This window comes from Lacerta agilis, chromosome 17, assembly GCF_009819535.1.
Source record: "Lacerta agilis isolate rLacAgi1 chromosome 17, rLacAgi1.pri, whole genome shotgun sequence".
Classification (NCBI taxonomy): Eukaryota; Metazoa; Chordata; class Lepidosauria; order Squamata; family Lacertidae; genus Lacerta; species Lacerta agilis.
The window spans coordinates 35,935,347-36,075,518 of NC_046328.1; the positions used below are offsets into that span (position 1 = coordinate 35,935,347).

General features: G+C 49.2%; 5 protein-coding genes across 6 annotated transcripts in view; 3 read left to right on the forward strand and 2 right to left on the reverse strand.

The window, feature by feature from the left end:
• The first annotated feature begins 4,984 nt into the window (after nt 1-4,984).
• On the forward strand, nt 4,985-43,744 carry PI4KB (phosphatidylinositol 4-kinase beta). 2 transcript variants are annotated; one of them, XM_033174481.1, is made up of 13 exons: nt 4,985-5,025; nt 6,827-6,949; nt 16,455-17,437; nt 28,079-28,123; nt 35,355-35,582; nt 36,386-36,613; nt 37,479-37,588; nt 37,768-37,872; nt 38,087-38,210; nt 38,662-38,927; nt 40,389-40,521; nt 41,595-41,715; nt 43,374-43,744. In XM_033174481.1, the coding sequence occupies exons 3-13, from the start codon at nt 16,484-16,486 to the stop codon at nt 43,553-43,555; spliced, it is 2,496 nt and encodes an 831-aa protein (XP_033030372.1). In that variant the 5' UTR covers nt 4,985-5,025; nt 6,827-6,949; nt 16,455-16,483; the 3' UTR covers nt 43,556-43,744. The 2 variants fall into 2 exon arrangements, with proteins under 2 accessions (XP_033030372.1, XP_033030373.1); XM_033174482.1 differs by lacking the exon at nt 28,079-28,123 and having other exon boundaries at nt 43,374-43,555.
• Nucleotides 43,745-51,207: 7,463 nt separating this feature from the next.
• LOC117061734 (unconventional myosin-Ie-like) lies at nt 51,208-93,406 on the forward strand. The gene is made up of 28 exons (XM_033174688.1): nt 51,208-51,560; nt 62,536-62,673; nt 64,068-64,157; nt 65,726-65,820; nt 66,596-66,683; nt 67,431-67,520; nt 69,754-69,885; nt 70,117-70,251; nt 72,220-72,352; nt 73,788-73,984; nt 75,079-75,159; nt 75,560-75,646; nt 76,167-76,253; nt 76,849-77,016; nt 78,362-78,447; nt 78,784-78,865; nt 79,196-79,302; nt 80,281-80,379; nt 80,683-80,827; nt 81,938-82,052; nt 82,621-82,790; nt 84,617-84,762; nt 86,015-86,161; nt 87,642-87,799; nt 89,125-89,205; nt 90,201-90,393; nt 91,750-91,931; nt 92,785-93,406. The coding sequence occupies exons 1-28, from the start codon at nt 51,558-51,560 to the stop codon at nt 92,859-92,861; spliced, it is 3,312 nt and encodes a 1,103-aa protein (XP_033030579.1). The 5' UTR covers nt 51,208-51,557; the 3' UTR covers nt 92,862-93,406.
• Nucleotides 93,407-99,086: 5,680 nt separating this feature from the next.
• On the reverse strand, nt 99,087-128,878 carry ZNF687 (zinc finger protein 687). Its single transcript, XM_033174536.1, has 9 exons — nt 128,605-128,878; nt 108,360-110,560; nt 107,428-107,606; nt 105,606-105,782; nt 103,968-104,130; nt 101,974-102,291; nt 101,284-101,396; nt 100,250-100,391; nt 99,087-99,720 (listed from the first exon to the last, which is right to left on the reverse strand). Exons 1-9 carry the CDS (start codon nt 128,831-128,833, stop codon nt 99,253-99,255), a joined length of 3,990 nt encoding a protein of 1,329 aa, XP_033030427.1. The 5' UTR covers nt 128,834-128,878; the 3' UTR covers nt 99,087-99,252.
• A 2,956-nt stretch (nt 128,879-131,834) lies between these two features.
• On the forward strand, nt 131,835-137,280 carry LOC117039274. The gene is made up of 6 exons (XM_033136368.1): nt 131,835-132,201; nt 132,642-132,791; nt 132,980-133,102; nt 134,185-134,295; nt 135,979-136,096; nt 136,995-137,280. Exons 1-6 carry the CDS (start codon nt 132,136-132,138, stop codon nt 137,027-137,029), a joined length of 603 nt encoding a protein of 200 aa, XP_032992259.1. The 5' UTR covers nt 131,835-132,135; the 3' UTR covers nt 137,030-137,280.
• A 2,826-nt stretch (nt 137,281-140,106) lies between these two features.
• Nucleotides 140,107-140,172, reverse strand: part of PSMD4 (proteasome 26S subunit, non-ATPase 4) — a 6,568-nt gene continuing 6,502 nt past the window's right edge. The window contains exon 10 of the mRNA XM_033135832.1: nt 140,107-140,172. This exon is cut by the window's right edge and continues 258 nt beyond it. The gene's annotated coding sequence lies outside the window, so the exon portion shown is untranslated.

Here is a 140,172-nt window from a genome sequence, read left to right on the forward strand (position 1 = left end):
TGGGTTCAAATCCCCACTTGGTCATGAAGCTCTCTGGGTGTGAGTGTGACATTCAGGCAGAGGCGAGAGTTGCTGCCCTCTCTGCCTCAACTTCTTCGCAGGATTGTTGTTGGGGATATTAAAAGTGGGGAAAGGACTGTGCATAAATCGCTTTGAGATTCCGGGGGGGGGGGGGGGAGGAAGCTATGACAGAAATATAATCAATAGGTAAAATAAGAACAGGGTGCTTCTTTAGGCAGAAAGCCTGGGCAAGAGAGGGATGCTTTCACAAGACGTCTGAAGCAACAAATGATGTTTAGCGGATGGCAGAAAAGTTGGGCATTGCAGAATGCAGGAAACGGCCCATTTGGGGGTCACGCGCCCCTGTAATATTCTGTAGGATTCCACCAGTAAAATCCACCCCCGCCCCAATTTTCCAAGTAATCTTACAGGCCAACACAAGGGGTAGAAAGTCTTTTAACGTTGGGCATACCTGGTAGCCGATCGGCAGCCAGTGCTGCTGCCTCAGTCGACGCAGCTGTGCAATGGGCGCATCCAGGCAATGTGGCCACAGAATCCTGCACCTGATGCAGCTTCTGGAACAGTCTCAAGGGAAGCCCCGTATCCAGTGTATTACAGCAGTCTATCTGAGGGGTCACCAATGCATGGAGTGGCCAAAGTGCCAATTCAAAGCCACCCACCCCCACTTTTGCTTGTAAATAAAGGAAGGCACATGACCCACCCGACTACATGAAAATGGCATTTTACTGATTAATTTGGGTGAGGCATCAGGCATGTACCAGACTGCTTTGCAGCGGAGTGCAAATTCCTTCCAAGTATGGGAAGATTCCCCCTTAAATTGCATGAGAAATTGGAGTCCCCCCCCACTTGACTGTTTTTTTATTAAATATTTTCTTGACTTACAAAAGTATGTGCAATGTCTCCCTCTCGTATTTTTTTCCATGTAACATTTTTACTAATCGGTTTCATTTCTTGAGACATTAGGACCAATCTGCAAAGTGAAGTTGGGGTTTTTCGTTTGGGCCGCCGAGATCGTTTTTTTGGCGTTGCTTCATGAAAAAACAAAACAAAACCTGCTACTAAGAGAAATCCCAGAGGATCTGCTGTGTTTGCTCTTCTGCAAGTCAACCAAGACACCATGCAGTAATTTTTGCCTTATACAATATTCTAATATTATCCACCTTCCAGCAGAGGGCAGCGATGTTCTAGTTCAGCACTCCCTAAGCTCACAATTAGGATAATTCCTCAAACAGCATTAAAAAACAAACAAACCCAGAATTAAATGAAGAACACTTTGAAGGGCTGGTGTTTTGTGATTTTATTTTCCCAAAATTAACTCTTGCCTTGCTTTCGTTCAGAGCTGAGGGGCCTCAGGAAAGCTTGCAATGGGTTGGCGTTTCTTTTTTTAATTATTTTTTATTGAGTTTCGCATTTTTATCATAATAAAATGTCATATAACAGGAAAAAAATAATGCAGTTCCCCAAATTCCACCCCCCCCCCGACTTCCTCTTCTGGTTTTTAAAATACTAACTTCCCCTGCTTGCTATATTATATCTTCATATTGAGTTCTTTATATCAAATATTGCTATTCTCTTATCATTTTAACTTCCTCTTCATCATTCCTGTATTTATTTTGTTAATTGTGTTTACTCAAACCCTGCTAGTGAGTCCATTTCTTTACATTGCTTCTGTAGATACCTCATAAATGGTTCCCAATCTTTTTAAAAGTCTCCATTGTCTTTGTCTCTGAGTCCTTCAGTTAGTTTCACCATTTCGGCGTATTCCATCATTTTTTCTTGCCATTGTTCATTAGTTGGTATTTCGTCGCTTCTTCTTCTCTTTTGGCAGATCTTGACCAGAAATGCCTAATAAAAAAGCTTCTGGTCTCTTGGCAAAAGTTATCTTAAACATTTCCCCCCCAAAAAACAAATAAAAAATTCCTTCCAGCAGCACCTTAGAGACCAAATAAGTTTGTTCTTGGTATGAGCTTTTGTGTGGATGCACACTTCTTCAGATATTTCATTATAAATCATTTCCCAATATTTTTCAATTATTTTGCAATTCCACCACATATGAAAAAAAATGTGCCCTCTTCTTCTTTACATTTCCAGCACTTATTGGAACCTGTTCTGTACGTTTTTGCTATTTTTACAGGTGTAATATACCGTCTATACATCATTTTAATCTATGGTAATTCTCTTTTAACAATATACAAACAGTGTATTTTAATTGACTTTCCATAATTTTTCCCAGTCTTCTATTTGTATATTATGTCCTAAATATTGTGCCCCTGGGTTGGCATTTTTAATGCCACCAAAAAGAGATTCTACAAGACCCTGCAACGTTTTAGCACCAAACATATGGGTCAGAGAAAACCCTGCCGACCATTGCCTGTGTTGTTCACCCTCACGCAACTATCCAAAGATAGACTGCACCAGGATAGGGAGGCTTCATTTTTGCTGTCACAGCAGCAGCCATTGGCAGGCACGTCCTCTGTAAGAACTCCAGAAGTGACCTGCTGGATCAGACCTAACCTGCCTGTCCTGTGTCCCAACAGCAGCCAAATACACGTGCCCAGGGTCAATCAGGTTGAGCAGAGATTTGCATCAAATCTGAGCCTCAAGGCTTCAAATGTAGAGCAGCAACTTTAAGCAACTGGGAGATGTAATTTTATAAAGGATATCATTTCCCCCCTTAATATAATTAGAGAGAATTTGAGAACAGGAAATGGCTAGGAAAACATTTGTATAATAAATAAATGAAATTCAAATTATGTCTCACTGTGACAAATGTCATCATGAAAATTATGGTTCCAATGTATATGTAATAAAGGAATGCCAAATCATCTTTTTTTTAAAGTGTCTGGAGGCTCTAGTCCTTGTCGAAATCTCAAATTATGCATAATTTTCTTCATTCTTGCGATATTCCAACGTGGCACCAAATGACCAGTGTAAGATTTTGGGCTATTTTGCATTGAGTTGCAATTACTATTCAAGCTGCTGAGATCATATATGAGACCCATTCCTTTGACAACCTGTCTACGTTTATAGCATGAGAAACATTCAGCACGTTAACTTTGGGCTGCAAAGTTTTTTTTTATTAATACAGTCGTACCTTGGAATTTGAATGGAATCCGTTCCGGAAGTCCGTTCGACTTCCGAAATGTTCGGAAACCAAAGCGCGGCTTCCGACTGGCTGCAGGAAGCTCTTGCAGCCAACCGGAAGCCACGGAAGCCGCACCGGACGTTCGACTTCTGAAAATCGTTCGAAAACCAGAACACTCACTTCCGGGTTTTGATTGTTTGGGAGCCAATTTGTTCAGGAGCCAAGGCGTTGGGAGATCCAAGGTTCGGCTGCATTTATCATTTCTGTCAAAATCAATTCCAAAAACTCTTGTACTGTACGTTGCCACCATAACTGATAATGTACCAAGCTTATCGTAGTCCCTCCAGCCATTAGGTGATGCAGAAGAGGACATTTTTGACATTTGCAATACCATTTTTTGACTGCAATAGCATCTGCATAGTAACTGCAACCTGGTGGGTGTTGCTAGATGCAATCCTGCGCTTTCTCTCAGCGCTTGACTCAGCTGCAAGACAGCAACTGCCTGGGGCAAAGGTGTTGGCAGAGGGACGCTCCTTCTTCCAAACTCTCTCTTCTCTGCCGGGAGTCATCTTACCTGTCTGTAATTGCCCCAAATCTGCCAGCTGCCCTCCTCCTCCTCCTCCATAAACTGCACCCAAAACCAAAACAGCAGCAGAGGGAAGGGAGAAGCAGAGTTCAGTTCTGCAGCTGGCCAGCACTGCAAGGAATAATCATAGAATGGTAGGGTTGGACCCTCAAGGGTCATCTAGTCCAACCCCCGGAAATGCAGGAATTGCAGCTAAAGAATCCCTGACAAATGGGCATACAGCTTCTGTTTAAAAGAGAGTCCATGCAAGGCCGCTTAAGGTCAATGGGTGTCCTCTGAGCAGCTGCAAACAGGTTCGATTTTTGAGATCCGGACTGGGGGGGTGAAAGGTGGGATATAAATATTATTATTTATTAAATTTGTATACCGCCCTATAACCATAGCTGTCAACTTTTCCCTTTTCTTGCGAGGAATCCTATTCGGAATAAGGGAATTTCCCTTTTTTTAAAAAAGGGAAAAGTTGACAGCTATGCCTATAACCCACAGATCTCAAGGGCGGTGACAACCTAAAATCCCAAATATAAAAACATACAATGCATAATACAAAATTAAAAACAACCCAATAAAGTCCCCCTCCCAATTACTAATACATAATGCTATTTATAAATAATATAATATATTATAATATAACACAACATAATATAATACAATAAAAAACCAATTGCAAGCCACTTAATACTATTTTTAAAGGAAAGAGGTAGAAGGGCTGCTTTACTCCGCGTTTATGATCGGGCTTGCAAGGGTGGCCCCAATCCCTCACCCCTCCAAGCAGCCACCGACTGCACTGCACGCGACCCACAGCGGGGAAACCCGCTGCGCATGCGTGCGTCTCCGGAGCGCCGGCCCCGCCTTCTTTCTCCTTTTCCTCCTCCTCCTCCTCCCCCAATCAGGCACTTGCATAGCCACCTACGGCCCTTCTCTCCATTGCCGCCAACGGGCCCTGAGTTGGGGTCCTTCGCCTTCTCCGGGGAGAGAGAGTGGGGGGGGGGTTTCGGTTAAATTAATAAAAAAATAACCAAACGAATCCCTCCCCATTCGTGTGTGGCGTGTGAGGAGAAAGTCAATCTGAGGTGGGGGCGGGAGGTTTTTTATTATTATTTATTTACTTGGCGGCGGGGCGGATAGGGAGGAGGGGAGAAGGAAGAGGCCCCCTCAGGCGGCGGCGAGGGCAGCCCCGGAGCTGGGCCCGGCGACGGCTGGAAGAGGCTGAGGCGGCCGGAGGGAGAGAGACTGAAAGACTGAGAGACAAGAGGCCGCGGAGGGGCGCCTGCTCCTGCCTCCCTCCCTCCCCGCCGCCGCCGCCGCCGCCTCTCTCCCATGGACACGGCGAGAGGTGAGTGCGGGGAAGGCAGGCAGGCACCTCCGAGGGCAACCCTGGGGGGGTCCTCCGTCCCCTCCCCCCCCAACGCCCCCTCCCTCCAGGGCCCCTGCCCGCCCCCTCTCCTGCCCCAGGGGCCCATGGGAGATTTCGCCCCCCCCGCACAAGCCCAGGAACTCCCCCCCCCGTCTTTTGCCCCAGGGGGGTTCAAGGGCCCTTCTTCTCCCCCCCCTTCCTCCCCTGCCCCACTGACTCCTTGTGTCCGACCCCACCCCACTGGATCCAGCCCTGGTTGCCCCCGCCCCAGTTCCTCCTTCTCCTCCTCTGCCCCCGTTTCTTTCCTTCTGACACGTAAGAGCCCCCACTGTTCAGGTCTCCCTGTTCTTCCTTCTCCCCTAAAACTGCCCCATTGGCTCCTGGGGTTTCTTTCCTCGGCCCCCTTCTCAGTTTCCTCAAGTGGATCCCACCACCCTTGATTTCCTCTCACCCCTGGAAGCTCCTGCCCCCCTCCTAACCCGGTGAAATCCCCTCCTCAGTGCTGTCTTCCCCTCCACCTTCCCTCTTGCCCCATTGGCTTCTGGGAGCCTTTGACTTCCCAACACCCCCCCCCTCAATTATTTCCCTTATACCCCCTTGTTTTGCATCTCTCCCCACACCCCTGCCTCCACTCTCTTGTCCCCCCTCTCTTTGTCCCACTGATTCACGGGATTTAGTGGCCTCTGTCCAACCCCTCCTTTCTGCAAATTAATACTGGCCCCCTTTCTGCTACCCCCTCAATTCAGTTCTTCCCACTCCATTCCCTGACCCCCGTTTTCCTTTCTCCCGTCCTTGGATATGAGACACCTTCCTCACCATTGCTCCTCTATTACCTCTGACCCATTTATCTGTAACGTTAATGTCATGCAACAGCTTCTAGGGTTTAAATCAGATGACTTCTTCTAAAACAAAACATATTTTGGAGGCTAGTAACTTTTTGCAGGCATATTTCCACACCAGTTGTATCCCACAACTCCTCAAGACTGTCATTTTTTTTGTTCTTGATGTTAAGGAGTGCTGGGGTTTTAATACCTCACCTTTTTCTTCTTCCCCACCCCACTTCCTCCGGGATTTTTCAGAGTCCTTTTCACCCTCCTCGCTGAGTTGCCAAGGAGCAAGTTTCTCTTTTAAAAGCTCTTTTAATTATACTCTTGCTTCCTTGTAAGGACGGGAAGATGCAGCTTTGCCTGTGGTGTGGGGAAAGGAGAGTCAAAGCAAGTTTGCCAACGGCCCTCAAAGCATTTCTGAGTCCTTGCTGGTTTTGCAGCTCTCCGTGCTGAGTGGGCTTTTCCAAGCTTCAGAGACATCCGATTCCAATTACATTCTTACTTTGCAGTTTCTTTGCCTCTTCCACCTCTCCTCTTCCGAGCATTTCCACTTCAGATTGTCTTATAAACCTACCCACCAAGTTTATGATTGTTTTGACATCCCTATATCCCTGCCCACCTTTCCCCCTTGTGAGAACAAGGTACAGGGTTTGAGCCAAGCTTTGCACTTCAACCATAGTGTCCTGAATGTGTATACCAGCTTCCGTTCTGATATTTCAGTCTTCGAGGATGAACGCTACCCTTCACCCCTTCAAAAATGGAATGTGCTTTTGAACATGAAGTGATGTGTGGCGTCCCTCCAGATTTCTGCAAGCACCTTCCTGGTATTTCAGTGTTTGAGAGAGATGCTGTGTTTAAAAAGCAGGCCAAAAACCCCTGTGTTAAAACTGAAAGGTTGAGTGAGACGTTCCCTCCATTTTCCCTCCAACACTTCTCGCTTTTCTTCCCTACAGCTGTGAAGGATCATCGCAGAGAATCCCTTTGAGCCCCCATCTCCAAAGATGGCTGACTCGGCTGGCATTGTGGGCGAGCGTCTCAGCAGGGGCAATCTGCCTGGTTGGATGGGCACGAGAGAGGTGAGTGGTGGACGGGCCTCCTTTTCTGGGCATGCGTGATGGGCCTCCTCTGTGCTGTATCGGGCTAGTACTTCCCAATTCTTGGATTATCGAGAAGAGGAGGAGGGAATCGTGATTAACTGCAGGTGTGGGGAACCTCTGGCCCTCCAGTTGTTGCATTACCACTACCCTCATTGCTCAGTTGGTTAGAGCATGGTGCCGATAATGCCAAGGTTGCAAGTTCAATCCCTGTACGGGACAACTGCATATTCCTGCATTGCAGTGGGTTGGACTAGATGATGCTCAGGGTCCCTTCCAACTCTACAATTCTGTGATCCCTGACTGTTGCCCATCCTTGCTGGGACTAATGGGGGTTGTAATGTAGCAACATCTGGAAGGCCAGAGATTGCCCTGCATCCAATTTCCTTCTTTCTTACCTCTCAAGTCTGGGCTGTTTCCTTCCCTTTTTATCCGGTGCTCCAATCCGAAGCAGACACACACCCCAACCTCTTTCAGTCAGTGATTCAATGAGCCTGTTTGCCAATAAGAAACTAGGGGCCCTCAGCATCCTGTTTATTTACAGCACCGGTAACACACAAAAAGGCTTCCAGAGTGGCTGGTTAAAACAAGGCAGTCTCTGCTCACAGGCTTGCAATCTAAATGGCATGGCGCAAAAGGAAAGAGGGGCAGGGAGGGAAACGCAGGCACAGATTCTTAAAATGTTTAAATAGCAGTTCTATTTAATGGGGATAGTTCAGGGCTAGGAGGCTCCTGATGGAGCTTGTCTTTCTGCGGAGGCTACAGAATGAGCGCTGCTTTCTATCTGGCTGGCTGAGGCTTCTTCCAGGTGGGTGTTGAGGGGAGAGGAGGCACGATGGAGCTGGTCTTCCAGCAGAGCTGAAGGGGTCCCCTGAGGTTCCCATGAAACACCCTTCCTGGGTGCCTGTTGTGTCCTGTCCTGGTACTGCTGCTCCCTTCACTTTTTAGTTACTTTTTTCATCCTTTCAGCTATCTCTTGCGTTAAGAAGGACAGAGCCTTGCGGCACCTTAAAGGGCTAACAAACTTCTTGTGGCACAAGCATCCTTCAGAAGTATGAATTATTGCCCTGAGTTTTATAGTGTTGGCTGCTAGCCATGATGCCTACGCTTCATGATGCCTATGGTCTGGGGCAGTAATGCTTCTGAATACCAGTTGCTGGAAACCGCAGGAGAGGGCTCTTGTGCTCAGGTCCTGCTTGTGGGTTTCCCACAGGCATCTGGCTGGCTGCTGTGAGAAAAGGATGCTGGATGAGATGGGCTCCAGCAGGGCTCCTCTTCTGTTCTTAGGTCAATGTTACCACTATCTGTCCTCTGCATTTCATTTGCCTCTGACCTTTCCGCTTACAATTCTCCCCCCACTCCTGAAACTGCATATAGCTCAATATAACACTTTGTATTGCCTACTGTACTTTGCAAGAGTTTATGCCACAAAAAAAATCATTCATCTTTTAAAGTTGCCAAAATACTTTGTTCTTGTTTTTAAATTGTAGCAGTAGTGGTTTGTGTTTAGGCATTCAGTTTTAAACACCCAGAGGACTCTGTGCACGTGAGCCTTCCCCACCCTGATGCCCTCCAGATATTGTTGGATTACTATACCATATTCCCCGAAAGGAGGAACACAGGAAGCTATCAAGTTAGGGGTGGGTGGCACTGCTTTGCAATGGTTACGTTCCTACTTGGATGGTTGTTTCCAGAGGTTGATGCTTGGGGAGTGCTCTTTGATGCCGCGGAGCCTTCAATGTAGAGTTCCTCCGGGTCCAGTTTTATCCCCCATACTGTTTTAACATCTACATGAAACCGCTGAGCAGGGTCGTCCAGAATTTTGCAGTACAGTTGTCAGCAATATGCTGATGCCACATAGCTCTTCTTCTCCTTTACATCTGCAGGTGTGGCAGTGGATGAGCCGAGCCGTTGTCTTGCCTCAGTAATGCACTGGATGAGAGCCAGCAAATTGAAGCTCAGTCCAAATAAGACTGAGGCTCTGTTAGGGGGTTACACCCCCCCTGAAGGAGCAGGTACGCAGCTTAGGGGTGCTCAGGTGGCCTCAGTGGCATGGAATGCCTTCCATCAGCTTGGGCTGGTTGCCCAGCTGCGCCCCTATCTGGACAGGGCTAGCCTAATTTCTATCATCAGTACTCTGGTAACCTCTAGGTTAGATTACTGCAACACATTGTACATGGGGCTGCCTCTGAAGGCGGTTCAGAAACTTCAGCTGGTGCAGATTTCAGCGGCCAGGTTGCTCGATGGGGCAAGACGGTTTGAGCATATTACACTGATCCTGGTCCAACTGCACTGACTGCCAGTTAGCTTTGGGGACCAATTCAAAGTGCTGGTTTTGACTTAAGAAGTTTTGAATGGCCCAGGACCACAATAGCTCAAGGACCGTCTATCCCTGTATGAACCAACTTGGGTCCTGCGACCGTCATTAGAGGCCCTTCTTTGTGTGCCTCCTCCACATGAAAATGAGCATTTTCTGCGATGGCTCCCTGTTTATGGAATGCGCTCCCCAGAAAGGTTCGACTGGCACCTTCGTTACATTTTTGCCTGGCTGCTAAAGATATGTAATGGTAGGAGAGGTGATAATAATAATAACAACAACAACAACAACAACAACAACAACAACAACAACAACAACAACAACAATATATTTTACCAGATCAGACCCTTGGTCTGTTTAGCTCCATATTGTCTACACTGACTGGCAGCAGCTCTCCTCTCTCCTACCTCCAAATGCCTGGGACCTTCTGCATGTAAAGTGGGTGCCCTATGTCACTAGCTTTAAAATTAATACTAAGATTCCAGTCCTCATGGTCATGAGCCAAGATTTGACTTAGGAATCTGCTTTATGCTCAGACCCTTAGTCTATGTAGCTCTGTATTGTCTGTGCTGGCAGACAGCATCTCTCTGGGTTTCAGACAGAGTCCCTCCCAGTCCTGTCTGAAGATGGCAGGGATTGAACCCAGGACCTTCTGCGTGCAAAGCAGGTGCTCTACCACTGAGCTACCGCCTTTCCCCAGGTTAGATCAGTTATGCAAATTACCTCTCTAATCATAGACACATAGAACTGCAGAGTTGGAAGGGACCTGAGGGGTCATCTAGTCCAACCCCCTTTCAGTGCTCACAGTGGTCCTGTCAGGCACGGGTGAGGAGTCTTAACCCTCCAGCTCTTGCTGGACTACATCTCCCGCTATCCTCCCTGACCTTTGGGCATGCTGGCTGCTGGGAGTTGGAGTCCAACGAAAGACTACCGATATCCCCCGCCCTTCCTGTAAGGTAGACCGGCATCGTTCACCGCCCAGCACAGGCGGGTGGTTGCGAAGGGGGTGAGTCAGCTGCGACAGAATGGTGTGGGATGGCAAAGTGGTTTTCCAGCGCTCGTGGCCCTCTGTGTGCGTGTGAGCACATGGCTGTGATATTCTAGCCTGCAAGAACTCTGGGAGCGATGACTCTTGTCACCGCTGCTTCAGAAGCAAACCCCCGGCAGTTGCCACCATCTCCGTGTGACTCAGTGGCTTGGTTCAGACTTGCCTCTATGTGTGTGTACATTGGGAAAAAAGTATACTCTTCCTGCTAAATTGCCCTTGCACAAGTTCAGCCTCCTGCTCCTCCCCGCCCCTGTTGATGCTGCAAAGTTCCCTGGGATCATGGCCTTCTTGGGTAGAAATCTAGAGCCTCCTCATCAGCCGTATTCATTTCAATCACTGTCATACCACTTTGTTCCGTCATGGCTTTCCCCCAAAGATTCCTGGGAGTTGTAGTATGTCCAGGGTGCTTAAAGTTGTTAGGAGCAGGCCTCTGTTCCCCTTACAGAGCTACAGTTGTCAGAGTAGTTTAACCACCCCTCATTAGCAAGACATGGAAGGGTTCCCCCCCCCCTTCTGTCTTATCATTTGCATCATTTTTCAGTTTGCAAAACCTGGTTTAAAACTTGTTTGCGCAAACCCGTTTGAAGGTGGTTTGCAAAAGCCCATTTCCCTGCCGCGGCCCCCAAGCTTAAGGCATCCTGGGAATTTTAGTTCTTTGGAGGAGCTAGGGGTGACTAACAGGAAGAGCCCTGGTTCCCTCAGGAAACTACAGGTTCCAGGATTCCTTGCTGCAGCTATATTTTCCAATCCCCAGAGAGAGGGATTGATTGTTAAACTGCTCTATTAATTGTCGCTCTGTGGGGGGGAACAAGGGTCTCCTGCTAATAATTTTCAGCACTCCGAACAAACTACAGTTCGCAGTATGTTTTGGGGGAAGCCCCGGCTGTTTAAAGTGGTATTATCGTGCATATGGGGCCCTGATTATTTCAAAAGCCCTCCCCTGCTATGGGCCTCCAGCCCCTGGCATACCAAAGGTAGGCTGCCTCTGCAAGTGGAGGTTGCATGTAGCATCGTGACAATTAGCCTCTCCAGGATTACGGGTTCCAAATTATTTTCCCGGCCTAGTTCAAGGTTTGGGCTTTGAGCTTTTTAAAGCAGGGGTGTGGGAACCTGTGGCTCCCCACATCCTGTAGTTAGGCTCTCGGCTCCCATCAGCCCTAAGAGCCACTGTGGTCAGGGGGGATGATGATGATGATGAGAGCTGGAATGCAGCAACACCCAGGTTCTCCACCCCTGTATTAAAAGCCCCAAAACAGCCCAGAGGCCACACCAGAGACGCACCACCTCCAATCATGTCCTTCCTTTAAGGGCCTCTGCAGATACCCTGCTCTCTGCCCCTGGTGGCAGCTTCCTGGAGCAGAGCCTTCTCTACAGTGACCCCCCCCCCTGCAGCACCCTTGTAGAATTCCTGGCTGAAAGGAAGAGAGGACAGCAGCCAAGGAGAGAAATGTAAGAAATTATTGACTTACGAATACTGGAGGGAGCATGGAGGTGTCTTGGGAGGGGAGGAGATTACAGGTGAGGACCTTGAACAGTGAGGACTAGAATCTTGATATTTATGCAAAGCAATAGCACAAGGGGCCTGGGGTTGATTCAAAGAATTGAGTGACCCTGCCTGCATCTACCAGAATCTCTCTGTCGGAGTGCGCAAGTTTCTGACGCGTCGGGAGTGCTTTGGGCAGACCAGACAGGAGATTTTAATTTCTTTTTTTAAGCCTTCCCTGGCTCGGCCTCTGAGGAAGAAGCCTAATCCCGTCCAGCGAGTCTTTCCTCTACGCCAAGAGGAGTCCCATGCCTGAAAGATGGTGGGGTTTTCCCAACTGCCCTGTTTAATTTAGGTCTGGATTGGTGCTGCCAATGTAATCCTGTTCTTCACCTGCCCCCCCCCCAACCCCAAAGTCCCTGCTTTTCCTGTTGTCAACTTCAGGCTTTCTTTGACCTTTGAAGCGATTTCTTGACATGGAGTCGGAGAAGGGGAGGGGGCTGAGGGGACGTTGCGGTGCTTAATGTAGGCCTCGTAAGCGGGGCGCACACTCGAAGCTTCAATGAGAGCCACGTGTTCTGTCCTTGGGAGGTGGGCGGGCGGCAAATTCTGCAAAACGCTGAGCCTTGGGGAGGAAAGTAACACCGTTTAATAGCCACCAGATGTCTGGAGCTTATCCTGGCGCTATCTGGGCTGCTTCAACAATCCCAGCTTCCAGCTTCTCATGCAAGGCGTAATTAACTTGGAGGGATCACTAATCCTCTGCCATGGGGTGCAGCCATTGCCTAGGACAATATAATAATAATATTTAGTTTTAAGTTTAGCTCCAAAGAGCTTTGGACGAATATGTGATGCAGGAGTCACAATGGCTGTGCTCTGCCTCCGCGGTCAGATGCAGTAATGCTTCTGAATACCAGTTGCTGAAAGCCATGGGAGGAGAAAGGATTCTTGCACTCGGGTCCTGCTTGTGAGTTTCCCACAGGCACCAGGGTGGCCACCGCTGGGATGGGCCGTTGGCCTGATCCAGCAGGGCTATCCTTGTGGAGGTCTGTTGCGACAGCAGAACCTCCATGCCCAGGGATAATCTACCTCTGAATACCAGATATTGTGGAACAACGATTGGAGAATACCGGGGCACTCCGGTCTTGCTTGTGAGCTTCCTATTGGGGCATCCGGTTGGCCACTGTGAGAACAGGATGCCGGGCTAGATGGGCCCCCTTTGGCCTGATCCAGAAGGCAGGCTCTTCTGTTCCTAACTCCTCTTGGATGGTTTCACATCCTTAACTTTGTGTTTTGCAGCAGGTTGCCTCCGATGCAAAGACCCATCAAAATGAATGTGTGTGACTAAGCTAGGGTGATTAATTTCAGTGGGTCTACTTGGAGTAAAAATTTGTTGGGTACAGCCCATTAACTATGCTGTCATTTCCCCCCCCCCCTTTCATGTATATATATTTTAAAGCACAATCTGTTTTGGATACTCTGATGAGCAAGGTGAAGAAAAATGTGGTTAAATTTGACAGGAGAGCCTGCTTGTGAATCCCCTGAGAGATCTTGAGCTGCCTCATCCTCTGGCAGTGGAGAGCTAATTGGCTCTTGGCCTCAGGCACCAGCTCCCTGCTGGAATTCCCCTCCCCGGTTCTCTCCTGCTTCCTACCAAACAGGAGCTGTGAATTTGGGGAGTGACCTTGGGCAAACTGCTTCTCTTCCTCTCCAAATCCCCCAGAAACGTGGGGATGCTGATGCTGGCTTGCCTTGCAGGGCTGTTGTGAAGATTTGCAAGAGAGCCCTTGAGGAAACGGATATATAAATATTATATGGCAGGGGGGCTGCGTAAGGCTGCTCTGCAGGGTTCTGTGGTAGAAGTTGCCCTGGGAAGGATTCTCTGATTCTCTTTGGGCTTGTTTATTTTGGAAAGCTGCTGCAGTCGTGGATCCTGGACTACAAATCCCCTGGTGCTAGTCCCTGGATTAACCTGAGTCCGCTGAAAGCAGCAGCTCTTCCACATTTATTTTAAGCATTGGTGTGGGGGGGGGGGAGAGAAAGGGAGAGGGAGAGAGGGACGAAAGTTCATAGAAGGCAGAATTCCTCTGGAGCTTTTGATGAGAGAAGCCGGCCGTGCCCATGGCCCCACCTTCCAGTGGTTACATCACACGCTAAGCAGATAAAACTGGGTATTCATTCCATCATTTAATTAGTAAGGAGTCATTTAATTTCGGACCCTGTGACCTGCTAGCGTGTTTCTCGCAGGCTGCAAATCCTCTCTTGTATGGCGCTTTGAATTTGGGAGTGTTTTTGTCAGGAAATTCCTCTAAGTGAAAGCTTCCCTTTTTGGAAAGAAGGGGATTAATTCTTCTGCACTGTGTGTGTGTGTGTGTTAATCTCTGGGTGCGTGGGGAAGCATAGCTCTGCTGCAGTGACTCTATAACATTTGAAGATCACAAGGGAAGAGATGAAGCTCGGGGCAGTGCATCTGCTCAGCGTGCAGAAGTTTCAACCCCCGCCATCTCCAGGACAGGCTCCTCACCTGAAGCCCTGGAGAACCACTGCCAGTCAGTGTAGGCAATACTCAGCCAGTGCGACCAAGCATCTTCTGTGTTTTCCTGTTAAATCAGCCCTTTATTCACAACCATGAGGACTATAGCCTTGAATTATCTTTTGGGGAAGGGCAGCAGTGAGCACCTGCACCGAATGCAGAAGGTCCCGGGTTCAATGCCCAGTGGCACCTCCAAGTTGAGCTGGGGAAAGACTCCCTCTTTAAACCCCTGGAGAGACTCTGCCACTGAGTGTCAGCAGCACTGAGCTTAGTTGGACTCTAGGGTCTGAGTTAGTGCCGGGGAGCTTTCTGCATCCCAGGGACTCGCAGGTTCTGGCTTCAGTTAGTAGCCAACTGTTGACTTCTGCTTGCCACAGAGCCATTCATTTGCCTGATAGATTTGTGGCTGTCAGCGGACTCAGGGATGGGGCCTCTCCATCCTCTCATCTGGGCTAAAATACAGGAGACTGAAAACATATAAAAAATAATAGTAAAAAATAAATCAAACCATAATAGAATTAGCACAACATCAAAACAGATACGTTAAAATACAGGTAGTAAATGCATCACAGCACTATTTAAAAGCCAGTCAGTTCTTGAAAGCCTGTTGGAATAAAACAGTATTCACTTGCTGGCTGAAGGACAGCAAAGAGGGCGCCTGTTTGGCTTCTCTAGGGAAGGAGTTTCAAAGTCAGGGAGCCACCACCAAAAAGGCCTACCTTCTCCCACCAAATGTGCCTCTGACGGTGTTGTTGTTGTTCAGTCGTTCAGTCATGTCCAACTCTTCGTGACCCCATGAACCAGAGCTGACGGTGGCAGGATGGAAAGAAGGATACAGTGGTATGAACTTAATTTGTTCCGGAGGTCCGTTCTTAAGCTGAAACCGTTCTTATCCTGGGGCGCGCTTTTGCTAATGGGGCCTCCCATTGCGCACGCGCCTCTGGTGCACAATTTCCTGGGGCAAAGTTCACAACCAGGAGCAGCTGCTTCCAGGTTAGCGGAGCTCATAACCTGAAGCATTCATAGCCAGAGGTACCACTGTATGTTGTGAAGAGGTAGCCGCCCACAGCCTCTGCCCACATCGTGAGAGAAGTATTCCCACCCTCTCCCTGCCTTCCACACTCCAGGAGTCTCTGGTGGTTTCCCAGAGGTTAGAGAAGCTTTAAGCGTGTGTATGTGGCCAGCGGTAAAAAAAGGAGGGGGGGGCGTCTTTATGCTCTACAGTTAATTTGTTTAAGAAGCTTCTGCCGTCTTCTGCTGTGGCTTCAGAACTGGAGGTCACAAGCAGGCCTTGAACTGGTGACCCCAGGGATCTTGGGTGCAGGGTTCAGCCCAAGGTGACCACATCTGGCCAAAGGAGGGGGAGCCGCAGTGAAAACTCAGCAAACCAATAGTATCAATAGTGTTGACACTGCATGGGAGCAGGGTTTGTTTCTACCTTAAGAATGGGTGGCAAAAGTGGGATTTGAATCCTAGCCGCTCTCTGTACATTGGGCCATAGTAGCTCTCATCAAGTAGGAAAGCAAATCCGCTTTAGGCAGCCTTGTCAAAACGCTGGTCACCTGTGGTGAGTCAGAAATTGTTTCTGGTGACCAAGGAGGAGGAACTTTGGCACTCATCCCCACCCCCCTTTTTAAGGCTATGGATGACTGGCATAGGTCTATGCACTGCTCATCTTGTGGCCTTTTTCCAGCCTGTGTTTGCTGCAAAAAGAATCCTCTTTCTATGAATAACTATAGTCTTGGTGGTGGAATGTGAAATGGGATTGTCCGTTTGTTTGTTTTTAAGCACTGAAATACAGGCTGTATTTAGCAGGACCACAGCTCAGCGATAATCTGCTTTGTGTCCCGGGTTCAATCCCTTTCCAGGCATGGCTGGATATGTTCCCTGCCAGTCAGTTTAGTCAATACTGAGCCAGATGTACCTATTAAACCAGACCTTTTATTTGCAACCCTGAGGACTAGAGTCTTAGTTTCCCTTTTGGGGAAGGACACCAGCTCATCGAGAGAGCACCTACATTGCTGTGTAAGGCCAGCGCTCTGTGCTCCCAGGCTGCCCGATGAGCGCATGTTCTCTTTTAATTTCCTCTCCCGGTTTGCTTTCCAGCTTTGAAAGAGCACAGACCCACCTTGGATATGAGTGACTCTGACGCAGACGTGCCGCCGCCAGGGGAGGAAGAGGAGGAGGAGGAGGCGCTGGCTGCAGCCGTGCTGCCAACCCCGGGAAATGGCGGGGTGGCGGCCCTGGGGGTCATCACAGAAGGCGTGGGCGAGCTGGCGGTCATTGACCCCGAGGTGGCCAAGAAGGCCTGCGAGGAGGTGTTGGAGAAGGTCAAGCTGATGCACTGCATCTCTCCCGACGGTTCCATCCAGCTGAAGGATGGCAGCGCAGGCGCAGCTCGCCGGCCTGGCCTGGCCCTGCTGAACGGCAGCCCCGGCGAGTGCTGCGAGATCAAGTGCCTGGACGACCCTCCGGACAAGATCCAGGAGGAGGAGCAGCAGCATGCGCCCAACTCAGTGAAGAGTGCCCGGCGGCGCCAGAAGAACAACTCGGCCAAGCAGTCGTGGCTGCTGCGCCTGTTCGAGTCGAAGCTCTTCGACATCTCCATGGCGATCTCGTACCTGTACAACTCGAAGGAGCCCGGCGTGCAGGCCTACATCGGGAACCGGCTCTTCTGCTTCCGCAACGAGGACGTGGACTTCTACCTGCCGCAGCTGCTGAACATGTACATCCACATGGACGAGGACGTGGGCGATGCCATCAAGCCCTACATCGTCCACCGCTGCCGGCAGAGCATCAACTTCTCCCTCCAGTGCGCCCTCCTGCTGGGCGCCTACTCCTCGGACATGCACATCTCCACCCAGCGCCACTCCCGCGGGACCAAGCTGCGGAAGCTCATCCTCTCCGACGAGCTCAAGCCGGCCCACCGGAAGAGGGAGCTGCCGGCCCTGGGCCCAGCCCCCGAGGCGGGGCTCTCCCCCTCCAAAAGGACTCACCAGAGGTCCAAGTCGGACGCCACCGTCGGCATCCACCTCAGCAGCAACCTGAAGAGGACTGCCAGCAACCCCAAAGTGGAGAACGACGACGAGGTAACGTGGGGCGTCCCCAGATTCACGGGGCGGGGGGATAGGTTACTGGGGGGCTTATCCTTTTCTCCATTATTCAGCTTTTAATCCTTGTGAAAACAAACGTATCAGGAGAGGGAAAATTCTGCATAGGGTAGGCTTGCAGTTCTGTGCCAAGTTGGTAGGAAGAGGCCGTTCTCGTGCCAGAGAGCTGGGCATAAGGTAAGACACGTGCCAACCAGGTTGTAGCTGCTTTCCTGGCTCAGCCTTGTCCTCCTTTTGGAGTCGTGCCTGATTTCGCTGCCAGTTTTCATGCGGATCCCACATGGGACGGGGCGGTTTTCCATTTCTGCTGCTAATCAAGAGACGGCTTGATCTCGAGCATCTCTTGGGACGATGTAACCGGGCATTGCCAACCAATCCTCCCCAATAGCGGTAGAGGAAATGAGAAAGGCCAGGGGGCACATGGGTGTTGCCCTGATCGCCCACCATTGCCTCCAATCCCGTGTTTACAATTTTTATATATGTACCCTGTTCCTCAAGAGTCTTGCGGTCGGAAATCCACACGTATTAGGGCAGCCTTGGGAAAGGGCTGTGGGCCTGGGGTGGAGCACCTGATTGGCATGCAGAGTGTCCCAGTTTCCATCCCTGGCATCTCCAGGTGGGGCTGGGAATGCCCCCTGCTTGAAAACCCTGGAGAGTTGTTGCCATTCAGCATTCCGGCAGGACCATGGGTATAACTCCGTCCAAGGCAGCTTCTTGTGTTCCTTCCCCAGCGTGACCCCTTCCAGATGTTTCAGGCTCCCAGCTGCCAGCTGTATTGTTTGCTCCAGGCCAGTGGTGTCGGCTGGGTTGATGGGAGCTGTGAGCATGAAACATCTGGGGAAGGCCGTGCTAGATAAGGAGATGCTTACAGGAGTCGGCGTCATTAATATGACATATTGGGAATATGTGGGTGAGGTTCTAGACCTCCTGCTCTGAGGAATGGAGTAAGTGGACCAGGGGGTGGGTGATGGGGGAAGATGGCAATCCCAGGGGGCAGCTGCGCTCACCGTCCAGAGAGTCTTCTAGCCCCTGGCTAGCCACTGATTGACAGTGCCATGGGACAGTGGGCGGGGCGTGGTCTTAGCTCCGCCTCTGCAGTCGATAGAGCCGTCTTGGCGCTGGTATTTTTCTCTCTCCATGAATTTAACTTCTCTCTTTCACCCTGTGGTGTTGATGGTGTGATTTCTCTCTTTTTGGGAACAAACAAACAAAATGTATAGAAAAGAAACTTTGAAACCCAGAGTACTGATTTGCTTGGCTATCCTTGCCAAAATTGGTGATAGATCTTGACTGAGATAGAGGGAACATAAGGTCCTGTGTGTTCCATGGGGAAATCCCACCAAAAATCCTCTTGGTTTTTTATGGAGACAGGGTTGGCGAGCATCTGTGGCCTTCCAGGTGTTCCTGGACTGCCACTCCCATCATCCCTCATGGTTGGCTATGCTGGCAGCTGGCGCTGAATGGGGGGGGGGGTCCCCAACCACACCTGAAGGTTCCCCAGCCTTGCAGTAGAGGGGAACAAATGTATCCGGGGGTATTTCTAGAATTATGGTCTAGTTTTGCATGTTGTGATTTTTAATCCCAAGCTTCTTCCAAGGAGCTCAGGGTGGGTACGTGGCTCCTCCCCAGCCTTTCATGTGGACCCTCACAACAACCCTGCAAGGTAGGCTAGGCCTAAGAGGTCCTCCAGGGAGCTTACTGGCCAGGCAGGGGTATAAACCCATGTCTTGCTGGTCCAACACTCTCAAGAGCAGCCAATGTGGTTCCTTTCAGATGTTGTTGGGCTGCAACTCCCATCATTCCTCACCCTCATTTATTGTTATTAATAAAACGGGCTCCCCACCCCACCCAAAGCAAGATCCTTTCTGCCGTCTGCCTTTATTAAAGAAGAAAAACGGGTGAAAGATTTAAAAAGTGGGGGAAAGAGATTGTGGTGGGGGCGGCTACCCAGTGCCACACCAGCTGCTGAATCTAAATGGGTATGGATATGGGGAAAGACCCTGGGGATTCCAATGCTGGGGGGGTGGACGGGACGGGACAAAAGTTGGAGGGCTTTAAATCATGGGTGGGGAACCTTTTTGGTTCCGCGGACCAGATCCTTATCAGGATCAGCCTCCAGGGGCCAAATTTGGTGTCAAATGCGTGACATCATTTTGGCGTCATGTGATTGACAAGTGGGAGCTGAAATGCATCAGGCCTCTACAGTGCTGCTGGATGTGTCTGTTCTGGCGTCCACATGTGCTGCTGTGGTTGTCTCTGCCAGACCGCGATCTCTCTCTCTTTCCAGCCCTCGATCTGGCAAAACATTGGTCCGTGAGCTCAGCTGCCAGAGGCGAGCCAAGAGGTCCACTTTCACTCTCTCTCTCTCTCTCTCTCTCTCTCTCTCTCTCTCTCTCCTACCCCCCTTGGCGCACGTTGTTGGAGATCATCCGTGCAGAAACTCTGGGGTGGAATTTCAGTATCGCCAGAGCAGCAACTGAATACTTAATGCACCAGAACTTTCCCTGTCTCTCCGTAGACCCGGGCTTGCGTCAGACGCGGTTGCCGAGTGCTCGTGGCGCGGCTGTTCTTTGCGCGTGGGGCGTTTGAGAGACGTGGGGGTCCCTTGATAAAGCCTAGGGGGGAGTAAGGGGGTGGGTTCGCTGGGATTTTGTGATATAACTGGGAAGCTATGTGGTATCTACTTAGGACCTTGTGGTTCTGTAAGAACATCAGAAGGGCCTGGCTGCTGGGTCAGGCCAAAGGGGGGCCCATCCCATCCAGCTTCCTTCTCTCACTGTGGCCAAGCAGATGCCCCAAAGGGAAGCCCATAAGCGCACAGGACCTGAGTGCAGCAGCAGCAGCAGCAGCAACTCTCCCTGCCTGCGAATCCCAGTTACTTTCTGTTAATCCTCATCCTGGAGTGGGGAGTACACAGCCATCGTGATCAGCGGCCTTTGATAGCCTTATCCTCCATGAATTTGTCTAATCTGCTTTTAAAGATGGGGGGGCGTTGAACATGCTTGAAATGCCGAGTTACCAGGAGCCAGCCTCAAGTTTTTAAACGTATGCAGCGAATAAAAGAAATTCCAGAAATTTCTTCTTCAGGCGTTGAGTTGCATGGAATTCTTCTGAGCCTATGCATGTAGAGAAACCAGGCTTCTTTCCTCCCATCTTCTCAAATGCGTAGGCTCTTCTCTCATTTTTTAAACTCACTTTACAACCCCCTGTTTCCTCCAATGAAATCACAGTTGCGTGCGTGGGAGAGGTACATCTGATCCTGCCCATGCGACAACCTTGCGAGGTAGGCTAGTACGCGAGATGTGCGGCTGATTCGGAAGCCGGCACTGTCAGGTGCTGCATGCTGACTTGGGGCGCGAAGGCGATCTTCCCCTGACCATCCCGGCCAAGCCAGAACAATTGACCACCCTATATGCTCTCGATTCCCCGGCTTGTCTTACAGATGGCTCCAAAGGCGGCTCACAGAGCCCTTCCCACTCCTTGCCGCTTCATTGTTTGCAGGGGAACAATGGGCTGATAGAAAGCCGGGAGCTCGGAGGCCGCCGGTTGCCCAGGATGATCCCAGCCACTCGCCAACTGGAAACCGGAGCCCTGAATGCTTATTAATTCATGCAGGGCTGGATTTCTCCTGGCGACGTCTGGAGAGTCTTCTGGGCCCGAAGGCCGCAAGAGATGTTCCGAGGAGAATGTGGGAAATGCTTTGGCTGAGGCTGAGCACTTCTTAGAATTGCAGTTCTGGTCGCCTCAGCTCAAAAGGGATATTGTAGAGTTGGAAGAGGGAGGGGATGGAGCAACTCCCCTATAAAGAGAGGCTGCAGTTTGGGGACTTTTGAGTTTAGAGAAAAGGTGAATAAGAGGCAACATGATAGAAGTTTATAAAATTACACACAGCACTAGAACTCAATAACATCCTGAATGCTGGAAGAGTCAGGATACTTAAAGGACTTCTTCACGCAGCACAGAGTTAAACGGTGGAGGCAGCAATGCTTCTCCATACCAGTGACTGGAGGCCGCAGGAGAGGAGAGGGCTCTTGTGCTTGGATCCTGCTTCTGAGTTGTCTGTTGAGGCATCTGTTTGGTCACTGTGGGAACAGGATGCTGTGCTAGATGGTGTGGGAATGTTGAGGGTGACAGGAGAGGATATATTGATTATTAATATCCTTTCTAACTCGCTCTGGCAAGTTTCTTTATATAGCAGAATGCATTCCCCTTCTTACGCAGCAGAAAGCTGGTTGCGCACTTGTGTGAGTCTCTTAAAACAACAAACAATTCAATCTGGCTTGCCCAGATTGAGATATGTTCTGTTATTCCTGGTAAGACCCCTTTGATCCCTCCTAAAAGAATAAAATGGGCCGTGGGTCGCGCTGTGGGTTAAACCACCATGCTGCTTTGGCTAGCCGGTCGAAAGGTCGGCAGTTCGAATCCCTGTGACGGGGTGAGCTCCTATTGCTCGGTCCCAGCTCCTGCCAACCTAGCAGTTCAAAAGCACGTCAAAGTGCAAGTAGATAAATAGGTATCGCTCCGGCGGGAAGATAACCGGCGTTTCCGTGTGCTGCTCTGGTTCGCCAGAAGCGGCTTAGTCATGCTGGCCACATGACCCGGAAAAACTGTCTGCGGAAGCGGACAAACGCTGGCTCCCTCGGCCTGTAAAGCGAGATGAGCGCGGCAACCCCAGAGTCGTTCGTGACTGGACTTGTCAGGGGTCCTTTTACCTTTACCTAAAAGAATAAAGATACAACAGTCTTATTCACAAGTAACAAAAAAGTAGTTTTACTCATGATCAGGCAGAGCACAGTGTGATCCCTGAAGGCAAGCTTTAGGCTTAAAGTTACAAACATGTACAAACAGGTTTGCCCCATATGGGAGATCACCTGGGGAGACTGCTGGCTGGCAGCCAAGAGTCCAGTCCAGGTGAATTAGGAAGATCGCAGGATGAAAAAGAAGATCAAAGAGAGGGAGGTGGCTGCGTGCCTTGGCCTTTTACCAGGTCTGAAGGGTCACGCCCACCTACTAGTCACACGCAAGAAAGGATGCTCCGGGCCAGGAGGAACAGGAAGTTTCGACTGGCTGGACCAACTCTAGCATGACCACTCTAGCAAAACAGGTAATTTTGTACTTGACTGCTCCCAGTGGATTACAACCCAAAGATGGGACATTGGCCTGATCCAGCCGCCTCTTCTTATGTTCCTGTGCTTTGGCTGGTCCGAGCGCTTCTTAATATTGCCCCTTAGTCTCGTCACCTCTTAAAATGCACACTTTAGCAAGCAAATTGCTAACTCCATTAGCATTGACTGCTTTGGCAGGAGTCTGCCTCTCGCTTGAGCTGGGCCCGGTGGATCTGGAGGCTTCCTGTGATTGGTGTGACCCTTTTTCCTAACAATCTACCATTGTGGCAAGGGATCCTCATATGCCCACTGTACCTGCTCTTCTGTTAGGTATGTGTGTGTGTGTGTCTTGCCCCTACGAATGCATCCTCCCCCCCTCCTCTGACAACTTTCCACCGAGGTATTGAAACCCTTAGCCATAAAGCAGTAGGCCTGCTGTTATTTAATTCGGTGGCTGGACCTCTGGGCGCATCATTCCCTTCTCTCCAGCCCTCAGACCTCTCCCCAGGCCCCCCACTCTTCTCGCTGGCAGTGCTGTGGGCCCCCCTTGAGTGCCTTCACTTAGCTGGAACATGTCCTTGAACCACGATATTTGGGTGGAGGAGTGCGTCTGCATGCAGGGGAAGTGTAGGCCTACTGGGGTGTAGGCCTACTGTGCAGAGGTAAGAGCTGCCTCTGTCGCCCTGCCTCCTTTTCCCTCTGGGCCCCGCCCACCACTGGCACGCGGCCTCCTGAAGCTTGCCTAGAAGGAAATGCGGCCCTCGTGACTGAAAAGGCTTCTTCAACCCCTCTCAACCAGGAGCAGAAGGCAGATGAAGAGTCTACCAGGAGATCTCTGCGCAGTTGGCAGCTGAAAAGCTCCTGCCTCCTGCTTCAGCTGTGAGCGAATACCAGGTGTGGATTTTTCCTTCTACGGAAGGGCTTTGCATGCCAGGCTCTGGGCTCAAAAGGCATGCCGTGCCCCTCAGCGCCAGCTGTGCATGTGCCCATCTGGGCCACTGTTTTGAAATCTGCTTCTCGGCAGCAACAGATCCTGCAATCCTGGTGTCTGCCCACTTCAAAGTACTGCAGAGTTACCAAGTGAGGACGGTCTCTTTTTCTTCACTTTTTTTTTTATAAAAAAGCCTTAAGAACAGAAGCTTGAGCTTTCCTCTCTCTCACACACTGTGGCATTTGCACCTGGGCAGGTAATATTGCAGGGGGTGCTGGAGGAGGAGGAGCCGGTTGTGTCCTGCCAGGAAATCCTTGCTGTGTGACATGAGAGCGCTTAGGAACCTGCTTTGCGGTGACACAGCAGGCAGGCGTTGTGTGTGTGTGTGTGTGTTTGGGTGTTTGGCAGAGCTGGGCAACCTTTGTGCAGGGAGCTCCCCCCCTTGCTCTGAGGTCTCTGTGGCAACTGGGTGAGAGTGACTCAGGATGATTCAGACACCGGCAAGTGGAGAGGGGGAGAATATCGACATCACTGCAGAGGTTTCCCGTTTGGGTTTGGAAACCAGGTGAAATCGGACAAGGGCTTCTGCCTTCTCTGATCCCTTGTGAAAAGGGCTTTTTAATGTCAAGATGGGCAGTCTTTCAGCCACTCAGCTCAGCAGGGAGGGATATACATCTCCAATCTGTTCAGTCAGAGAATCATAGAATTGTAGATTCCTGATGAGCATTCTTTAACACGCATTTTCTTATTCATTCATTCTTTCACATGCCAACAGCATTAATCCAAGGGAAGAAATGGAAGTAATAAAAAATGGTTTAATAATGGAAACTTGATAGTACATACTGCTTTCCTGATATACATAAAATCTCCATATAATTATACAAGAACGCATTATGCTATGCCTAATCAAGTGTGTAGGTTTGCATTTTCCTGTACTTTATTACACCAGTTCAAGATAAAAAGCTTTTTTTTTTTAAACCACGCTGGTGTGTTAAATTTATTCATTTGTTTATTTTATTTCAGGACATTTATATACCGCTTGATTGTAAAAACAAAAACCCTCACAGTGGTTTGCCGTTATGGATGCATTTGTCTCCCGGGTTCCTTCAGGAGGAATGGTGGGATTTGTTATTATTGCAAGGGGTTGGACTAGATGATCCTCAGGGTCCCCTTCCAACTCTGATTCTGTGACATAAAGCTGCTATCTATGAGAGGTCTCAAAAGTCCCCTGTGGGGTGTCATACACTGTGTGTGCTTTGTGTGTGTCTGTGAAGGAAGCGCAGTGCTCCCTCCCCCCTTTTTAAAGTCTGATCATTTTACATTTTTTCTAATGGGCCCAGCAGTACTCCTTTCTCCTGGCCTCGTTCAGTTTTTTTAATTTGGCCCTTTGAACATAAAAGAAGAATTCTAACCATTTCTGTCCCCTCGGTGACTTGGCCAGACTTCCTCTGTCTGGCTTCTTTGCCTGCTTCTGTTTTCCATAAACTGGGGGGGGAGCGGGGGAGCGGTCCTCATCGCGTGATTTGGCCCAGTTTTTGGTACTCTTGGAAAGAACGCCATCTTCCTTGCGCACGCATAACAAAGACTATCCCTGTGCTGGGGAGAAAAGCATCGTCAGCGAACCCAGAGCCAGGATGGGGGAGCAGCCGGCCATTCATCTCCTCTCAACTCGCCCCCGCGAGGACTGCGAGCGGAAAACCCATCATTAATAGCCGGCCGTAAATGTGGGGTGAAGTCCATCGCTGCGTCAGTTCTGCAGGAGATCATCTCAATACATAGGCCAGGCTTCCTCAAACTCAGCCCTCCTGATGTTTTTGGCCTACAACTCCCACGATCCCTAGCTAGCAGGACCAGCGGTCAGGGATGATGGGAATTGTAGTCTCAAAACATCTGGAGGGCCGAGTTTGAGGAAGCCTAGGCTCTTTGGATGAGAGAATGATGGATATTGTGGCAGTTCCATATGAACAGAATGGGCTGTCCCATCCGCAGAATGGGTCCCTTCCAACTCTGCCATTCAGTGATTCTATGAATTTATTAACTGCGGATGGAGAGAAATTTTGTCTTCTGTGATTCCTGCATTGCAGGGGGTTGGACTAGAGGACCTTTGGGGGGTCCCTTCCAACTCTACAATTCTATACACATACACACACACCTCCTCTTGGCATCAAAACTGTCTTTTCCTCTCCTGCTTCATTATGCCGACTTGCTTCCTACTCTCCTCACCCTTCCCCACATTTGGAAATAGCTGTGGTGAGACGTAGCATAGTTTCCCCCAGTCGTCTCAAATAAAAAGATAATGGCAAGCTTAAAGGGATGCAGAAAAACAGGCCACTGAAATGCTGAATGTGCTCATGTGTGTGGAATGCCTCCCCAGTGAGGAGAGGTCAAAGTTTCTCGCTTGTGTGCTCAGGTTGGGAAGGGAGGAAGTGACTGGAAGATTGGAGAACACAACAGAGGTGTACAAAATTAGGCCTAGCGAGGAAAGAGTGCAAAGTCCTTCTTTGTTGGATTGCCTGGAGGCCTTTGAGAGTCGCCCCAGGTGACCAGGCGGCCCGACTGTTTAGAACAAGGGTCCCCAAACTAAGGCCCGGGGGCCGGATGCGGCCCAATTGCCTTCTAAATGCGGCCCACAGACGGTCTGAGAATCAGTGTGTTTTTACATGAGTAGAATGTGTCCTTTTATTTAAAATGCATCTCTGGGTTATTTGTGGGGCCTGCCTGGTGTTTTTACATGAGTAGAATGTGTCCTTTTATTTAAAATGCATCTCTGGGTTATTTGTGGGGCCTGCCTGGTGTTTTTACATGAGTAGAATGTGTCCTTTTATTTAAAATGGATCTCTGGGTTATTTGTGGGGCATAGGAATTGGTTCATTTTTTTTTTCCAAAATATAATCCGGCCCCCCACAAGGTCTGAGGGACAGTGGACCGGCCCCCTGCTGAAAAAGTTTGCTGACCCCTGGTTTAGAAGCCTGTGCTAGATAGCCCTTGATGCCCATCGCTGGTTTGGTTTCAGCAGAATGACTCTGGGTTCAGAGGTGGAGGACATTTCTGGCCCTCCAGATGTTGCTCAACTCCCAGTTCCGATCAGCCCTGGCAGCCAGCATGACCAGTGGTTGGGGATGGGAGCTGCAGTCCAGCAGCAGGTTCCACACTTATGTTGTAGGCTGGCAGAGAGACGGAGTCCTTTCCAGGTTGGTTCATCTTCCTGGGGGGAAAAAAAAGAAGTGATGTGATTAAGGGAAACTTGTCAAAACAACCATACTGTCCGCCTTTGGTTTCACATTGGTTTTCCTAAGGTGAGTTCCCTCTCTCCTCCTCCTCCTGTTTTCATTGTTGTTATTGGTTTTACATCCTAGTAAGCTTTGGCTCTGATGAAACCCTGGCCTCTTTTCGTAAAAAAAAGTGGCACAGTTGACTTGCACTAAAAGGCTTTTAAAACTCCCCTTTCATTAGATGCAAAATGGGTGGCGGCGTGAGATTAATGATGGGGAGGATATAACACAGCCTGGGAATCACCCACCTCTCTTTTTCTGATCCTGACTTTTGTAGAACTTTCTCCCCTCATCCTCCTGCTAACAGAATTGCTCCCTGTTCAGCACCGACCTGTTCCACCTGTTGCAAACGGGTTATTTTATAGTTTATTACCTTGCTGCCCATCCAGGGTGTTGCCTGTGTTTTCCTCCCCGAAACCCACCATTCTGCTCTCACAAGCAACTGTCCCAAGGACACCCAGTGGGCTTTGCGCCCTACCTCGTATTAAGCTGAAGGTCTGTCCCAGAAGAGGTCCCGGGAGTTGCTGTTCTGGAGTGGATCTGGGTGTCTAGTCTCTAAAATCCTCGGCACCTCTGCCAAGCCTCCAGTCTCCAGGGAGGCGTTTTGGAAACCGGGCAACCCCTGGAACGAAAAAAAAGACAAGTTGTTCAACCTGTAGGCATTAAGCCAGACCTTTGCCTGCTGCCTTCCGTGGCACCCAAGTGTCTTAATTATTCCGCATTAACTTAAAGAACTTGTGGGCTCCAGGGAGTGCTGCTAGCTCAGATAACTTTCAAATAAGATCGTAGGACAGGTTTGCCAACTGCCCGTAGCCTGGATGGCTTAAATCGGGGATGGGGAGTTTGTGGCCCTTCCCTGATCTTGTTAGTCGGGGAGCCACAGCTCTGCAGCATCCAGAAGAGCACGCAGTTGCACTGGCTTCCAGAACGTACCTCTGAATACCAGGTGCTGGAGCAAGCAGCAGGAGGAGGAGTTGGCTTCCTCTGGCTCTCCTGTGTCGGAAGCACAGCGCTGTTTCTCTGAGCCCCTTCCTCTCCTGTGCAGCAGGGCAGAATATTCCGCCAATGCGTTGTTTTGCCTTGAGTGGGGGGTTGTTTTGCCGTGCGAAACGTCTGCAGTTTGTTCTCTGTGTTGAGATGGGGCAGGTGGGGGAGGGAGTTTGCAGAGCTGGTTTTTTACAAAATCAAAAACAAAAAACCTTGCCTTTTCTCTCCTCGACTTTCTCCCTCCCTCCCTCTCCCTTCCTTTTTTACATTAAAAAATGAAAACAAAAAAAAACCCCTTTCCCCCTCCCTCTCATTCATTTCTCAGGAGTTATCATCGAGTACGGAGAGCCTTGATAGATCATTTTGCTCCGTAAGTGGCCTGCGTTTCAGCTTTTTTGTTTTTCTCCCCCACCTCTTCCAACTGGGCTGCCTGCTTCCCTTCCCGTGATTTACCGAACAAGAACGACAAATAATTTCTTTCGCAGCAGCATTTCCTCTGTGTTGTCATCTTAAGCCACTTTGCTAAGCCCGCCAGTCACCCTTGGCAAATGCATCTTGCAAAAGCATCGGAGGCAAAAATCATTCCTCTCTTCTCTTCCACCACTTTGGGGGGGGGGGGAATGAAATAAAATCACCCCAGCGAGCCAAATACTACACTGCTGTTAGCCATTTTTGACTGAGCCTCTTTGGCTAACCGACTTCCTTGGCTGCCATGCCCCTCTCTCTCTCTCTCTTCCATCACTCATGTGCCACCCGCGTGCATGTTGAGCTTGGGAAGGGGGGTTGTGGAGCTCTGCATGGTATGAGGCTCCCCAGCAGGTTTGTCTTGTTTATACTAAAGTCGTGTCAAGTGCAGATTGGCAGCCACTGGTCTCTATGACACGTAACGCTTAACCATAGTTAGTAGAAGCACAGTTGAAGCCACGGCAATGTTTAAAAAGCCTTGGTTTACTGTGTCACCGAATACAGTGGTACCTTGGTTTACGAACTTAATCCGCTCCGGAAGTCCTTTCTTAAACAAAAGCGTTCTTAAACCAAGGCATGCTTTCCCATAGCAGCGGGGAACTCAGTTTACCCTCAACAGGAAGCAGAACATGTCCTTAAACCAAGGCAAAGTTCACAAACCAAAACACCTACTTCCAGGTTTGCAGCGTTCTTAATCCAAGTTGTTCATAAACTAAGCTGTTCTTAAACCAAAGTACCACTGTAGTTTAAAAGTGTTAAAATAATAACATGCAGATTCCAGGAAGAAAAGCTCTGATAACACTTCACAGAGCAAAGCTGAACAAAAACACTGTATAATTTGAGGAGATGGGAACAGAGAGGTTTTTTTTTCTTCCTTAGTTCAAGCCCTTGTACATAGCGGCGAGACGGTGGACCCCATATAAAGAGGGAAAAACTCGCTCACAATGACACAGCCAATCAGGGCATGTGCTGCCTTAGGGAATTGCCGTGCCATTCTATTTCACACATAATGCTCACCTATGCTTAACAGTAAGTTTAATAAATCAATTCCCTTAATGAGTGGCTAACCATAGTTAAGCTGCTGGGCAGCATTCACGCACAGCAGTGCCGGATTTACATATAAGCTAAACAAGCTATAGCTTAGGGTCCCACTCTTTTGGGGGCCCCCAAAAATTTCACTGTTAATATACTTCTTCTTAATTGTATTTCAGTTCAACAATTACTTTGATAAAATACATATTTTGTTATGTGCAAATGGCTTGAGATACCTATTAGTTCCATAAATTACCATATAGCATATATTCAACACAAAAAGCAGCAGCAATTTGTTGTTGACAAAGGACAGCTGGACATATAAAGGGCCCCATTACCTTCAGTAGCTTAGGGCCTCATCAAACCTAAATCTGGCCCTGATGCACAGCATTAAACCATGGTTTGACAAACCCTGTTTTAACAAACCATGGTTTAGTGCGCAGATGGGGGGGCAGTGATGCAGACAGTGGAACGGGGCAAGAGATATTTCAGAGCTTTGATGGTCCCAAAGAGATCTATATTCCCAAACAGACGGTGAATGTTTCACAAACATAGTGTATCCCAGTAGTCCCTGCTTATATGATTCCAGCCCTTGCCCTGTGCCATTCTCCCAGGTCTAGCTACCCCCCCCCCCAATAACCCTCAAGCAGGTATTTCAGGCTCTGTAAATTGTGAGAAGCAAACCCATTTCTAGAAGTGCACCGAGTTCGATTTTCCTGAAGCACCAAATGGAAGGAAACCTAGCTGCTGCTAAACTATTACATTTTATCCTCTTACAGCTAGAGTTCTAGGCCTCCTACAAAGCAAGTACAGTAGTTAAGCTCGTGGCCTTTCTTCGTGGTCTTACACGTGGCATTTTATAAGCCCAAAGGGCCTTTTATACATAGGACAGTTCATTGTTAATTCATATCACTCATGAAGAGTTCAGCATTCCAAGAGCTTTGTTTAAAAAAGAAAAAAACAAAATACTAGTCCTTAGCATTGCATTTGCAGTGATAAGGGTGGTGCTGTGGTCTAAACCACTGAGCCTAGGGCTTGCCAATCAGAAGGTCAGTGGTTCGAATCCCCGTGACAGGGTGAGCTCCCGTTGCTCGGTCCCTGCTCCTGCCCACCTAGCAGTTCGAAAGCACGTCAAAGTGCAAGTAGATAAATAGGTACCGCTCTGGCGGGAAGGTAAATGGCGTTTCTGTGCGCTGCTGCTCTGGTTTTGCCAGAAGCGGCTTAGTCATGCTGGCCACATGACCCGGAAAAACTGTCTGCAGACAAACATCGGCTCCCTTGGCCAGTAAAGCGAGATGAGCGCCACATCCCCAGAATCGTTCATGACTGGACTTAACTGTCAAGAGCCCTTTACATTTACTACTATATTAAAATATATATGAAGCACCTGAACCCACACACACACACACACACACACACACCCAAAAAAACCCCAGATAGTCTTTACTTCCTGTGGGCTTACATTCTAATATACACAGCACAAAAGGAAAATGAATGGGGAGGGGAGAGGAAGCTGAGCAATTTCAGATACTAATTTTTGATGAAACAAGAATTGACTCCTCCCTTGGGCTCACGGAGATGGAGTCAGCTTTTCAAATTGGAGTACACTGCGGAATATTTCATTCTGACTTACGCACTCTCTCCTTATTTTGGGAGCAAAGGGATTTTTGTGTTTCATTTTCCAAAGTCAAGTTCAGCGTATCCACAGCACTACCTTGGGCTGCACAAGGGTGCCGGTGGCGGAGTCTTGCGGCAAATGACCTGCTTTGAAGATATGGCCTGAATAAGGAAAACATTTGGAACCATAATTGAATTGTTCGTCGCAGGCCTTCCATATTCATTTTTTATTTATCTTTGCTCAGATGAGCAATTAAAAGAGGAAATGCTGTTCTCTCTGCTACCCTTAAATTATTATATATACCGGTATTTTTAATTTGGCGCGCCTTGTGTTGAGTAGAAATTTTCATTTGCTTGTCTTCTTTCTTCCCTCATCTGTCTACAAATAATTTAAATCAGGCTCCATCCCTTTTCCCCCCTCTTTTCGTTGGAATTTTTGCTTTTTGGCAATTATACCTGATTCTTCTTCTCCCCTAAGAATACCCAACCCTCTTCTTGATAATGGGTGGAATCAACGTATGAGCTCGTGATGAGAACATAAGACTTGGACTTTGGGGAAGCTCCTTCAGTTCCTCCAATCGAAAACTCCTCCCTGTCTATAAATCCATTCTGTCTTGTGTCAATCAACCCAGCCTCTCTCTTGTCTCAGATCCATCCCACCTCCCTCTTGCTTCAATCTGGGACCAGGGGAGGGGAGGGGAAATCAATTTTGGTTCATGTTTAATGCAGACTCGCCTAATTGACGCTTCCCAAAACCCGATACACAGACACCCCACAGTTCTCTGGGTTTTGCAGCGCAGTTGTCCACAGTTGATTTTTTTTTGTAAAAAAAGAATAAAAGAATTGCATGTCCGTATTAGGGGAAAGTGTTTATAAAAACAATTCATTTGGAAAACAAGCATGCAGGAAATGTGTATGTCTGGGGGGAGATCGCATCCGAAAATTTGTATATTAGGAATGACGCACACTAAGTTTGTGAGTGCTTTAAAACCATAATAATTCAAAGACTGGTGCAGAAATGGGGCAGGCAGAATTTCAGGTGGGAAAGAGGTTGAGAAATTGAAAGAAAGTTGAACGGAAATACGGTATTTGCCTGTCGCTGCCTTGCTTCAGTGGACACCATCTTGCTTGCTCGTCAGTCTGTTTGGCCACTTCCAAATGTAAGCAGTGCCTCCCCCCCCCCCCCGCCATATTCCTTGGTTGGCCCTCCCCAGCTCAGGAATCTCAAGCGTAAGACTTTGCTATAATGTCGGTGTGAGGGTGGGGGACTCCGACTCCCATCAGCCCCTGCCAGCATGGCTAACAACCAGGGATGATGGGAGCTGTAGTCCAGCAACATCCCAGAGGAGCTGCAGGTTCCTCTTCGGATTGTGGCTTATGGTGCTATCTGAGCACTTAGCACTTAACAAAAGGCACAGGCAAACTCGGCCCTCCAGATGTTTTGGGATTACAACTCCCATCATCCCTAGCTAACAGGACCAGTGGTCAGGGATGATGGGAGTTGTAGTCCCAAAACATCTGGAGGGCCGAGTTTGCCTGTGCCTGCTTAACAAAGTTGTGCCAGCCCCAAGGAGCCTACAGTCTGAATTTGGAAAGGAGACGAGAAGGGATGGTTGTGAGCAAACCATAGCTATACATTTGGCCTGAACTGCATGTAACACTAAACCGTGGTTTATTCAGCAGTGGGTTTCATGGAGGGGAGGAGCAGGAGCCTGAAGCCAGCCCACCCTGATCCAACACTTTCAAGCCTTAGTTTTTCCCGGATCTCAGGCGGGTGACCTTTTCCAGCTCCCACAAACCATAAAGATCCTCTCTATGGGCTGGCATATAACTCTTGCTTCGGACCCCTGCCTCTTCCCCTCCTCTTTGCTGGAAAAAACTCTGGAATCTAGAAAACCCAGAGTTCTTTGTTCCGAAATCTTTTTACAGAAACATTAAAAGATTTTCTGTGTTGTTCTTGGCTGCGGTCCTGTAAGTCCGATTAGGCCAGGGGCAAGTCTCAGCGGGGCCAGCCGCTTCATGGTAAACAGTGCTGTTTGAGAACTGAATCTCAGCTAGCCTAATTTGCTGCTTTGTGGGGCTCTGTAGCAACCCGAGGTGGGGTATGACTTGTTCTGTTGGGGGGGGGGAGACCCCAGCAAGGAATCCTGGTAGCTCCTTAAGGCATTTTAAGGTGGCAAAAGTTCCAGTTGCATCAGGCATGACCTGATTCCCCCAGTGTGGGACAGATGGGAAGCTTTGTGGTGACAACACAGCAGCTCCAAAGTCCCCCCCCCCTTCCCACACTCCCCAAAGCTGTCAGGGAATCCCTTCTTAACCTCCAGTCAGGGCAGTCTCTCTCTTCTGCGCTTAACACCTTCACTCCCCCTCTTAACTTTTTTTCTCGCTCTCTACTTCATCACCAGCTTCATACAGTTAACACCCTTCTCTCCCCCCCCTCCCCACCCCCACTTTACTGCATGCCTCTTTGACCAGCGCTTGGTTTTGGTGGTGGCAGGAATGGCTTATTAATTTCAAATTATCCTTTTTAAATAAAACCCTTCCCTGTGACAGGAGAGTAAGCTGGTTGTTTTTGAAGAAAGGAGGTGGGCAGGGAGTGGTTATGCGGGAAATTGTTTTTTTTTTTTTTTTGCCCCAGTGCGGTGTTAATAATTACCATCATCAGTGGAAATAATTAGCTGTATATAGTTTCCAGTGCCTAAATAATTCCAGCGTCTCAGTAAGCATCCCGACGGCCCTGAAAGGTAGTCCAGTGTGGCTTTATTGTGGAGGTGATGGGGTCTGAATGCCTTTCTGGAGTGCACAGCGCACCTCTTGGTGCCCTTTGGGTCCAACCTTCTGTGATTTTAACCCCAAGGGTGGGGAAAACATCTGTGACCATCCAGGTGTTTCTTGGACCACACAACACCCTTCCCTGACCATTGGCCATGCTGGCCACTTGGACGGGTGGGAGTTGGAGGCAGATCTGTGGGACACCTGACACACACACACACCTCGGAAGCCTTGCGAGTCAAACGTTTTGGCTCCCGAATGCCACAAACCTGGAATTGAGTGTTCCGGTTTGCGAACGTTCTTTGGAACCCAAATGCCGCTTCCGATTGGCTGCAGGAGCTGTGCCTTGGTTTCCGAAGGTTTTGGAAGTCGAACGGACTTCCGGAACGGATTCCGTTCGACTTCCAAGGTACAACTGTATATATAAAGCTGGCATCGCTCACAAACGCTTGTCAACAATTTGGACTTTTTAGCAGCCAAGCAGGGCAGCAACTTCTGTGCAGCTCTGCTTGGTGTTCCTTCAAAGGATTCCTAGCATTTCACACCCTCTGCTGGCTATTTGAGAAAGAGCAGCCTCTCTGTATCTTTTTTTTGGAGAGGAAGGCTTTGTTGTCAGTCAAGAGTGAAAGGTTAATGTTTCACTGGGGTTTGAGGCAGGTGGCTTCAGACTTCAAGAAAATGAGAACGTTGCAAGGGGGGTGGCTGTCAGAGAAGACTCAAATGTGGATTTGTTGTCTTTTACAGTCTTACGGTCAGTTTTAAAGCACATGGCTTGCCCCCAAAGAACCCTAAGTAGTGTAGCGTGTTAAGGATGCTGGGAATTACAGTTCCATGGGGATAAACTGCAGTTCCTGCTTCTCAAATGTTTAGTGTGGATGTGACCCAACAGTAGGCAAGGAGCCTATGTTGTCTAGGCAGCCGCTCTCACATTGAACCCTCATTGTCGTTACTAACATGTGTAAAAAGAAAAAAAGAAGATAATCTTTCAAAGTGAACTCAAAGAATTGTAGCTCTGTGCAGGGAGGGCGGTAGGGTGTCTCCTAACCATTCCCAGTGCCCTTACAATTCCCAGAATTCTTTGGGGGGACGCCATGACTGTTTAAAGTGGTATCATATACTGCCCCACCTGCACTTCCCATTTAAAGCAACATCATACTGCTTTAAACAGTCACGGCTTCCCACCTACCCTAAAGAATCGTGGGAACTGTAGTTTGTTCAGGGTGTGGAGTGTCCTCGGGAGGCTGCCTAGGAGGGGGAGAGAGCTACAGTCCCAGAGCTCCCTTTTAAACCACTTTGGGAACTATAGCTCTGCGCGTGGAAGAGGGGATCTCCAAACAACCCCCAGCGCCCTTAAACTACAGTTCCCAGAATTCCTTGGAGGGGGGAGCCATGATTGTTTAAAGTCATATCATAATGCTTTCAATGTATGGTGCGAATGTGGCCTGAGTAGACGTGAGCTGGATCCCACCCCCAGGGCGGCGGACGGAAGACTGAACTAGGCATACTCTCGGCCCGACCTAATCCTGGTCATCCAGGCGGCTTTAATTAGAATAGGAACATTTCTCTCATTTGTCAGGTAAAAATGGGCATCCTCCTGTAACTCGTGAGGGTCCTCAAGGCAGGCACCCTATGTGCAAAAACCGGTTCCAACTTCTGTCTCCTTCTCTCCCTCCCTCTAAAATTGGGGGGCGGGGGAGCCCCACAACCCTGCGCAGCCCGTCCGCCTGGCCCCGGAGCGAGAGTTCATCAAGTCTCTGATGGCCATCGGAAAGCGGCTGACAACGCTGCCGACCAAGGAGCAGAAGACGCAGCGCCTCATCTCTGAGCTCTCCCTGCTCAACCACAAGCTGCCGGCCCGCGTCTGGCTCCCCACCGCTGGGTTTGACCACCACGTGGTGCGGGTCCCACACACCCAGGCCGTCGTGCTGAACTCCAAGGACAAGGTAAGGGGGCCGAGGAAGGAACGGGGGCAAGAGCTCCAGGGGAATCGGGTTGCGTCCAACTAAATTCTACTCAGAAGTAGATCCCAAGGCTGAAAACGCATCAGCTGTGGGCGAGAGAAATTGTAAGGTCACCGGCTCATGGATTCACCATCTGCTGGCAATGCCCGAAGTCTTTTTGTTTTGGGAGGAAAACCATTTTGGGGATCGGCACTTCTGTCCTACTGCTAGAAAACTGCTTGACGTCTTTCCCGTAAGGATCTCGTTAATCACCCGATGACTGCAGTTAGAAGGCTGAACACAGACCTGCTTGAAATCTGGAACTCAAAAAATCTGGGACTTAGTATTAACAGACAAACCAACAACCCACACATGAGTCAAACAGACAAGAAAACCTCTGCGTTTCTCAAACACATGGCTGGTCGGTTTTTAGTCGTTTCACTCAGTAATGGTAGATATGTATTCCATTGATGCATAACTTTGAGTGCATTTTTCTGGATCCATGCTGAAACAGTTTGAAGGGAGCTTTCCCCGAGGGACATTTCCAAATCCGCCCTGAAAGTTAAAAATGATGGAGGCAGAGGCACACTTTGCAATTAGCAGTAGGAGCCAAGTGTTGGGAAGAACAGTGCACTGAGCCTTCCTTCGCCCAGAGTGGAAATAAGCTGTTGGGTGTCTTGATACCCCCCACCACCAGTGTCCCCAAAACATCACCACAAATCTCCCTTCCTGTTTGGTCAGATGTTGTAAACTTGTCCAGTCAGAGTCCTCCTTTCTCTTTCTCCCTCCCTCCTCGCTGTCTCCAGGCTCCTTACCTAATCTACGTGGAAGTACTTGAATGTGAAAACTTTGACACCACTAATGTCCCGGCCCGGATCCCAGAGAACCGCATCCGTAGCACGCGGTCCGTGGAGAACCTCCCAGAGTGCGGGATCACGCACGAGCAGCGGGCCAGCAGCTTCACCACTGTCCCCAACTACGACAACGATGATGAGGCTTGGTCTGTGGACGACATCGGGGAGCTGCAGGTGGAGGTATTTCGATGAAATCATTATCGTTTAGCTTTGCTTCGCAGATATAAAAAGTTACAGGTAGGTAGCCGTGTTGGTCTGCCATAGTCGAAACAAAATAGAAAATTCTTTCCAGTAGCACCTTACAGACCAACTGAGTTTGTTCTTGGTATGAGCTTTCGTGTGCATGCACACGAAAGCTCATACCAAGAACAAACTCAGTTGGTCTCTAAGGTGCTACTGGAAAGAATTTTCTATTTTGTTCAGATATAAAAAGGTTGACTTTTTAATAACGTTTTGGTGGAATATTTCCAGTCATTTTAAACTTGTCCCCCCTTGTGAAAAAAGGGGGAGAAATGCATTAAGATCATTAAGAATTATCGGAGCGCATCAGATTATCTTGCCAAATCTCCCTATGCATAACAGACACGTAAAAAAGCAGGAGGAGCAAGAAGGGAGAGGAAGGCTCGATAAATATAAGCAGAGAAGTCAGCAAGGGGCTACATTGCCATCCAGTGAAATAATTTTCTCTGCTGGTGAAAACGAAGGACAAATAGCTGATGCCTAAGGTGAAAATGATGGAAGAGCACACCAAGTACATACCACTGCTGCCATCACCACTTTTATGGATGCTGACTTTATCACTGATGAAGATAAGAGGCTTATACTTGGTCACAATAAAGTCAAAAGGGCCCAAGAAAAATCCCTGGATCAGGAATTCGATTACTTTTGTCAGAAGGGTGAAATGGGCTGCATCTTTTTTGATGGTCATGAAGGTACAGCTAAAGCGATGCTGAAAGCAGGGCTTTTCCTTCAATGATGTGCCACGGAAACGGATGAAACCTCTCCGCTTCCATTGAGCTCTTCCTTCCTTCCTTTTTTTCTCCAGCTCCCAGAGATTCACACCAACAGCTGTGACAACATCTCTCAGTTCTCTGTGGACAGCATCACCAGCCAGGAGAGCAAAGAGCCCGTCTTCATAGCTGCTGGAGATATCAGGTGAGTGGGAGTCTAGAAGAAACTTTCCCTGCTTGGCAGTGAGGGGTTCAGGTCTAGGAATATAACATCCCTTATAAAAAAATCCCAAAACCTGAGAATAGTATAACCCAGTTCCGCTTCCGTGTGTAGCAAAATCCCCCCCCCCAAAAAAAACTTAACATTTCTCTTCCCTCTTGCAGGAGACGCCTCTCGGAACAGCTTGCCCACACTCCAACGTCCTTCAAGAGGGACCCCGAGGACCCTTCTGCCGTCGCCCTGAAGGAGCCATGGCAGGAGAAAGTCAGGTGAGAGCACTGCGGGGTCAGGGCAGAGGGGTCAGAGGGTGACGGGGCCTCAGTTGTGTCTCCACGACCTGACGTGCTATGAGGCCAGGCAATGGCTGCTGACAGGGAGGCTCCCCCCGTCTCTTGCGTGGGGCTGTTCAGGTTCCTCAGAGCCCGGCAAGGGTGGCCCGAGTCTCCCACGCCAGGCCAACTGCTTCCTGCTTCTTTTTCGCAGGCGGATCCGGGAGGGCTCTCCGTACGGCCACCTCCCAAACTGGCGCCTCCTCTCCGTGATCGTGAAATGTGGCGATGATCTTCGGCAAGAGCTGCTGGCCTTCCAGGTGCTCAAACAGCTTCAGGTAGGGATTACCCCACAGCAGTGCCTCAAAGTGCTTTCTCTTTCTACTTTCTCCTTTCTCTTTCCTCCCTCAAGGGCTGCTGAGTTTGGTCAAGTCAGATGCAGCGGCAGTGTAGTGGTTTAGAGTGTCAGACACTAGCACCTGCTCAGCTCTTGGGGGGCCTAACCTCCCTCGCAGGGTTGTTGTGAGGATAAAATGGGGTGGAAGAGAAGTAGGTGCGCCGTGTTGAGCTCCTCGGAGGGGGAAAATGGGATATAAATTTGAATAATAATCACAATAGTGGAACCTCGGTTTTTGAGCGTCTCCTCCTGTTTGGGACACCCCTGTAGTCTGGAGATGCCCGTCAAAATCCTGCAAGGGACATTTTGCATGCTGGACTTATTTCCACCCGAAAAACACAGCGGTCTCCCTGTTGCAAAACGCCTTTCTTTTGTTTGCTTTCCTCCTCCAGTCCATCTGGGAGCAGGAGCGCGTCCCCTTGTGGATCAAGCCATACAAAATCCTCGTCATCTCTGCCGACAGCGGCATGATCGAGCCGGTGGTCAACGCCGTCTCCATCCACCAGGTCAAGAAGCAGTCGCAGCTCTCCCTGCTGGACTACTTCCTGCAGGAGCATGGGAACTACACCACCGAGGCCTTCCTGACCGCCCAGCGCAACTTTGTGCAGAGCTGCGCCGGCTACTGCCTGGTCTGCTACCTGCTGCAAGTCAAAGACAGGTGAGGGGGCCCTGGGGGAAGCTGGGGCGAGGCAGTGGGCAGAGAAGGTGCGCTCAGCACATTGCGGAGAGAAGCCTTGCTGCTGCCAGTTTCAGAGCAAGAGGGAGCAGCCCCTGGGTGCGTCAGTGGAAAGAAAGAAAGAAAGAAAGAAAGAAAGAGAAAGGGGAAAGCCACTTTCTGACAATTAAGCTTAGAGCCTAATTAGTCTCCACAATCCCCCAAGTTAAAAGCCATTGTCCCAATCTTTTTCAGGCAACACCAACCTTTTGGTTCCAGTTACAGGTGGGTAGCCGTGTTGGTCTGCCATAGTCGAAACAAAATAGAAAATTCTTTCCAGTAGCACCTTAGAGACCAACTGAGTTTGTTCTTGGTATGAGCTTTCGTGTGCATGCACACGAAAGCTCATACCAAGAACAAACTCAGTTGGTCTCTAAGGTGCTACTGGAAAGAATTTTCTATTTTGTTTCGACTTTTGGTTCCAGAAATTCACACCCCGTGCACTCTACCCTGCCCTATAAGAAACATGGTTTGGACTAGCGGTTTGCACAACCCACTAAGGAAGGTAACAGCACAATAAAAGTCAAAACAGCAACGATTAATTGCACATTCATTCAAAGCCCAGTTGAAACTATTTAGCTTGGTGAATTCAACAAAGTGGATGAACTCCATCCAGTGATCTCGGCTTTTCGAAGTCTGGGAATCATTGACAGCTCCAGCGCCAGCCCCTTGCCTCTTAGTGACCCCCTGGGGAATCCCATCAGGCCCCAGTGGGTGGCACCACTGGGGTAAGTTAAATCAGTGTTTTTCAACCTTTTTTGGGCAAGGGCACACTTGTTTTATGAAAAAAATCACGAGGCACACCACCATTAGAAAATGTTAAAAAAATTAACTCTGTGCCTATATTGACTATATATAAAGTCATTCTCTTGAATAGGAATCAAATAAACACAATTTTTCCCATGGCACACCAGGCAACATCTCGCGGCACACTAGTGTGCCACGGAACAGTGGTTGAAAAACACTGAGTTAAATATCCCCCTGTACCCTCAACTAGGGAGGGCCAACTCAGAACAGACATCAAAGCCCATGAATTCGCTCAGTAAATCTGCCTTCTACCTGGGTGCCAGAAGTGGGTTAAGGCATCAGTAGAACAACGTGGGTGTTCCTACCCTCCTGGTCTCCCTCCTCCCAGGAAAGGATGGTCACAATAAATCTGGTGCTCCTTGAATTGCATCTGCTCCAGGCAGCTGCCTGCGCCCAGCTTTGCTGCCACACAATCTGTAAGAAGGGGAAAAGCCATACAATAGATAGTTGACCTTTTCCAAATTGGGGGGGGGGGCACTCGTACTCTTCCTTGAGCTCCTTGTAGAAAATGGCAAGATACGAATGCAATAAATAATGTGTTTTTTCCTGTCCTGTCTCCTCCCACCCTGCAACACACCCACACACACCCCGCAAAAGGCACAATGGCAATATCTTGCTGGATGCAGACGGACACATAATCCACATAGATTTCGGGTTCATCCTCTCCAGCTCACCCCGGAATCTCGGCTTTGAGACATCGGCCTTCAAACTCACGTCTGAGTTCGTTGATGTAAGTTGGTGGTGGGTGGAAGGGAGAGAGAACTCCTGCCTTGTTTTTTTTTGTCTTCAGTTCTTTGCGAGAAGTTTCTTGGATCAAGCAGTTTTTGAATATTCTAAAGAAGGGGCAGGGGAGGACAGGAAGAAGCAGCCTGTGGCCAAGAGGTCTAGTTAAGGCGTATTTGTTATTTCTGCTTCTTTGAAGCCGAGGAGGTTGGTCAACCCACACGCTGTCTCGGGCGCAGGCAGCCTTTTTTCTGAAGCAATCCCATCAAAAGGAATCAATCTCCTCATGGAGGAGAGGGCTATCGATGGCTACCAGCCATGATGCCTGTGCTCTGCCTCCGTAGTCGGAGGCAGCGATGCTTCTGAATCCCAGTTGCTGGAAACGGCAGGAAGGGAGAGTTGCCCTTATGCTCAAGTCCTGCTTGCAGGATTCCCACGGGCATCTGGTCAGCCACTGCAAGAATAGGCTGCTGGACTAGTGGGCCATTGGCCTGATCCAGCAGGCTCTTCCAGTGTTATTAAAAAGGTAAAGGGACCCCTGACCATTAGGTCCAGTCACGAACGACTCTGGGGTTGCGGCGCTCATCTCGCTTTACTGGCCGAGGGAGCCGGCGTACAGCTTCCGGGTCTTGTGGCCAGCATGACTAAGCCGCTTCTGGCGAACCAGAGCAGCGCATGGAAACGCCATTTACCTTCCCGCCGGAGCGGTACCTATTGATCTACTTGCACTTTGACGTGCTTTCGAACTGCTAGGTGGGCAGGAGCAGGGAACAAGCAACGGAAGCTCACCCCGTCGCGGGGATTCGAACCGCCGACCTTCTGATCGGCAAGCCCTAGGCTCTGTGGTTTAACCCACAGCGCCACCCGCGTCCCTTTCTAGTGTTATTATTATTTATCCTCAGCCACTCTGGGCAGCTCCCAACAGAATATTTCTTGGGTTTGCCACAGTTTTGCATGCAGGAAAGCTTTAAGCCTTCCAGTCAGTCCTCAGGGAGGTCTCTGCATTCTCCTCCCTGTTCCCCCTGCCCTTCTTTGGCCTCCCATCTTTAACTTTCCTCCGCATCCCCGCCCCCTTTTCAGGTCATGGGAGGCTTGGATGGCGACATGTTCAACTATTACAAGATGCTGATGCTGCAGGGCCTCATCGCCGCTCGGAAGCACATGGATAAAGTCGTCCAGATTGTGGAGATCATGCAACAAGGTAGCTTTTGGGATTTTGGGGTACCTGGACAGCTTTGGGATTTCAGACCAGGCCACCAGGTCATAAACACCCCCACCCCAACCCAGTAGAGTGCCGCCTCCACCACATACGAGAGGCTCCCGGTCCACCCATCCACCAAAGGGCACCTGCACCTCCAGGCCCAGGATTGCTGGGACGCTGCAAAGGGTTCTGGGAACACCAGCCTCCAAACCCATCTAGCTCGTTTTCTCCCAGCGCACACACAGGCCCTGGTTGTCGTCTGATTTCAAATGACCACCTTAGCTGTTGAGCTTGCCTTCCGGTCACATGCTCCTGTATCACCCCGTCACACCCTCTTGACAGAAGCGCAAGGAAACTTGTAATCTGCTTTAACCAGCGGCCTAAGGAGGCACAGGCCTCTTAGAAAGGATAGGGTTTTATTATATTTTATTGGGTTTTTCTTTAAAAAGTAACCAGAGCGCTTGTTATCAGTTTGTCCTGCAGGTTGCCAGTGTTGCTTGGGCGAAACACAGCAGAGTCAGGCCCCCGCAGTAGCTCAGGTCACCAGTGAGTGTCGAGAGCAGCGCATTCGGATAAGTTGCTAGTCCATAAGAAAGTAACACAACTGCCTTGCTTGATGAGGCCAAAGGTCTGCCTGGCCTGGTGTTCTTTTTGCCGCAAGAGGCTGGCACCCGTCTCTGGAAGTAGATCCCAGAGACAGTGACGGCCAGCCTCTTTTATTTATACCCATCCCCTGCAGTACCTGGCATTTGGAGGTAGACTGCTCCTGAGCATGCAGGCTTCCCTTTAGCTACCTACTGCAAACAGCAGCTGTTGGTACTTTTATCCTCCATGAATTGCATAATTCCCACAAGGTGTTCCTCCCCCCGTTTTTAAAAGTTTCCCCCTTCCCCAGAAGATTTCAGTGGCCCTTTAAGGACCTGTTGGATCAAGGCAGTTCAAGGCTTCCAAAAAAAGGGCCCCGCCGGCACATCCTGCCCGCCTCCCTCTACGAAAAATGGGCTGCGATTGGGCAGAAGAGCAGGGTCTGTTCTGCGGGGTATCGTTTGGCATTTACCACGAACGAGTCAGTTTTAAAGCCCTCGACGCAGCCTTTCGCAACCCACGCCATCGAGTTGAATGGCAGCTACGGAGGGGCCTTCATAGTGGTGGCACCACCCTTCATGGGTGGACACGGTGGGAGGCAAACGTGTTGCCCCCCCCCCCAAATGATAACAATGCTCTTAACCCAGAGTTAAAAACTCAGGTATATATGCTAGGTGCTAAACGACAACTTAAATCATGGCTACCGTCACCACCATGGAGTAATAATAATAATAATAAGGCTGGGTTGCTATTCTCCAGGGGGTTAGACTGGATACCCTTTGGGGTCCCTTCCAACTCGACCATTCAGTGAGTCTTTGTTGAGATTCCTGCTCGTGGGGGGCTCGGAACGTATTCTCCGTGTAAGGGGGGGGGACACCTGCAATTTTATCGTTTCGTTCTCTTTGTAAAGCACTTGGAGGGTTCAGGCAGTGCGCAAACCTTACGAGACAAATAAGACAAATGGTTCTCAGCCTTCCCGGCGGACAGATGGATGGAGATGGATCGTGTCCTCCCCGCAGCGGTGCCAACTTGGGGCTTCAGAAGGCGCTGACTTCCCCCCTCTCTCCCCGCAGGCTCCCAGCTGCCCTGTTTCCACGGCTCCAGCACCATCCGAAACCTGAAGGAGCGATTCCACATGAACATGACGGAGGAGCAGCTCCAGCTCCTGATCGAGCAGATGGTCGACGGCAGCATGCGATCCATCACCACCAAGCTCTACGACGGCTTCCAGTACCTCACCAACGGCATCATGTGACCGCCTGCCACGCTCCCCAGACATGCCTGCGAAACCGCCCCCCCCCCACCACAGCCAGAGACCCTCAAAAAGTCCTTGTCGGAGGGAGCTGGATGGCGGAAGTAGGGAAGGAGCCGAGGAGCTGCCCTCCTCCCGAGGCGCCTCTTGAACGCAGCACCCCTTTTTACTGGATTCTTTTAGACGCTGTTGGGGTCGGGGTGTAGGTTGGGGGCTTTGGGGTTAGGGAGAAGGACCTCTCGAACTAAAGCTAGAGAAGCTTCTCTCTCTTCCCCACCCCCCTGCCCGCCCCCATGCGAAATTTTGAAGGATCATGTAGGAATGAAAACCTTGAGATCTTTGCTTTTTCCCCCAAGAAAAGTAACGAGCGAAAGGACGGAGCCTTTGTTCTCTGGGCGTCGGAAAAATCACACGCGAAGAAAAACCATGTTTTGCCCTAGTCCCCCCATCGTCCTCATCCTTCCTCTCCCCCCACACCCCCACCCTGAAACTCGAAAATCATTTATTTCAGTATTATACCTCGTCTTGTCCTCTGAACTGTCACTCTCTCGCAACAATCTCGCAAATGTTTTATGGGCCCAGGGGAGAGTGAAGTGGGTCGGATGGGTTTTTTGGGGGTGAAGGGGGAACGGAGAGAGAGAGAGAGATGGACCTTTGCAACAGCTCCGGGAAATCATGCATTTCTGAGCCTCCCGTTTCCAAGACCCCCTTTTCTTCCCCACTTCTCAAATGTGTGTGTGGGGGGGCTCCTGCCCTCCTCCCCTTCCACCCCCCTCCCCAACCCATGCATGTTTCTTTTCTTTCGTGTGCGTGTGTGTTTCTTTCGAGACAATTTAATTCCCCGCCATCACCAAACCCCTGTATTATTTCCCGCACAAGTTTAATGCAAAGGCGCCACCGTTTGCGATCTGCACAGAGGCCGGTTTTTTCATTATTCCGCACCGCTTCTCTAGAGCACAGCTTTTGGGGTGGGAATTGGCTGCCAGTGGGGCAGGAGAGCACTCGGCCTTTGCCGCCGCCACCCCTTCCCCACGGTGGGAGTTCTGTCTCTTTCTACTCTCAATATATATATATTTTCTTACATGGGAAGCATGGGAAGCATCCGCTGAGCATTTGGCAATACTAGCTGCAGAATTTTTTTAACTGTTCCCTTAGTTCGTGTTGCGTTGAAATCTCCTTAGCACTGCTGCAGAAAACCGCTTGCCGCTGTTCGTCCCACCACCGCCTCCTTAGAGAATGAAAACATTATTTTCTTCCTGGGTGTATTTAGTTCACTATTTCCCACTGGACAGCCAATCTCTCTCTCTCTCTCATAGCCATTTAGAGTATTCCTTCCCCCCCCCCACAAGCCTCTTCTTTTCTCCTACCTCTCCCCCCCCCCCCCGTTTAACAGTTGCCCCAGTTTACAGCTCCCAGTGTAGTGCAGCCGAGACGGGGCCTGCTCCCGGGGAGCCCCACTCCTCTATGGTTCCCAAGGGTCATCGTTCCCTTCTCTGGCCGAGTTCTGCCCTCCTGCCCAGTCCTCTGGGTCTTAGACAGTGCCTTCTCCTCCATCGCTCGCGGTCGCAAACACGCTAGGATCTGCCAGCTACCATGGAGCCTGGGAGGTGTCGCAAACGGTCGCTGGGACGCAGCTCCCTGGAGACATGAATGTTTTTTTGTTTTTTGTTTTTTTGCAATATGAATTTTAGAAACAGCTGTGTGTGTGTGTGTCTAGGGTGGAGCTGTCCTTTGCCCCCTTCCCTCTTTAAAAAAAGAAGAGTTGGTACTTCGAGTCACTGAAAAGTGGCGGCTTATGTGGTTCTGTTGCGGGAGGAAAGCAAGCCCATTTCCATGTATTCAAATAAGAAATACTGCTTTTTATTGGGGGGCGGGCAACGCCATGTGAATGTGGGGGGTGCATTTGTGTGTCTGATACCTCATCGTGTGAGGTTTTTTTTTTGTGTGTGTTTTTGCTTTTCCTTCCCTGTCCAATCTTTTGGCTGGCCTGTTCCCCCAAATCTCCTTTCCCGTATATGATCCCCCTCACCTCCTCCCCGGTGCTATACCAAGCGTGTGTACATAGCACTTAAAATCATGCCGTACTTAAAAAAAAAAAGCAATTTTTTATTTTTACAAGAGACCCTATATTGAGTGGAAGGGAGCAGTCGGGAGCTTGGAAACTGCTGCATGAAATGCGCAGAGGTGGTAGCAGACATTCCTTTTCTCTGTATAAATGTGTGCGCTGTTTTTAAATGTGCAGGTTCGCCGAGCCCTTTTTTATTTTATTTTTTAAAAAAAGATTAAAAGGGGTGGGGGTGGGGGAGCTGTCAGTCTTGATGCAGCAAACTGTGTTATTGCAGGCAGCTATCCAGAAACACCTGGGGGGGGGGAGATGGCAGCATCAGGTCTGCAAGGGGCGAGTGATTTAACAAGTCCCCCCCCCGCCCAATAAGCCTGTGCTCAGGTGTGTGTTTGTTTGTGAATTCCTGCCCCCCCCTCCAGCGGCAAATTCTATTTACACCTTCTGTTTACAAAGTTTTCGGTGGTCCTTGCAGCAGAGCAGGTTGTCATCTACCCCCACCCCCACCCCTCATTTTTAAAATCTGAACTAAGGTAACAAGAAACACCATCTCAGAAATTGGCTTTCATGATGGGCTCTGTCTGCTTTCATCTGTCGTGTCTGTCAGGTCCTTCTTGTTAGATAACACCCCCTCTTTTTTTTAGGTAGGGGCTTCACAGTCATCCTTAGCCACTCTCTGGCAGGAGGGGAGCACCTTGGGGGGGGGGGGGAAGAGACAGGAAGTGCAAGGAAGTGTGCACCTTTTAAAAAACCTGCATCCACACACAAAAGCAGAAATGTGGAGGATTTTTTTATTTATTTTTTGGGTACCCCCTAACCTTACAGCCGTTCAGGGTTTGGGCAGCGTTGACTGAATCTGGTAGAAAAGTGATGCACTGTGAATTTCTTGGTGAAAAGCACGGTTTTAAAGGAGCGAGAAGTTTAGCAGTGTTTTGTCGTAACAACGGCTACGTAAACCCCTCTTCCCCTTGCCAGTTCCTGCGGGGAACTTACGAACCACCACACCCAGTGGCGTAGCAAGGGAGGGTTGTAGGGGGCGCCCCGGGTTCCAGGAGAGGGGGGTGACACTCCCCGGCCACTTCCCGCCGCCCGGCACCCCATCCGTGCTGCTCCATGGACAGACATGGCAGCCCCACGAGCCGCCGGTCACCACAGGAGCAGCAACGCGGGGCAGGATGCACTGCGCATGCCCGGAAGTTCCGTGCATGCGCAGCCTGTCCCGATGTGACGTTGTGATGCCCCTCCCCAGGGGGGTGCCTCCGCGTCGCCGCCCCGGGCGGCACGGAGGCTTCCTCCGCCACTGACCACACCTCCTCTGTGCCCAGAAGCCTCTGAGTGACTGTAGCAGCTTTGCTTCCTGCTCTCTTTCTGCGACGGCACCTGCTGCATGCAGCACCTTTTTCAGGAGCCTCGTGGATGGCTTCCTGCAGCAACAGAGAAGGCGACGAGCACACGGGGAAATGGATGGCAAGAGGAGTGGGTCGGGAGCAGCTGTCAAAAGCAGTCACTACTAACAGTCACCAGGAGACTTCCGGGCACCCAGTGGCTAACGGGTGCTTGCACAAACCAGTTTATTGAGATCCCAAATAGGTGGTGGTTTCTCCCAGCACCCTCTTGATTTGAATTATCTGAACGAGGTCTTTTGGGGCGGATACCAGGAAGCCACAGGTCTGAATTATAGCTGAACTGGGGTGTCAGCAAATGAGACGAGCTACTCCGCCAGCAAGGGAGGAGGGGGCTTATCACTGTAACACCAGCCCCACAAAAGTGGGGGAGAGCTGTAGAAAGAGGGTAAGCCATTAACAAGTGAGGAAGCAAGCAGTCTCTCTTAAAATGCATTACAAGTTGCATTTTACACATGGGCCCCCCCCCCCAGCCTCGTTAAAAGTCCTCCCCCATTTTCAGGAGAGTTGCTGATGGCTTCCAAAAACGTTTGTGCATGACCATTTTGTGTGTGTGTGTGTGCGTTTTTTTTCCCCCTTTTCCTTCATTCATTATTTCTTTCCCTAGTTGGTAAGGATGGGCCAAAACTCCAAAATAAAAATCTATGAAATGAACTTACATTTCTAATAAAAATGTCCTTTTTTATAAATGTATATATACATATGTAAAGAAGAAAGAAAAAATGCAAGCCGAATATTTGCAGAGAAGTTGACCTCCGTCTCATTTCTTTGGGGGATGAATACAATCTTTGTGAACAAAGGGTGTGTTTGCAGTTTGGGGGAGGAGGTAATTTCGTGGCTGCGGTGCTAGTGATAGTGGCTCTGATGGTGATTGGCTGAGCTGCCCTGATGTCACCAGAAGGTACGGTCACTCTGGGAGATTTCCCATGGGTTTTTAAGAGCAGGATCGACTCTCTTCTAAAAGGGGCAAGAGGCTGGCAGAGTCTTGCCATGGGCACCTAAAGGGGATTGCAGGAGGGCCCCAGAAAGCAGAGTCTGTAGCAGTCAAGTGGTCAGAGTCTCAGAGCATACCCTTAAGAAAATGTCGGAGGAAGAAGGTCCTTGCCGGCTGGAGAGGGAAAGAAAGGCTTGGTGCTTTGTACTGATTTTAAGTGAATGGCTCAGTCATTTGCCTTCCATCTGCAAATTTTATTTTGTCAATTTGTAAAGCTGTACTTTTTTAACTGGAGAGAGGGCAGTCATTAATTTTAAAATCATAAATAGATAGGTGGGGTTCTTGGGGAGGCCAAAAATACTTTTTGTGGGGCTGGATACAGTCTGTGCACCACAGGTTAGCCAGCCCAATCCAGGGGCCTATCCCTTCCAAACATCAGTCGTTCATCCAGCTGAAAATCTGCCGTCGCACTGTAACTTAAAACTGCAGCCCTTAAAACGGCTGCCGCAGAAATGTTAGTCCTCCATTTAACTGCATTGAACTAAACCACAGCCTTTGGCATTTCAGTCAAGAAATGCTGACCCCCTTGCAAAGACGTACATCTATTTAAGATGCTAAGTGCGAAGTGGGAACTCCATCAAAGAAAAGAAGTATCTAGCCTTTGTGTTTGGTTCTTTTCCCTCTTTGCCTGACTTCCTCTGAGCTATTCTGTACCAGACAAACTTGAAAGCCTAGCTATCACCTCGATTCCCTTCCCAGAGAAAGTAGGGGGTCCATCCTTTGTCCTGGGGTTCTGGGAAGTGATGCCATTGCTGCTCCTATGGGGGGGGAGTATTGGAGTTGTGCTGTGCTGTGTTTCCCCTCCAGCACACCACACAACATCTCCCACACACTGCCAGGGGAAAGATGTTCTGTGAGCCCATCAATGCTTGGGACACAAAGTCAGCTGTGCTGACGTAATTAACACTTATTCAAAAAGATGAAACGTCTCATGCAATGAAGGAAGTGGGCTTCACGGGACACCTTTTCAGGGTTTCTGGAACCTGGTGAGGTCAGTGGAAGGCAAACACAATTTCCCAGCAATTCTTCCAGATTCTGTCAAGATCCACACATGCAGCAATGTCATTGTCTTATTCTGATGGGGAGCCTAGGGATATACTGAATATTTAAATAGGAACATAGAAAGTTGCCGGCTGGGATCGTGGTGGAGCCAGTGACCTGGACTAACATTGATGCATCAAAATGATCCTAAGATTATTCTCTTAAGAGAGAATTTTCTAAAAGTGCAACATTGATGATATCTAACACCTTGGAAACTGGGAGGAAGACTTCTCAAGCTCTGGGAGGAAGACCTTTCATTGCCTACAGACAGCCAACCAATCTTAAACAACTCCTCACCCACAATAATACAACAACCAGACTTAACATGGCCACAGGTACCAGAGCCTGCAATAAACCCAGATGCCAACTTTGCTGCCACATAAACCCGGACAACACCATTCTGGCCCCAACAACATCAAACATACCATCTCAGGACTATTTAATTGCTCATCTTCTAACATTGTGTATGCCAACAGTGCCCTTCAGCTCTCTATATTGGACAAACAGGGCAAACCCTACACCAAAGGATAAATGGACACAAATCTGACATCAGGAATCACAAGGCAGAGAAACCAGTAGGAGAACACTTCAGTCTCCCAGGACATTCTATACGAGATCTCAAAGTAGCTGTCTTACTACAAAGGAATTTCAGAAATAGACTGGAAAGAGAAGTTGCTGAATTACAACTTATCACCAAACTTAAAACCATGAAGAGACCTGGTCTGAATAGAGACATTGGATTCTTATCTCATTATATATGACAAAGCTATTTTTAGCCATCTCGCTCCTTGCTTTTTCCTGCAAGGCCAATTGCAGTCGTTAACAGTCGTCAACAGGTTTACCTCTCCTATCAGCCAATGACCCATTCCCACCACCCCACCCTCTCACTATATATAAGGGTCTGGTGACTTCTGTTTCAGTGTGTCTGAAGAAGTGTGCATGCGCACGAAAGCTCATACCAAGAACAAACTCAGTTGGTCTCTAAGGTGCTACTGGAAAGAATTTTCTATTTTGTTTCGACCAAGAACAAACTTAGTCTTTAAGGTGCTACTGGAAGGAATTTTTTATTTTTTATTTTGTTTCGACTATGGCAGACCAACACAGCTACCTACCTGTAACCTTGGAAACTGTCAAAGATGTACAAAAGTGTCCCCACCAATTTGTGGAGACAAATCAGGCACTTTCTATCACATGTGGTGGGTATGTAAGAAAATCCAGGCATTTGGGGAGAGTATCCACTTAGAATTACAAAAAAATGATAAAAAATTCCTTTAAGAGGAAACCAGAAGCTTATCTTCTGGGGATTACAGATTTGGATATCCCGCAAAAAAATGAAATCTATCTTTTTATACGCTACAGTGGCAGCAAGAGTTCTTATTGCTACAAAACGGAAGAGTGGTGAAATTCCCTCTGTTCGTGAATGGATCCAAAAGCTAACAGGTTATGCTGAGTTAGACAGTTTATCAGAAAAAAATAAAGAACAAACCAAAACAGGAATTTGTCTCAAAATGGGAAGTTTTCAAAGTTTATTTGAAAAACAACTACAGCAGTTTAAACTGTTGCAGCATTTGAATAATTTCAGTAGCAGCTTTAAGAAAGAAATGAGACCTAAGATAAACCAGTTATTAGTTAATTTATGATAAAAGTGTGTACTGGCAACAAATAATATATAATTGAAATAAGGAATAGACGGGAGGTCAGGTCTATAGTCCAAGGACCATTTTTTGCTTTATTGATTTGTAATTACATATTGTCTTTATCACTGTTTTTATTTGTATTTTTGTTCTATTTTTTACCTTTTTTTGTGTATCAAAACAAAAAAAACAAACCCCATGGAGTTAAACGTTCAAAGGACTGCGTGCCTTCCCCGCCTTCCATTATTCCACAGTTCACATAATTACCTTTTTGGCCCCTCCGTGGTGAGTCTCCTAACCCGCTGCTGCCATTCCTCCTTCGCCCAGGAGAGGGCAGCCTTGCATAAGCGCCGCGCCCGCAGCTGCGCGGCTTCGCCTTTCTGCTCCACCAGGGGGCGCCTGCGAAACGCCGCCAACACCACCTTTCCTTGCCATTTCAATGCAAAACCTCAACCACTCCACCCGCCCCCCCAGCCAGCCTAGCAAAAAAAAAAGAAAGAAAGGCAAACCTCAACCTAACAGCTTACCTGTCGCTGCCTGCCTTCCTGCCTTCCTCCTCCTCCTCCTTCTCCTGGCCCAACCCATCTGCAGAGGAAGAGGGCGATCAGGTCAGGAATGTTTTGAAGGGAGCAGTTGATTTCGCTCGCTCTCTTTCCTCCCCTCCCCCTCCTCCAGTTCATCAACTTTGGGTGCACTTTCGCTTTGCGGGGGGGTGGCTGGGGGGAAAGTGCCCCCAACTCCCGAGGAGAACTTTCCCAGCGCCGGAGAAAAGGAGTTTGAAACGCCGCCGCCGCCGTGAGCCTCTGATGGGCGCCACCTGCAAGACCGAGTAAAAACCAGGAATTGAAGATCTTGCAGTCAGGATTCCACCATGGTGAGTGTTTTCGGTTTTCCTTGGAAACAGATTCTGAATCTTATGCTTCCCCCCCCCTCCCCTTCCTCGCTTTACTCCCTCCTCGTTTCGTTGGGTCAAGTTCTCTTCCCACCACCACCACCACCAAAAAAGAAAAAGTCGGATCAAGTTTCTTTTTCCTCTCTTTGATCTCCGCAGCAAATCCTGAACTTCTTTTAATTTTCTTTCCCGCCTCACTATTAAAAAAAAGAAAAAAGGCCCCGATTCTCATGTTCAACTTGTTTGCAGGACATTCTGGTCTAAAAATGCGCGCCTGAATTAAATTAATGTGCATCTTGACAGTAGATCTTAGTGACACTTCTAGAAAGAATGTTGAAATGGGCCGGTTTCTATTTAGCAACAGGCGACCCTCAGATTTGGGGTTCCTTAAAAATCACAGCCAGGGTAGAACGAATGCAATTATATTTTACAGCATAATCCTATGTACTGTCTACACAGAAGTAAGTCTCACTGTATTCAATGGAGTTTACTCCTAAATAAGAATGTGTATTCTTATTCAAATCATTGGTGGTAGATCTTAGCTGTTGGGGAAAATGTTTCTATTATTTTTAAAAGGTTTTGTTTGGAAATGGAAATAATCTTTACAATTTAAGAGAGGGGACAGTTTTTCAAACACTATGGAGGTAATTGTTTTCAGGTCACCAGGATGCACTTTTGATATAATTTTAATTGATATGTGCTTAAATTTCATTGGAATGCCTTCTGCCTCCTCTCAAGGTCTGTCTTTAGATTTTCCCGACAAATGCAGGCTCCATGGCATACCCTTCAGTCAATATTTTTTGGCTGTGTTTATAGGTAAAGGTAAAGGGATCCCTGACCATTAGGTCCAGTTGCCGATGATTCTGGGGTTGCAGCGCTCATCTCGCTTTATTGGCTGAGGGAGCTAGTGTACAGGTCATGCGGCCAGCATGACTAAGCCGCTTCTGGCAAACCAGAGCAGCGTACGGAAACGCCGTTTACCTTCCCGCCAGAGCAGTACCTATTTATCTACTTGCACTTGACGTGCTTTCGAACTGCTAGGTGGGCAGGAGCTGGGACTGAACAACGGGAGCTCATCCCGTTGCGGGGATTCAAACCGCCGACCTTCTGATCGGCAACCCACAGTGCCACCCACGTCCCTTGGCTGTGTTTATACCATACTAGCACACACACACGGAGAGAGAGAGAGAGAAATAATCCTGGGAACTGTAGTTTACTCCTTACTGCTCTACAGTTCCCAGCATCCTTTACGAACTACATTTCCCTGGATTTTTAAGAGTAGGAAAATGTGCTTTAATTAATGAAGAGTTCTCCAGAACCTAAAAAAAAAACCTTGCTCTTTTGTCAAATTTTAGTTGGCCTAATCATCTTCCTCTTTCCCGGCTTCCTTAAACTGCGGCTGAATCACCTTCTGAATTGCAGCTTAGAGAAACTTCAGATCAGAAATAGCTGAAGAAGGCTTAGGTTTCCTATCTGAGCAGTTCTTGGAAGGAGCGGCACTGGGGCGGGAAGTTTCCCTCTTCTTTTGCAGTTTTAGAAACAGCCCGAGAGAGGTGATAATCCAGAAGAAAGGACAATCTCCCTCCTGGCTTCTCTTGTGGGCTAGTGAACTGCCCATCAAAATGATGGCTGGCATACTTCTACCCTCCAATTTCCCCTATTTACCAGGAAGAGTTCCTGTATTTGAGCCCTGTTCCTGGTAAATCGCTGTTTATTTTTGGTGACTGCTTTTTAAAACAAAGTTGTGAATGCACCAGCTTAACCCATCACCCCTCCACTTAATAACTTAACCCACACCCCTATAACCCAATGACTTCCTATCTACATGGTTGTTGCTGAAATAATAATGCTTCAAAGCTAATCATGTCCAGAACCCCAGCATATGAGAGTCTGTATTCCATAGGGCACTGCCTTTGACTGAATCAGATAAATGATTCTTGAATTGCATGGGGTTGGACTAGATGACCCTTGGGATCCCTCCCAACTCTACAGTTCTGTGATTGGTCCATGTAAAATCAGTGTTACTTACAATGGCTGGCAGCTGATCTCCAGAGTTTCTGACAGGGATATTTCCTAGGGAAATGTTTGTCGTTGAACCTGCTCTACCATTGAGTTGCAGTCATTTCCCTAAAAATAAAGTGAGAGGCTAGTCCTCATTGTTCTGAAGAAAGGGCTGATTTAAACAGGAACAGGGGGAACTGCCTTATTAGCGTGCAAAACTTAATTTTGCATTTTTTTTCCAGTGAGGGGTCTTAAAAATATGTTTCTGAGTGAGAGGAATTCAAATCTGCTATTATTTTTGCAAATGGACAACATTTAGCTTGGCAAGTCTACGTTTGGTGAAGAAGCACATCATTTGCTTTCGAAAAATCAAAGAATTTTCATTTTACCTTTTGAAAATGTCAGGCAATACTAAATAACAACAAGAACAACAACAACAACAGGGACTTGGCAATCGTTTTTAATGATTCATGTGCAATTTTGCACACATATTACTTTTGCAGCAGAACTAAATTATATTACTTCAAAATATCTTGAATTCCCAAGTCATGCTACGGCTTTTTAGCAGTCTACATTTTTGGAATCTGAAAGTTGAAAAATCCAACACACCCTCCTGCCGTCACTCACTGCTGTCAACACTGACAGGCAGCCTCTCTCTCTGCCCCACTTGGTGATGCCAGTAGGGACTGAAGCTGGGAGGGCAGGAATCCTCACCCACAGGGGCAGGTCTGTAGCTCAGTGGTGGAGCCTTTGCTTTGCATGCATCTCCAGGTGAGATTGGGGGGTGGGGGTGGGAAAAGACTCCCTGTCTGAAACGCTGGAGAGCTGCTGCCAGTCAGTGTGGACAGTATTGGGCTAGATGGGCCCCGGTGCTCTGACTCCGTAGAAGGCAGCCTCCTGCGTTTGTACACAATTCAGCCCTCTGTTCAGAACCATGAGGACTAGAATCTTGCTTAGTTTTTACGGAATGGGCTGGAGCATCTGGGAATGTCCCTGGCCTGAAACCCTGGAGAGCCGCTGCCAGTCAGTGCAGACACTACTGAGCTAGATGGGCCGGTGGCCTGACAAGGCAACTTCCTGGGAATCTGTGGGCCTGCCCGTGGGTTTGCCATGAGAATTCACGCACCGGAGGTGACGTAATCTTCCATGCGGATGCATGACTGAATGAAGCAAACCCCTCCTAGCCATGCCAGCGGGGTTAATGATTAACTTCTTCTGCGGGGAGGGGGGGTATGATTCTGACACCCTACGTGGGTGTGTTTAGAAGTGGGTGGGGGAATCCCTTGTGCCACCCTGCCCAGCGGAGCCCTTGCAGGAAAAATTAGGCAGGACCAGGCTTGATGGAGAAGCCTTTGGAATGTTCCCCCCCCGGGGGGGGGCACTGAATCAGCCTGTTCGGTTCCTCCTCTCTCCCATCCCCCCACCCACCCATGTGCTCCATTTATTCCTTCCCCCACGGCTGGGTGACCATGCACCGAAGCCAGCCCAGGTCTGATTCAGCGGGGCGAGGCCTTCTCGATACCGTTGGGTGATGTCAGCTGCTTGAGGTTCCATTCAACACTGCCTGTTTCCCAAGAGCTGATACTCCGGGTGGCCCATAGGCAATTTGGCCTCCTTGGATCAGAGATCGTGCCCACGTTTGTTTGTTTTTTAACGCAGAGAAAGAAAAGCTACGTTTTGCTTCCTTTCTGGGAAAGGATCCCCGAAAGAAATAGGGCGAGCCCACACTCCATCCCATACCCTGGAATCCCAACTCCCACATTTAAAACACCCCAAACAATCTTGGGAACTGTAGTTTGTTTGCCATGCTGGCAGCTGAGAATTGGATGCCAGCAATATCTGGGGGGGGCACCAATGTTCCTCTGGGGGCCATGGGGCTATCCTCCCGAGGCCCAAAGAGCTGGTCACATGCAGATGTTTCAGTAGGGGGTTCCTGCCAAGAGGGGGCAACAAGGAATATTGGGCATAGGGGCCGATTGTCTTCCAGAGTCCTGGAGTTTCACGGGCAAATGTGATAGGGAGAATGCCAGCGATAAAGGCAGAAAGGTGACTGTTACCCACATTTGTTAAGCAGAACCTCCATGTCCTCACGCAGTATACCAGATGACATATAAGCCCGTGTGGAAGTAGGTTGTGCAGGCGCTGGGTGTTAAATCATTGCAGTCTACAGATGTCGTCAGGGTGGAGCTGTGTTTGCACGGCAACTAGCGCCTTACATTCCTTCCACACAGGCCTGGAATTTGGAGGGAAGGACACTTCAGACTCTTAATTCTTCTGCCGTGGTTCGGAAATGGTTTTCGTAGCACAAGTTTGCAGTCTCGACCTTGGGAGGGCTGGAAGAGGGGGTATCGTGTCCCGGAATGCTCTTGTGGCAGAAGAGCGGGCGATCGAGTTTGGTTTGGTGTTTCTCCTCGTCGCTATCGCTGCCAAACTCTTTCACCTGGGAGTTTTTCCCCCTGAGGCGGGAAGGGAATCTTGGAGACTCCCAAGCCGAGTTAATGAGCGAGAGAGAGAGCTGATGGAGGAGCAGGTTTCGCAACCGAGACAGAGAGTTGTGCGCTCAGGCTGCATGGAAGGAAATAAGAGGGTGCAGGTGATCGCTCGGAAGGCCAGAAACTGTGGAGGCCCAATGTGCTTTGGGAAGGGAAGAAGACCTGATGATCATATTCTTACAAATTCATAGAATCATAGAATCCTAGAGTTGGAAGAGACCACAAGGGCCATCCAGTCCAACCCCCTGCCAAGCAGGAAACACCATCAAAGCATTCTTGACAAATGGCTGTCAAGCCTCTGCTTAAAGACCTCCAAAGAAGGAGACTCCACCACACTCCTTGGCAGCAAATTCCACTGCCGAACAGCTCTTACTGTCAGGAAGTTCTTCCTAATGTTTAGGTGGAATCTTCTTTCTTGTAGTTTGAATCCATTGCCCCGTGTCCATTCACCCCATATACAGTGGTACCTCGGTTTAAGAACAGCCCTGTTTGCGAACTATTTGTTTTATGAACTCTGCAAAACCAGAAGTAGTGTCCTGGTTTGTGAACTTTACCTCGGTCCAAGAACAGAAGCCGAACGGTGAAAGGGCACCAGCGGTGGGAGGCCTTGTTAGGGAAAGCAAGCCTTGGCTTAAGAACGGTTTCGGTTTAAGAACGGACTTCCGGAACGGATGAAGTTCATAAACGGAGGTACCACTGTATACAACATAAGATAGAGTGCTGTCTCACAGCATTATCACCCCAAAACATTTGGCTTTTCCATTAGTCGCAGCTTAGGATTCAGTACAGATCAAGCACATCTCTGTGTCTCCAGCTTCCAGCCTGCTTCCAGCTCAGCTCTCACTCACTAGAGACACTTAAGTGGACAGCTGCGGTCATTGCCTTACAAATGAACTTGTCTGACTAGTTCAGCGATAGAATCCTCTGTTGATAAACTTCACTGTGGACAGGAGGATCCCAAGAATTGGGAGGAACTCGGGGCATCATCCAGACTCTCCCCCCCAGAAAAACCACCCATTCCTGTAACAATCTGTACATTTACTCAGAAATATGTCCTGTTGAGTTCAATAGGCCAGGCTTACTCCCAAGCGAGTGTCGCATAAGATTTTGCAACTGTATTTCCAAATGGAAAAGTTTGGGAGCTAAAGGGAGTCTCAGTCATGCTGCCTTAGAATCCTAGAATCCTAGAGTTGGAAGGGACCACAAGGGCCATCCAGTCCAACCACCTGCCAAGCAGGAAACACCATCAAAGCATTCCTGACAGATGGCTGTCAAGCCTCCGCTTAAAGACCTCCAAAGAAGGAGACTCCACCACACTCCTTGGTAGCAAATTCCACTGTCCAACAGCTCTTACTGTCAGGAAGTTCTTCCTCATGTTTAGGTGGAATCTTCTTTCTTGTACAGTAGTTTGAATCCATTGCCCTGTGTCCGCTTCTCTGGAGCAGCAGAAAACAACCTTTCTCCCTGCTCTATATGACACCCTTTTATATATTTGAACATGGCTATCATCCTACCCCTTAACCTTCTCTTCTCCAGGCTAAACATACCCAGCTCCCTAAGCCGTTCCTCATAAGGCATCGTTTCCAGGCCTTGGACCATTTTGGTTGCCCTCCTCTGGACACCTTCCAGCTTGTCAGTATCCTCCTTGAACTGTGGTGCCCAGAACTGGACACAGTATTCCAGGTGAGGAATACTGTGTCCAGTTCTGGGCACCACAGTTCAAGAAGTCCCAGAGGTAGCAGGATGGAGTGTGGACTCTCAGCAAGGATGGCACATGGAGCAAATGAAATGCAGTGACGTGTCGTGGTTAGTGTGTGTCTGTCTGTATGTTCATTCCAAACTTCTCAAGGGCTGACATTGCATGCAGACAGCACTTTATTTCATCTTCCCGACATAACCTTACCCTGTTAATTGCTGCGTTTCAATGTGATCTTCCACGCGGCGTGAAAAAAATCTCCTACCGGAAATCTAGCAGAAAGCCCTAGCGCTCATTTCCGTGTTGATCGTTTCCAGACAAGATCTCTTTGCGAACCTGGAATATTGCAGGGGTTTTGTGTTGTATGTTTCCTGCAGTCCCCCCCCCCCCATGGCTCCCCACCCACCCACCGTTCACATGATGGAATTTCAGGCGAATTGCAGCAGAAGAGAAGCGGGCCTGTGCAGAAAGGGGTGGGAGAGTGACGGCATAGTTAAACTGTGGAACTCCCTTCCACAGGAGGCAACAATGGCCGTCGGTTTTGAAAGACGATTGGGCAAATTCACGGACGAGAGCAGCTAATGATGGCTGCTAGCCAGGGTGGCTATTCTCCGTCTGCGCAGCTGGAGGCAGCAATGCTTCCGAATACCTGTGGCTGGAAAGCACAGGAGGGGAAAGTGCTCTAGTGTTCAAATCCTGCTTGCAGCTTTTCCAAAAGAGGCGTCTGGTTTGGCCACTGTGAGGACAGGATGCTGGACAAGATGGGCCCGATCCGGCAGGCCTGCTGGTGCGAATGAAATTTAGCGTGAGAGACACCTACAGTTCCATAACCCTACAGATACCGCGGGGCAAAAGGACAGATGCTGTGGCAGAATCCACCAGGCAAACGAATGCAATTAAAGCCCATGTCGGAAGACAGCCTTGGGTTTATGGCAATGGCGGCTGCAAGGCAGCGTGGGCACCACAACCACCGCATGGCAAGCGAGTCTCTGGGCTGCCCTGAGTGAAGGTGGCAGGCCTGTGTGCCACAGAAAAGGAGGCCCCTGCCAGCGCCAGCCTTGCCAACGCCTTTGTCCCCTTCTCAAGCACCGCCGGGCCTACGCCGTCGCCCACGGCAACCAAGCCTGGACCCGGCAACTCCGGTCCTGCTTTGTCATTAAAAAGGCACCCATCTTGCGCCCTTTAGTGGCGGCGATGACGGGAGATGTCAACCCTCGACTTCCTTCGGCTGTAGACTGTTTTGAGCATAGCGGTTATTAAAAGGGAAAAGGGAAAAAAAACAGGTTTGAAACCAGATGTGGCACAATCCTGTTGAGGGAAGAGTCACCCCCAAATTGAAGGGGCTGAGAACACAGCAAAAAGGGGGGGAGGGAGGGAGGGAGGGGAGATCTTTCTCTGAACAGCCGCAAGTCAGAGGTGCACTCAGCACATGCTCGGGTAAACCCTCTCCATTTATGCTGGATGCTGATTCTGGAAGAATTAAGCCAGGGTGAATCCACACAGCATGCATCCTGGGAACTTTAGTTCGTTAAAAAGCACTGGAAATTGTGGCGCTGTGAGGGGGAAACTACAGTTCCCAGGATTCTCTGTAGGAAGCCATGCGCTTTAAATGTACTGTGTTGAATGTGTCCGCAGAACGATGGCAGGCTCCCTAGAGAGGGCCAAATTGCGGAGGGCTTGTTTTTGCTGTTAATTCTGCAGCTCCAGCAACATCCTTGTGGTAGACATTGTTGCAGGTTATGGAAATGGGGGCAGGGAGTGCACTGCAAATTTAAACGGGGACTTTTCTTTTTAAAGAAAACTTAAACTTCTTAGGTTTAAATTTAGGGCATCCCTGAGAGAAGTTTGTGTGATGAAGCCCAGCCCACATGGTCAAATTCCGGTCAAATTCCACTCGCTGAGTGACTAAGGCCAAGCGGTGGAATTCGAACTCGGTTCTGGAGTTTATTATGCATGCTCCCCCTCCATCTCTCCTTCCTTTTTTGGGGGGGTTGTTGATAATTGCACCCCCTTCTTCTACAGCTGCCTCGCTTCATTTTTGGGTGCGGCCATAGGAGAATAGCCCCCCTTTTTGAGTCATGCATGGGGCTGTATATTTTTCTCTCTTGCTTCCAGACTGTCCATCCTTTCTCTACTCTGAGATGGCGACTGTGCCCCTTGCTTTTCTCTTCCCCTCGATCCTGGCACGTCGCCTGGCAACTGGCATTGTCTCGGCCAGCTTGGGAGGAAAGAAGCCTTAGCAACAGGCCTTTTCTAAAGTTTGCAAAAATTTGCACACACACAGACACTCACAGAAAAAGGCCACCCAAGTTTGGTGGTGCAAAAATTAGTCCCTAAATTTTTTTTGGGTGGGGGCAACAGGGAGTGAGGGGATTAAGGGTTAGCCAATGCAATTTTGAAGACATTAGTAGGACCTGATTGCCTGGTATATTTAAAGCAAAAAACAAAAACCTTTCAAAGAGAGTAAGAAGACGGCAAAATGCCTAAGCTCCCTCCACCCCAAAGTTTTTTTGTTTTGTTTGTTTATTCGTTCAGTTGTGTCCGACTCTTTGTGACCCCATGGACCAGAGCACGCCAGGCACTCCTGTCTCCCACTGCCTCCTGCAGTTTGGTCAGACTCATGTTGGTAGCTTCTATAACACTGTCCAACCATCTCATCCTCTGTCGTTCCCTTCTCCTTGTGCCCTCCCTCTTTCCCAATATCAGGGTCTTTCCCAGGGAGTTTTCTCTTCTCATGAGGCGGCCAAAGTACTGGAGCCTCAACTTCAGGATCTGTCCTTCCAGTGAGCACTCAGGGCTGATTTCTTTAAGGATGGATAAGTTTGATCTTTTTGCAGTACATGGGACTCTCAAGAGTCTCCTCCAGCACCAGAATTCAAAAGCATCAATTCTTTGGTGATCAGCCTTCTTTATGGTCCAGCTCTCACTTCCATACATTACCACTGGGAAAACCATAGCTTTAACTATACGGATCTTTGTCAGCAAGGTGATGTCTCCGCTTTTTAAGATGCTGTCTAGGTTTGTCATTGCTTTCCTCCCAAGAAGCAGGCGTCTTCTAATTTCGCCACTGCTGTCACCATCTGCAGTGATCATGGAGCCCAAGAAAGTGAAATCTCTCACTGCCTCCATTTCTCCCCCTTCTATTTGCCAGGAGGTGATGGGACCAGTGGCCATGATCTTAGTTTTTTTGATGTTGAGCTTCAGGCCATATTTTGCACGCTCCTCTTTCACCCTCATTGAAAGGTTCTTTAATTCCTCCTCACTTTCTGCCATCAAGGTTTAGTTCAGTTCATTTCTCCCGGAGAGGTCGGTTGAAGTCCATTTCTCTGCAGCCTCTTATATTAATTTATGCAAAAGGTTTTTAAAAGCTGTTTTCTGTGTTCCTGTTTGTGTTAGCCCTTTATTCAGAAAAACAAACAAACAAGAGAAAGTATTCCCTGATCTGTCCCAATAAAGGCAAAAAAAAGTTAAAAAGCTAGTAGCCTGTGATTAAATTGCAAATCTACAACATCTAATTTAAAATAAGATTATATAAAAACTATTTCATACCCAAACGAGCCAGGAAATTTGAGTGTAATGATATCCCAAGTGTCAATAAGTTGAAAAAATATATGAGACGTATATCTTCTGAAACGTATCAAAACCAGACACGCTTCGACTATGAAGTCTTCGGATAAATGTGGGAGGACGTTGACTTGCCTGCAGAGCCGTGGAAATGTTTGCAATGCATTTCAATGAAAAATTATCCTACCAACTGAAAAATATAGACCTTCTCGTCTTCTCAAATATGTCATTTGGCCAGACCCCCCAATATATTTTTCTCCAAACAATGAATATTTGTTGTTGTACAGACAAGTTGCTCCGCTTAGAACTTTGAGGACTAGAATCTCACTGGTTGGACACAGAAGTTCCCTGGTTCAGTCTCTGAAGGCATCTCCAGGCTGGGATGGACTCCATCTCCAAAACCCTGAAAAGCTGATGTCAGTCAATGTAGTCAGGACCAAGCTAGATGGACCAGTAGTCTGACATGATAAAAAGCATCTTCCTGTGTTCATTCAGCCCTTTATTTACAGTGATGAGGACTAGAACAGGCATCAGCAACCTAAAGCCCGTGGGCCAGAAGTGGCCCGCAGAGGCCCCTGAACCAAGTTGCCCGCTCGTGCACTGCGCTAAAACAGGGCAGCGTGGTGCGGGGACTCGCTTCCGCAGCAGTGGAAATCACATCTACGCATGTGCAGATGCCGAAAACCACGTGCGCATGTGCGATCCGGCCCACAAAAGATAAACCTTGCAGACCCCTGGACTAGAAGCTTATTTACAATACTGAGCTACATGAACCAGTGGTCTGGCCTCGGTTTAAGCTGTTTTTCTTACGTAGTTAATTTTTGAGGCTGAACGTTTGTGGTTTATTTTCCCTGGCTTTTAAACAACTTGATTATTCTTACACTATGTTGTATTTAATTGTTTACCGCCTCAGGAATATTTGTCCCCTTTCAAGACAGCGTGAAAATATTTTTAATGATAATAATAATAATGTTTTAGATAATATTAAATCACAACACCATCCTTTGGAATTCTTTCCCTCTGTGGTCTTTTTGGCACCAGCAACATCTTCTTAAATATCTTTCCTGTTTTGCACCTTTTCTGGTATTGTTTTTAAGGTGTCTTAATCGCTATAGTGCGCTTGCCGCCCTGGGCTCCTTTGGGAGGAAGGGTGCCTGGATATAATTCAGTAAACACAGCTGCTAATAATACTCTCCTTCCCCAGGTCAGCAAAGAGAGATATCACTGGCAGACCCAGAATGTCAAGCAGACTGGGGTGGACGACATGGTCCTGTTGTCCAAGATCAATGAGGATGCCATCGTGGAGAACCTCAAGAAGCGGTTCATGGACGACTATATATTTGTATCCCTTTACACATTGTTGTGGGGAGGGCCCTATTCAGCCTTGAGTGAAGGCTCTGACCAATTTCTTTTGGGGGAAGAATTGAGGTGAAGACCCGCCTTTTCCTTTTAAACGCAGTCAGCAGGTCCAGGGCAGGTATGATGGGGAATTCTGCCAGAAATGGCTGCAGAAATTTGCCAATATCCGCTTATTTGTGTCCGGAACGGAAATTGACCCAGAGAATGCGATGGGCGTTTGCTGCAGTTAATGGATTGTGGTTGAATCCTGAAGTACTGTTTTTGGGGGACAGGGGATGGGCAGGTGTGGAGGATTCCCTGGTCCTGAATGGGGTAACTGTGCCCCTGAAGGACCAGGTGCGCAGCCTGGGAGTCATTTTGGACTCGCAGCTGTCCATGGAGGTGCAGGTCAATTCTGTGTCCAGGGCAGCTGTCTCCCAGCTCCATCTGCTACGCAGGAGGATGAGACCCTCCCTGCCCGCAGACTGTCTAGCCAGAGTGGTGCATGCTCTGGTTATCTCCCGCTTGCACTACTGCAATGCGCTCTACGTGGGGCTACCTTTGAAGGTGATCCGGAAACTACAAATAATCCAGAATGCGGCAGCTAGACTGGTGACTGGGAGTGGCCGCCGAGACCATATAACACCGGTCCTGAAAGACCTACATTGGCTCCCAGTACGTTTCCGAGCACAATTCAAAGTGTTGGCACTGATCTTTAAAGCCCTAAACGGCCTTGGTCCAGTATACCTGAAGGAGCGTCTCCACCCCCATTGTCCAGCCCAGACACGGAGGTCCTCCTCCTTCTGGTGGTTCCCTCGCTGCGAAAAGTGAGTTTACAGGGAACCAGGCAGAGCAGGGCCTTCTCGGTAGTGGCGCCCACACTGTGGAACACCCTCCTGTCAGATGTCAAGGAAATAAACACCTGACTTTTAAAGGACATCTGAAGGCAGCCCTGTACAGGGAGGTTTTTAATGCTCGAGGTTTTTTGTTGCAAGCCACCCAGATTGTCTTTGGCAACCCAGTCAGATGGGCGGCATATATATAATAAAATTATTATTGTTGTTATTATTTATTGCATTTATATGCTGCCCTATACCCGGAGGTATATTATCCAGTCTGCAAACGAGATGCCATTGGTTGCGTTTCTGGCCCTCCCGCCATTTTCATTCCAATGAATGGGTGGAATAATGCAATGGCAGCATAATTAGTTCTGTAGGATTATGTCATTTCACCACAGCGAGTCAAATAATGGGGAAGGTCCCCGCTCCTTTGGCCTGATCCAGCTTCAGGGCTCTGGCTGCTTCAGCTGGGAGGGAACCTGCTGGATTTGACTGCTCATTGAATTGCCTGCCCACCCTTGTCTTGTTCCTCGACCCTTGACTTTCAAAACATAAACAGACCTACATTGGTCCTGTGCTGATTTCTGTGAACCCCTTCAAACAACTGCCGTACTTCACCGACCGCGAGATCGACATGTACCAGGGGGCGGTAAGTGACTAGGTTTGCCCTCCTTTTGTTTATGCAGCTGCCGAGGTGGAGAGTGCCCCTGGGCATGTGCAGAGTTCCGCTCCCCCTTCAGGTGAAACTGGCTCCCCCGGCTTCCCTTAAAGGAACTATTGGGCTCTGTCTTTTGTAGCAATTCCATTTTTCTGAGCCTTGCGGTGGCAATTAAATGAGAAATGGTTGTCGAGGCACTCTTGGATTAGAACAGGGCAGGGGAATATCTGGGACTTTGTTCCACCCCAATAGTGACTCCCCATCAGATCAGTCCCAGAAGCCAGCATGGCCTAACAAGCAGGGAGGAGGATGGGAGTTGTAGTTCAGCAGCGCCCAGAGGGCCGCAGGTTCCCCAGACCCAGCTAAGAGTCCCGGCTACCCAGGCAAGCTCTTTTGAATACCGAAGCAACGAAAAGATATTCTGTGTCCCGTGCCCAGGCAGCCAGAAATTCAACTTTCCCGGGTAGCAACGGGTGGTCAGCTTCACCTGTTGTATTCCTGCCTGCTGCGCTGCTCCTACCCTCCAGAACGGGAAGGCAAGGAAGGTGGGAGCTGGTCTGAAACTGTGCTGGAGCGTGGGAATGGCTTCCTCTTCTCCAGTGAGTCAAAGGAGGGAGCGTGGCCACACTCACAGAGTTGTGCAACTGGAACCTCGGCGCCCAGTCAGAGAAGTGCCATTGATTTGCCTTGCCTACTCTGACCCACATAGAGGTCTGCTATGCACTGCCATCTAGTGGCCGGCGGGCAGACCATCCCCATTGACAGCCAGCTGTAGGGAGTGAGATTGATGGATGGATAGATAGGTATTTTAAAACGTTTCACAGAATCATGGAATTGTAGGAAGGGACCCCTTAAGATAGCAATCCTTACCTAAGGAGCCACGTGGATCCTTTTTTTAAAAAAAAAAAGCTCTGTTTTGCTTCTTTTTTTAATTTTTCAGGTTTTAATTTGCTCTTGCTGTTTTTCTGACTTACTCTGTTCCGTTATGCCTATTTGTCAGGCTCAAGTTGTATTTATATTTCATGCACGAATTAGTTTTTAAATTTGCACATTTGCATACGCACCCCCAAAACGCTTTGGCGGTGGGGCAGTTAACAAATATTTTAAACGGACCGCAACAAATCGGCAAAGCTGTGCAAATAACTTTTTGTTATTTGGTGGGATGTGGATAAGTTCTGCTTAGAGAAGGTGCAATGAAATGCAGGGGCCTAAGTTGGTTGTATTGCTTTTCTGCGCTCTCCAAAAAAGCATGAATGAATGAATGCTGGTGATGATGTTGAGATTCCTCTAAATGAGTGTGTACATTTACAAGATGTCTCTTGCTGGGATTAAATGAGAAGGGGGGGGGGGGAGTTATATACACCACCTTGAGATATAAATGCAATAAATAAATAAACTCTCCAGGTAGTCACTTTCATGCCTGTGCCATTGCCATGACAGGGGATGCCCCCTACCCCAAAGGCCTGTTGCTACCTAGATCTTAAAATACCTCGGAAGGCAAAGGTTTTCTGGAAAATAGGATGATCAAAGGTCTTACGTGGACCGTTTCTTCCTCACAGGCGCAATATGAAAACCCTCCCCATATCTATGCTCTGGCTGATAACATGTACCGGAACATGTTGATCGACGGGGAGAATCAGTGTGTCATTATCAGGTAATGCTACAGGGACAGAAAGGGGGGCATGGATACGGAGAAAGGTTGTGTTGTTTGGGGGCTTTTAGATTAGAAAAAAGGGGAGATGCATGGTATTGGCAAAATCCTGCACAGTGTGGAGAACTGGGTAGGGAAGTTTGCGGGGAGGGGTTGGTAAATATTATTTTATTTCATTTTAGAAATGAAATATATAAACAAAGAGATGACTAGACAGGCAGAAATTAGCATTATCTATCTATCTATCTATCTAGTCCAGTAGCACCTTAGAGACCAACTAAGTTTGTTCTTGGTATAAGCTTTCGTGTGCACGCACACTTCAGATAGCATTATCTGACTATCAAGTCTAGTTCCAGATTTGCCGGCCTTCTGATGGTGGTTTGAAAATGATAGTTCTCTTGCATATGTAATAAAGGAATGCCAAATCATATAAAATGTGCCTGCAGGTTCTAGTCTTCTTTAAAATTTCAAATCATACGCGGTTTTCTCAATAACAGCTATATTCCAGTGTGATTAGTATCAAGCGTCCGGTGTATGATTTTAGTCGATAAAGGTTTCTTTCTTTCTCTCAGAATATGAGAAGTCAGAGGTCCCCCAAGGATTCTGGGCAAATGAAGTCCTTCTTCATACAATGCAAACAAACAAACAAACAAACAAACAAACAAACAAACAAACATACGAAAACTCCCTGCCACAAGATGGCAAGGATTTATTCTTGCCTCTCTTTGCAGCTAAACCCCTCTTGGTTCTTTGATATCTTCCTCTCTTTGTGTTGTAGTGGGGAGAGCGGCGCCGGCAAGACAGTAGCAGCCAAATACATCATGAGCTACATCTCCAAGGTGTCGGGCGGAGGCCCCAAAGTGCAGGTATTAAACCACACTGGCTAAACTTCCCTAACCCCGGTTTCCAAACAGTGGTGCTGAACGTGAGTCAACCGTGTGATGCAGCAGCCAAAAAAAGCTAACGCTAATCTAGGCTGTATCAACAGAAGTCTAGTGTCCAGTTCAACGGAGATAATAGTCCAGTTCTATTCTGCCTTGGTCAGACCCCACCTGGAATACTGTGTCCAGTTCTGGGCGCCACAATTTAAGAAGGATGTTGACAAGCTGGAACATGTGCAGAGGAGGGCGACCGAGATGATTAAGGATCTGGGAACCAAGCCTTATGAGGAATGGTTGAGGGAGCTGGGTATGTTTATCCTGGGGGGAAAGGAGACTGAGAGGAGATGTGATAGGCATCTTCGGATATATGAAGGGCCGTGTCACATGGAAGATGGATCAAGCTTGTTTTCTGCTGCTGCATAGGATAGGGCCCAAACCACTGTACTTAAGTGACAACAGAAAAAAAGAATCAGATTAAACCTTGGGAAGGTGGTGGACTCTCCTATATTGGAGATCTTTAAGCAAAGGTTGGGTGGCCATCTGTCATGGATGCTTTAGTTGAGATTCCTGCATTTCAGGGGGTTGGACTAGATGCCCCTTAGGGTCCCTTCCAACTCTACGATTCTATGATGTTGATTGAGAGGGGCTCTTGCGTGCCTCAGGCAATTGTAAGCAAAGGAGCTGTACCAGCTTTAACGACACCCCCCCCCTCAAACCCCATTTCCACCTCAGCACGTGAAGGAAATCATCCTGAAATCCAACCCGCTCCTGGAGGCATTCGGGAACGCCAAGACGGTTCGGAACAACAACTCGAGCCGATTTGTAAGTGCCGGGTCTGCGAAGCCGAGACGGGAGATCTGTTTGTGACATGTGGGCTCTCACTGGGAGGTTTGGCTTTCCTGGCCGCTGACGCCGACTCCATGAGGCCTAGAAACTCAGCAGTGTTGTTTCAAAAGCGGAAACACAAATGGGCGTTCTGGGGAAGCTGAATTTTTAGGCACCCAGTAAGATTATAAGGAACTGTGGCTTACACACAGTCCTGTCTTATTTCTGTGACCCCTTTAGTTAGTCACCTGAGATAAAAGAACTTTCGCCAGCAATCCCTTCCTTTCAGTTTGACACCTTTTTACTCCCCAATGCCCAATTTCTGACTGATATTTTAAATTGTCATCGACTGACTGTCTTTTTTTGGTGTTGTTTTATCTGCATGATTATCTGTGTTGCTTTATAACTCCTTTTTTCCTACACCACTTGTGATAATTTATAATGTGAGCAGTTTATAAATTTAAAAATGAAATATAAAGCATATAAGAGAGAAGGTCACTCACCCTTTAACCCAGAGGTAAGGAACATCCGTGGGCCTCCCAAGATCCGTGGGCCTCCGACTCCCATCATCCCCAGCTAGTCTGCTCAGGGGCAGGACCGGCACTAGGGCTTCTTGCGCCCTAGACGAACCACCTTCTGGCACACACACACCCCGCCGCCAAAGCCTGCTTTAGCGGGAGGTGGGGGTGGTGGAGAGGCAAGCAGCAGTTTCTCCGCTGTAGCGGAGAAGCTGCTGCTCGCCCGCCCTGCAAGCACCCGGCCGCCTGTGGGGGCGGGGGGAGGCCGCCGGCGGGGCTGTGTGGCTCCCCCCGCTTGCTGCGCTCGAAGACGGGGCTGGGCGGCCAGCTCGCAGCCCGCCCAGGAGCAGCATGGGCGGCAGCGGCTGTGCCGCCGGCGTGCAAGCGCCCATCCGCCCACCCGCCCATGGGGGTGGATTGGGGAGGGGGCGCCCAGTATGCCGGGAGGCTCACAGGGGTGCCCCTGGGTGGGCCAGCGCCCTGGCGCACCGCACCACCAGCCCCAATGGACGAAACGGGGCTGGGTAGCCCGTCCCGCCCAAGCCTGGCCAGCGCCCCCTCCATTTTGGCGCCCTAGGCAATTGCCTAGTTCGCCTAAATGGACACGCCGGCCCTGCTCAGGGGTGATGATGGAACTTGTCGTTCAACAACATCTGGAACACTGCTCAGATTCCCAGTTCCCTGCTTAAACTGCCATAATAACAAGTACAGTGGTGTGATAAAAGGGATACTTAATCCCACCACCATTGATAAGTAATAATAATTTATTATTTATACCCTCCCCATCTGGCTGGGTTTCCCCAGCCACTCTTGGCAGCTCCCAACAGAATAATAATAATAATAATAATAATAATAATAATAATAATAATAATAAAGTGATAAAACATCAAACATTAAAAACTTCCCTAAACAGAGCTGCCTTCAGATGTCTTCTAAAAGTCAGATAGTTGTTTATTTCCTTGACATCTGAAGGGAGAGCGTTCCACAGGGCGGGCGCCACCACCGAGAAGGCCCTCTTCCTGGTTCCCTGTAACCTCACTTCTTGCAGGGAGGGAACCGCCAGAAGGCCTTTGGAGGCTGGACCTCACTTTCCGGGCTACACAATAGGGAAGGAGGCGCTCCTTCAGGTATATTGAGAAGGTGCCCTGGTATTCTGTTTCAAATCCCCTACAAACCTCTAACTGGGGTTAATATGAGTCGAATGAACCCATTTCAACATGGCAGGAGTCACCAATGTGGTGCCGGTGGGTGTTTCCTGGGAGCCACAAAGCTCCCTTTGCTCCTTACACAACACACACACTCATTGCTCCCTTGGTTGGGAGGGGATGAGGCTGGATTCGTCTTGCGAAAATTTCACGGAATGGAAGGAGGAAGTGGGGGGAAGGGGGCACTCTGTCCCGCTTTCTCTCTCACCTCTATGGTCTTTCCGAGGCGAATTCTTTGACTCAGATCTTTTGGAACAGCAAAGGACAGGAGTGTGCCGTCTCTCTGTGGGTGGGTGCTAAGTCAGGGGGGGGGGCGAGAAGCAATTGGGTGGGTGGGTTCCCACAGCACTCGCTCAAATACCCCTATGTGCTCAGAGGTCTAAGGAAGGTTGGTGACCCCTTGGCAGGATTTATTTTGTTTGCCAGTGCAACAACGATTGGGGGTCGGGGGGACTTGGGAAGCGTAATTCTAACGGAGTCCCCTTGCTGTTTGCCCCCCACCCCCAGGGCAAGTATTTTGAGATCCAGTTCAGCCGGGGCGGGGAGCCCGACGGAGGCAAGATCTCCAACTTCCTGCTGGAGAAGTCTCGTGTCGTCAACCAGAACCCAGGAGAAAGGAGCTTCCACATCTACTATCAGGTAGATGTTGAGCTTCAGACCATATTTTGCGCTCTCCTCTTTCACCCTCATTAAAAGGTTCTTTAATTCCTCCTCACTTTCTGCCATCAAGGTTGTACACTTCTTAGTTGGTCTCTAAGGTGCAACTGGAAGGAATTTTTTTTATTTTTTATTTTGTTTTGCATAGAAACAGTCTCTTTATGTTTATTAATTACCTCTTCCCTTTCCTTTCCCTTCCCCTCCTCACTGCAGCTGCTAGAAGGAGCCAGCGCAGAGCAGCGAGAAAATTTGGGCATCACCACTCCAGATTATTACTACTACCTCAACCAGTCGGCAGCTTACAAAGTCGAAGATGTAAACGACCACCAGGAGTTTCAGGAGACATTGGTATGAAACCAAGGCTTTTAAATCATCATCCTCATTTCATAAAATTTATATACCTCTTGTTCGTAAAGTTGGGGGGGGGGGGAAGCCCTTCAAAGCAGTTTACAAAGAAGAAAATATTATCAGTTAAAAACAACTATTTAAAACATTCGAAAGATTATTTAAAACTGCTCCAAACCAGATTAAAAACACATGTCAACATGGGTCTGGATAGAGTTGCCGAAACAAAATTGTTTCTAGCCGGTGCCAGAAGGAGTTCGGTGAAGGCGCCTACCTGACGTCAAGAGGCAGGGAGTTCCACAGTACTTAACAATTGATTTCTTGCAATGTGGAATGAGTATGGGGCCAGTTCTTTGCTCGCTCTGTTTGATGACCTGTGTGTTTTCTCCTCCCCTATCGGAGGTCGCTCAGCTAGAATCCAGGCCGTGCCCCCACTGAACGTTCAGTCCACTTGGAGGGCAAGAGTTTCAGGGGACCTATACCCAGGGGCGGAGCAAGATGGGGGTGGTGTGGGCGAACCGTCCCGGGTGTCATCTCTGAGGCGGGTGGCATTCGGCACGCTGCCCACCTGCGACTCCTGCCTACTGCGAGCCGTCGGTGGAAGTGGGGTAGTTTCGCTGCTTTTTGCCGTGATCCTGGGCTGCTGGAGAAGTACTGCAGGCAGACAGGGATGGGACGGGAAGGAGGCAGGCAAGCAAGCAAACAAGTGGAGGGTGGAGGGAAGGAGAGAAGCAGAAGCTCTCTCAACTCAGGACCCAAACCCCGAAACCGCTAAAGAAGCTCAACAACTTCGGTCAATCCTTCCTCCTGGCAGTGACAATAGATCACAGCCAGTCTTTTTATACTGTGAGTAGATTGCAGTCTCTTGGGACTCCAACTAGATTTCAATGTGTGTGGGGGGGGGGGGGGTAAACAAGAAATTTTTCGCACCTGCTACCGCCTGACCTTGCTACGCCACTGCATAGACCACCCCACCACCCCCCAGCAGCAGCATGTCTTCCGGGGTTACCCACTCTCTGGGTTGAAAGACGTGTTCCTCAATCTCTCCTAATAATTGAGCCCAAAGGAGTTACCTGGTGGAGTTACCGGAACGCTGAGAATTTCAGGACCTCTTCCATTCACCCAATCAGTTGCACTCTTCCAGCCTAACCAACCTCGCAGGGTTGTTGTGAAGATAAAATGGAGACTAGAAGCCACATATAGTCAGGCCCGGGTTTAGGTTTGATGAGGCCCTAAGCTACTGAAGGTAATGGGGCCCTTGATATGTCCAGCTGTCCTTTGTCAACAATAAATTGTCGCTGTTTTTTTGTGTTGAATATATGCTATATAGTAATTTATGGACCTAATAGGTATCTAAAGCCATTTGCACATGCAGAATGTAGGCACCCTAAATATAGAAAGGAGCAAACCAGTGATATTTTAGGGGGCAGGCTAGCAGGCGGGGCCCATGACTTACATCATAGGAGCCTACGCAACACAAAACACTGTTGCTGTATGTAGGTTTTATTTGTTTTTTATCTTATATTTTGGAAATGTACATCCAGGTTTTCTTTCCTTCAAATTTTTTTGGGGCCCCCAAGAGAGTGGGGCCCTAAGCTAGAGCTTGTTTAGCTTATACGTAAATCTGGCACTGCGTATAGTACACTGAGGTCCTTGGAGGAAATGCAGGGTGCGATTTTTTTAAAGCGCAAACCAGTAAAATTAATGAAAATACAGCCAAGAGAATATTTTTTTCCTCGAGGGGGAGAAAAAGTTGCATGGGTATCCCCTGAAGGAAAGGGAATTGGCACATGACCAAGGACACATAGCCCAGAATTATGACAAGTCACGCGGTCCCCATTTTTCTTCTTTAGAGGTTCCCCTTTGGTACGGACTCCTTTTCACAGAATTGCAGAGTTGGAAGGGGACCCCAAGTGCCATCTAGCCCAACCCCCCTGCAATGCCGCCTCTTTCTCTCCCTCCCGTCTCCAGACAGCCATGGATGTGGTGGGCCTCTCAGGGGAAGAGCAAGCCTTGGTGCTCCAGATCGTGGCTGGGATCCTCCACCTGGGCAACATCACTTTCCGAGAGTCGGGCAATTACGCCATGGTGGAGAGCGAGGACTGTGAGTTGTGGGGCTGGCTGGGGGGTTTTACCGGTGGCTGGTTCCCCTTGGGACCGATAGGGTGGAAGGCAGGGAGTCCAACAGTAGGGGGCGCCAGATTTGTGGTGGCACCTAATTTAATGCATAGAAAGTCCAGGCAGACGCCTTTCTCATAGTTGCATCAACTTTTTACACAGCGGAGTAAAAGTGCATTTTATCTGCGTGTGTGTATGGGGGGCAGACTTGTCCTTCAAATACGCCCTCTTGTGGATGTGTTCTGCATTTACCTTGTTTTATCAAGCCCTCGAACGTGTGAAGGACCCATCGAGGGAAGGGTGCCTCTCATGTGCAGAGCGCACTTCTTTCTCCCACACCTCTGAGACAATATCTTTCCTGTGTGGCCAGGTAAAGCAGCGCACTCGGGGAACTGCAGCTTGTTATGGGAGCTGCTTAGAGTTGTTTGTAGGCCCCCATTCCCCTGACAGAGCTACAGTTCCCAGAATGGTTTGACAATTGACCTGCCCCCCCTTTCCCAGGGAACTCTGGGAATTGTAGCTCCATGAGGACGAACAGGGGTCTCCTAACAACTCCCAGCACCCAAAACAAACTTCGTTTCGAAGGAAGCCATGATTGTTTAAAGTGGGATGATACTGCTATAAATGCACATTGTGGGTGATGCATTTTAAACAGCACCATACTGCTTTAAACACTTGTGACTTCCTCAGGGGGGGAAAAACAACAACTGTCGTTTGTTAAGAGTGCTTTCCCCCTCACAAGCTGTAAGGTCCTCGGTTAGTTGTTCATGAGTAAGCAGGCAAAACTCCGAGTTTTCCTTTAATAGTTTTATTGTGCAAACTATGTACAGTGCAGAGCTAATAAGTTCATGTCTGTATCAAGCGACGTCAGAATCCGGGAATGGCCCCTTCCGGTTCTCACCCCAACAAAAGAGTTTTGTTATATGAAAACCCCGCCTCCCATCCTTTCGTTTCACCCCTCGGCGCCTTTGGGGCGACGGAAGCTGTGTGTCTCTTTCATCGCCCCTTGGACTAGGGGAGTGCAGGATCTTTCCGGCATCCTCAGAGCCATTCCCTGAAACGCACGCCCCTCCCCGCTGGAAGCCTCGCTGCTCCCTCCGCTGCCAGAGGAGGTGCTGCTGGTCAGGCGGGGCCAGGGCTCTCTGTAGCATCCCGAGAGCCCCTTCCACCACCCTGCGCTGCGCCGGGGACAGTTCCCTGACATAGAGCTACAATTCCCAGAATTCCCTGGGAAGAGGAGCTGATCGCTAACCCACTCCGTGAAGGGAATGCGCAGCCCCGGCTCCCTTAACAAACTACAGTTCCCAGGCTTCTTTGTGGGGAAGCCGCGACTGTAGAAAGCAGGATGGCCGTGCTGTAAATGTGTGCCGCGAATCTGGCCTGAAAACAACCGTGGCAGCAAAGTCCCTTCTCTCTCCCAGTTCTGGCTTTCCCATCGTACCTCTTGGCCATCGACCAGCAACGCCTCAAGGAGAAGCTGACCAGCCGGAAGATGGACAGCAAGTGGGGCGGCCAGCAGGAGGTCATTGACGTGACGCTGAACGTGGAGCAGGCCAGCTTCACCCGCGACGCCCTCTCCAAGGCCCTCTATGCCCGCCTCTTCGATTTCCTGGTGGACGTGAGTTTCGGGGCTAGGCACCCAACAGGGCACCGGGGTGCGTGGGGACATTTTGTTCCAAAGACCCACTTGTCACCTGGGTCTCCAGCCTGTGGGGATTTGACTTCTGTCCAAACATGTAGTAAAACCTGAGTGTCTGCGTCTTTAAAAGAAGACTGGACACGATTCACGGCGGCTAAGACTGTCAGGGGCCACTAGCTGCAATGGCTGTGTTTTCCTCCATCGTCGGAGGCAGGATTCCTCCGAATAATACCAGTTGCTGAGAATCACAGGCAGGAAGAGTTGCTGCGGCTCTCGGGTCCTGCTTATGAGTTTCCCTTTGGGGGCATCTGGTTAGCCACTCTGAGAGCAAGACGCAGGGCTGGATGGGCCCGCTTTGGGCCTGATCATGCCGGCTCGTCTTACGTTCTTAGTCCACAGCTTCTGTTTTCGAACGCTTCCTTTTTCAAGTCCTCTCTGCAGGTAGAAAACAAACATGGCAAGGTATTAGAAGGATTCATCCTGATGCATGAGATTTCTACATGCAGGGAGTTTTAAAATAATAATAATAATAATAATAATAATAATAATAATAATAATAATTATTATTATTATTATTATTATTATTATTATTTATTCATTCAAAAAATGGACACCTGCCTGCCAGGTGAGGTGTTGCCACAAAGTGTGCTGCCTCATTTGGCTAAACGTTCAGACCAGGCTTAAGCAGTACAGCTTGGTGCCGGGTGCGAAATGTCATCCTGGTCTCCCAGATCCTAGCCTGGCACTCTTAACCACTGCACCACACTGAGTGTGATGTAGCCTCTTACACAAACACACCATCAGCACCATTATACTTTATCTCTGGCTGCAATAACCAGCCACTTGCAATTTTTTTTTTTTAAAGAAGATCCCAATTTTCCAACTCCTGAATGATTGTATTGTAGGCGATGCCTGAAAAATGAGCCATGTTTGTGCAAAACACAACTCTCTGCAGGCTGCTGATGCTGGGAGCAGAGGTTATTTAGATTTGATTGTGAAAACTTGGCTTGTTTCAAGAGATCTGCCCTCTTTCTCCCTCTTCCCTTCTGTCCGCTGCTCTTATTTGCTCTCAGGCTGTCAACAAGGCCATTCAGAAAGAACGCCAGGAATACAGCATTGGGGTTCTCGATATCTACGGCTTTGAGATCTTCCAGGTAATATGGAAAAAAAGGAAGTAGCAGATTCCTCTGAAATGTGGGGCACAGCCCCCCCCCAATAAACTGTGCTGTGCGCCCACTATTAATTCCAGTGGTTTCTGCTTGAGAAGCTGCTCTGCCTGCCCGTCTGCCTATTTCCCCCCAAGAAAAGGAACCAGGAAATATAATAACTAAATAATATATATGCATATTGATGCACATTTTTCTACAAGCTGGAGGCAGGTGCAGAGACCCAGGGATAGTTCCAACTGAGTCTCGTTGATGGAGGGTTGAGAAGCTGAGGTCAGGGCAGTGATGCCCAGCATTTATGTCCGTCCCCCCCAACCCAAATCTCTAACTTCCCCTCCTGCGACTCTTGAGTTCTTCCTGACAGCCGCTTCTTTCTTCCTCGCTGCAGAAAAATGGATTCGAACAGTTTTGCATCAACTTTGTCAACGAGAAGCTGCAGCAGATTTTCATCGAGCTGACGTTGAAGGCCGAACAGGTGAGAGAGAGAGAGACCAGCGGTTGTGTTTTCCGAGCCAGTTGGTTTTCATTCAGTGTAGGAAGTGAAACGGACAAGAGATCTCCTTAATTGATTGGATCACCCGCCCTAAATAGAGTACAGGTTCTTTTGAGCAGGTCCTGTGGTTCGTTTTTCAATGTTGCATAGCGACTCATTTCCAGATGACTCTTATATGCCCTAAAAGGAACGTCCAAATTATGGCGATCATTGAGAGATGTTGTCTGCCTCCATCTCCCATCAGTCCCAACCAGTATGGGGATGATGGGAGGGTGTAGTTCAGCAACATCTGGAGCGCCATCCCTACTGTAGATAGTGCCTATTGGCCAGTGTCCGTGATGTCATTCGCACACGGTCCCAGGAGCAGTTTAGTGCTGATGGAAAGAGAGAGAAAGAGAGTGTCTGATGTGCAAATTTAGCCCCTTGTCCAGCCGCTCATTTGTCCCATCCCTTTCCCTGTTCCTCTTGTCCCTTCCCACAACCCCCCTATTCCGACCCACAGGAGGAATACGTTCAGGAGGGCATCCGCTGGAACGCCATCGACTACTTCAACAACAAGGTCGTGTGCGACCTCATCGAGAACAAAGTGGTGAGTGGGGAAAAGTTGAAGGAGGAGCCTCGCCACTTCCTGCGTCTCTGGGTTCATACCTGCCTGAACTGTCGCCTCTCCGCTCAAAGAACCCTGGGAGTTCGCAGACGACTCTGGGGTTGCAGCGCTCATCTCGCTTTACTGGCCGAGGGAGCTGGCGTACAGCTTCTGGGTCATGTGGCCAGCATGACAAAAGCCGCTTCTGGCAAACCAGAGCAGCACACGGAAACGCCGTTCACCTTCCCGCCGGAGCGGTACCTATTTATCTACTTGCACTTTGTGCTTTCGAACTGTTAGGTGGGCAGGAGCTGGGACCGAGCAACGGGAGCTCACCCCGTCACGGGGATTCGAACCGCCAAACGTCTGATCGGCAAGTTCTGTGGTTTAACCCGCAGCGCCACCCGTGTCCCTAATTAAACTGATTGTTAATCATTATTATATATTAATGATATATCTAATATGCATATGCACGTAAACAAAAACCACCCCCATCTCAATTAATTCAGCTCCTAGCCTCCTCTTACTTACTTATTTATTTTCTCTTTCCCTCCTCCTTACCCCCTGCCCCCCCCCCCGTTGCTGCGCCCACTCCCAGAATCCTCCGGGGCTGATGAGCATCCTGGACGACGTCTGTGCCACGATGCACGCCAAGGGCGAGGGGGCCGACCACACCCTCTTGCAGAAGCTCCAGACGGCCCTAGGAACCCATCCTCACTTCAACAGTTGGAACAAGGGCTTCGTCATCCACCATTATGCCGGGAAGGTCAGTGCCCCCCCCAGGAGGGGAATCAGAGAGGGAAGCAGTGGGTGGGTCTCCCCTCCTCCCTCATCCACGGAGCTGTGCATCTTTTTTTTTAAAAAAAGACAACAACAACATTTAAACAGAGCCGGCCCTGCCGTTAGGGAAAGGCAGCTCCGAACAACCACAAGCAACACGCGGGTAATAATGTACGAACAAAATACAGTATTGATAACATTATATTGTTTCACAAATCATAAGCAGAAACTATGTAATCCTTGCATCCAGTCATAATAGGAGTCAAATAAATGTTCCATGAATGGAATTAGAAAGCGTACTTCAGGGGTCCCCAAACTAAGGTCCGGGGGCCAGATGCGGCCCAATTGCCTTCTAAATCCGGCCCGCGGGTGGTCCGGGAATCAGCGTGTTTTTACATGAGTAGAAGGTGTGCTTTTATTTAAAATGCATCTCTGGGTTATTTGTGGGGCATAGGAATTCGTTCATATTTTTTTTTCAAAATATAGTCCGGCCCCCCACAAGGTCTGAGGGACAGTGGACCGGCCCCCTGCTGAAAAAGTTTGCTGACCCCTGGCGTAGTCAGTCAGTATCGGAGAACGCTGAAATGGAGGCAAATTGCCTTTCAACAGTCAAAACCCTGCAGGCGTGCGGTGATAAAGTGCTTCGAACGTAGAACAGTTTCCCCGGATAACGAACTGTTTCAACGATGACTCTTTGTCAGCTGACAATGATACAAAATAAAGTCCATTACATTCAGATGCAGTACAGAAATTGAAATGACAGGCCTGTATACGTACAACTAATAGTGAATAATAATTAATACATACCAAATGAGTTGTCCCTACAGGTACTTCAAATAGCAATGAGTCGGCAGTCACAGTGTAGAAGGCTGATACTATTAGCAGAACCCTAGTGGCGTTATAAAGGCTACCCACAGGTGTACTGAATCACAAACAATTGCATAAAATTTAAAGAAAGGGAAAGGCGGGCACTTGGTGGCTGTCGCTGCCTCTTGTGAGACATCTAGCCCACTGACTCTGGCAACAAGCAGGGAGTCTCTCCCGGCCCTGTCTGGAGATGCTGTCCGGGGTTGAAACTTCTGCATGCCAAGCAGCTGCACAAACCACTGAGTTTTGTCTGCCCTTCTGCTGAAAGTAAAACAAGATCCTGATCCTCCTGGTTCTGAATAAATCAGGAGGATGGGAAGCTGCTGCCGCCTCCTGAGTCAGATCCTTGGTCCACCTGGTTCAGTTCAGCATTGTGGAGGGCGGGCAGGGGATCCCCTCCCTGGGAATCTGCGCGTAACTGCAAAGTCCGGCAACCTGAGCCGCTTCCTTCCCGGGTGCTACAGGTCTCGTACGACGTGAACGGCTTCTGCGAACGGAACCGCGATGTGCTCTTTACGGACCTCATTGAGCTGATGCAGAGCAGTGAGATGTGAGTGGGGCAGGGTGCGGGAGAAAGAACTGGTGCCCCTCTAAAGCAACCCTCCAGCCCCCTTGCAACAAAAATTCCTTCCTAGCACTCATCTCCGCCCCGCTAGCATGTCCCTATCGGATGGCGTTTCACGCCTGGAAGTTGCAGGTTTGAATCCCAGCTGAGTTAAATGTCTCCTGGGTGATCCTCAGTCTTCCCCATCTGTAAAATGGGAAGATTTAAGCGATGTCAGGAGATGGCGTTCGAAAGTGGTACAAAAACGAAGACCTTTCTTTGGTGCCCTGGGGCCTACAAGGAAAATGATGGTCCTTAATGTTTTTTCCTTGTTGTCCAAAGCCCATTCATCCGAGATCTCTTTCCTGACAACCTCAACGCAGAGAAGAAAGGGCGTCCCACCACAGCTGGCAGCAAGATCAAGGTAAGTGTGGCTTGGCAGCGCATGTGGAGATAAGGAAAGTGTGTGCGTGTTTGTATATCCATAAGGGCTAGAATTCTCTGCTTTAAGAAATGCAATTCTGCTATGCCAAGCTGCAGCAGAAAAGGGAACAGAAAGGAAGCAAGTGTTGGCTCCACTTCCCCTGTCCTTAGGACCTGTCCCTAAGAAAATCATTTGCGAGCTTGCTTATTTTTTCCTCCTTCCTCCCCATCCCTTTTCCTTTTGTGCTGTGACTTAAAAAAAGGGGGGAATTAAAAAGAGCAAAACATTTTCTTTTCTTTTCACCTCCTCCCCTCCTGGGAAAAATTAAAGAGACAAGCCAACGACCTGGTCGGCACGTTGATGAAATGCACGCCGCAGTACATCAGATGCATCAAGCCGAACGAGACCAAGAGGCCCCGCGATTGGGAGGAGAGCAGGTGGGGGAGCTGTGGGGCCTATGGGGCGGGCTCTTCAAATCAGTTCAGGTTCTAGAGATGAAGAGTGGGAATGAGGGGAGACAGTAAGGCCCCTCCAAAATAACACATGAAGAATAACCAGTGCTGCTGCAGGCAAGGATGGTTTATAAATAGGATTAATGAAATTTGAGGAGTCTTGGATTCTAGGCTGCTCAGGGGTGATGATGGGACTTGTCGCTCACCAACATCTGGAGAGCTGCTCAGGTTCCCAGCGAATGAACCCATTTCAACATGGCAGGAGTCACCAATGTGGTGCCGGTGGGTGTTTCCTGGGAGCCACAAAACTCGTCTTGCGAAAATTTCACGGACTGGAAGGAGGAAGTGGGGGGAAGGGGCACTCTGTCCCGCTTTCTCTCTCACCTCTATGGTCTTTCCGAGGCGAATTCTTTGACTCAGATCTTTTGGAACAGCGAAGGACAGGAGGGTGCCGTCTCTCTGTGGGTGGGTGCTAAGCCGGGGGGGGGGGGAAGAGAAGCAATTGGGTGGGTGGGTGCCCACAGCACTCGCTCAAATACCCCTTTGTGCTCAGTTTGAGGAGGATGAGAAGCTTATTCAATATAATAGCTTTTTATTTTAAAAAACCTCCATGTTCAAGAGCACTATACCCCTGAATGTCACAGACATTGGGGCGAAGGAGAGCTTCTTAATTCCCTGTTGCCCCTGAAACAAGGTCCTGGGTGAGACAGACCTTCACTCGGATCCAGCTGAGGGGGCCCCCAAACTCCTTTCTTCTTTGTGACATAGCCTGGTCGGTTGTAACGAAATGGCTCAATGGAACCTCTGTGCCCAAGCGCAGTCTGTCTTTGAACAGCTGTTGCCAGAAGCTCAGGCAGTCCTCCCCCTAGTCCCCCAACCTCCCATTTGATCCTGCGATGGGAAGGACGATAAGAGGTTGCTTCCGTTGTTCTTGTGGCCCTCAATTTCTGCTCCTTCCCCCAGGGTGAAGCACCAGGTGGAATATTTGGGCCTGCGGGAGAATATCCGGGTGCGCCGAGCTGGCTACGCCTACCGACGGGTCTTTCACAAGTTCCTCCATAGGTGAGGCTTTGTGCCCTGCGCTGTGTCCTTTCTGGGGTTGCCAACTGACCAGAGGAGAAGCCTGCCCGTCCTACTCTGCTCCTGCGCCTTACGACGGAAGCTCAGTTTTTATGGGCCATCGGGGAAAGCTTCCCCTATTAATGGAATATCTCCAGAAGCAGCCGAGGGGAAGGAAGCGCCAATCAGAAAGCACTGGACCATTCTCGAAACATGTTTCCATCCTCTCCACTTCCACATTTACAAACACCCGTAGGCATGTTCTCTCTCTCTCTCTCTCTCTCTCTCTCTCTCTTTCTGTCCCAGGTACGCCATCCTGACCCCTGAGACATGGCCATCGTGGCGTGGGGACGAGAAACAGGGGGTGGTGCACCTGATGAAATCTGTCAACATGGACCTGGACCAGTTTCAGCTGGGACGGACGAAGGTCTTCATCAAAGCTCCAGAGTCGGTGAGGGCAGGAGGCAGGAGCAGCGGCTCCGAGGGGGAAGTCGTGGCAGAAGATGACTGTGCTCAAGTTCCTTCTTTCCTTCTTCCTTCTTTTCTTCCTTCCTTCCCTCTTCCCTCCCTCCCTCCCTCCATTTCCTTCCTTCCTTCCTTCCTTCCAGCCAGTGTGGTGTAGTGGTTAAGAGTGGTAGACTTGTAATCTGGGGAACCGGGTTCGTGTCTCCACTCCTCCACATGCAGCTGCTGGGTGACCTTGGGCTAGTCACACTTCTTTGAAGTCTCTCAGCCCCACTCACCTCACAGAGTGTTTGTTGTGAGGGAGGAAGGGAAAGGAGAATGTTAGCCGCTTTGAGACTCCTTCGGGTAGTGAAAAGCGGGATATCAAATCCAAATTCTTCTTCTTCTTCTTCTTTCCTTGCTTCTTTCTTTCCTTCTTTCCCTCCCTTTTCTTCCTTCCTTCCCTCCCTCCATTTCCTTCCTTCCTTCCTTCTTTCTTTCCTTCCTTCCCTCCCTTTTCTTCCTTCCTTCCCTCCTTCCATTTCCATCCTTCCTTCCTTCCTTCCTTCCTTCCTTCCTTCCTTCCTTCCTTCCTTCCTTCCTTCCTTCCCTCCTTCCTTCCCTCTTTCCTTCCTCCCCTTTCTTCCTTCCTTCCCTTTTTCCTCCCTCCCTTTTCTTTCTTCCTTCCCTCTTTCCTCCCTCCCTCCCTCATCTTTCAGCCTTAATATAAGAGCAGCCTTGTCATTTGATAAGGCCAAAGGCCAGCTACTCCAGCCCTCTGTTCTCACAGTGGCAGACCAAACACCCCAGTGGGAAGCTGAGATGGGTCATAAATTCCAGCTTCCAAACATTCTCATGCCCTCAAGTCTGAAAAGTTAAATTGGTCCCCGCCTGTTCCAGATTGGAGCGCATTTCATTTTCATTTTCATTTTCCCAACTCTGCAGTTCTGTGAAGGATACCTGTGGGGGGGGGGGACAAGAAAATGGCAGCTCCTTCTAGAGTCTGCTGACTCCTTCCTGTTCCTTCGCAGGGAGGCCGTCCCCGGCAATGCTGCCACGATTGATCTTCCTCTCTCTTCCCCTTCCCCCCCTTATCCTGCCCTCTCTCTTTCCCCAGCTTTTCCTCCTGGAGGAGATGCGTGAGCGCCGTTACGACGGCTACGCCCGCGTCATCCAACAGGCATGGCGGAAACACGTGGCCATCCGGAAGTACATTCAGATGCGGGAGGAAGGTGAGCTGTTTTCTCCATCCCCCAGGTTGACCCAGCTGGGCTGCAGCATTTTTTTTTGGGGGGGGGGGGTGAGAAATCCCTCATTGCTCCACAAACATCCCAAAGGAGGAGCCATGTGGGTGGGGCCAATGACACCAGCACTTGGATTATGGAGGAGGGGGTAGAGAAGGCTTTTGTGACAGCATACTTAACCATTATTTTAGCTCAGTTAGTAGAGCATGAGATTCGTTGATCTCAGGGTCGTGGGTTCGAGCCCCATGTTGGGCAAAAGACTCCTGCATTTCAGGGGGTTGGACTAGATGACCCAAGTGGTCCCTTCCCACTTTACAGTTCCATGATTCCAGGGGGGCCCATATTTGTCTAAAATCAGGTGGGGTGGCACAAGGGTTTGTAGCAATTTCTCCCCGTAATTTGAACGCTGGGTAGCGCAGTGTCCCAAAAGTGCGCCTTCTGGCGCAGCGGGGCTTAGCTGCTGGATTGTGTGACTACTGGGAAACTGTCTCTGAGCCCGCACAGAGTGGCTGACAGCAGCCAGGCCTAGCTTCTTTCTCGCTTCTCTCTTGCAAAGCGTCCAACATCGTTCTGAACAAGAAAGAGCGTCGCCGGAATAGCATCAACCGCAATTTCGTGGGCGACTACATCGGCTTGGAGGTCCACCCTGAGCTGCGCCGCTTCCTGGGCCGGCGAGAACGCGTGGATTTCGCTGACACGGTTGTCAAATATGACCGGCGATTCAAGGTGAGCTGCGAGAGTCCTTCTTTGTGGTCATCATTCTGCATAGCCTTGTCTTTCTCTCTGAGTCCTGGTGTTTTTACATGAGTAGAATGTGTGCTTTTATTTAAAATGCATCTCTGGGTTATTTGTGGGGCATAGGAATTTGTTCATTTCCCCCCCAAAAAATATAGTCCGGCCCCCCACAAGGTCTGAGGGACAGTGGACCAGCCCCCCGCTGAAAAAGTTTGCTGACCCCTGTGCTAGAATTATGATGTGCATCCGTTTATGAATATGTGTTTGTTTACCCTTATCCTTACATCTGCAAGAAGTTCTTACGCAAAGGAATGCAGAAAGCTTGGTTTATTGGTCACAGAACACATACAGTGGTACCTTGGTTCTCAAACTTAATCCATTCCGGAATTCTGTTCCAAAACCAAGGTGTGCTTTCCCATAGAAAGTAATGCAAAATGGATTAATCCATTCCAGACTTTTAAAAACAACCCCTAAAACAGCAATTTAACATGAATTTTACTATCTAATGAGGCCATTGATCCATAAAATGAAAGCAGTAATCAATGTACTATGCTATAAAATAAGACAGTATTGTAGAGGATAAAAATTAATATTTTTTTCTTGCTTGCACTGATGATAGTCATTGTTTTGATGGCTTTTATCCATTTCCACAGTCACACAATCAATCAGTAGCTGAACTGGGTTCCCCACAGTCACAAAAACAAATTAACCAAAAAAGCCTCAAAAACAAAAATGCAAAATAAATAGCAAAAACAAAAGCGCCAAACTTAATCCGTTCCGGAAGTCCGTTTGACTTCCGAAATGTTTGAAAACCAAGGCGCAGCTTCTGATTGGTGCAGGCGCCCCGGAAACAATAGCCGACAGCCGCATCAGACGTTCGGCTTCCGGAAAACGTTCGAAAACCAGAACTTCTGGGTTTTCGGCGTTTGGGAACCAAGGTACCACTGTACTGTGAGTGCTGCTTCAGACAGCAAAATTACCGTTTAATCAGGCAGCAAATCTTACAATACCTTGATCTGAAGAGTGAAAGAATCCTTATTCTAATGCATTTAGAATTTGAGATGAGCAATTCCCTATCATTCCAATAGTTTCATCGTTCTGTTGAATGCTGTCCCAGAGTTTCCGGCTTGCTTCCCAATTTGCGCATCTTGCTTAATTAAAACACCAGCTGAAATTGACTGACTGATTAAATTTGTATACCCCCCCCCTTCATCAAGAGATCCAAGGGCAGTTCACTGAATAAAATAGAGGATGAAACACAAGCAAATAATTAAACGTGGTTCTAGAGGGCCGTGACAAGACTGGCTATCCTGTTATCCTGCCATTATCTTGATAGCAACCTCTCAGGTGTTTAGTAGATTTTAATGCTGGCTAGATTTACATATGCCCATCCTCATTCAGGGTGTGTCCTGAATGGTTTCCAGGACAATTTTTTTTTGAGATCAGACTGGTGCCAGGTTCAAGGAAGTTCCTAATGGAAGGTCTCTTGTCATATATTGCACTTTCCCTCATGCCATGATCTACAGTAATAAACCACAGGGAAAATTCAAGTTGACACACACCTGTTCACAACATCACTTCCTTGATGGGGGAAGCTGCTCTTGAACTCGGGTCCTGCTTGCTGGGTTCCCATTGACGCACCTGGTTGGCCTCTGTGAGAACAGGAGGCTGGACTAGGTGGGCCACTGGTCTGATCCAGCCAGCCCTCCTTACTTCCTTACAGAACCTCCAGGCCCAGTGGCAGTCTATCTAGGTTCCCAAACTCTTAGGGACGGGCTGGATGTTCTCACGACCCACTTTTCGTCATTTCCCTGCAGGCAGTGAAGCGGGACCTGATCCTGACCCCCAAGTTCCTCTACCTGATCGGCCGCGAGAAGGTGAAGCAGGGCCCAGATAAAGGAGCCATCAAGGAGGTCCTGAAGAGGCAGATTGAGGTGGAGCGGGTCCAGTCGGTGTCCCTGAGGTGAGTGGCGATGACAACGGGCTGTGGGGGGGGGGTCAGGGAGTTGTGGGGAGGCCGGAGTACAGTGTGGTGTAGTGGTTAAGAGCAGTGGACTCGTAATCTGGTGAACTGGGTTTGATTCCCTGCTCCTCCACATGCAGCTGCTGGGTGACCTTGGGCTAGTCACACTTCTCTGAAGTCTCTTAGCCCCACTCACCTGTGGGGGAGGAAGGGAAAGGAGATTGTTAGCCGCTTTGAGACTCCTTTGGGTAGTGATAAAGCAGGATATCAAATCCAAACTCTTCTTCTTCTTCTTCTTCCTCTTCTTCTTCTTCCATACTGAACAGGGGTGGCCCTCCAAGCATCTCTGCCTGGCCCTCAAAATCCTCCCCAGGTCACTTGTTTGGCACCCCAAAGGTTCCAGCTGCTGCTAGCCTTACTCAGAGTAGACTCACTGGAATGAATGGGCACGTTGATTTCGTTGGGTCCGTTCTGAGTTTTTCTGGCCATATTCACGCCACATATCTAAAGAGCTGCGATGCCCCCGCCAGCAGTCATGGCTTCCCCCCAAAGGCTCCTGGGAGATGTAGTTTAAAGGTGATGAGAACTGATAGGAGACAGAGAGGTACAATTCCCAGAGTGGTTTCGCAATCAACCCCTCTTCCTGGGGGACTCTGGGGATTGTAGCTCCGTGAGGGGAACAGCACCCTCAACAAAACGACAGCTCCCAGAATCCTTCAGGGGAAGCCATGACAGTTTAAAGTGCCACCACCGTCCTTTAAATGTGATGGCGGCCTGACTCTGGCCTGAATGCGCCCTTGATGTTGATAACATTCTTAAGGCTTATTTGTTTCCAGCCGTTTCTTAATATTAGTATTTTAAAATTGGTGCAACCTGCCCTGGGATGTTACGGTGAAATTGATATAATAATAATACAGTTCCAGGATCAGAGGCGACTTGCTGGATATCGGTGGGAATCGCAAGTAGGGAGAGCGCTGCTGAGTTTGGGTCCTGCTTGCGGACTTGGCCCCCTGGGAGGAATTGGATTGCTGGACTAGGTGGCCTAGCCACAGAGCTCTTCTGATGTTATGATGGAACCTCCAGTCCAGAGGCAGTCTACCTCGATTCCTAGGTTCTGAGGGGTGTTTGGGACAGAACAGGATGCTGGAATAAATGGGTTTCTGGACCTGATCCAGCTGCAGCAGGCAGGGTTCTCCTTGGGCTTTTTAAAGTCCTTACTCTCTCCCCACCCCCCGATATTCTCTCGCCCAAGCACCTTGCAGGACGACTTCATCATCATCCACGAGCCCCAGTACGACAGCGTCCTGGAGTCAGTCTTCAAGACGGAGCTTCTAAGCCTGCTGTACAAGCGCTACGAGGAGAGGACCCAGCAGCAGCTGCCAGTCAAGTTCAGCAACCAGTGAGTAGCCGCGCTGATCCCTTGAGAGCATTAGTTGATGGTCCTGTGGGTTCGGACAAGGTGGGGCCATGTCGCCTGAGTCCCTGCTTCCAGTGGGTAGCCTCTGGGAATGAAGGCACGAAGGTGAGAGAGAGAGAGAGAGAGAGAGAGAGAGCCCTCTCCTGTGGGTTTTGCTTATGGAGCTCTAAGATAGACTGCGTCTGGAGTGGAGGTTTCTGTGGAACTATGAAAACCCACCACTGAACACCCGCAACTGCTTTTCTGGTTGATGCAGAAAGGTGTGTGGGGGGGTGTCCTACCTTTAACTCCTTGGAGGGAGGAAGGGTTGGATTAAAATACAAATATTCCATTTGATCCAGGAGGGGGATGGTTTGAAATAAGCCCTGCAAATGGAATATGGGCCAGAGGAACTCATTGCTACTGTTCCAACCATGACTGTGTGTATTCTTTGCCTGTGGTCCATGGTGATTCTAAGCTCACTTTTAACCGTGAGAAGTAAATTCCATTACAGTCAGGCTTTCATATAAAATGATTACAGGAACAGGCTGTAAGTCAGTTCCGTTAATGTTTTATTCAATATTTGTATTATTGAAATTGTAGTATTTGATGGTATATTGTAAACCACTTCGAGGATTTTGTTTTTTAAAAAAATATATGTTTTATGTAATATATATATATATTTGTTGTTGTTCAGTCGTTCAGTCGTGTCCGACTCTTCGTGACCCCATGGACCAGAGCATGCCAGGCACCCCTATCCTTCACTGCCTCTCGCAGTTTGGCCAAACTCATGCCAGTCGCTTCGAGAACACTGTCCAACCATCTCATCCTCTGTCGTCCCCTTCTCCTTGTGCCCTCCATCTTTCCCAACATCAGGGTCTTTTCCAGGGAGTCTTCTCTTCTCATGAGGTGGCCAAAGTACTGGAGCCTCAGCTTCAGGATCTGTCCTTCCAGTGAGCACTCAGGGCCGATTTCCTTGAGAATGGATAGGTTTGATCTTCTTGCAGTCCATGGGACTCTCAAGAGTCTCCTCCAGCACCATAATTCAAAAGCATCAATTCTTCGGCGATCAGCCTTCTTTATGGTCCAGCTCTCACTTCCGTACATCACTACTGGGAAAAGCATAGCTTTAACTATACGGACCTTTGTCGGCAAGGTGATATATATATATATATATATCGTAGTAAACAAGGTGCTTGGGTGAGAGAATATAATGTAATAAACAAGCAAACTAAGTATTTATTTATTTATTCATTCCTTCATTCATTTAACGTTTTTAATCCCACCCTTTCTCCGAAGGAATTCAGGGTGACGTGTGGTTCATGCCCCCCCGAAATGTCCCCCCCCCATGTTATCCTCACAACAACCCTGTGGGGTAGGTTAGGATGAAATATAGTGGGTGGTCCGAGGTCTGCTATCTTTTAATATATATCGTTTTCTCATCTCTCCCTCCATCTCTGTGTTTTTCTCTCCGCTGCCCCAGGCTGGAGTTCAAGGTAAAGAAAGACGGGTGGGGCCCCTGGGGGGCCGCCGGATCCCGTCAGATCCAGTTCCAGATCTGCCAGGGGGACTTGACTCTCTTGCGCAACAATGGCAAAGTGCTGGTGGTCAGCATCGGACCTGGCTTGCCCCGCAACGCCCGTGAGTCTGGGGACATTTTGCGGGGCGAAGGTTCTTGTTCCCAAGAGGAGAGGACCTGCGGGGTTGGGGGGGTGGGGGTGGGCAGGAATAGCCATAGACCCTGATGAACATACAGTCATACTTCCGGTTGCGCTCGGTGCGGGTTGGGCATTTCCGGGATACGGATGCGCCGAACCCGGAACGGGTTACTTCTGGGTTTTGGCGCTCGTGACCTGAGCAACAAGACAGTTCTTTAATTATTTTATGTCCTTTAAATTTCCCCCGAGAACCCCAAAACACATTCTGAAAGCCTGCATTCCCATACACCCCTCCCCACACACATTTTACAGGTGAAACTTGAAAAATTAGAATATCGTGGAAAGGTTCATTACTTTCAGTAATTCAACTTAAAAGGTGAAACTAATATATGAGATAGACTCGTGACATGCAGAGAGAGATATGTCAAGCCTTTATTTGTTATAATTGTGAGGATTATGGCGTACAGCTGATGAGAACCCCAAATTAACAATTTCAACTTTGGGGTTTTCATCAGCTGCGTGCCATAATCATCACAATTATAACAAGCAACAAGCAAAGGCTTGACATATCTCGCTTTGCATGTCATGAGTCTATCTCATATATTAAACTCCAGTAGCTAATGAAAACAATAGCTTACATAAATGGACTTTTCCATGATATTCTAATTTTTTGAGTTTCACCTGAATAGCAGTGTGCCTTTGCAAAACACACTCTTATTAAGTGACCCACCAGAAACCTTTGGAACTGGCGTTTCAAATTCATTATTTCAACCCTGTAGCTCCCATTTTGCATTGACGATATCAGGATGCAGTGACTGCCGGCTCAAGGTCTTTGGGGGGTGCGGATTACCCTCTGGCAGTGCCGGATTAACGTATAAACTAAACAAGCTATAGCTTAGGGCCCCACTCTCTTGGGGTCCCCCCCAAAATTTAAGGAAAAACTGGGTGTACATTTCCAATATAAGATAAACAAATGTAAGGGAAAAAACCAAATAAAATAAAACCTACATACAGCAACAGTGTTTTGTGTTGTGTATGGACCTATTAGGTCCATAAATTACCATATAGCACATATTCAACACAAAAAACAGTGACAATTTGTTGTTGACAAAGGACAGGTGGACATATAAAGGGCCCCATTACCTTCAGTAGCTTAGAGCCTCATCAAACCTAAATCCGGCCCTGCCCTCCGGCGAGCTTTTGAGTCAGATGGAGCCTTTAGGAGCTGCTGTCCCATGCTGGGTGGGTTCACAGGGGATCAGGGCCACCTCCCCTCAGATAGCTGACGGTGGGACCCTCTGATTTCAGGACCTACCCGGAAAGACACGAGGAAGAGTCGGAGCCTGGGCAGGGGAACCTCGCCTGGCTGGAATGCCCCGAACACAACAGGTAAAAAATGTTTTCCGGGGGGGGGGAGGGAGGTCTTGTCTAAGATGGGGAATAGAGGCAGGATTGGAGGAATTCAATTCCCCCCCCCCCATGGGCTTCCAAGAACATACGAAGCTACTGGCGATAGTGGGTTGGGCTGGATGTCCTTTTAAGATCCCATTCTGTATCCTTGTACGAGGTCATGCTGTTGGTTCATCCTGCTCTGCATTGTCTCCTGTTCCAGGGATCAGGCCAGGTGGGGAGGGGGATTCTCCCAGACTCCCACTTGTGGCCCCTTCCAAGCCTTGGCGTGCTGGATGTCCTGGGTTCGATTTTAGGCATCTCCCGATTTTAAAAAGGCCGGGTTAGGAGGTCTGCCTGGATCCCAGAAGGGTTTGTCTCTTCCTGAGACCCTCCCAGACCACCTCAGGAGAAGACACCTTTATTGCGTGCCAAGTTAGGACAGCCTAGGTCAACCTGGCGCTCCCTCCAGATCAGGCTAAACTACGGCTTCCATCACCGTCTCTGACCATTGGTCCTGCTGGCTGCCGAGAGCCGAGGGCAGCTGTTTGGGGAAGGCTGTTACAGGGGATGCTTTGGCCGTTTGCCCTGAGGATATTCCAGAGCAGATACTCAAAAATACAGGAAGACGGGGAACAAACTAAAGGTCCTCCTAACACCCAAAACATTTGGGGTGGAGGTGGGTGGTTAAAAAGGAGCAACCCAGCTAGATGGGCTGGGTATTATTAATAATAATAATAATAATAATAATTAATGTGCTCAGGAACTGTGAAGAGGAATCTTCCCAAGCTGCTGAGAACTTTGATGTTTTTAGTAGTTGTAAATTTCTGCATGTTTTAAATAAAATTATTGATTTTATTGTTTTGCGAACTGCTTTGACGGTTGTTTACAATCAAGAGGTGTGTGGATTTTATGAAATAACCAGCCTGCCAACCAAACGGCGGCCCACGTTCACCTCGCGTTGACTCTCTCACTTCTCCTCCCCCCCCCGGCAGGGTCCAAGTGGGGCAACCGCGGGGGTGGCAGTGCGGGGACCAGGCCCCCCTTCCAGCAGCGCCTTTCGATGACCAGGCAGGTCAGCATGGAGCAGCCCAGTTTGCCCCGCCAGGGGGCCAGCCCCAGGGCCAAAGTCCTGCCGACTCAGCTCAACCTGGATTTCATGAACGTCCCGGACCAAGGCGTGGCTGGGTGAGCGAGCCGAGTAGACGGTGGTTTGACGTCGCACCTTCCTGATGCCAGACCGAGACTTTGCTTCTTTCTCCCGCACTCTGGATTACAGAACTAAATCTTCTCTTAGGACTTTCCTTCCTTCTCTGATTTTCATGCTCATTCCCCTCCAACTCCTTTGAGCAGTTTTAAGGTGACTAGTAGGCTGCAAAAAACAAAAACCCACCCCAAAACCAGAAAGCATATAATAATAATAATAATAATAATAATAATAATAATAATAATAATAATAATAATAAATTTATTATTTGTACCCCGCCCATCTGGCTGGGCTTCCCCAGCCACTCTGTGCAGCTTCCAAGAAAGATTAAAAATACATTAAAATGTCACACACATTAAAAACAGGGCTGCCTTCGGATGTCTTCTAAATATCAGGTAGTTGTTTATCTCTTTGACATCTGAAGGGAGGGTGTTCCACAGGGCGGGTGCCACCACCGAGAAGGCCCTCTGCCTGGTTCTCTGTAGCTTTGCTTCTCACAATGAGGGAACCGCCAGAAGGCCCTTGGAGCTGGAGCTCAGTGTCCAGGCAGAACGATGGGGGCGGAGACAGTCCCTCAGGTATACTGGACCGAGGCCGTTTAGGGCTTTAGAGGTCAGCAGCAACACTTTGAATTGTGCTCGGAAATGTACTGGGAGCCAATGTGGGTCTTTCAGGACTGGTGTTATATGGTCTCAGCGGCCGCCCCCAGTCACCAGTCTAGCTGCCGCATTCTGGATTAGCTGTAGTTTCCGGGTCGCCTTACAGCTCAGGTCTTTGGCAAGCTCAGCACTTTGCCACGTAGCTCAGGTCTTTCCTGTGTTTCCTTACTTGCTAGGCCATGAAAGGAGCCAGCTTAAACAATAAACAGCCCATTAACTTGCGTATTTCATTGTTTTAAGGACTCTCGTTTAGGCCAGGAAGCCTGCAAGTGTCCTATAATCGCCACTCCCCGTTGGCCATGCTCGCTGATGGGTCTGAAGGGAGTTGGACTAGATGGGGCCCCTTTGACCTGATCCAGATTGCCAGGCTGCTCTTAGGTCCTTATGGAACCTCCAGGTCCAAAGGCAGTCTATCGAGATTCCTAAGTTCTAAAGGGCATTTGGCCACTGTGAGAACAGGATAGTGGCCTGATCCAGAAGACTCTTCTTAAGTTCTCAGGAGTTGTAGTTCAACCACGTCTGGAGGGCCAAAGGCTCTCCCCCCACCCCACCAGCTTTGGAAGAGGGCCTTCCTTTCTGGCCGAGGTTGGGATGTGGAAGATCATTTCAGCAGAATAAGGTGGGAAAGGAGAACTTCCGTTTGCTCAAATCCCGACTCTGACCTCTTTTTTTATGCAGCCTCCAGAGGCGCCTGTCCAAGGAAGCCAAGCCCATCCCGGGAGGAGGCCGGGCCAAGCCCAAGCCTAAACCGAAACCTCAGCCATGCCTCCCCCAGTGCAGGGCCCTGTACGCCTACGACGCTCAAGACACAGACGAGCTGAGCTTCAATGCCAACGAGTTCATTGAAATAATCAAGGAAGGTAAGCTTTCGGGGGTCTTTTCTTGGTGAGGTGCATGTGTTGAATGTACCCGTTTCCCTGCCCAAACTTGAGTTCAGCGGCTGTCGTCCATGATAGCTACTGGAGCCTCCAGGTTCAGGAGCAGTCTAGCTCAGAGTTACATCCAGAAATGAGATAGCAGATGAGACGGACCCACTTTGGCCTGCTTAGCGAAACCACTCCTGTAATTTTTAAATAAGGTCTATCCATTTTTCTTAGACATCTGGAGGGCACATTAGCCAGCCCTGGCTTATTCGTTTATTTCGACAATTTGTATGCCACTTAATTGCCGGGAGTTGGAATAGATGACCCTTTGGTTCCCTTCCAGCTCCACATTTCTATGAATTTCTGGTCTTGTAAAATAAGCTTAATAAGTAAGAGAGAAAATCAGAAATGACTTTAAATGCCTGCTGAAATTTTTTAAAAGGCGGCTTTTCTAGACAGTGGGGGCTGTCTAATCTCAGACAGAAGGTCCACAAAATATGGCTTCTGCAGTAATGAACGCCTGGTGCCTGGCTGGATCTATCAATTTTAGATGATGATTACTCTGCCCCTGTGTTAAGTGGAGGTGATGTGAGCTGTGGCCCAAAAACATCTTGAGCGCCTCATGTTTGTTATTCCCGTCGTAAGCTCTCAGAGGCAGGTGAAACCTCTGTGTGTAGGGGCAGTCTAGCTGAGTACCAGGTGCAGCAAGTGGCAGGTGGGAGTGCGAATGTTCTGTTTCTGGTGTCATCTGCTGGGGAAAGTAGGGAGCTGCATGGGACTGACTTCGGGTCTGATCCAGCAGAGCTCTTCCGATAACTTAGCTCCTGCCTCTTATTCCGCCTGTTTGCAGACCGTTCTGGCTGGTGGACGGGCCGCATCCGTGGCAAAGAAGGTTTGTTCCCGGGGAACTACGTGGAGAAAATCTGAGGCGGGCAGACAACTCGCAGCGTTCTCTTCCTAGACTGCCCCCCTCCACCAGCTGCTGTGGACTTTGCAGGCTAGAGAAGGAACGTCGGCCAGCAAAAAGAGCTTCTTCATGGCTGGGAGACACCTGCCTTCTCTCTTCCACTGCACAAGGACAAGGGGTGTGTGTGTTTATTTTATATATATAAATGGCTGCCTTGAAAGCCATGACAATGCCAGCATGGCTGAACTTTGAAATCAAGAGCGGGGTGGGAAAGCGCAGGTCTCCCTTTGTACCCCTACACTGGAAGGTGTTTTGCCCGTGAAAACAGGCAGAGGTTTTTGTTTCAAAGCTTCCAAGCAAGAAAGCCTGTTGTCGCAGGGAGAGCGGTTTGCATTCTGCATATGCACCATGACCGTACGGGAGTCACAAGGAGCTCCCTGCAGATTCCTGCTGAGGGCATCCCCAGAGGCTAAGCAAGCGCTGGGATGGAAGTCTAAGAAGCTGGCATTTAAGCAGGAATGGGACCACAGAACCTGCGTGTGAAATAAATTATGTACATCAGGAACCCTTTTCTGAAAATGGGTTTTATTTGGAGATGTGTGGATGAAAATGTGGGCCACTGAATCCTAATTTCTGAGCAAAGGCCATGCCCTACACTCCTGCAGTGCAGTCCCCACACATTTTCCAAACGGGTGTGTGTGTGTGTGTGTGTGTGGAATGGGTGGGGGTGGGACATTTCATTGGTTGTACTTTGGGAACCAGAGCAAGTAATCTAGGATTACAAATTCCAAGAAGCTTTGGAGGATAAATTGCGAAAGCGTCTTGGAAAGACACGTTGCCAAAGGGCTCCTGCACCTTTTAACAGCTGAGAAAGGAATTTTCAGCAGGTGTGGCGTGAAGTGGGGACTGCACAGGCTGGAATTACCTGTTCTAACCAAGTGCAGCAATGCTGTCGTGTTTTCGTCCCCATCTGGCTACCTTAGGAGGATCTCCCTAATTGGGAGTTGCAAGGTCTGGAATGAGTTGCAGGTCGCAGTGCTCAAAGTTGTGAAGAAAGGAAGTCTATGAGTTACATTTCTTCATTTATCTACATTAATTTTTGCTCTCTTTGGTCAAAATGGCCTGGGACTTCTTTTTTCAGAGGCTGCGTGTGGAGAATCCTGGGGGTGGGTGGGTGTAGTTGCGCTCATGCCCTGCTGGTGAGCACATGACAGGGGGATTTCTCTAGCCACTGTGGCAAACAGGGAAGTGCACTTGATGGATGTTTGATCTGATCCAGGACTCCTTGGGTGGAAAAAGAGGGGGGGGGAAGCATACTGGGAGCAAATGCCTTCACTGGGACTGTCATGATTTAAAAGACACATAATCACAGACAGGACAAAATCATGGATTGGAGGGAGCAAGGGGGTCCCTCTTGAGAGATATGCCCAGGAAGACATCTCTTGGCTCTGTTTTTCCCTTGTTGGAAAATAAAGCCATTAGCTGGAGTGAGCCTTAAATAATAAAATACTTCCTACCCCAGACAGGAGGACACACTCAGAGGTGACAGGCCCACAAACAGCACCGCATGCTGGAAGCCCTCTGCAAAGCCCGCTCGGGTGCCACATGGACGTTCTCAGTGAGCCAGGTTTAGCTCCAAATTACACGTTTCCTTTTTGAGACTTCCTTCAACGTCAGGACAGGGTTTATTACTCAGCCGAAGCCACAAAAGATGAGCTGGGTTAGTTCACAGGGGAAAGCAGGTGGTGAGAAGGTATCGTTTTTCAGTCCTGGCCCGTTCGCAGCCGCCCTGGGATGGCAAAGAAGTCTATTGCCTCTGAACCGCCACTTCCAGGTTTGCAAATTTTATTGCTTGCAAATTTTTGCTGAGACACGGGGCTTTAAAGAAAGCTCTTTCGCAAAACTGCGGCTGGCACCACAGCCTCATGAAAAGCAATGACGGGGTATTTCTTTCTCGCTCCCCCTCCCTCTGTAGAAGGAAGGAGCAAAGGTAAAATCAAAGCACCAGGGATTAATTTCAATTAAGACCAGGTCCGGAGAGGGGTTAAACCACTAGAAGATTTTAATTGCATTATCAGTACAGTGAAATGAGTTAACCTGAGAGACTTTTTCAGTGACCAATTTTTTTTTAATGTAGCATAATATTCAGTTCACAGTCATGACCCCCCCGAACCTCCCATGACCCTCCGTAATTTTTCACCTGCTAGAAAACAAATATACAGAATTCAGAGTTTTCTTTTTGTTTTTAAAAAAGCCCACAAGATATACCTAAAGGCACTGAAGTGCGTGCAAGGTAAGAGAAAAGGAAAAAAAGGGGGTGGTGGGGAGGTTTGGAAGTCAATCTTCAATAATTACAAAGCAATCGATTCTCTTCCGTAACCCCTAAAATGGTAAGAAAGTTCTATGAAACATCATTTACACTTTCAGCTATTTTTTTTAAAAAATCTTTTTTCTTTAAATTAAAAGGGGGGTAGATGAGTTAAGTAGGTGTTTAAACAGAGACAAGAAGTTGCCTAAAATAAATGAACACATTTTACTTAGGAGGAGAAGGAGTGGGACAGGAGGAGAAGCATCAGCGGCTTCTGGTGAATAGTTAGGAAGCTGAGTTCATCATACAAGACTCATGGGAAGGAACTAAACAGTACTGATCTTCTTCCTCCTCATCATCCTCAATTCTGCTCTGGTGAAGCAGCTCATTTCCAAAAAACATCCCCACATAATGGTAGAGTGGATATGATTATTATTTTTTAATTATGAGGACTGCAATCACGTAGTTGATGTTACAGAAGTTCTGTAAGAAAAAAATGTTAATTTATTGTCTGGCTCTTCACTGCATTTCCCAAGCTGGACTTGAGGAGGAGACAAGTAAGATGGAACAGAATCCCATGTCCCTGCTAGGGTGGAAATCACACCTCTCAAATCTGCACCCAGCAGGATTGTGCAAAGTACCACTGGATACCTGAGGCTTTGAGCATGCAGCTGTTGCACCACAGACAACCCACACCCTCTTACTCACTTCACTAACCGCTAAGCCTCTCTTGCTTGGCATGTTTACTAGGAAGTAGGATCCCATTGGGTGCAGGAGGACTGAGTTACATGCAGATTCAGGAGTGGGGTTGAGACCCATTGCGGAAGGTTGCCCAAACCAGTTCTGGTGCTAAGGGAGAAGGAGAAAAAGGCATTAAAAGCACATGGCGGCGGCGGCGGGGACGACGACAGAAGAGCATTTGAACTCGGATCCGTAGGTCACAACAGCAGAGTGCTCTGCTCATCCTGCCCACAGAATCTCAACTTCTACAACTCCACTGCCAAAGGAGGAGGAGGAGGAGATGGGGAGAACCAGATGGAGCCCAGTTCTATGAAGAGCAAGCTTTCCTCCTTAAGCAAGTGTGAGCACAGTAATAAAAAGCATCCATTTCTCTGGCCTACGCTCTTGCCTGTGGTGCGTTACGGTTGGGATTAAAAAAGTTAAAACAGTCTAAAGATCAACTTTCAGCCACACCACCCTTCTTCTTCTCTGGCCCAGGGATGGGAAGCTGGTGGCCCTCCAGATATTTAGCTACGTAGCTTACTGTCTGAATAGCCCTATGGTCAAAAGGTGACAGAGGCCTAAGGCAGGCAGATGAAGTGAACTACAACTCCCATCAGCCCACAGCCTCTGGAGGGTGCAAGGTTGGCAAAGGTTGTTCTAGAGCAGTGTTTCCCCAAGTGTAGTACCTGCCCTCCAACAGGGGTATGTGAAAGGGTTTCAAACAGATTTTTTTTCTTTTACTTTAGCATAGGTTTTTTTTAAAAGCTGCAAAAAAAATTGAAGATTAAAAACATTATTATTAAAACTGCACCCAAATTATCTTCACCCGAGAAAGAGTAAGCCAGGAGTGCGATTATTTTAAGTTTGCGAATCAGTGACCTAGACGGGCCACAGGCAACTCCTCCTCCCTGCTCTAACCATTTGACAAAACTGAAAAGGGCCTCCCTCTTTTCTATCTCTCCCCAAAATGAATTTAATGGATGTGCAAACTATTATTTTCAGAAACAGGAAATTACAACACTCATTACCTTTTTCTTTTTAGTTAAAAAAAGTATGTTAACAGATTTATTTAAAGGACACGCGCTTGGTTAATAAGCATTAGTGACGAGTCAAAGACAAATAAGGAAAACCCAAGTTACTAAAATAATCACTTGTGTACATTATTATTTTTTTAAAAAGAGATCTACAAGACTCCCTCCCATGGTTTCCTTTTAGACAAAGCACAAAGGTACCCCCCCCCACATGATCTGATTGTGGGAGGGTTTTTTTTAAAGCACAGAACTGCCGCTTCCCAAACCTTTACTGAAATATGAAGCTAGAGGCTCAACGTTTGTTAGAATAAAGAGGCGGCATTGTATGCTGTTTTCTTGGTCACAAAACCTCGGAATGATCATCTACAGAAGGGACTTCCAGTTCATTCTGGAGGCAGTGGGTTTTTTTTTTAAGTGGAGGGTGAGGGCAGAGACTCAAGATCATGATTAATTGCTAAATCAGCATGATACAGACACCCCCTTTGGCAGTGAGGTTTGTCAATACATGATTAACGCAGCTGATCCAACCGTCAGGGGAGGCTGGCATACCATTAAGAGGTGTGTTATATATCTGCACAAAGGTGTGATTTGTTTTGTTTTAAATACGGGTCATAGACCTTAATCAAGAGACTGTTTGACTGGACTGTCCATCGTGAAATTCTCTCCTGAGAGAGCCCCACTGAAATTTACATGAGTGGTGGAAGAGCACAGGCCCAAAATGGGGCACCAGCATTTTATGCCCGGGGGGGGGGGGAGAGAAGTGTGCAAGCGTTTGAATCCCCCAGCTGTAGCTGGAAAAGTTACAGCCATGTCTGTATCCCTCTACCTGGGTAGGTCTTAAGGGGAGGGTGGAGGCAATATTAACCACCCCCCTCTGCCTCCCATCCACACCTCCCCATAAATGGATTTTCTGGCCACCAAAATTAGGAAGTTATCGCTATGGATCCCAGAGCTCACTAAAAGAACACTCACCCCCCCCCCCCCGTTTTGAGCCTTCTGGAGGTCCCCACCACCACCCTTCAGCTGACACACAAACACACACAGCCTCACCTGCCTCCTAACCCCCGTTTTCATTCTCCGTTCAAACACTTGGAAAAAGTTGGAAGAGGTGGCACATAGTTTGGCAGGCAGGTTTGGGATGCGGGGGGGCAATGGCCGCTGACTGAGTGCCCACTGTAACAGCAATGGAGAAGCCTCTGCCCCCCCCCCAGACGCTGCTGGCCTCCCAACTCCAAGCAGCCAGCATGCCTAGTGTTCGGGGTTGACTGTGGGAGTTGGAGACTGGCCCCACAGATAACCCCAATCCCTGGTCTGGATTCTCATCAACACAACACACACTGTCAGCCAAACACCAATAACGTTGGGGATTGTGTGTGTTAGGTTTGCTTTTTAAAACTCTGCCCCTTGGAATGGCTTGGAAAGGGTAGCGTTAATACACACACACAAAAGGAGTCAGTATTATGATGAGCAGCGAAGGAGGGTGGAGGGAAACGCCATGCTTTGGAGAGGCAGAAGAATCGACGCATGATTCCGACTGAGAAGGGCGAGGGGAGAACAGAGGCACTAACCTGTAGCTAATTGCAACTTCCCATCCTGCAGCTGCAAACATGATTTAAAAAACAAAGACGACAAAACAGGAAAGGTGAAGCTGAAACGAATCCCTCTTTTCGAGGAGGGAAGAGAAGAACTAAAACCCAGGAAGCTTTTTGAAATCCTGGAGGGGAGAAAAGAGGGCGCTGGAAAGAGTGGGAGGGGGCAAAATCAGAGGGGAGGGAGGGAAGGAGGCGGTGGCAGCACCGAGGGGGCAACGCAACGGGGTCATGCACTGGGGTGGGTTAGTGCCCCTGTGCACCTGGGCAGAGAGGAGGAAGAGGAAAGGGAGAAGGGGCATCGCGAGGCTTCGCCTGCCTTTCCCAGTGATCAGCAAGCAAAGCCGACGGGAAGGTCTTCCCAGCAAGATCAAGGCCGGCACCCCTGCACACAGCAGCCTTAATCCACTGGGGTTGGGGGTCCCATTCCTCAGCACCACCAGATGTAATGCTTCTCCCTTGCCTTCTGCCCCATGGTATAACACCAAACTGAAGGAGTTAAAAAAAAAAAAACTAGTAACAAGACACCCCACAACCGAGGTTCCAAGCCAACAGCAGAGACTGCTGCTTATAAATAAGGCTCCTCGCCCCGCCTCCCCATCTTTCACAATCACAGCTTATTAAGAAGTGAGGCATGGGGAGGGGGGTACACCACTGCTCCCACCCAGACCTCGGGGCGCTGATCAACCTCCGACCGCTGTCCCTGGGTGGCAGAGGGGCAAGGCAGAGCCTCCTGCGCACACACTCCTGTCCCCCCCAACTAGTTCTCTGCCCCCACGTTCTGCCGGGCTTTGATGAAGGCCATTCCGTGGGTGCGGAAATGAGTCTTGAGGTTGAGCTGGGTGTCGAAGCCCTTGCCGCAGACGGTGCAGGAGAGCTTCCCCTCTTCGGCTGGCGGGGACCCTTCCTCGGGGTCGCCCCCCCGGGGGCTGGAGCCCGCTGCATCGCCCGCCCCCCGTTTCTTCTTGTGGGTGATGAAGCGGTGGCGGTTGAGGGAGACCTGAGAGGTGAAGCAGAGCCCGCACTCACGACACTGGTGGGCGCTCTCCCCTGTCCTGTGCTGGGGGATGTGCTCCTGGAAGTCGGCCGCCGAGCACGCCACGTAGCCACACTTGCGGCAGTGGAACTTCCGGTCGCCCCTGGGGGTCTTCGAAGGCGGGGTGGTGCTGTCCGGCTCCTCGCTGCACGAGTCCCCTTCGTCGGAGAGCTTCCGCTTCCTGCCAGACGCCTGTGGGGGGGGGGTGGAAGTCTTTATATATATATATATTTTAAAAAGGCTTGGTGTCTAGCATGCCGTGGGGCTGATCCTGCCAGCCATGCCGGCAAGAATAACATCATGAGCATGTTTGCTTCTCAGCGGATAAAAACCAAGAGGCAGAGGCATGGTTCTAGTCCTCAGGGCTGAGCAAAGGGGTGGTGGGGTAGACCTGGGGGTGTGTGTGGCAAAGATTCTGGACGCACAGCGGAACTGAACCCTACTGGGCAGTACAATCCTGACCACGTGCAACAGCAGGGATCATAGAGTTTGTAAATTAAGAGTTAATTTGCAAGCCCATGGTCCGTGTAGCTCAGCGCTCCCTGCAGTGAAAGGCAGTGGCTCTCCAGAGTTTCAGACAGGGGGTCTCCCCTGCATGCCAGGCAAGGGCTCAGTCACTGAAGAATCCACCCTTAAAAGAAAAGCAAGATTCTAGTCCTCATGCAGGGAAATAGCAACATGGGAAGTGGTTTTGCATCGAGTCAGACATTCCCCCCCATACCTGTGAGTTCCTGGCACCCATGCGGGTGATCAGCACCTCCTGGCTACGGGTCTCGTCCGTCACCTTGATGCCATGACGCACCTCGATGTGTTTCTCAAGGATGAGGCGGCTGCTGAAGGTCCGCTTGCCTTCCGTGCAGTACCTGGGGTAGGAGGAGGAAAGGGGGAGCAGTGAGAAGCCAGTAGAGGTGGTGTCCCGGCCTGGAAAGGGAGGGGAGGTGGGTTTATAACTTGATTTTATTCTGTGAACTGCCCTGAGCCCCTCGTTTATAGGGTGGCATATAAATTGAATGAATAAAAATAAAATTAATAGACAGAAGGCTGTTGTGGACAGCGGTGGCTGCATTACAAAGTGCTTCAGAAGCAGGCTGGGAAGAGAGGTGCAAAGCTCAGAGTGCAGAGGAGGAGCCTCTGTTCCCCTTACAAGATCTAGATCTGTAAGTTCACTGGGGCAGGGCACTCTCAGCATCATCTCTCACCCCACCGCTGCCCACTGTGTGTTCTGTACTTTTCGTCAGGACTCCTGTGATAAACGTAGCTGAGGGCATTTCACAATTCTGCACAAGTTATGGGATTATTCACCTGAGGGTCCTGAGAAGTCTCGACTTGCTTCCAAGACAGGTTTATTGCCTTCAGGACGTGGTGGGAATATCTCCAGCGGCCACCACTCCACCCCTTCCCTGTGCCGTCAACCCCTGACAAAAATTACCTTGAAATCATCTAAAATCTTACCACCAGGAAAGCTGAATCAATTCCACAGAAGTAAATATGAACACATAATGCCTGATTTTACAGCAGAGGGCGCAACACACCCACAGGGAAGATGGAGCACGTGAAGACACAGACACAGACATAGACACAGACACAGACACAGACACAGACACAGACACAGACACAGACACAGACACAGACAGACACAGACACAGACACAGACACAGACACAGACACAGACAGACACAGATACAGACACACACACAACGTGCTGGCTGACTCGCCAACCAGCCCAGAGGCCAGGAGGACGGGCTCCTCCCGTACCGGCAGGGATAGACGCGTTTGATGCCCTCATGGTTCACGCGGACGTGTCTCCGGAGGCTGGGGTAGGAGCAGAAGGACCTCTCGCACAGGTGGCATGGGAACTTCTTTACGCACTGTGAGGGTGGGGAGCAGGGGACCACAGAGAAGAGAAGCCACAGAAATAAACTCAGGTCAAAAGCGAGTTACTGCTCCCAGAGTGCAAACACCACCAGCAGCACCTCTGCCCCAAAGCTCGGCCCCTCAAGTCCTCTAAACCCAGCACCCGCAAAGGCAATCTTTCTTGCTGCAATTCTCCCCTCTTCTTCCATCTCACTCCCTGTAAGCTGTTGGAGGGGCAGAGACCTGCCTCAGTACAGAGATTCAGTACAGTGTAAAGGGGGAGAGGAGAGTTGTGACCCTTTCGAGGTATCCCCAAGCCCCTTTATTATCCTCCCGTGTCTTTGAGTTTTAGACTGTAAGCCTCCTTGGGGCAGAGACCTGTTCTTCTGTTCTTAGCAGAGCACAGAGGGGCATGACATTATAGAAACGAATGAGTTTCCTCACCCATGAAGTCCTGCCCCTTCTGCCTCGCAGGTGCCACTCAAGGTACTTCTCATCCCCTGCTCCCTGGGCCTTTTAAAACCAGAGGTGCTGGTGACAGTCCCCCCACCCTTCCCATCATCCCACTGCCGCCCGCAGCTCCTCCCTCACCTTCCCGTGGATCTTCTTCATGTGCAGGACATACTCGTCCCGCTCCGGGAACCAGGAGTGGCAGATCCCGCAGGTGCAGCCGTTGCTCCGGGAGCGCCCTCCGCCCTCCGACTTGCGCTGGAAGCGGCCCCGCTTGCTCTTCCGCAGCTCCGGGGAGCTGGGCGGCTCCTCGTCTTCCGAAGAGGACGACGACGACTCCGAGAGCTTGGAGACGGGCGGTGGGGGCTCCTCTTCGGCCGGTTCTTGCTTGGGGGTGAGCGGGGCAGCGACTGGCTTCTTGGCGGGGTCCTCTTTGGGTTTCTGAGGCTGGTGGGTGCTCTGGCGCCGGGAGGGAAGGAGAGGCAAAAGGTTCAGAGAAGGGCAACAAAAACCACTGAGGGGATGGAGTGGATCCCCTGTGAAGAATGGTGGCAGCTTCTGGGGACTTTTCAGTTTGGAGTCAAGGCGAGTTAAGGGGCGAAACGATAAAGAGATTTATAAAATTATGTACGGCATAGAGAAAGTTTTTCCTCTCTCTCTCACAACACTAGACCTCAGGAACGTCCAGTGAAGCTGAATGCTGGAAGATTCAGGACAAAGTCAAAAGAAAAGAATTCTTCACACAGGACATAGTTAAACTATGGAGCCCCCCTCCCTCAGGAGGCCGTGATGGCAACTAACATGGGTGGCTTCGAAACAGGATTAGGCAAATTCATGGAGGATAAGGGTATCAATGGCTACTAGTCATGCTGACTGTGCTCTGCCTCCATGGTTAGACACAGCAATGCTTCTGAATCCCAGTTGCTGTAAACTACAGGAGAGGGGAGAGGGCTCTTGTGCCTGAATCCTGTTTGTGGGTTCCCCGCAGGCATCTAGTTGGCCACTGTGAGAACAGGATGCTGGACTAGATGGGCCACTGGCCTGATCCAGCAGGCGCTTCTTGTGGTCTTGTAAGATCGTCAGTGGTTGCTCATGAGTAATCAGCCAGAAGCCAGACTTCTAACAACTAAGTTCTTTAATGTGCAAATATTTGCAGTGGAGCTACAGTAAAAACGTCCATCTCATCCCTCAGCAGAGTCCGGGAATGACCGTTTCCGGTTCTTGTCCAGCACAGGAGGCGCGGGATTCTGAACCCCCGCCTCCCCCTTCCACGTCCTTCCTCCCTTCACGATCGGAGTGCGGGAAAAGGTCCCTGTTCCCCGCTTCCTGCTTGGTGTTGAGGCTCTGTGATCCTGACACAGCCCCTGCCCCGACTGCCTGCTTCCATCTCCCCCTCCCCACTGGAGGAGTGGTCTCCTCCTCCAGAGGAGGAGGAAGACGAACTGCGGAGGGGGGGAGGTGGTTCCCTGTACCGCAACGGATCTGGGAATGCTACCTGTTGGGGTGAGGGGGGTTTCCTGACAGGTCTTATGAGAAGGTGGCTGGACTGGTCAACATCATTTCCCAGCTTCAATTCATGGATGGGCAGCAGGCGAGTGGAGGGGCTCTTTGGAGAGGTTCTCTTGTGCCTGAATCCTGTTTCCCAAAAGTTAAGCCTCTCTTCTGAGACCTGAGCAGTTCTTGCTCACTCTTCCAACCTTATCTTTCTACAACATGGGGACCAGAAATTTCCCTCTCTCTTTTTTTAATGAAAGCTGAAGTGCTTGGGAGCCAGCATTTTGCAGCCAGCGGCCGTGAGGATTAGAAGGAATGAAAGCTATGGTTCTCAGGAACCTGAAAACAGCATCATATTCCTTTTCTGTGCTGCTGCTGTGGTACACTGAAAACACACCCATGCAGTTCCTGCCTAGAGCGCTATTCCCTAGAGGGCTCAAATCATTTCCTTCTCCCTGTCGGATTAATGGCACACGCTACCCATTCCCAAAGTATGTGAAAGAGGCAATAGCTCCCTCAACCAAAAACAGCAAAAGTGGAACTAGACCAGGTGTGGGGAAACAGGAAATGAGAAATTACCGATTTCCCCTGTCCCGCCCACCTGCCAACTCTTCCCCCTTCTGCCCTACAATGCCACTCACCTTCAGGTGCTCCAGCATCGTCCGCTTCTGGGCGAAAAGAAGAGGGCAGTCCGGGCACTTGAAGACGCTCACCCTCTGGTTGAGCAGGTGCTGGTCGAAGTGGGAGGAGAGCAAGGGCTTGTGGGTAAAGACCGTGTCGCACATGGCACACTTGAAGATCATCCTGGAGAGGATGAAAGGAACAGGAGGGCTTTCAGGAAGGAACTGTCCTGCTCTGCGGCACAGCAGGGATCAGTCGGGGTGCAAGACAACGTAAGAACCCAGGAGGCGCCTCGCTGGGTCAGACCAATGACCCATCTAGTCCTGCATCCTGCTCTCACAGTGGCTGAGCAGGTGCCTCTTTTGGGAAAATCACAGACAGGACCCAAGCGCAAGAGCAACTCTCCCCTCCTGCAGCTTCCAGCAACCGGGATTCAGAAGCATCGCTGCCTCAAACTGGGGAGGCAAACGGGTGGCCTTTTCTCAGTGAATCTGTCTAATCCTCTTTCAAAGCCGCCTAGGTTGGTGGCCATCACTGCCTCCTGTGGGAGGGAGTTCCGTCATTTTAACTATGCGCTGAATGAAGCAGTGCTTCCTTTTATCCGTCCCGAATTGGGGTGTCGGACAAGGTGAGGCTCCGGCTGGATGCAAGGCTGGGTTCAGGCTGCGCTCTGAGGAAACCCAGAGCTCTGAAGTCGTTCCAGCAACTGAGAAACTGAAACCGACAAGCCCTTTTATAGGAGTAGCATCAGGCGCCGCCAAATTGTTAGGAGCACCCATGCTTCAGTATGTTCTTTTGCTCGAAAGGGCCTGGGCTTCTCTAGGAGTCTCCCACTCCAGCAGAGGGAAGGAGGCACAGGGCTTGCACACAACATGGCAAGGCCACATGTTTGGCCCAGGGAGCCACTGTCCCCACCAACTCATCTGGCTGCAATGTCTCTGGGTCTGCGTGCCTGTTCAGGTTAAGAGTCTGATGAAGAAGGGTCTGACTCCTGGTCCCAAACGGGTCGGAGGGGCTGGGGAATGCTTGTTCCTGTGGCTCAGAAGGCCAAGAAGAAGCCCTGCTTCCACTATGGGAGAGTGGGTGGGGTGGGGGGTTATTGTGTTGTTTCGTATTTTGTTTAAACTATTTACTTTGTGCTGTCATCCTGCATTTTTATGTTGAGAACTGCCCTGAGGTCTTCGGATGAAAGGAAGTATATAAATGTAAACAACAACAACAATAATAATAATAATAATAGTGAAATAGACATGATGGCTCTGCCCTGCCTCCATGGTTGTTTGGTTATAAGTCACTCTGGGTTGCCTTGGGCAAGATAATGCAACTAACAAATTTAATTAATTAAATTAATGCTTCTGAACACCAACTGCTGGAAGCCGTGGGATGGCAGAGTGCTGCTTCTGGCCTGATCCAGCAGGAGTCTTCTTACGAAGATGATGGGGGTTAGAAGTCCAGCATCTGGAGGCCCAAAGGCTCCCCCCCCCCATGATCAAGCCCTCCTTTTGCTTTAGTCATTTTTTTGACTGACAAACAGGGTTGTGGCCAACTATGTCCCACTCACAGTAGAGTCGTGCCCATTAATTTCAGTGGATCAACTCTGAGTAGCGCTAGCACTGGACACGACCCAGACAAACACACACACACACACGCCATCTCACTTGGACTGCTGGTTGCTGAAGCCTGGGTGCTGGGTGTAAATATGGGCATGAGCGCTGGGTGCAGATTTGAACGCCATGGGGCAGATGGGGCACTTGTGGAAAACCTCGCAGTGAGACGTCTGGATGTGGGACTTGATGGAGTTCACTCCGCCAAAGACAACTGAGCAGCTCGGGCACCTGAGGACGAGAACCGGGAGGTCTTACTGATCAATACACCTAGCTGCCCATCACTAAAAACATTCCCCGGGCAGCTTACCAAAATAAAACAATGATTAAAACTGCATCACGTGATAATTAAAATCAACAATAAAGGCGTAAAAGGTCGCTGCCGATGCTCACAGAAGACCCACTGAAATTAATAAATCTAAGACACTGTTATTTATGCATGCCAAATTATATCCATTTTGATTAAACATTAACATATTATTACTTTTGGGCTGTAACAATGTTTTGAACAGCTCTGGGTACCAAATTTGTAGAAAACGTAGTCTATAAATAAAATAATAATAACTACATTCATTAACAACAGTGGGTCTGCTCTGCATTGGAAAGACCCCAAAGGAAAATCTTCCTGGCAATAAGAGGTGGCAGCCTGGTTTCAAGTCACAAACACACAGTAAAGGGAAAAGTATTCATTTTTGCTGAAGAGACCACACTGAAGGTGGCACGCGAGTCTCTCTGCGGAGGCTGACTGAAAAGGACCTCTCCTTGAAAGCTACCTGCCTTCCTTACTTGGTGGAAAAGAACAGAGGAAGCTTTGCAAGGGGGGGGGGCATTCCATTGGACAGTAAAAGCTGGCATCCCAAGTTAAGGACTGGCTGGGAAAGCCCTCCAAACAATATCAAAGGTTCTCGCAACCTTCTCCAGGCTCTTGCGGCAGGAAAAAGTTCTTAAGAAAACAACCACATCCAAGGCCATAAACTGGAAAATATGGCAGCTGAGCCCCACCTCCTGAATTCTACCTGGATGTTGGAGAAAGGGAAAAGGAACAGAATAGATGGCTCAGCATTCCTGCTCCCCCTTGACAAAAAGACAGAAGGGCCAGGGGGGCATTGAGCGGAGATGATCTGAAGGCAGATGAGGCCTAGGCCTGGTAAGTGAATGGAAATGAATGAAAATACAGTGGTACCTCAGTTTACGAACTTAATCCGTTCCGGAAGTCCGTTCTTAAACCGAATCTGGAAGTCTATTCTTAAACCGAATCCGTTCTTAAACTGATGCACGCTTTCCCTAATGAGGCCTCCAACTGCCCGTGCCTTTCCACCATTCGGATTCCGTTCATAAACTGAGGTATAGTTCATAAACCGGAACACTACTTCCGGTTTTGCAGAGTTCATAATCTGAATCGTTCTTAAACAGGACTGTTTGTCAACCAAGGTACCACTGTAATAATAATAACAACTGGTGGCCACTTGGGAACCATATGTACAATGCCACCAGGTTCCATGGTGGAAGAAAGGTGGGATATTGGCATGAATAAATAAGAAAGGGGGTGGAGGAAAGAGCCAAAATATCGAGCCAGCATCTTAGGCTCCAACGCCACCCAGACACGGAACATACAATGATCAAAAATGGCAAGCGGGAGCTACAGCAAAGCTTGCTTAATTCTCACATCGCCATTTTGACCTCCACTCCATGGATGCCCTGCTCTGAAATCAGGGGTGAGTGGGACAAGGGTTGGCCCCGAGTTCAGATTCCTGCTTCAGCGGCTGAATCATTAAAACAGGAATTAACTTTATCCATGCTGGGTGACAAGAGCTTTAAAAAAAGGGGGGAAAGAGTCTGCCTTTCGGGTTTCCACTCACACTCCAGACACCCCTACCTGTAGCCTATCCTCCGGGATAAATGGAGGCAGGCTTCCTTCAGGTGTGCCTCAAAGTTGGCCAAGAGGAAGTTCCCCCCGCACTCGGGGCAGACGTGAGGCGGGAGGTTCTTGTGCATACGCTGGTGGGCGCCGAAGCTGCACCGGTTGGGCATAATCATGGAGCAGGCGTTGCAAACCTTTTGGAAGGAGCAAAAAGAACGGTTAATTTACGTTGGATAAGGCAGGCAGGGGGAGGGAGGGAAGGTGTAACGAGTGCTAACTGGCAAAGAACCGCAGAAACCGTGCCCTGGAATCGGGGCTTTGCCAATGAAAGAATGGCAGCTCGGTGGCAGAACATCTGTTGAATCCTTGCTGCCTCCAGGTAGGTCTAGGATTGCCCTCTGCCTGAAACCCTGCAGAGCCGCTCCCAGTAAGTGAGAACAATACTCAGCTGAAATGGGGAGGAAGACTCACAACCTCCTGACCTACCTCCTGGGGTTGTTGTGAGGACAAGGGGGGGGGGGAGAACCCACATACACCATCTTGAGCTCTTTGGAGGGAAAGGTGGGATCAAAATGCAACACATAAATGTCACAAGGGCTATTGAGTGGAAGAGGGAGCAAGCTTGTTTTCTCCTGCTCTAGGGGGCAGGACTCAAACCAATGGCTTCAAGTTGCAAGAAAGGAGATTCTGACTAAAAATTAGGAAGAACTTTCTGACAGTGACAGCTTTTTTTACAGTGCAAAGGTCTCCCTTGGGAGGTTGTGGAATCTCCTTCCTTGTTTTTAAGCTGAGAGTGGGTGGCCATCTGTCATGGATGCTTTAGCTGTGATTCCTACATTGCAAGGGGTTGGACTAGATGACTCTTGAGGTCCCTTCCAACTCTGATTCTATGAAATGCCAATAACAGTAACAGAATACCACCCTGGCAGCGTTCCTAGCGCCCTCACCGTGGAGCCGGGGGCTGTGGCTTGCTGGAAGTGGGCTGCGAGGCCGGCTTTGTCCTTGCAGGGCTCCTTGCACTCCAGGCACTGGCAGGAGTTCGTGGTGGCCTGCTCGGCGCTGCCATTCAAGGGGAGGACAGGCGGGTCGTGCGTGGCCGCCCCGCTGGCCGTGCCTTCCTGGGCGACGGTGGCCGCGGCCTTGCTGGCGTTCAGGGAGGCCAGGGAGACCAGTGGGGTGATGTCAGGCTGCCCGATCATCTGGTCCAGCGCGATGGGCCGCATGACCAGGTGGGAACACTGCATGACCAGGCCCTTGTCCTTGTGCTCGCGGGCGTGGAGGAGCAGGCTGCACTTGTTGAAGAAGACCAGGCGCTTGGTGCAATGGTTGCAGGTCACCTCGATGCGCATGCTGCGCCGATCGTAGTGTCGCGCAAGGCTCTTCTCCAGGGCGAAGGCGTCTCCGCACTCCAGGCACCGGTACCCGAGCGGCGGGAGGGTCAGGCTGGAGTCCGCCGGGGGCGCCAGGTTGGGCTTGTACATGGGCAGCAGATTCTTGCTGTTCAGGATCTTGTTGAAGGCCTCCACCAGGCTGGACTGGCTGCGGGAGATGACTGTGCCGGCCACGGTGGGCGAGGACTTCTGTGACTGCTGCATCACAACCACCGTGGTGCCGTTGACCTTCTGGCTGGCCCCGCCCGCCTGGGCCGCTGCCGCCACAACGCCAGCCTTGGGGAGAGCCTGCGGCACCAGGCTGACGATGTTCTTGGCCACGGCCTTGCTGGGCAGCACCACTGCCTTCTGCTGGGCCACGCTGGCGGCTATCAGCATGGCGCTGCTGGCGTTCTGGATGGTGGAGACGGGCAGCACTGTCCCTTTGATCTTGGTCCCGTCCCCCAGCTGCACGCTGACCACTTTGGGCCCCTCCACAACCTTCACGGGGCTGGCGGCCACCGTTTTGGAGCTGGGAGGCTCCGCTGCGCCTTCTTCCTTTTCCGCAGAGGCGTGGGGCATGGCTTCCTCAGCGGAAGCGGCCTCTTGTGAGTCGTGGTCCGAAGGTGGCTTGGCGGCTCCCGGCTCTGAGTCGGAGGAGACCCTGGTGACGGTCCTGGTGATGCTTCCGGTCGGAGTCTTGATGGTCTTGATCCTCACTTTTAGGGGCCGCGAAGAATTGGACGAGGGGGAACCAGCACTCTCATCCTCATCCTCTTCCTCGCTGGACGCATCTGGCGGGCACTGCACAGGGTTCTCAATGGGCTCCTCCTTCAGGGTCCCGCCGCTGGAATGTTTTGGGGAGGTGGAGGGCCCGGGGCTTGCTTCTGCCTCCGGAGGAGAGCTTTTTAAGAGTGAGTTCCCGGGGCTGGAGGGAGAGCGCTTGACTTCTGGGGTGCTGCGGGAGCCGGCGCAGAGGTTTGCATCTGAGCCTGGCCAGGGTGCTATGGGGGAACCGTCTGTAGGGTAGCAAACAGAACTGGGCTTTGGGCGGCCCAGTGGACTGGCCCCCCGGCAGGGCGTCTCGCAATCGGACTCCTGCTTGATGACTGGGGGCACCTGGGGAGCAGCAGGGGTTGGAGGGAGGCCCACACCTCCGCCAGCTGGGCATCCTTCAAAGGACTGTGGGAATGTTGGAGGAAGGGGCCCTGCGGCCTCCCCTGCCGACGGCTCGTGGCAGTCCAGCGGGGGGACCGAAGAAAGCACGTGGGGCGGGGAGAGGGGACCCTTCTCCTTGGGCTTGCATTCTCGCGGCTGGTCAATGAGGTTGGCCTCAGTGTCCTCAGGAGGGCCGGGGCTGAAATGGGAAAAGATGTCGAGGCTTTTGGCACCCTTTTCTTTCGGGGTCCAACACTCTCCGTTCGCAGCGGTCACCCCTTCTGTGGGGCGAGTGGGGGAGGAATGGAGCGCCTCAGGGGCAGAGAAGCCGTTCTGCAGCAGGCGTGGTCCGACGACGTGGCTGTCTTTGACGCGTCCGTCCACGGCCTCCAGCTGCTCGGGGCAGACAGTGTTCTTCACTATGACGCTGACCGTGGTGATGTCGGCGTGGGGGAGGACGTGTTCGGGGACCACCGCCTCCACAGGGATGGGCTTGATGTGTGCCTCTGCCTCCTCGTGGATGGCCTCGTTGGTGTCGATGTCGGGAATGTCAAAAGCCGCCAGGAGGTCGTCAAAATCTGGGGTTTTCATGTCCCCCATGGCGAAGGATTCAGAAAGCTCTAGAAGGGAAGGAGGGAAAGAAAAACAGTTGCTCTTTCGTAGAAAGACAGATAGCTCTCATGTTCAGAGACTTGGGACAATACTAGCTCAGTAGTATTGTCTAAAACAGTATTTCCCAAACTTGGGTCTCCAGCTGTTTTTGAACTACGATACCTTTATAAAACAATTTTTTAATTAATTTTCAAAGATTTCCAGACATACAAATTACAAAAACACAAATCACATACATTTCTAATACACATATATTCGAATTCCCTCCCCCCCCTTTTGTGGTTTCGTTTTAGTTTAAATTTTCACACTGCATTTTCCACATTACTCCATCTTTAAGTTATTATTTAGTTCCTCTTAATAATATGTTTAACTGCTTGTTTTACTTATAGGTAGGTAGCTGTGTTGGTCTGCCATAGTAAAAAAAAAATTAATTTTTTTTTAAAAAAATCCTTCCAGTAGCTCCTTAGAGACCAACTAAGTTTGTTCTTGGTATGAGCTTTCGTGTGTATCTGAAGAAGTGTGCTCATACCAAGAACAAACTTAGTTGGTCTCTAAGGAGCTACTGGAAGGAATTTTATTTATTTTTAATTTTGTTTTACGTTAATCCTGCTAAGGAGCTTTAAAATTTTCTTCCTCTTCTTGGTTTCTTATTACACCCACTGACCTTGCCATTTTGGCATAATCATTAATTTAATTAGCCACTCTTCCTTGGTTGCTACTACATCTTCTTTCCATCTCTGGGCAAAAACCATTCTAGCTGCAGTTGTAGCATACATAAACGATTTTTTTTTTGGGGGTCTTTTGGGATCTCAGTATCTAGAATCCCTAGAAGAAAAGCTTTGGTTTTTTTTTTAAGATCTTAAAAATCTCTTCAATTCCTTATAATTAATTTCTCATAAAGCTTTTACTTTCTTACAGTACTTTCTTTACTTTCTTAAAGTACTTCCTTACTTTTCCTTTCTTACAAGAACACCACATATGGTAGGAAGTACCTTCCTTGCCTTTACATTTCCAGCATGTGTTTGATTTCGATTTATCCATTTTTGCCAATCTACTAGGAGTTAAATACCATCCGTACATCATTTCCATGTAGTTTTCTTTCAGCGTATAACACGCTTTAAACTTTAGGTCTCCATCCCACAACTTCACCCATGTGGCCATTTCAATATTATGGCCTACCATTCCTATAATCCCTGACCACTGGTCCTGCTAGCTAGGGATGGTGGTAGCTGTAGTCCAAAAACAGCTGGAGACCCACGTTTGGGGAAACGCTGTTCTAAAAGAAAATATTCCATAAGCCGAAATAATTTCCATTTCTCCAAAAGGAAAAAGGCTTGGGGGACAATCCTGCATTCAAATGTATACCCCCCCCCCCGGCAAGGTCTCTACCTATAACAAGATTCCCCACCACTTTGTAACCCTCCCGAACACGCGAAGTGCCCAGTTCCCAGGCAAGTATGGTCCTGGGGAACACCATGCTAGCTAGATGGGGACACTGAGTCACTCCATTGGCACAGCAACATTTGGTGCCTCTTCCCCTTGAACTTTTCCCATCCCGGTTGGTCACTACAACGACTTGTAACTAAAAACTTGTGCCTGAGCTTATTTCCTCCTCCCTCCCAATCCACTTTTCCTTTTGTGCTGTGACTTTTTTCATATTGTGAGTCTGAGGGACTGTCTTCACATTGTTGTGCGGGGGTTTGGTTTTTTTGTAATTTGTAAACTACTATAGTGGGAAGCGGGTGGCGCTGTGGTCTAAACCAGTGTTTTTCAACCTTTTTTGGGCAAAGGCACACTTGTTTCATGAAAAAAATCACGAGGCACACCACCATTAGAAATTGTTAAAAAATTTAACTCTGTGCCTATATTGACTATATATAAAGTAATTATCTTGAATTTTTCAATTTTTCCCACGGCACACCAGGCAACATCTCGCGGCACACTAGTGTGCCGCGGAACAGTGGTTGAAAAACACTGGTCTAAAGCACTGAGCCTAGGGCTTGCCGATCGGAAGGTCGACGGTTCGAATCCCCGCAACGGGGTGATCCCAGCTCCTGTCAACCTAGCAGTTCGAAAGCACGTCAAAGTGCAAGTAGATAAATAGGTACCGCTCCGGCAGGAAGGTAAACGGCGTTTCCGTGCGCTGTTCTGGTTCGCCAGAAGCAGCTTAGTCATGCTGGCCACATGACCCGGAAACTGTCTGCGGACAAATGCCGGCTCTCGGCCTATACTCGTCCGCGACTGGACCTAACGGTCAGGGGTACCTTTACCTTTACCTTTAAACCACTATAGTAAGCTTTTTGGTTGAAGAGCCATTTTTTTAAAAAAAAAAAAACAATTAAGAAGTTTTGGGGTAACCCAGTGAATGTTCTGGTTACTCCAAAATTCACCGCCTTCTCTGAGCTGTAATTAAATTGCTTCCTATAGTAGGGTTGGGTAGTACTTGTCATTAATATGCCACTGTTAGAGCATTTTATGTCTTTTGCCCATTGATTTTAAATCATCTGGTTTTAAAATGCTTTTATTGAATTTTATCTTGGTCAAGTCGTTTTGAGAATTTTTTCTTTGCATAAAACAACTGATAAATGTAATTAATAATAACAGTAGTAGATAGAATTAGCTAAGTATGCTTAGGCCTGGAGGAACCACATAAATGGCTCTGAGCTGCCCCTTTTCAATAACTATGCAGGACATATTAATTACAAAAAGTACAATAGGCAGATAAGCAAAAAGTACTGAGCTTCAGGTACTCCCAGCTTTCAAACTCCCTACACAAAGAAACGCGAAATCTGCTTTCTTATTATCTGTGCATGTGCCGTTGAGCCAAATCAGTGACGCCTGTCCTGTCTCGTGTGGCTGTTATCAGTTTGGCAGAAGTCACCCTTGCGCAGGGACATCCCTGAGTGTGGCATTGAAAAAACTAAAATTAATTAAAGGAAAAAGCTGCGCGCTTGGACGTGACCCTTTCGGTGCGTGGAAAGACACACACACATTTTAAAAAATGGCAAGCGGGCACGTTTCAGAGGCAGAATTCACGCTTAACGTGTGCCATGGTTTGCTTCATTCGAAACAAACCGTGGTGCGAAGCGACGGTCTGCTTATTATGGCTTACCAAATGTGGCTAATTTGGAGGAAAACAAGGCATGATGGCCGGTTAAAACTTGTTGCTGCTCCCACCGGCTAGATAGGTAGTGATCTCAGCGCTCCCGGTAAACCATTAACTCTGCTGACTTGACAACTGTTCAGCTATCAAGAGGGAGAGTATTTTGCTTTCAAAGGGAATGAATGGGGCAGGCCCTGAGGGGCTGGTAAGGTCTCTTGTTATGGAGTGAACAAGGACTTGTTTACTTTTTGCACTGACATTTCTATCCCACCTTTCCTCCAAGGAGCTCACAGCTGCCCACTCCTTTTTTAAATCGTACAACAACCCTGGAAGGTAGGGATGGCGACTTGGCCACGGCCAAATGGGGATCCGAACCCCCGTCTCCCAAGTCCTTGGCACCCCCACCCCTGAAGATGTGTTGCTGAAGCAAGATACGGTTGCCGACAGAAACCATAAACGGGCCTCAGAGGAAAAAAAGCCAGGAATTCAAGATGGAGACGGGTTTGCTCAACCTGATGGCACCTCGGCAAAAAAGCAAGCCAACAAAGAAATGGATCACAAAAGCCTATTTTGCTTCACGCTTTGGTGGGGACCGAGATATTGCTTTGGTGAATAAACAAGCCAATAAATAGTTTTTTTTATTATTCTTTTTAAAAAAACCTATTCTGTCCCATGCTTCAGCGACTGAGACACTGAGGAAATCTTTCTCAAGCCAGGAGAGAGGTGGAGGAAGGAGGTGGCATTTTTGCTGAAGCCTTTTTAAATTTTCTGGTTTTCTCCAATTTGAGGGGTTATTTCAAGAAACAGCTATTTTGGAGAGAAAGGGTGGCGGGGGGGAGACAGCTTTTCCTTTCCCTTTCCTGACCGACAAGAGATATTTTCCTGCACATATGTTTTACTTCTGAAGGGAGAGGAGGAAACCCAAGAATATATATATATATATGAGAGAGAACACACTGGTTATATAGGCTTAATTATTCTGTCAGACAAAGCTTTCCCTGGGCATGAACTGGGGAAATGGCCTCCCAGGCCCCCCAGGCCCCTCTGTCACAGAGGCCAACTGAAATGGCTGCTTTGCCAACAACTACGTGACACGAAGGGATCAGCTTCTGAGGGGGAGAAGGAAGGGGAGGGAAACGCTTTCACAAGCGTCTCCTGTTGTCCCAGGCCAGGAGAGCGTGGCTTCGCAGGGAAAGGGAACGGGAGGCCTAGGACAAGGCCCAGACCAGGCCCAGAGTACAAAGCTTCTCCCCTCGTGTTGGCTTGCCGCCGGCATGGCAGGAGACGCTTCCTCTGGGCAGAAATGGAGGAGGAAAAGCTTCTTCGCCTGGTTACGTTGCAGCAAGTCAGGCTGCTGTTAAAGGTGTCAAGGGAAAGAAGGCTGAGGCGGAAAAAAGATGGCCGCCCTCCCGCTCCCTGGCCACCCTCCGCTATTTCAGCCTGACTAAACTGCTTTAAAGCAAGCCCTTTTAAACAAACAAAAAAAAATCTGCCCGAGGAATAGGCCAGGGGTGATTTGGGGGCACTTCCAGGCGACCTGTTTTATTGAGCATGAGGGTAGTCTCCCTTTCCCCCCTCTGTGACACAGAAGGTTTGTTCACACATGACACCAAACACAGGCACAAGTCTTTGCATGTGCTTACTGCACACGAAAGCTTACACCCAGAACAAACTTAGTCGGTCTCTAAGGTGCTACTGGACAATTTTTAATAAATTTTATTTCAGCTCACAGAGTGTTACATGCGAATAACTGTATGAGTGTGCCGGTCGACTCCTTGGTACGCAGGCACACACACTGAATGTGAACATCCCCATGGAGATAATCCAACAGGTGAAGCTCACTCCTCTTTGCAACTCTTCTGCCTTGGGAAAAGCTGCTCATGGTGAATTTCTGTCACATAGCTGTTGAAAGGCTCAGGAACTCTGCCAGGAAGGGGGAAATAAAAGGAGGCAAACCTAGCTGACCATGATGCTGTCATTAAAAAAATAAAATAAAATGCAACAAGGTTCAAGATTCACACAAACACGAAGACTGCTTGATGATAACGACGCCCTCTGTGTCGCAGGGAGTTGGAACAGATGACCCTTGGGATCCCTCCCAACCCTACAATTCTACGACGCAGGGCTAAAGTTAACGTGTGAATATCCAGCGTCACAGGATATATATGATTTGGTGGGATCCTTGAGAGAAGTGAGAGGGAGATGAGTTATCAAGAGCAGCACATCTCAAATCTCCCCCTCCAAGATCCATTTCTGACATTCCCCAACCTGGGACTGCCAGCCAGCACTCTCAAAAGAAAAACATAAATTGTGTCCCCACCAACAACACACAACTCAGTACAGCTGAAGGCCATGCATCCTGCACCATCAGAAAAGTATGGTATAGAAAGTTAATTTTAAAAAAATCTACGGCCTTTTTAACTAGGGAGGGGCTGTATTGGTTTTGTTTGTTACTGTGTTGTGTATTTTTGTGTTTTTCTTTTGTAAACCGCCCTGTGACCCTAGGATGAAGGGCAGTATAGAAATTCAATTAACAAATTAAATAAAGTAACGTGGTCCATGTCCCTAGAGACTATGCCACGTTGAGGACGCCAGGTAAAAGAGGGATGGCTCATGAGCCATTGGCTCTTCGCATGTCAGTACAAAAAAAAAGGTAAAGGACCCCTGACAGTTAAGTCCAGTCGCGAACAACTCTGGGTTTGCAGCGCTCAATCGGCGCTTTACTGGCCGAGGGAGCCGACGTTTGTCCGCAGACAGTTTTTCTGGGTCATGTGGCCAGCATGACTGAGCCGCTTCTGGCGAAACCAGAGCAGCGCACAGAAACACCGCTTACCTTCCCGCCGGAGCGGTGCCTATTTATCTACTTGCACTTTCGATGTGCTTTCGAACTGCTAGGTGGGCAGGAGCTGGGACCGAGCAACGGGAGCTCACCCCGTCGTGGGGATTCGAACCGCCGACCTTCTGATCGGCAAGCTGTAGGCTCTGTGGTTTAGACCACAGCACCACCCGCATCCTTGTCAGTACAAGGTGTGGGTCTAAAAAGCAATTTAACCTTGGGCGAGCATTTGTTCTCTACCACCCTAGTTCTCAGATGATATAGTCATGGGGAGAGGCCTGCACCTTATCATTGCCCCCTAAATATCAGTCTTATCTTCCCAAAAGCACTGAACAAAATGGCACCTTTTAAAAAAAGAAGAATAAAGTCTGAATTTGGGGGTGAGAGCAGGCCTATCAGCAGGCAGTATAGCAAAATGGAGCCCCCACGTTTAGTAACAACATACCTCAAAAAACCAGATTCTAGAAAGAAGCAGAGGACTGCCTACCTGCCTCAAGCCACACCTGTTGGTTTTTTAAGAGAAGGGGAGTGGTCCCTGGCTGTGCACCCACCACACATTTACAGGTCACTTGAAGCACATGGGAACTGTAGTTTGCGAAGGGTGCCGGGGAACTGTAGGTCTGCAAGGGATTAACTTCCGCTCCCAGAACTGGTGGGTGGGAAGAGTGGGGTGGGGGTGGGGAATGTGCTTTCCGTGTGCTTTGAATGTATTGCAGTCGCTGTTTCAAACAGGATGCTGGCTGGAAGCAGGTCTCTATTTAGGTCTATAGTTTCCAATGCACACTCAGGTTTCAGAAGCACACAGACACAACATCGGGCCAGGCAACGTTAAACACTAAAAACCTCTCAATGCAATAGGGGGAAAGCAAGAAGGGCCCTAAGGAGTATGTGGGGCAGATACTCCTCCGCCCCACAGGAGGTTGGTGGGGGAGAGTAATGGGAAGATCTGCTTGGCACTCCCCACCCTTCGAAGCTCCCAAAGGAGCACCTGGAAATTGGTGGTGGGGAGGGGGAGAGAGAAAGAGCGTGCTTGGTGGTTCCTCTCTGGTCAAGTGGCAGAGCAGGAGGAACCTGTTAAAAAGGCAGCACTAACCTTGTGGAGGTTTCCCTGGAGCAGTGGGGCGGAGGAGCCGAGGGAGAAAAGGAACGAAGCAGGAACGGAGAGGGGGAGGGCGGCGGACGTGGGCCTCCGGTTTCTGGCGATGGGCAGGGGAGCTGCTGCTCAAGCGCAAGGGGGCAGGCCGCTGGGTTCGGCTTCCCAGCGTGAGCTCATGAGGTCAGGGCTCGACAGGGACAGCTGCGATGGGAGGGATGCCGGCGGGAGGGCGGGGGGGGGGGAATCGAGCAAAACAAGCACCAAATTCCCATGGGAGCTGAGCAAGGGAGCAGGCGCCAGGCCTACCTTTGCTACGGCCCTTTCTTCTCCTCCGCCAGCCACGCTCTGCAACTAGCAGGTAGGGCTCGCGCCATGCAGCCAAGCCGGAAGCCGAGAAATTTGGCATAGATTTAGCCACCTTTGCGGGGGAGGGAGGAAAAGGCCTTGCAGGTCTGCACAATTCACGGGGGGGGGGGGTGCAGCAATCACAGCCGCCACCCTCAAGACCGTGGTCGGCAACTAGCACTAACAGAAGAGCCTGGCTGCTGGATCAGGCCAAAGGGGGCCCTTTCTAGCCCAGCACCCTGTTTTCACAGCGGCCAAATGCCCCGATGAACCTCGATAGACTGTCTCTGGACCTGAAGGTTCTACACAAACAGTCTTGTTGGACTGGGCCAGAGGGGGCCCAACTAGTCCAGCATCCTGTTCCCGCCGTGGTCAACCGGATGCCGCAGCAGGGAGCCCGCAAGGACTCGAACGCAACTCTCCCCTCCTTTGATTTTCAGCAGGAGGCATTCAGAAGCATTTGGTGGTTTTGCCAGAGCAATGGGTCCATCAGGACTGGGCCTCCAAGAAAACGAAGAGTTTTAGGCCAAGGCCCACTGCCACACCCGGTTTTGCCTCTTGGGCTGTGTGGAGGGGCACACAGCAGTGACACTCAGAAGAGGTGTGTTTGGGGGACCTGACCCAGTGGCAGTCAGCTGCCAACCCTCTGAACCTCAGGACCAAAAGAAAGGCATGTTTACGAAAGGTTGTCCAAACACAGCGGAGGAAAATGAGGAAGCCTGGTGAAAACTTCCTTTGGGAAAGGTGAAATATGTGCATTCCAATCTAGCATTTGCATAGTCATAGATTACACCACCTTACCCTCCCCCCCAATATAACTCAGTGAGCCCCCTTGTGTGGAATGGGGGGTGGGAAAGAAGAAACAGGACTGCCCTACCTTTCAAGGCTAGTGTAATATTAAGATTATGCACACAAAGTGTTGTGAACACAGTTGTACAAAACAAGAAGCTACAGTTAGAACTGGATATGGAACAAGTGACTGGTTCAAAATTGGGAAAGGAGTATGAGATGGCTGCATATTGTCTCCCTGCTTATTTAACTTATAAGCAGAATTCATCATGCGAAAGGCTGGACTGGATGAATCCCAAACTGGAACTAAGATTGCCGGAAGAAATATCAACAGCCTCAGATATGCTGATGACACAACCTTGATGGCAGAAAGTGAGGAGGAATTAAAGAACCTTTTAATGAGGGTGAAAGAGGAGAGCGCAAAATATGGTCTGAAGCTCAACAGCAAAAAGCTAAGATCATGGCCACTGGTCCCATCACCTCCTGGCAAATAGAAGGGGAAGAAATGGAGGCAGTGAGAGATTTCACTTTCTTGGGTTCCATGATCACTGCAGATGGTGACAGCAGTCACAAAATTAGAAGATGCCTGCTTCTTGGGAGGAAAGCAATGACAAACCTAGACAGCATCTTAAAAAGCAGAGACATCACCTTGCCGACAAAGGTCCGTATAGTTAAAGCTATGGTTTTCCCAGTAGTAATGTATGGAAGTGAGAGCTGGACCATAAAGAAGGCTGATCACCAAAGAATTGATGCTTTTGAATTCTGGTGCTGGAGGAGACTCTTGAGAGTCCCATGTACTGCAAAAAGATCAAACCTATCCACCCTTAAAGAAATCAGCCCTGAGTGCTCACTGGAAGGACAGATCCTGAAGTTGAGGCTCCAATACTTTGGCCACCTCATGAGAAGACTCCCTGGAAAAGACCCTGGTGTTGGGAAAGATGGAGGGCACAAGGAGAAGGGGACGACAGAGGACGAGATGGTTGGACAGTGTTCTCGAAGCTACTAACATGAGTCTGACCAAACTGTGGGAGGCAGTGGAAGATAGGAGTGCCTGGCTTGCTCTGGTCCATGGGGTCACGAAGAGTCGGACACGACTAAACGACTAAACAACAACAACAACAAGGACACTTGTACACAAAGTCTGACCCCCCCAAAAAACCTTAAAGAGTAAGTTAGTAATCTGCCCCAGGCAAGGGCCAAGAAATTCAGGCCAGTCACTCTCCTTCAGCTTAACCTACCTACAGGGTTGTTGTGAAAATAGTATTTATAGCTGGACTGGATCCTTAAGATTCTGGTAATTCCTGGATGGTGGTGGTGTGAGTCTGTGCACACACAAAGGTAACTCTTGTATTTGTACTACTTGCAAGCTAGTTGTCCCCCATCTTATTTGTGCAGCTGTTATTTCTTTCTAAGTGCAGGTCAGGACCTAAGATTTGTCACTATTGAAATTCATTTTGCTAGTTTTAGCCTAGTTCTCCAATTGTGAAGGTAATTTTGAATCCAGATTCTGTCTTCTGCGGCATTAGCTACCCCTCCCAGTTTGGAGTCACCTGCAAATTGGATGAGCATCCGCTCAATTCCTTTGTCCAAGTCGTTTATAAAGACTTCACTGAACAACAACGGGGCCAGGACAGAACACTGTGGCACCCCACTTGTCACTTTTCCCCCAGGAAAATGATGAGGAACCATTTGTGAGCACTGGAGTTCAGCCAGCCAGCTACAAATTCACCTGTTACCTCATCCAGCCCACATTTTACCAGCTTCTCCACAATAATATTATGGCAGTCTTCATAAAAAGCCTTACTGAAATCAAGATATACTGTGTCCACAGCATCCCCCTGATCCACCAAGCTTATAACTCTATCAAAAAAAGAAAGAAATGAGTTTGGGCTGCTCCTCCTTCCCAGAGTGGCTGGGAAAACTCAGCCAGATGGGCAGGGTATAAATAATAAATTATTATTATTAAATTATTATTGCATTGTTTATTTTATTTTATTTTTACCAGGTTGGGCACTGCTTTCTTTTTGGGTGAAGACAGAGGCAAAGTAGGCATTGAGCAGTTCTGCCTTCTCTCTGCCACCCAGTAGCATTTTTCTGTCTTTTCCGTGCAGTGGACCTACCACTTGCTTGTTCTAACATAGCCAAAGAGACCTTTTATTCTTATTATTTTTAACCTACCATGGAAGCCTGAGCTCAGAGCACCTGTTCCAAACTATCTTGTGCATTACTGCAAAAGGGAATGAAAGCAGCCATCTTCTCTTTTAACAAGGGCTGGTGGATTTTATCCCACTTTCAAAACCCCTTTACAGTTCCTTCAATATCTCCAGAAGGCACCTCAGTCCAGGCCCTGGAAGCAGACTAATGAATGTCTCTTTAAACCTCACTGTTATCACCCAGCAAATTCAAAAGCCAGGCTACCGGTAACTCATAATTAAACAGCCGGGGGGGGGGGTGGGCCTGATTCCCACCGTGCAGAACTTAAATCTATTTTTTAAAAATATGTTTATCCTGCAATTAGTACAAGATCACACAGCTGTGATCGATCCTAGGTGTCATGGACTTTGAAGAAGCACGAACTCAGGACGAAAGGGAGAAATGAGCTGAGACAAAGGCACACTTGGCAAACCCTCACCGTGATCAACTCCTGCCTGGAAACCTATGTCCTCGCTGTGGAAGGATGTGTGGATCCAGAATTATGGGAGACAATCTGACTCGGTCACAAGTGATCGCCACAACTACCCTGTGAGGTAGGTTGGGCTGCGAGTGACTGGTCCAAGGCTACCCAAAGCGAGTTTCGTGGCCGAGTGGAGATTCGAACCCTGGTCTCTCCCAGTTCCCTAGTCTCTAACCACTATACCACACACTGGGCCTCTATGTTAGGGGCTAAAACTCCCATTAGCAGCAGGGGGCTGATGGGAGTTGTAGTCCAAGACATCTGGAGGGCGCCAGGACTAGCTAATTCTTCCAGTTGCCTTGGAAGGCTGAGCAATCCTGCAATCGTTCAGAGTGACCTTTTCATGCACACACAAACACCATGCGCTTTTTGGATGTCCTGAGCACACTGCAAAATCAAAACAAGTTCAGAAAAATAGCAAGCAACTGACACAGGGGCAACACCTCTGTTGCAACAACAATAAACCAAGGAAATCAAAGTAATGTTAAGAGTGTGTGCACCCCTGTGGGGTGTGTGTGTGTGTGTGTGTGAGAGAGAGAGAGAGAGAGAGAGAGAGAGATCACTCAGAGAAACAAACTCAGCCACCAGGTCCATCCATTTGAGATTCTAGCAGGATATCTAAAGACCTGTCGTAAAATCAGCATCTAAAAAATCAGAAGCTGTGAAAGGAAAGGGGTCTTCTTCCAAGCCATCGCCTCTGATAGCCGCACCTCCTCTTAAGGATTTAAAGTTTAAATGCAGGCATTGTTGGGTTAAATGCGGGACACCTACCCACCCAAAAGGAAGCATTGTCATTGCAAATTAGCTTCCATTCTTCTCCTGAATGAAAAGGGGGAGGGGGGGCTTACTCTAATGCAGAGAATGCAATATATATCCAGAAGGCAGCTTCTAATAAGGCTTCCTTTCGGCCTTCCGAGTTTGTTGGGGAAAGGGAAGGCTTTGTGTGGCCTACCCTCCACTGCCTGTTGCTTCCCACCCCACCTGCTAGGAACAGCTGCACAGCATGGGCCCCAACTCCCGTGGGGCGCATGTGCACAGTGGGGCTCTGGTGCTGAATGTGTAGCAGCTGGCCCAGAGCACAGGAGAAAGGCAGACCACAGTGGTTTCCCCAGAGACTCCAATTTCCTCCCTCCTTCACCCACTATACGGGGTCGATAAAAATCCCCCCCCCTTGCTCATTCTGACTGTAAGCTCCTTATGGGCAGAGAACTAATGCCCTTTTGTTGTTGCTGCAGTTGTTTGCACTCAGGTTAATGGTAAAGGGACAGTTGCGGACGACTCTGGGGTTGCGGCGCTCATCTCGCTTTATTGGCCGAGGGAGCTGGCGTACAGCTTCCGGGTCATGTGGCCAGCATGACTAAGCCGCTTCTAGCGAAACCAGAGCACTGCACGGAAATGCCGTTTACCTTCCCGCCGGAGCGGTACCTATTTATCTACTTGCCCTCTGACGTGCTTTCGAACTGCTAGGTGGGCAGGAGCTCGGACCGAGCAACGGGAGCTCACCCCGTCGCAGGGATTCGAACCGCCGACAAAAAACCACACAGGCAGCTGCCTTAGACCACGTCAGACCATTGGCCCACCTAGCTTAGTGGTGTCTACACTGACTGGCAGCAGCGCTTGAGAGTTTCAGACAGGAAGTTTCTCCCCAGCCCTCCTTAGAGATGCCTTCAGGGACTGAAACTGTAGCACTGTCCTTCCCCAAAAGATTCCAGTAAGCTTCCAGTCCTTGTAGGGACACATGCAGCTGCCTTTTACTGAGTCAGACCTAGCCCAGTATAGTCTACACTGACTGGCAGTGGCTCCCAAGGATTTCAAAGAGGGAGTCTCTTCCAGCCCAGCCTGGAGATGCCTTTGGGGATTGAGCCTGAGTCCTCCTGCATCCCAAGCAGGTACACTACCACCAAGCTTACTCCAGAGGGAAGGGTAAACATGCCAACGATGGAAATAGGTTTTCCTCTCTCTCTCTCTCCCCTCTTTTTTTGAAGGATTTAAACACACAACCAACACCGATCGCCCGGCCCGGGAGGCAGTGACAGAGAGACAAGCCTAGCTTTTTTCATCTCCTCAGCTCGCGAAGCAAGACGCAGCACACCAGGCGAGGCTTGGGGAATGGACAAAAAACAAGGCCTGAGACGCAGGCTGCAAAAGGGGGCAGAGTCAGAGGCGGGGAAAGCCGTTCTGCAAGAGCTTTGCAGCGCACGGGGATCGGCTGCAGAGAGCTACAAAACCTGTTAGGAGTTCATCCTGTCATATTAGTCTCTCCCTTGGCAGTTTGGGAGTGGAGAGGAGTTTTCAGGGGGGGTAGGAGGAGGCTGTTTTAAAGATCACATGCAGTGTATCAGGAGACAACACGGCGTGCCCATTTCTGCTCCTGGGCATTTGAGGCCGAGCTCCTGAAGGGAAGGCCTCAGCTCAGGTAAAAATGTCCCGCGTTCAATCCCTGGCATTGGTGGGCAAGATCCATGCCAGAAACCCTGGAGAGGCACTGCCAGCCAGTGTAGGCAGCACGAGCTAGAAGGACTAAAGGTCTGCTTCTGCAGCGAGGCAACTTCCTACAGTACAATTTAAAGCCGGCCATTCATTCACAACCCTGAGGACTAGAATCTTCCTCCATCTTCAGGAGAAGCTCTGTGGGAGAGCGACCACCTTGCGTGTAGAAGTCTATGAGTTCAATGCCAGTGGCATCTCCAAGCAGGGCTTCCTTCACTTCTGGTTGCTGGGACGGATGGGATTTGGGAGTCCAACAACATTCAGTGGAGGGGCACAAAAGCAGTTTCCCACCCCTGACAGAAGGCAGCACAGTGTGCAGAAGGGCACACCTGAAGATTATTCAGATCAGTGATCTTCAGCCGTGGTCCCCAGGTGTTGCTGGGACTACAGTTCCCATCACCCCTGGCTATGCTGGCCAGACATGATGGGAGCTGTAGTCCGACAAGGTAGATGGACCCTGATTTAGATGATTATTTATTATTCATTTCGACAATTTATATCCCGCTTGAAGCCAAAACAAGTTAAAACTATAAAAATCAGAACAAAATAAAAAATAAAAAATTCCTTCCAGTAGCACCTTAGAGACCAATTAAGTTCTTGGTATGAGCTTTTGTGTGCATGCACACTTCTGAAGGTGTCTAAGGTGCTACTGGAAGGAATTTTTTTTATTTTTTATTTTGTTTTGACTATGGCAGACCAACACGGCTACCTACCTGTAACTATAAAAATCAAAGTTCGATTTAAAAGCCTGCTGCAATTTTGTAAAGTCTTATGTTAGTGCCGGAGGTTCACCGGGTAGAGGAGTTCCACAAAATCAAGCCCACTGCGCTCAATGCACGGCTCCTGGGAGGCACCCAAGTAATGGGGACCACAAACAGTGACTCCCCTCAGAGACTGATCAAAGGGATCAGGTGGTCCTAATATGATGCTGTTGGGGCAAGGAGACCCCCGCCCGCCCCCCAACTCCAACCACCAAACCCCACACCTGTAAGGGAGACGGAAGAGGCAGCTGAGATCGGACAGCTCCCAACTCAACACAAGCCAGTCTTGCACTCTGCTGCCCAGGGCTCAAAATCTGTATCCTGAAGGTTCAAACTAGAACCCCCCTTTTCCATTCCATCCTATGCCCCTGCACCCCCAACCTGAACCGTTTTAATATTTCAGATTAAAAACCTGTCTGCTGCTGCCTTCAGCTGAAGTCTGGCACGCGATTAAATTCCAGTTGTCTTTAAGAGACTTAAGGCTCAACCATCTGCTAACTTCCACGGAGACACCCAAGTGGGGAAGGAAAGGAAGGCCAGGAAAAGTGCAATTTTTAAAGGGAGAAAACAGAAAATAAAAAAAAAATTGGCAGGCTTGGTGTTGCGTTTCAAGGGTCTCAACATTAGCATAGTGGGCAGACAGACAAGGAACCTGCGGAGCTTTAAAAATCTACATTATCTGGCTAGCATCTGCTCTCAGGGTCAACGAAACAAACAAGGCCAGGATACGAAACAGGGAGACCCAACTGACAACGCCTGTCCTGGACTGTACGATTTCAAGATGCTGATGGAAAGTCACATAGCAAAGAAATCCCTGAAAGCAGAAAGTTAGCATCTCAAGGAGGAGCCTTGCTTTCTTCCTGACATGCTAACTATCTTTTTGGGTTCTTGGTTCCCAGCCCCCTCCACCCTACTGTTTTCATTGCTCCTGCGTTTGCATTTCAATTCCTGAATGCCAGCACCCATGCTCTAATCAGGAATGCCGGTTCACAGAAATTACTGGCACCCATTTAAAAGCATACGCGAACCCGCTGGGAATTTGGGACACAGAATTAATGGTGTCCAACACAACTCAAAAACATTGATGGCCAAATCGGCATTTTAACTCAAGGCTGTCCAGCCTCCGAGACCTAGTGGGAAGTTTGAGAAGATCTCCAGTCCTCCAGATGTTGCTGAAATGGCCACACTACTAGCTATTGGGATTTGGGGGAGACTGACAACACCTGGAGTGCCATGGGTCCTCCAGACCCTGACGTAGCGCTTCCTATCATCACTGCCATGCAGGACTTTGGGGAAAGCCCTGTAATCTCTTAGGCACTGGAGGTCTCACCAAGGACGGGATGGGTAAGACGCCAAGCAAAGCTACAGCGGACTCTTGGGTCGAGCCCCCCACCCACCCAAGCCTACAGGGGAGCTGCCTCTCTTTTGCAGAACAAGATCCCCTTCATACTCCTTCTCTGAGCCCTGGGGAAATGGAATCAAAAGGTTTAAAATGCATAACAGCAAACTAATATTTGATTAACCCCCTCACACCTACTACTGTATCCATGAATATTTAGAGACTAGGGGTGGGTAGAAGCTCCAAAATCAGAACACTTCTCCAAGTGACACCAGGGCTCAGCATAACTCCATTGAAAAGACAAAAAAAGAAAAAAAGCACAAAACCACAATTTAGGGAAGATTTTCCTGCTTTTCCTCCAGGATTTATTTGGAGGGAGGGGGAGGACTCTGCCTACTCAACAGCCTATAAACACAAACTGTCCGCAAACAGGCAAACAGCAACAACCTGTTATTCATTTACGCGATGAAATGATTTATTTTTCAGGTTTTAGGTACACAATTCAATAAGGGGTGATGGCAAACCTCTTAAGATTTATTCTCTTCCACCTCCACAAAATCCTGGGAGAAGGATGTCTCACCCCCTCAAAAAACAAAAAAAACACCCATTACAACTGTTGTGTATCTTGGGAGGATTGTTTTTTTCTTTCACCCAACCCCCAATCTTGAGAGAATGAAATTGTTCACTCCTCTCAATAAACTATATGCTTTATATATATTTGTGCGTGGCAATATTAAAATTTTCCTCTGATTTTCTTTTGGGGGGGGGGCAGAGAAGAGAAGGGATCTGGAAGTTGCTCTCCATCCCCCTTTACTCTCCCATGATTTCCCCCCCTACCTTTGCTGGGGGGGGCAGGGTTGAAGAGAAAGAAAAAACAGGTCAATCCCCTGAAATTATTTAACTTATTTAAAGGGGTCAAAATCTGCTCTCTCAAGTCTACTCTGCTCCCCTAAAATGTTTATTTATCCTGGGACCTTCTGCATGCAAAGTGTGTGCTCTATCACTAACCTATGCACCAACCCTAAATTTCTTTAATACATACAGGGAGAGGGAAATCCCAGGTCCGTCCCCCCCATATACCTTCACTATGCCTAAATCAGGACTGAGCTACATCCTTCTTCCTATTTTGCCCCCCGCAACCCCATTTCATTTTTATGTTGAGATGCTGAGATACTCTTTATCAGTAGTGTCCAAACTTTTTTCAAAAAGGGCCAGATTTGATGAAGTGAAGAGCCATGAGCGCCAACCAAAGGGCCGACCAAAGTTGTTGAGGTTATTTTAGGATTTTACTCCAGTAAATAAACTGCCACAGGGGCCAGATTAAACCGACCAGCAGGGTCCAAATGGGCTTTGGACATGCCTGCTCTATATGCATTTTTTTTGGGGGGGGGGGAGAAGCAGCATCCCTCCCCAAAACCTCCTATTGTCCCTGCCTTCTCAAAGGAGGATTGAGATGGACTCCCTTCTCCCCCTGCATTTTTTAGATCTCACCTTGCCAGTGTGAAGGGGAGCACCAATCTCCCCACACTCTCAATATTATTTTCATGCACAACCCCACCATCCCATTTTGAGATCTCTCCCACCCCCAGGTTTTTCAGGAGGGAGCACCCCATCTTCCTTTCCTCTCAAAGCAGAACTCAGATGCCCCCATCTCCTCCAGTCTGAGGACCCCCCCCCCACTCCTTGCAGTTCCAGGCTTCTGTTGAGATCCATGGATTTTTGGAGTTGGGGTGGGGGTGGACAGCACCCATCTCCCTCCTTCCCGCCCCCACCAAAAAATCTGCTTGACCTCTCAAAGCAAAATTGAAACGGGCCCTTCCACCCATCGTGAGCACGTTTGCATCCCAAGTTTGTTTTTGTGAGTAGGAAACAGAACAAAACACCATCCTCCTCCTCGCTTCCTCCTTTTTCAAAACAGGACTGAAGTGGACCAGCCCCACTCCATTTTGAGGTCCTCCCCCCCCCCCCAGGATCTATTTATGCCGAGATGCACTGAAAGAGGCGAACCACCATGTTATTCTGTCTTCCCTCTATGGCCTCCCCAGAGGGCTTGGTTGGGGGTCACCCCACCTTTTAAGTCTTCACCCCCCCCCCAAAATAATCAATCCCATGTTGGAGTGTTGCTCTTTTTCTCTATATTTTGCAGGAGGGAGGAAGAACCGTCAGCCTGGACCCCCTCCACACACACACAAAACTTCCTACCCCCTCAAACCAGGACTGAAATGCACCCCCCATATCAGAACCTCTGCAGTTTATTTAAGCTAATATCCACTGAGGGATGAAAACCACCAGCCTATCCTGTACCTCCCCCACTTGTAACCCCCTGAGAAGCAACCTTGGTGGGGGGGGACCCCTTGTCCCCCATTCCCAGATTTTGAGGACCCCCCCCCCAATCCATTTATGATGATACTCTTCCTTCCCCTCCCATCCATGTAGCGCCAGACCCCCCTCCCCATTACTCCTCCACGACCCCCTCAAAGCAGAAGCCCCCCCATTTTGAGGTCGCCCCCCAATAAATATCCCTCCGTCCCTCTGCGCCCCCACCCCTTTAATCGAGGCCTCGTGGGCGGGGCCTGGCGGGGCCCCACCCCCTTAAAGGGGAAGGCCTTTCGGGCCTACCTGCTCGGCTCCGGCTCCCTGGAGCGCCCCGGCGTCGTGTCCGTCTCGGAGAGGGGCAGCTCGCCCAGCGGCTCCGCAGGCTCCCCGCCAGGTCCCTCTCCCGACTGCGGGGCGGCCTCCGCCTCCTCGACCGCTTCCTGCTTCTCCGCTCCGGCCCGGCCCCGGGTCCCCTCATTGGCGAGGCAGGTTGCCGCTCTGAGGATGACCTCCCGGTTGCCTGGCGCTCCATTGGGCGAACGGGACGTCGGTCAAGAAAGGCTCCCGGCCTCCCCACTCGCCATTGGGCGAAAGCGGGTATCAGTCAAAGAGGATGTTCCGCCTTCCCCGAACTCGTTCCTCGTCGGGGGCGGGACACAGCCGTTCCGCTCGCTGGGCAGCCCTACTGGCTGCTCGGCCTGCCGCTCAAATGGCTCGCGCCCTCCTCATCCGCTCTCTATTTGGTGCTTTGCCGAGCCTACCCAGAAGGAGCTGTAGTCAGCTGGATGAGCCTCCCACCGGCCAGCGTCTATTGGCTAAGGCATCTATCATTCTCGGAGATATCCAAACATCCTTTCTATTGGCTGCGAGCATCAGGGAGGCTGGGCTTTAATTTCATTCGCTGGACACCTGAGGGAATACAGAAACGGCAGCAGCTGCCCATTTGCTGAGGCGACCCGTCTGAGACAAGAACCGCCCATTCGGCAGGGGAGATGGGCGGGGCTTGCAGGGGGAGGGAATAGCGTCACACGCTCTACCATTCTAATTGGCTGTGATTCGTGCCTTTTAAAACGAACAAGCAAACCACCAGCGCTTAGGCTTATTGGGGGAAATCCGTGTCACTCAAATGAGTTGCCCCCGCCTGAGGCTCCTCACGTCATTTTACTATTGGTAGGCTACTCTTGGAAGGCCATTCCAAATGATGACTTAGCCCTCTAATGGCTGCACGCGTGAAGGAACGCCGAAGATCTGGGTGGCGATTGGCCAAAGCAAACGTCCGTCCAAACACTCCCCGCAGGAGGGAGAATGAATGGAAAGCAACCGTGCCGCAAGGGATTCTGGGATGGTGGCCTTTAAATGGAGACGCGCAAAGGAGTCTGGGGGGGAAAGTGGCCAAGAGGACTGAGCGTGAAGCATTGTGGGGGAGCGGCGCACGGGATTCTGGGTAATAATGGACAAGCTTGACCTAACAAATTGATTTTTTCACATCTGGATCAAACCTTACAGCTGTGCTCTTGCAACTTCACAACTGGATGCTCCGTGTAGTACATGTTAGTTAATATTAATTAATGTCATTACAACTTTTTTATTGTTATTAATAATGTTTCTACCAAGGTCCTTTGCAGGTTCTCCCATCGGTAGGAGTAAATAACAGAGGCCAACCTGAGAATATTGAGAAACAAAGCAGCTAGTAAGCTTGATCTTTATTAAGGCTGTTGCAACAGGGTGTTTGCCCCACACACAATGGAAGCGCCTAGGGTTCTTGCCCAGGGAACTTTCCAAAGAGGAATACAACAGGAAGAGCCTCCTGTCTCTAACCTATGCACCTCCCCTCAATTTGGAAAAATCCAATTTGGAAAATCCAATAAACTTGTATGTTCTGTTCATTCAAAGCACCCTCCCCCAAAATCCTGGGAAAGGTAGTTTACAGAGCTGCAATACTCAGCAAAATTCTAGTTCTCATGGTTAGTTCTGATATAGGAAGCTTCCGAGTCAGGCCACTGGTGGTCCGTGTACCTTGATGCGGCTCAGGACGGCGACCAACAAGTTAAAGCATGCAGCGTCCTCAAGACCTCCCCGTCCCCTTTTCTCCGACCCAGGGAGGCATTGTCCTTTGTCCTCCCACCTTGCCAAGGGGAGCCAAGTGATTTTCATCTCCCGCCGTCCACTTCTCCATCGCTGCAACTGGGCGCATCAGCTTGTAAACAATCTTGCTTTTATGCGCCTCCGAAATCAGGCACTTTCCACCCCGCCCGCCGCCCTCCCCGAGAGCCGAGGCCTTTCGCTTGGAAGTTTTCCGAGCCGATCGAGTGATGCGGCGGTTTCTCCCGAAAACAGTGCCTCGTCTTGTGCCTCGGTCCGCTCCATTTTCAACAGCGAGGTTATCGGGGGGAGCCTCGGCCTCTCTTTCAAAAGGGCCTTTTCTTCCCAGCATGTCAGGTGGTGGAACCTGAGAGTCAGCAGCAAGCCAGAAAGCTTTTGGCTGTAGGAATGAAGTCTCCTTTCCTCCCCCCCCCCCCGACTTCTGCCGCCCCTCAGAGGTCTCCTGGAATAAAGGGTTGACTATCCTTTAAGTGTAGATCACAACATCCGCAGAACATGAGGTTGCCATCTTTTATTGCATGCTTTTGAACGACACCGGGGGGGAGAGACAAAGGGAAATTTAACAGCAGGTCAAATCCTGCTGAATGTTAAGGATTAGCGAGTAGGGGGGGAGGCTTCACCAGATGAATATCGGCCTGTTACACGGCAGCCACGCTGGGGAGGAAGCTGCAGTAGTTGTAATTCCACCTGTCACTTTATTGAAGATAATTTCTAAAACAAAAACCCAAAACAATCGGTGCTCTTGAAGTAAGAAGCAAAGAATTGTAGCATTGGAAGGGGTCCCCAAGGGGTCATCTAGCCCAACCCCCTGCAATGCCTCTTGCTTGCCTGCATGAGGGATGGAGGGGTGTGTGTATGTGTGTACGCGAACAGAGGAAACATATAGACAGACTGCCTTACACTGAGTTGGACCATTGTGGTCCATCTAGCTCAATATTGCCCTCACTGACTGGCAGCAGCTCTTCAGAGTTTTGGGCAAGGGGGTTGTCCAAGCCCTAACTCGAGATGCTAGAGATCGAACCAGGGATGTTCTGCATGCAAAGCAGGTGCTCTGCCACAGAGGTATACAGCCGCTCCCTTAAAAATAGGCTTAAGATTCTCGTCCTCATGGTTAAAGGTCTGTTTGCAGTATTGCACTCTACACTAGAGTCCAATCAGGGAATGAAAAAAGAAGAGTGTCTATCAGGGCATGAGCAGAGTGCACCCACTTTCTCACTAGGGGATTGGGTATCCCAGCCGGGGATCCCTTTTAACTGTAAAATACGATGAAGGCTCATGCCAAATGCTTGCCCTACTCAGAACGCATTCATTGAAATTAAGGGGGATTTTCAGGGGTTGGTATGGATGTCCCTCAGGGTCCCTTCTATCTCTAAAATTCTGTGACTAACTTAGATCCGTTGATTTCAGGGGGTCTCGTTCCACTTCGCTGGATGCAACCCGGAATCTGTAACCCTCAGCCCACAAGTGGAAACAGAACTATCCCTATAGAAAAGGCCTTTGCACCTGGCTGGGCAGCAGGTATTTGGGGGCAGAAGGCGGGGAGAGGCGGCAAAAATTTATTCAGTGCCCCCACGAGAGCCTGGAGCTGGGATGTGCACAGAGGGGGCTATTGTTTGGTAGGGCTCTGTGCCAGGCAGCCGAGACTTTATAAGAGCTTCCCGCTGGTATCTCACATGCCTACGAAGAAGCCAAAGTCTGGATCCGTTCAGACCTGCCGTCGGGGAAGAGAAAATGGTGAGCGAGGACAAGAACCCCGAATCGTGGCCGGCAGGGCTGCACCTCAAGAGCCCACCCTACGTAAGTAGCTCACTTTAGAAGTGAGGGCAGGGGGAGGCCACCTCGTTTTTTTTAACCCCCATGGGGCCTCCCGTTCCTTTAACTGCTGCTCAACAGGCAGGAATCCATCAGGGGAAGCTCTTCCCAGCCTTGTGTTGTTGCCGTGTGCAGTGGAGGGGAGAGAAGCTGCACCGGTGGGATTTCTGCCTGCTGCCCAGTGTGGGAATGCCTATGGTTATCAACCTGCCAATTTATTATTTTTTTTATCTTCAAGGCCCGGTTCTCCAGCGTGATGAGAGCACTCTTAAGCATGTGCAGAGTGCAAATGCAGAAACAGGCTGACATGTCACAGATTTTAGAAAAGGGGTTTCAGGTGCTGCTAGATGCCATAACCCCTCTTTCTTTCTTTCTTTCTTTCTTTCTCTCTCTCTCTCCTCACCCCTTCCCCAATTTTTGTTCAGACTCTCCACTCCAGCCTTGAGTTGGCAGAGCCTCCTGTCACCTCAAACCGCAAGCTGGTGATTTTGATGGTGGGTGGTGTCTCAGCCCTCACCATCAGCATCGTGGGGGTCCTGCTGGCCACCTACCTCGGGCGGGCGGACTGCGTACAGGTACGTTATGGAGGGCCGGCGGTGATGGAGGCAGCACCTGCCTTCTGCCTTTGGCAGTGGAAATCCTGGCAGTCTGAATCCAGCACATTCTGCCTTCCACCACCACAGAAGTCTTGGGTGGCCGGATCCAGCACCTTCGGCCAGGGCAGCCGCGTTTCAATCTGTTCCCCCGCTTCCTTTCTCGGCAGAGAGACGCCTTCAGCTTCCTCCCTCCCCAAGTCAACGTCCAAAACGAAGCGTCTCTCTTGCTGGCGCTCAGCGAACTGGGCGAACAAGGCGTGGCTCCAGGGATCACCTGCGACTTAAGAAACGTGAGTCGCAGAATCGCCAATAGGGTCGGAATTAGTGTCGCAAGAGGCTATGGGGACAGTGTTGCTGCTTTGATCTCCCAATGGGGTCTCCGTAAGTTGTCCAGTAGTGCCTTAGCGGTAACTGAACCACACTAAGGTGGATTTAAGAACATAGGAAGCTGCTGTGAGTCAGACCGGTGGTGGATCTATCTACAGTGACTGACAGCAGCTGTCCAGAGCTTCAGGTAGGGAGGTTTTTCTGGAGATACTGGTGATTGGACCGGGAACCTTTTGCATGCCAAGCAGACATGCCAGCTCTTTCACTGAGCTAGTCAGTGCCATTCCCCTAAGTGTGTGTGTGTGTGTGTGTGTGTGTGTGAGAGAGAGAGAGAGAGAGAGAGTATTGTCAGGGCAAGTGATTTTGCAAGGTCTCTCTAGAGCAGGCATGGACTACAATTCCCATCATCCCTGACCACTGGTCCTGTTAGCTAGGGATAATGGGAGTTGTAGTCCCAAAACAGCTGGAGGGCCAAGTTTGGCCATGCCTGCTCTAGAGCAGTGTTTTTCAACCACTGTTCCGCGGCACACTAGTGTGCCGCGAGATGTTGCCTGGTGTGCCGTGGGAAAAATTGAAAAATTCAAGAGAATTACTTTATATATAGTCAATATAGGCACAGAGTTAAATTTTTTAACATTTTCTAATGGTGGTGTGCCTCGTGATTTTTTTCATGAAACAAGTGTGCCTTTGCCCAAAAAAGGTTGAAAAACACTGCTCTAGAGGTATCCAAAGTGCATCAGAGTTAATTAAACCACACTGAGGTGCTCTTAGGAGCATGGGAGTAGCTCTTTTATTTATTTATTTGAAATGTATAGCCCGCGTTAACGCGATAAAAAAAAAAGACAGAGAGCTGAAAACACGAATAACCTTTTGCAAAATGGATCAGAGATGTAGCGAAAACATCAGCCAGGCTGAACGACCTGAATGCCGTAAAATCATACCTGGGGACAGGAGGGAGAGTGGGATTCGGAAGCTGCTGGGCCAAGGGGTTTGGGAGCCTCCTCTGTCTAGTGCCACCTCTCTGCCCTCTCTCTCCCCCCCACAGCACTTGATGGTGTACCATGGCCAGCCAGAAGGGTGTGTGGCCCGAAGGATGGAGGTGTCCGAACCGCTCCCCTCCTGCCAGGAGCTGGAGGCGTACTTCCAAGCTGTCTTGGTGAGGATCGGCAGGTGTCCTGGGGGCGGTTCTAGGCACACGGGGAGTGGCTTGGATTTGCGGCCCTTGCCCTGAAAGCAAAAACAAAATCCTAGTCCTCAATGTTTTGAGGACAGGGCTGATTTGAACAGGAACATAGGGAACTGCCTTATAGCAAAGGCCCATCTTGGGAAACTGAACCTGGGACCTTCTGCTTCCAAGGCATTGGCTCTGCCGCTGAGCTGCGGCCCTTTCCTTAAAAGTAATTTTAAGATTCCGGTCCTCATGGTTCTGAACGAAACGCTGACATATAATTAAATGCAGCATCTCAAAACAAAGCAATCGTGGGTCCCCCCTCCTGCCTTTGAACTGTTCTTTTAGACATAATTAATGCAGACATGATCAGTAGTGGTTTATTAATTATTATTATTATTATTATTATTATTATTATTATTATTATGTATATAAATGCATTTTTTACTTTATACATTTTTATCCGTATGCAAACTTGTTTAATAATAGTTCTGGTTTTATATATATGGTTTTAACTGTACGGTTTTATGTGTGACTGCTGGAAACTGCTCCGATTCCCACCCCCACCCCACCCCCCAAACGAATATCAGTATACAGCTGTTGTTATATAAAGCTGTTGTTATATAAAGCAACAAATTATACCAGCCGACTGGATTTCATAGTTAAAAACGATTTAATAGCACAAACCCTGTGCATGTTTGCTCTGAGTAAGTTTTTACTCTCAGGTAAATAGGCCTAGCGGGGGTTGCAGGCTTACAGCTGTTTCACCTGACAACAGACTGCGGTTTAACTAATATAGGTGCCAACTAAGGGAGCCAAAAAGGGGTAACTCATCCTTCAAGGTTTATTCTGGGGGGGGGTCCCCCGAACAGTCTTGCTTCCAGCTTCAAGACTTGTGGATTGGGTTCCACTTCTTCAGATAAATGAAATATCATCTTGAGTTGCAAATATTAACACCCACAAGTGCTCAGAGGGGTGGTTGTGGTTGTGAATTCAGAAGGAAGTTCGCAGCAAGTTTAAGGACCAGTATACCTAACAGATTACGTAGCTAGGTTGGAGCGTCTAAACCAAAACGGTCAAAAAACGCTAAAGTGAAGACCCGATGTCAATAAGCAGGGAGTTCCAGAGATCGGCGCTGTCCCATTAAAGGACCGAGAGTGTGTGTGAGTACAGCAGCAAGGATTCTCTGTGCACAGAAATGGAAGGAGGAGAGAAAACACACCCAGAGGAAGAATGGTTGATGAAAATCTTGGAATATGCAGAGATGGCAAAATTGACAGCACCGATAAAAGATACAAATTTAGAATATTTTGAAGAAGACTGAAAACCATTTCTAGTTTTTATAAAAAGTTACTTCCCGTATGCGAAGACCACAGCGGGGATTGAAGTGTAAGAAAACAGCAGAATATTTTAGGAAACACGTTAGAAATTGGATAAGACGGAACCTTAAAATGCAATTGTATGTCACTTGAGTTATAGCAGAAAGTCACTAGTTTTGTTGAACTGGAATGTAATTGTTGAGTAACAGATGTAATTTTCTATATGGAAAAAATAATAAATTATACAGTTACAGTATATGTGAATGATTCAGAGCGTGGAATGAAAACGCTGTATGTAGCAATTGCCAAACCTGCTTTTGCTGGCTCGGTTTCTTGTCCTGTCCTGTTGCAGAAAAATGCCACGCTGGGGATCACCTCCGAGGTGCAGATTGTGGGGACCACATCCCTGGGCAGCCTCACCACCCTGCTGTGTAGCAACAAGCCCACCTACCTGGTCAACAGTTTTGCACGTAAGTAGGGGGGAAAGGTGCGGCTGGAGTGGACTGCACAGACTGTACCACTGTCGGGAGGGGTGGGGGAAAGGGAGAGAAAGAGAGAGGTCTGGATATCTCTGAGTTAGGAGTGGGCAGGAATCTTTGGCTCTCCAAAAGCTGCTGAACTATAACTCCCTGAAATAAATATAATTAAGAACTCTGGCCAGAAGTTTCAACCAAAAAGATGCGTCTTAAATGAAAAAATAGTTTCACATTGAGACTTTCTAGAGAATTTTCAATGTGAAACTATTTTTTCATTTAAGACTGTAATTCTTAACAGGATTAACACTATATTTGTATCTACTTATGAGTAAACGCATCTTTTTGGTTGAAACTTCTGGCCAGAGTTCTGAATTATATTTATTTCAGTGTATTTTGTAATAAGAACTCCAACTTTATTTACGAGAACTATAACTCCCAGCAGCAGCAACCCTGCCCATTGGGCCAATGCTTGCTAGGGCTGATGGGAGTTGTAGTTCGGCAACAGCTGGAGGGCCGAAGGTCCCCCCACACTTGGTTTAGAGATACCCAGATCTCTCTCTCTCTCTCTCTCTCGGTACAAATCCGACCGATGTAGTTTGTAAAATGCCAAATTTTGGAAGGTGCCAAAAGTTCCTCTAGTCCAAGGAGAGTTAATCCCTGGTTTGGGGAGCCGGTTTGCACATACACACCCAAAAGAATTTGGATCAAGATTATTATTATTATTATTATTAATGATTAAAGTAGACGCAGGATTGCACACAGAAGCCTTTTGGCGAAAGGCAGGAGAATGGCATCGCACACAAACACAACAGGGGGTGCATTTCCCGATAGACAGAACTTGTTTAGCCCACCTCTTCTTTAAAAATATTGTATTTTTCCCATTTCTTTGCAGCTTCTCCAAGGCACACCATGAGCAGACTTGCTTAAGACAAGCCGGGGAGCTGTGCAGACCACCAGTAACATCTCCCCTTCCGTCCCCCCTGCGAAAACCAGAGACGTGATAAAGGACCTCGGCATGCCGCGTGAACCTGTCACTTTTGATTTCCCCCATATAGGAAAGTATGTGGGGAGGGGGCTGAGACCCTGTTTCACTGCAGCTCAAATTTGTATGTGATTTCCCCCCTCCCCGCAACTCCTTGTCATAACCAAATCATTAGCAATAACAACAAAAATGATAAAAAAAAACCTGAAAGGGTGTTTGTGTGTCCATTTCATGCTAGAGTGTTTTGAAAAGGCGAACTCGAGGAGCAGCGTTGGGACAACGCAGCCACAGTTCTGCATTGGCACAGACTGCGATATTAAATTTCCCGAGAATCTGAGCAAAATACTACACGAGACAGCTCCCGTTTCCCTTATTGAATGTGACATGTGCCCTCTGGTGGGAGAAAGGATCGTTGCATCACACAGAAATCTACTCCCGCAACCCTCTCGTTTTCATCGCCCAGCCAGGCAGCAGCCCCTTTGCTGGAGAGTTTAATCTCAAATATTAAATATTCTCTTGCACTTGCCAGTTTTGTGGCCCTCTGCCCGGTCATTTGCATGTTATTTCCATAAACCTTTTGTGCCCTGCGTCGCTAATTTGCTGCTTGACAGCCGAGGGTCCCCAAGTTGGCTGCTTTCGGTCCTTCCTGCAGAAGCACAGCTGCCTCACCAGAACATCTGTGCTCATCAGCTAAGGAGGGTTTGCAGGAACGGCAGTGCCCATCGGCTATGAAAATGCTGAAGGCGGTGTTTTCTGCACATGCCCAGCTGCAGAAAACGTGTCTGGCCTCCAGTAAAATTAAAACAAGCTTAATTTTTAAAATCCATTTAGGCTATCTATCTATCTATCTATCTATCTATCTACCGGTATCTATCTATCTGTCTATCTATCTATCCTGCTTCATCACAATAGTCTCAAAACTCTGATTTTAAAGAAACATAGAATTGAAGAGTTGGGGTCATTTGGTCCACCCCCCAGCAATGAAGGGAGGAGCATCCATCAGCTTCTGAGTCAGTCCCACTGCCGTTAGGAAGTTCTTCCTGATGTTTAGCCGGAATCTCCTGTGTCACTCCCGTTTCACTGGTGAAAATCCAGTTTCCTCAAAGGACTAGATTGTTACATGTAGTAATTGATTGATTGTATTTTATTATTGAAGATAGAGCTTGTTCCTTTGAGGAAACTGGATTTTCACCAGTGAAACAGGATTTTCAGCTGGCAACCTGTCAGGAAAGACAAGGAATTTCGCTTGAAACAGAATATTACTGAATATCAACTTTATACTTACCTGGAACATTTATGATTCCTAAGTGATTTATTGCACTACAGACTGGTATTGATTAGTAGTGTTTATGCACCACTGAATATACGTGTCAGGCCATTGCATTTGCATTTTATATTTTGTAGCTATTGTTCTCACTGTTGCTATAGTATATTTATACATTTTTCACTGTCTATTGTCACGGCTTTTTTGTGTTTGCTTATATTTTCCGTGACTGTCTGTCTGTTATTTATCTGTTTCAAAACAAGGCAACTTCAGACATGGGTTATGAGGCTGGCTTGTTTAACTAACCACTCAGCTGTGAATCATGATTCCTGCCAGAGCTCTGTGCAACAGAATAAGCCGGTTTTCTACGAAAGGGAAGCTGATCTTAGGTTCCGCTTGCCTTCTGGCTTCGCAGGAGTTTGAATCCTTGGCTTTGCCCCTGGCTCAGCTAGAATGCGGCATCCTTGCATTGGCGGCTGGTATCTGGGGGGTCGAAGGAAGCTGCCCAACTCCTTAACATAAGATTCCAGTTAAATAGGAATGAAAGCAGCTAACATTTGGGGCTGAACACCTTTTAATTTTAAAAGAGGGATTCTTAAAAGCAACAGATGGTAAAATTCAATTTTTCAGAACGCATGATATACTTTTGATACTGGCTGCTGGGAAGTATTTGTTGGGAAGGAGTTTATGAATCCATTCATGGCTATGGTAGACATTCAGCCATAAGGACTCAGCTCCCATCAATTCATGTAATCCAAATCCTTCCAAACTGATGGCCAATCTCCGCTTTTTGTAACGAGGTTCGTAGTTGAATGGTTTAGAATTGTGAGCCTTCATGTAGGGACTGACTTATTCTCCATCTACATAAGACAGTCTGGAAGCCGCCTCTTCGGCTGAAGAGAGTGATGCAAATAAATACAAAAACTGCGAGCCCCGTGAAAAACTCTGCAACTCGATCACATCTTTATATAAATCTATCGCACAGAATACACTTGGGATACTGCGTGTGGTTCTAATCACCTGGACTCAAAAACGATACTGTAGAGCTGTTAAAGGTCCAGGAAAGGGCCACCAAAATGATCCAGGGGGGTGGAGTGACCCCCGCATGAGGAAGGTGTGCGGCCTTTTAAAGAAAGGGCAGGACAGAGGAGACGTAACAGGTTCAAAGTGTGGCAAAAGTGGAGAGAAGCTTTTCTCTCTCACAGTGCTAGCTGTCAAACTGTCAAAAGGCACATGATTCCGGATGCGCAAAAGGAAGTCCTTTGAACACTTGGAGGGCCGCAGCTTTGGGGAAAGGGTGTTCCAACCCATAATAAGCCCACCTGCTTCCTAGTTTCCCCTTTTTGTCCTGGGCGCTAAAGCCTTGTGTCTGTTGAAAGCAGAACCTCAAGTTCTCTGTCCCGCCGGCAGCTGGAAGGTTTCCGGGGGCCGCAGTGCGATCGCAAATGCGGCTCTCAACCTCTCCGCGCCGATTTCGTGGCAGGGAAACGGTAGGTGCCCGCAGGCAGGGAGGGGGGCGGTGCCGTTTTGTCGGAAAGGAAAGGGAGGTTAGGAGATCGGCCGCTCGCATTCTGACATACACAAACCACAGCTTCATGGAAGAGGGCGGTGGAAAAACACAACACCGCAAAGAAAATTTAAGGTTTTTATTACCCCTTAAACCACAACCCAAAAAAGAAGAGAAGTTCTACCCACCCACCCACCCACCGCCACCCACCCTGACCCATAACAACCTGGTGACTCTCCCCGCCTCTCCCCAACTACTCCAGAGAGGGAGGAAGATTACGGACACTGACGGCTAGAAGGCTAGGTGAACTGGGGCAT

What these genes read in the sequence shown, in the direction of transcription:
- PI4KB (XM_033174481.1), top strand. Translation starts at nt 16,484, where the DNA reads ATGAGTGACTCTGACGCAGACGTGCCGCCGCCAGGGGAGGAAGAGGAG. An exon ending in AAGTGGAGAACGACGACGAG is followed by an intron (nt 17,438 to 28,078) that starts GTAACGTGGGGC and finishes TTCATTTCTCAG; the next exon opens with GAGTTATCATCGAGTACGGA. An exon ending in TTGATAGATCATTTTGCTCC is followed by an intron (nt 28,124 to 35,354) that starts GTAAGTGGCCTG and finishes AACCCTGCGCAG; the next exon opens with CCCGTCCGCCTGGCCCCGGA.
- LOC117061734 (XM_033174688.1), top strand. An exon ending in CATGGTGGAGAGCGAGGACT is followed by an intron (nt 72,353 to 73,787) that starts GTGAGTTGTGGG and finishes TCTCTCTCCCAG; the next exon opens with TTCTGGCTTTCCCATCGTAC. An exon ending in CTGATGCAGAGCAGTGAGAT is followed by an intron (nt 78,448 to 78,783) that starts GTGAGTGGGGCA and finishes TGTTGTCCAAAG; the next exon opens with CCCATTCATCCGAGATCTCT.
- ZNF687 (XM_033174536.1), bottom strand. Translation starts at nt 128,833, where the DNA reads ATGGAGCGCCAGGCAACCGGGAGGTCATCCTCAGAGCGGCAACCTGCC. An exon ending in TTCAGCAACCAGCAGTCCAA is followed by an intron (nt 104,131 to 105,605) that starts GTGAGATGGCGT and finishes CATCCTCTCCAG; the next exon opens with GATGATCTTCAAGTGTGCCA. An exon ending in AAACGCGTCTATCCCTGCCG is followed by an intron (nt 100,392 to 101,283) that starts GTACGGGAGGAG and finishes CTCCTACCCCAG; the next exon opens with GTACTGCACGGAAGGCAAGC.
- LOC117039274 (XM_033136368.1), top strand. Translation starts at nt 132,136, where the DNA reads ATGGTGAGCGAGGACAAGAACCCCGAATCGTGGCCGGCAGGGCTGCAC. An exon ending in GGCGGGCGGACTGCGTACAG is followed by an intron (nt 132,792 to 132,979) that starts GTACGTTATGGA and finishes CTTTCTCGGCAG; the next exon opens with AGAGACGCCTTCAGCTTCCT. An exon ending in CGTACTTCCAAGCTGTCTTG is followed by an intron (nt 134,296 to 135,978) that starts GTGAGGATCGGC and finishes GTCCTGTTGCAG; the next exon opens with AAAAATGCCACGCTGGGGAT.